Source organism: Ornithorhynchus anatinus, chromosome X2 (assembly GCF_004115215.2).
Source record: "Ornithorhynchus anatinus isolate Pmale09 chromosome X2, mOrnAna1.pri.v4, whole genome shotgun sequence".
NCBI classification, from domain to species: domain Eukaryota; kingdom Metazoa; phylum Chordata; class Mammalia; order Monotremata; family Ornithorhynchidae; genus Ornithorhynchus; species Ornithorhynchus anatinus.
The window spans coordinates 12,477,389-12,621,189 of record NC_041750.1 but is presented as its reverse complement, the minus strand read 5'-3'; the positions used below and the strand labels follow the sequence as shown (position 1 = coordinate 12,621,189).

Below are 143,801 nucleotides of genomic sequence, written 5' to 3'. Positions count from 1 at the left end.
GATTAGAATCCAGGTCTCTTGATTCCCAGTATGTAACTTTTTTCACTTTTGTGGGGGGGCTTGGAGATGTGAGAAAACATGCATAACCACTTACAACACTGGGCTGTCACTATTAATCAGGGAATTTCCAGGGTTGGAGGATATGACAACTATATGGATTGGGCCATAGACTGGGAGGGACTTTGTGAGGTCATCTCTTTTATTCCATGCTTCCAGGACAGACCCTTCAGTGTCCTAGGGCTTGGGAATGGACTAATCAGGAACTGAACCCACTTTTCTTCCCCAACCACTTTCCAGGCCAGCTGATCTACCAGGCAGCTTCTCCTGATGAAGAGGCCTTGGTGACGGCCGCTCGGAATTTTGGCTATGTGTTTCTGTCACGGACCCAGGACACCATCACCACCAGTGAACTTGGGGTAAAGAGGACATACCAAGTGCTGGCCATGCTGGACTTCAACAGTGTCCGCAAGAGGATGTCTGTTCTCCGTAAGATGGATTCTCCACCTAGAATGGCTGTGGGGTAGGGACTTCTGGGTTCTATCCCCGAGCTCTGCCCCTGACATGGAGTAAGACACTTCCCCTTATCTAAATAGGAGAGAATCATGTGGCTCCTCCCAAATCCAACCAAATTCATTTCTCCAGTATTTTCTCCCCTGGCTACCCCCACCCCATGCTCTCCTCACCACATTCCCCCTACCCCCCCAACCCCTCTCTGGGACACAAACCCCATCTGGAGATGTTGAAAGTGACTTGAGGACAAACAAAGCCTCTGGGTGCTTGTTCTGTACAGTGAGGGACCCTGAGGGGACAATCCATCTCTACACCAAAGGGGCAGACACAGTCATCTTTGAGAGGCTGCAGGACGATGGCCCCATTGAAATTGCAACCGAAAAAGCCTTGGGTGTGAGTATCTGGGGCAGCGCCTGTGGGGGTGGGGCATCTGGTGGCTTTTGTACCATTCTTCTCCACCCTTTTCCCTCAATCTGCATGTTCCTCAGGTGACCTTTTTGGGATCCAAATGAACCCTCTCGCCCCCGAGGGGAACTAGGATGAGGCCTCTGCTTAGTAACTGCCTTATCTACAAACTTGCCTCTGGGTGGAGCCCTGGTGGCCAGTGCTTGTCATTCCCCCTCTCTCTTTCTGGTTTGTACCTCTCTGATACTGGGGTGTCTTTATGGCTCAGCTGGAGCTCATTGGCAGGTTCACAGTCCACCTCTAACTTAGAAATCAGCTGGCTTCTTGAGGGATGGGGCATCTCTGTCTTCTGAGTTTGGTTCTTGTGGTTGGGGATTGGGAGAAGATGGGTCAATGGAGAAGGGCAATCTAGTTCTCCTCTGGTCCTTCGAGGCTTTCATCCCAGCATCCCCAATGCCCCAGAGGCCTCCAAGGGTTTGAGAGGGCCCTTTGGAACAGTTGGTGGAGGCTGTGCCCACCCTCCCTGTCACCTCTCCACCTTCCCACCCCCCGCAGGCCTTTGCTGAGGAGACACTGAGGACCCTGTGCCTGGCCAGCAAAAAGGTGGAGGAGAAGGTGTATAAAGAGTGGAAAAAGCGGCATCATGCAGCCAGTGTCCTGCTGCAGAATCGGGCCCAGGAGCTAGACAAGGTGTATGAGGAGATTGAACAAGATCTCCAGGTATGTGAGCTGGGCAGGGAGGCTCAGCATCCTGGAGCTCCTGCCCAGCTAGGAATCAATCTGACAGTAGCAGAGGATCTTGGGGGGCAAACCACCCCTCTCTGCTTTGCTCTCCAGCTGTTGGGGGCCACTGCCATTGAGGACAAGCTACAGGAAGGGGTCCCTGACACTATCCATCTGCTCAAGAAAGGAAATATCAAAGTGTGGGTGCTGACGGGCGACAAACAAGGTGGGTCTGGGAGTCTTAGTTCCTAGCCTAAGCTGCCCAGCTTTACAAATCTGTCAATCATGCCGTGGCATTTATTGAGCACCTACTGGGGGCAAAGCACAGAATTTAGTGCTTGGGAGAACTTAACTTCTACAGTAGAAGCAAAAGACATGGTTTCTGTCCTTAAGAAACTTACAATCTAATGGAGGAGACAGACAGGTAGGTACAAATTGTTTACATATAATGGGAGAAGGAGGGAGAACAATGAAATAGCTGGTAGTAGCCAGGGTAGTAGAAAGTCAACAGCTGAATATTCATAAGTGCCAAGGATAGATATAAGTAGACAAATGTTAACGGTGGCTCTTGAGTTACTGGGACTTGAGGCCCTGGGAGTTCAATAAGGAAGGCCTCCTGGAGGAAGTAGGATTTTAGGAAGGCTTGGAAGATGGGAAGAGCTGCCTGGTTGCCTGCGGTATTGGTGGACTCATCTGTAGGAGGGTGTGGGAGAGTGGGGATCAAAGTACACTTAGAGAAAGTGAGCTTGGAAGGAATGGAGAGTGCAAGATGGGGGCTAGTGGGTAAAGAGAGCTGATATGTAGGATGGACAAAGTTGGTGGAGAACCTTGAGGCCAGTGGTAAATTTCTGCTTAATGTGGAGGGAAAATGGGTGGCCATTTGAGATTTTTGAGGAGTGAGGAGACGGGTTCTGAATGGTATTTTAGAAAGGTTATCCTGGATAGGCAGCCATCTCCACATCACATAGTAATTCCCTACCATCATCTTTAAGGCACTCTACCTCTTCCGTATCTTTGCTGATATCCTACTACAAGCCAACCCACACACTCCACTCCTCTAACGCCAACCTACTCTCTACCTCAATCTTGTCTGTCCTGTCACCAACCCCTTGGCCCAGTTCTCCCTCAGGCCTGTAACTCTAATCCCCCTCGTATGTGACAGTCCACCACTGTCCCTAAAATTGCATCTCCTTCAAGTGGCCTAAGTCTTTCATTTCCCCAATTGGCCCTCCCCATTGTGTCGATTATGAACTTGGCTATGGATCTCTTAAGCACTTTGGTACTCACTGCTGCCCAACTGCCCAATATTTGTGTAAATATTTTTATACAATTCTATTTCCCCTATCCCTAATCAATTTTAATATCTGTCTCCCCTAGAAGATCATAAGTTCCTGGTGGGCAGGGATTGCATCTACCAACTCTGTTGTATTTTCCCAAATTCTTAGTGCTCTGCACACAGTAAGCACTAAATAAACACCATTGGTAACAACATATAGTCAAAACTGAAGTGGGGAAAGTCTGGAGGCTGGAAGACCAACGAGGAGGCTGATAGAGGAGTCTGATTATGAGTTGAGAAGTTGAACTTGGGTATTGGCCATTCACGTGAAGAGAAAAGAGCATGTCTGGGAAATGTGGAGGAAGAACTGGCAGTATTTAGCAATCGATTGATTGTGAGCTAAAAGGCAGTGAGGAGTTAAGGATGACACCAAGGCTGTGGGCTTCTAAGCCAGGAATGATGGTCGTGAAGTCAATAGAAATGGCAAAGTTAAGTGGATGAGTTTGTTTAGGAAGGAAGATATGGTGTTTAGTTCTAGACCTGTTACATTTGAGGTGCCGGCAGGACATTCAAGTTAAGATGTCCTGGAGGCAAGAGGCAATATAGGATTATACTGCAGGAGGGAGGTTGGGGCTGGTGAAGTAGATTTGAGAGTCATCCACATAGAGGTGGTAACCGAAGCTACGCAAGTGGATGGACTCTCTGAGAGAGTGAGTCCTACCAAGAGCTAGGAGGGAACCAGGTATGTACCATGGAAAAAAAACAGGGCCTAGAGACTTGGGGTCACTATCATGTAAACTCCTTGTCATTAGAATGCAAACACTTGTGGGCAGGGAATGTCACTTGCTTGTTTTATAATTCCCAAACTCTTAGTATAATTCATTGTGCTCCTTGGGTGCTCAATAAGCAATAAGCAATAATAAACTATTATTTATTATTTATATATATATATATATATATATAAAGTTTATATATATAAACTATTATTACCACTCTTGGCTAACCTGCAGTATTCAACCCCAGCTAGGTCCTCCCTCTGGCCTCTGAGGATATTGTCTGGCCATGCCAACCAAAGAGCACAATGAGACTGTTGAGCATTTGTGGAAAAAAAGATGTGGGTTAAGCCAAACTTGTCTGGGGGCAAATGAACTCATTCTAAGGCTGGATCCATACCAGCAAATTATCCAACGCTTTTGAAAGGTGAAAGGAGTCGGGATCCAAGGCACAGAGAGAGCCAACTCCTTGCCTATGTCCTGCCTCCGGCCTGGATCGCCTTCCCTCCTCAAATCCAATAGACAATTACAATCAAAGCCTTACTGTGGGTGCATCTCCTCCGAGAGGCCTTCCCTGACTAACCCCCCACCCTTCTTCCACTCCCTTCTGTATTGCCCTGATTTGCTCCCTTTGTTCATCCTCCCAGTCCCATAGCACTGATGTACATATCTTTAATTTATTATATTAATGTCTGTCTCCCCACCTCTAGACTGTAAGCTCATTGTGGGCAGGGACAGTGTCCGTTTATTTAGTATAGTGCTCTTCATACAGTAAGTACTTAATAAATATGACTGACTGACTGACTGACTGACTGAATGAATCAATAGTAACAAATGTGAGTCCTCCTCTTGAGAAACAGCTAGGAAGGAGGAAAATGTAGAGGTGGGCGCAGGAGAGGAATGAGGAGGTGAGGGTGACCCTTGGGATAGTGCATGTATGATGATTGCTATCTTGCTAAGAGAATCCTTGGTGAAAGCTTCAGTGCTTAGTGATGCAAATTCCCCCTCAGGGATTGTTTGCCCCTGAGAATGGTCTTCAACCTGAAAAATTAGACAGCTATCCTGTTTTAAGGGGTTACGTGTTTTGCAGAGACGGCGGTGAACATTGGTTATGCATGTCGACTGCTGTCGGATGACATGGAGGTTCTGGAGGAGAAGGAGATCTGGTAAAGGAGGGTTCTGAGAGGGAGAAGTGTCTAGTTCGTGGCAGGGCTGGCTTTAGACTTTTGGCTGCCCTGGGTTTTGGAGGTGAGGATTTGCTGCCCTCTCCTGTTCTGTGATAGCAAACATTTGACATTTGAACTCTTAAACCTAGAGAGCTTCTCCAGGGGAAATCTCTTTGCTTGCCTTCCTCCACCGTCCAACTTCCTCCGAGGCTAACTTAGGTTGAATAGTTTCAAATTTTTAATGGCCACTGCCCCGGCCCCACATCTGAAGGCAGCCCTGGTTCAGGGGGATTTCAGAAAGATCTGAGAAATTCAATCTCCATTGAATCCTGGAGCAGGAGTGGTGAATAAATCAAATAAAAAATCTGGAAGGAATTTCAAGGCTTATTTGGTCCAATCCACTGCCAGTAAAAAGGAGAATGACTAAATCATCCTGCAGCACAGAGGGGAATATTTTTACACATCTGTGGGTGAAGTGGTGATTTCACAATCTCCTTGCCTATCCTGTTCCAAGGTTGAACACCCTGATAAATTCTTCTTTAATTCTCCTTAGCCTCTCTTGTTTTAATCCTCTAGACTGTAAACTCTCTGTGGCAAGAAACATGTCTACCAACTCTTTTGTATTGTACTCTCCCAAGCATTTAGCACATGCTCTGAATGCAGAGTAAGTGCTCAATAAATACCATAAACTGATTAATATCAGCCTATTTCTTCCTGCCCAGTCCTTGATGACATGGAGAGCAACTGGTCAGTGGCTTCCCCTTAGAAATGTTTCAGAGACTAAAAGACACAAAATCATCCTTCAGCCTTCTCTTCTGCAAGATAAACAATCTCAATTCCTTTACCCTTTCTTCACAGAATCCATTTTCCATCCCTTTTGTAATTTCAGTTGCCCTGTTTTGGACCTTCTCCAATTCTTCCAAGTCCCTTTTAAATGGGGATGACCCAAACTGGCACTCTAATATAGATCTGACTAGGTGTAGAGTTCTCATCCACCCTCACAATCCTTCATCCACAGTCAAGAGTTGCTGAGACTGCTTTTCCAAGAGGCCCATGTGCAACAAAGCTGCAGGAAGCCAGGAGGAATTTACCACTGTTTTATAGATGGAGAAACTGAGAACCAGAAAATCAATCAATGGTATTTATTGAGCACTAACTCTGTGCAGAGCACTGAACTAAGCATTTGGGAGAGTACAATACAATAGAGTTGGTAGACATGTTCCCTGCCTCCAAGGAGCTTACAGTCTGAAAAAAGTGAGAAGACCCACCCTAGGCCATGGCCATGTGGGTACTGAGCCAGGAATAGTATACACAAGTTCTTCCTCAGGCCATTGTTTACCTACCCCCATCTGCATCTGCGTTTACATCTGCAGTAGAGTGACCTGCCCTTTCTCCATACCTGCAGCGAGATGCTTGATGCCTACTGGGAGAGCAACAACAACCTTAGCAACAGCCAGGAGCCTCTGACCAGGGAAAAGTTCTGCCAACCAGGGCCCAGACGACACAACAAGATGGCCTTGGTGGTCACTGGAGATTTCCTGGTACATATCCCAGTAATCCCACTGCAAGAAGCTCCACTTGAGCTCTGATTAGCTGGGAGGACAGGTTGAATCCCCAGCCAGCACTCCTGTGAGGCTGTTTTGAAGTCACATCTGATCAGTGTCTTGCATACACAAGATTGTCTGTGGCTTGCAGGAAACAATGGACCCTAGAGCCCCATAGGGAGAATATACATGGGTAGAATCCTTTGCCCTAGAAATCATGACAGGCTTGATGCCTTTGAGTCAGAGAAGAAGGAAAGATGAGGTTGGGAATGCCCCCCTGGCACTCCAGCTCATCTTGAGGTGACATCAGATCAGAACCCCTACAGGGTTCCTCTGAAGAAGAACACTAGAGTCCTTGGTCAGGAAGGAAATTAGACAGGCAATATTTTCCAACCTCCTGCCACCTCCAGGCTACCCCTCACCTAAACCTTTTCAGAAAGGATGGCTCGGTGGGGAGCAGAGTTGGTGTGTGTGTGGGGGGAGGGGTTCTCTTCTGCCTTTAAAAGATCCCTGAACAGTCTGCTCACATCAAGGGTCAGGGATGGGAAACAGGGTAGGGGATGGTGAAGTTCCTGAACTGAAAATAGTCCAGGGGACCCTCATGCCCTGCTCCGAGAAAAGATAAAGGCAGAGCGGTGGGGTCAGGAAGTGATTCAGAGATGGCTCCTCATCCAGCCTTAGAGGCCAAGGTTTTTTCAGGGGATCCTCCTCCCCACAGGGATTGAGTATAAATAAGCTTGGGGCTGGGCTGAGGGTACATTAATCTCTGTTGGGCTCTCATGGATCCCTCCCCTTCTAGGACAGGATGCTGCTGCGTGCTGGGGAGGCGAAGGAAAAGAAGAAGAGGAGCCTGGGGCCTCTGAAAAGGCTACAAAAATGCTGGGCGGGGTGGGGATGGAAGCAAGAGCAGGAGCTGGGGCTCGGACTGGAAGACGATCCAGAGACCCTGCGGGAAAGAGCTTTTGTGGATCTGGCCACTCAGTGCCAGGCGGTGATCTGCTGCAGGGTGACCCCCAAACAGAAGGCCATGATTGTGCAGTTGGTCAAGAAGCACAAGCAAGCGATCACCCTGGCCATTGGGGATGGAGCCAATGATATTAACATGATCAAGAGTGAGCAGCCTCTACCAGCCAGTCAGCTAGGGGGCCCCAGCTGACAGGCCCAGCAGTGGTTGGACGATAGGGGGAAGGGTCCAGTGGTGCTAGCTATGCCTTAGAGAAGGTGCAGTGGTGGCCTTGGGGAAGGTGCCAACTGTATCTGCCCCAGGAAACAGAGAGAAAACTCTTCTGGCGCCCCTTTGTATTAGTCCCTTTTGGACTCTTGTATGTTTGTGCTTGGTGGGAGATGCTCAGCCAGCTGTGGACTGAAAATTTCCAAGCTCATTCTTGCTTGGGATACTGCCCCTGTGGAGATTACAGCCCAAGAGAGGAAATTCAATCTGTTTTGTCCTGAATCCAGCTGAGTGGTTGGAATACGGGTAAGGGGACTGGCACCTGGCTGCCCAGATATTCTCTCTGTTTGGCAGATGGAAAATTGAGGCTTGGGGAGAGACAGTTATCTGACTGCCATCCACCTGGGAGTCAGTTGGGAATAGGGCCTAGGAATCCTGGCTCCCAGGGAGCCTGCCTTTCCTAGGCTGACCTCTCCAGTCACGTCTGCCCCCACCCCCACCCAGGTTCCTTGTCCCTGCTCCTCATTCTGACTCTGCTCTATCACTTTTGTGCAGCGGCTGACATCGGGGTGGGGATCAGCGGGCAGGAGGGCATGCAGGCGGTGCAAAGCAGTGATTATGCTCTGGCCCAGTTCTCCTACCTGCAGCGGCTGCTCCTGGTTCACGGGCGCTGGTCCTATCTCCGCATCTGCAAGTTTCTCCGCTACTTCTTCTACAAAACCTTTGCCAGCATGATGGTGCAGATCTGGTTTGCCTTCTACAGTGGTTTCACTGCCCAGGTGTGCCCAACAGACCCTGGGATTGCCCTTCCCGCCCATGCTCCCTGATTTTTCCTAAGGACCCTTTCTCTCATGCTGCAACAAACCATAACTGAACTGTGTTTCAGAAAGGACACATTTTCTAGGAAATGTGCATGGTCCTCATTGGGTGCGAAAATGCCCAGAAGCATAGCCATAGTCCCTGCTCTTTCACCACTATCTCCAAATCCTGCCCCATTTCCCTACTATCCCTTAGCCCCTGCTCTTTTCCCAGTGCCCTCAGCCCCTACCCCATGTTCCTGTCCCTGCTCCTCTCCCCATTGTTTCCAACCCCTGGCTTTTCACATTCCAGGGATGCCCAGCCAGGTCTCGATCAAGCTGGCCTGGTTCGGCTCAGAAAACACACTAGTTGGGCTCCATCTCAGTACCCCCAAGTCCTGCAGCAGTGTATCCCCAGACTTTATTCAGAGGAAAAGGGAGTCCCCAGCTGGAGTCTGCTCCCGGTAAAATTCTGTTCTTACTCCTCTTCCTTCTGCTGCAAATGATCTCAGAAGGCATACTAGAGCGACGTATTAGTCCAAAATCGATGCCCAGTCTGACCAGGACTGAGCCTCGGGAATGTGGGACCCCTGTCTGATTGGGTCTCCAGTTTCACTTCTGGGGAGTGGAGTTGTAATTCATGGCTGGGCGTGTATCTGTAGTTACCTTGGTGGACTGCTGGGACTTGTAGCCAGCAGGTGCACAGTCAAGAGTTTAGGTCCACCTGTCCCTCCCAAGGATTAATAATAATCATGGTATTTGTTAAGAGCTCGTGATGTGCCAAGCACTATACTAAGTGCTGCGGTAGATACAAGTCATGTGGGGCTCACAATCTAAGTAAGAAGGAAAACAGGTATTGAATCCCCATTTTTCAGATGAGAGAACTGAGGCACAGAGAAGTTAAGAGACTTGCCCAAAGTCACGCAGCAGACAAGTGGTGGAGCCAGGATTAGAACCCAGATCCTCTGACCCCTAGGCCCATGCTGTTTCCACTAGGCCATGCTGACTCTTGACCCTCCTGAAGCCTTCACAACCTTAACTCTCCTGAAGTCCTCCCTTGGCCTTTACCCCTAAGATCATTCAGGAACTTTCTTTCTTGCTCTCTCCCTCTTTAGCCTCTATATGAAGCCTGGTTCCTGGCTCTATATAATGTCTTCTACACCGCCTACCCTGTGCTGTCTATGGGGCTTCTGGAGAAGGTGCGTAATTCTCCTAGGATATAAAAGATTAGTGCTTCCTCCCACCCCATCGCCACCCCCCTACCCCCGGGTTTCTCTTTGAAAGGCTGGTAGGAAGGGGCTTGCCTTTGGGTAGAACTGGGGAGCCTCCAACAGGGCAGGAGGAATCCTGGCTTGATCACAAATCATCTCTGTGAAGTCAAGTGTTCAAGGATTGACAAATCAGGATATCACATGCATTGGCTTTTGATCGTGAAAAGTCACTTATTGTGCCATAGACCTCTCACTCTTCCTCACCCTAATCTAAACCCTAACCCTAACCCTTACCTTAGCCTTATTCCTAACCCTGAGTCTTAACTTAGTCCTAACCCTTACCCTTAGTCCTAGTTATAACCCTAACATATCCCCAGCCATTAGCCATCTCCCTAACCCTAACTTTTACCATTTTCCTATTAACTTTTAACTCAAACCCTAACTCTTATCTAGATCTTCCCCTTTCCCTTAAAGGATTCATTTAACAGCTTTCTGTATTCTATTTCTGATCACTTTGGGTAGGTGTTGAGTCGGCACTTCAATCTCAATGTGCTACTAGGGCTACACGGGGGCCGGGGGAGAGGCGGGTTAGAAGAAGAGAGAGGTCTTAGGGTCTTTAATGCTTTAATGGATCTATTGGAGAGAGATCCCCACTCTGTCTGGAGGTTCTCGTGGTCCCTGAATTGGGTAGGCCTCACCAATCTTGAGCCCCTGCTGACTAGTGCTTAATTTGCTCTGGGAGAGGTGCTGAAATACCTGCACTTCACCCACTCTCTGACCCCAGTGAATTGATTTCTAACTGCCAGGGGGTCAAGAGGTTGGAGATGGCACAGGAGAGGGAGGGGAACTGAAGTATTCTGGATAAAACTGAGTTGTTGATAGTATGAGATAGGCCCTTGTAATGACTACGAGAAAGGCTAGCTTTATTCCCTTGTGGGAGCAACTTACACCTTAGAGGTCTCAGGTGGGCACCCCACAAGCCCTAGAACAAACTAATCCCTGCTCTACTGACCCTTCTACTCTGTCCCCTTTGAGGATGGAGATGACTCACCTCCATTCTGTGTCTCTTCTTTTCTCCTGCCCTAGGACATGAGTGCCCCAAAATGCCTGGAGTTCCCTGAACAGTATTGTGTGGGTCAAAAAGATCAACTCTTTAACTACTGGGTCTTCTTCGTGGCCCTGGTCCATGGAACAGCCACATCCCTGGTAAACTTCTATGTGACCCTATGGGCCTTTGAAGACATGGCCGGACTTGGGGGCATCTGTGATTACCAATCCTTTGCAGTCACTGTGGCGACATCAGCTCTGCTCTCAGTCATAGTTGAGGTAACCATGGAACAAAAGGGGCTGAGATAAATGGAATAGAGTGGGGAGTGGGTGTCATCTTTGAGCCTAAGGGATTCCCTACCCAATTCAGGCGACAGAGGCACCCCCCTGCCTCTGGCTACAACTCTGCCTCCCTAACCCTTCCCTCCCCCTCTCTTGTATGCCCAGCTCTAGTGCTACCTTAATGATTTTGCGGGTACCTCCAATCAATTAACCAATCAATGGTATTTATTGAGTGCTTACTGTGTGAGAACACTGTACTAAAAGGGGAAAAGAATCAGCATCTAGAATGCTGATGTGATGTCCTTATGCCACATTTCCCCTATGACCAACTAAGCAGGAGGTCCTGGGCTGTCCTCCTCATGCAAAGGGTTAACCAGACGTTTCTGATGCTTCCTTTCTGACCAGATCATGATGGATATCAAGTTCTGGACATTGTTGTCTGCCCTAGCCATCACAGTCAGCCTGTTGCTGTTCAGCCTCCTTTCCTATGTCACCCAGAACTTCCGTGCTTACAGGGCGGCACCTTCTATCTTCCGGTTTCCATGTAAGAGTCACCGCCCATCCCCACCAGACCCTGGAAGTACCTGCTCGTTCCAGCTTAGAAAGTGCTAATCTCCCAGTTGCCCAGATAGGTCAGGGGTCAGTGCCAGGCCTCTCCATCTGTTTCTCTTTGGGTTCAGTTGGGGGCTGCTGGGGACCAAAGGCGAGGTGGAAACTTGGATGCAGGCTCTAGGAGAATGAGGTTTGGTTGACGTTTCATAGGAGCAAGCATCGGGGTGGTGGTGTGATCCAAAGCTCATGGAGACCAGATTTTATATGGGTTAAGGATTGTCTGTCTTCAGGGTAGCCCTGGAGGAAGTTAAGTTGGATGTTGAAACCAGGGACTTTGAAGCTTTCCAAAATCATAGGTCAGTGATCTGATTTAGCTGCACTTGGATCCCTACAGACTGCACCCACCTCTCTCCTTCGTTCCTTGCTGTCTCCCAAACCTCTTTATCTCAGTATTCATATACTCATCGAGTATATATGGCATAGATTCTCATGGAACTCTGAAAGCTTCCAGAGGCTCTTCTGAAGATCTCTGCATGGGATCAGATTTCTTTGTGGTGGTGGTGGAGCCAGCTGGTTGGTATACTTATTGTACTTGTTTGACTTGATTCAAAGAACCTTGTCTTAGCCCTTTTCTGCAACTTCGGGGAGGACTTTCCAACTTCCCCTAGTTGGGGTGGCTAGGAGGAGGTGAAGGAGGAAAGGACAGGACTTTCCAGGAGGTCTAGTTCTCCCTGGAGAGACCTTGGGCTTGGCTTTCTCCCCAGTTGCTAATCAAAATGCATTGACGGATCCCTACATCCTGCTGGTGGTGCTGCTGACTGTGGCAGTGAACACCATCCCTTCGCTGACCATCCGCCTGCTCAGTCAAATCATCGCCACCAAGAGCATCCATGATGTGAGTGCCCGCTAAGCAGGTTAAAGCATGACTCTGAGAGAGATGGGTGGTGTCATTCCAGAGAGGGCCCTCAGGATGTGGGAAACGGGACTGAGGGTTGAGGGTGGGTAGAGATGGTTCGGCCATGTGGGGGAGAGGGGAGGTAGTGGGACTTTAGTCCCTAAAAAAGTCAGGGGGAATTCCAGCTCTTGCCCCCCTATAAGGCACTGGACTTCCATCCCTGCTAGAATGTGGGGCAGAGGTTGGGGAAGGGGGAATAGGAGATTTAAGAGGCAGGATTAGATTACCCAGAGTCTCAGTAGGGTACTGGGGACAACTGCTTGCCTTTTCCACCCCTGAGTTGAGCAGGAGAGATATTAAGGTGTCACTTTCTTCCTCCTCACTTCCCGCTCCCCGCTCACTTGCAGAAACCCCAGTACTGGAAAACACAGAAGGAGACCAATAATGTGGAGCTCAGGTCCCACTTCTGTCGGAACTCACTGCTGCGGCGCTCCAGCTATGCTTTTTCCCACAAAGAAGGCTATGCGGACCTCATCGCCCGAGGTGCCAGCCTGCGTAAGAAGGCTCCAGCTGCTTCCCAGAGCCCAGACAACAGCCATCTCCCCACAACAACTGAAGGGCAATCTCCCCAGCCTGAGATGAAATGATAATGCCAAAGATCTTTCTCTACAAAATTAGCCAACATTCATTTTGATCCTCTTTTTCTATATGACCTTCCCGGCTGCCCAATTCCTTTAAAAGATACGTTTCCTTAGTATTGGAATGACACATGGAAATACTGGCTGGGTGGTGTAGAGCAACAGTGGCCTCCTGTGGCCAAGTGCGTGTTTGACAAGGATACTTGCCTCTTTTCCCTGAAAAGACCTATGGATGAGGTTTGTGGCCTAGGACTGATTGTTGCCTAAGCAGGGGAGGTGAAACAGGGGGTTGGGGAGAAAGCAGCGCTGGCTGACATCCTCTGAGGCACATTTCTAGCCACTCCAGTGATTGCCCTGCTCCTCTACCAGAGAGTTTGTGTGTGTGTGTTGGTGGATGGGTAGGACATGGTGGTGACCCCTGGAGCCTGCTACACTTTCCAGTAGGGTGCTCAGAAGCTCAAAAGTGGCAGCTGTTGCTGTTCCAGCCTGTAGCCTCAGAAGGCTATAGCCTGTCAAACACTTTGTGGCTCTTCCTGCTACCACCTCAGAGAAATCATGGGTCCTTTCTTGTCTCTCCAGAGTCTGAAACATTTGGGTGACTTGTTCTTCCCTTGCTACAGGGTAGGGGAGACCTTCTAGATCAGCCCCGACTGACTTCCCTGGTCCGGAGAAGACTGGGGATGAGGCTTTGCCCTTCTCCCCCTGGCTGGTGCATTCTGATCCAAAGCAGATCAAATGGTCCCAGTGGGTTGCTGCTGTGGAACTTTTCCTAGCTGTTCTTAGGAGTTGACTCTATGAGGTCCAAGTTATCAGGGCATAAAGGCAAGCTACACAGGGTGGGGCGGGAAATCAACCCAGCAGGAATACCAACCAATAAGACACTGTTCCTTGCTAGGAAAAGCTACAGGTTTATAGAGTAGTGACTGGGAGATTCTACACATCCCCATTAATGACACAGTACTGCCCACCTGGAATCGGAATCCAAACCCAGGGATGTTTCCTTAGCTAGTGACTTTGTGTTCCTAATGCAGTGCTATATGCAGGCAGGCAGGGCCAGACTAATAATAATAATAATAATAATGTTGGTATTTGTTAAGCGCTTACTATGTGCAGAGCACTGTTCTAAGCGCTGGGGGAAACATGGAGGAATCAGGTTGTCCCACATGGGGCTCACAATCTTAATCCCCATTTTACAGATGAGGTAACTGAGGCCCAGAGAAGTTAAGTGACTTGCCCACAGTCACACAGCTGACAAGTGGCAGAGCTGGGATTTGAACTCATGACCTCTGACTCCAAAGCCCATGCTCTTTCCACTGAGCCACGCTGCTTCTCTAGCAGCAGTGGACTACCTCCACTGAGGCCAGGCAAATTTTTAGGATTCTTTCAAATGAATTTATTAAGCACTTACTGTGTGCAGAGCACTGTACTAAGTGCTTAAGGATGCCAGGGTCTTGGGATGAGCTTCTAAGAGTGGAGCTTCATGGGACTGGGGCCATCACAAGAGGACAGGGTTAGGGGCAGACTAGAGGGACCGCAGTTCCCTACCTCCATCTGAGAAGTGCAAAGAGAGTGCTTAATTCCGCAGGCCTCCAGGCAAATGCCAGAGTGCCCTCTGAAGCAATCCAGCCCAGCAGATGAAAGTGTATCTAAAAGGAGAAGACTTTTCGAGGGGTTTGGAGATATGCTTCCAGGGTGTTTTCTTTTAGGGCCTGGGACTGTAGGCCTGTGATCCTTTCCCTCTTTTTCCCTTCAGCCACCTCACCCTTAAAGGGGCCTATCTACCAATCATGTCAACTTTTCCCACCTTGGCTATGGCCCCCAGGACTTATTTTAGACTCTGGGTCCAGATGGAGAAGTCAGTGAATTGAAAAGAAAATCAGAGCCAAGCCACCTTGTCCTCAGAGGTAGCTTTGCACTAAACATCTTCACATTGGCTTAGCAGAAGATCGGCCCCTCACTTCCACTCTCACCATCCAGTCCCCAGTTCATGCTGCTGCCATCTCCCTTGGCTCTGTTAACAAATTCTTCCTCATATGACTGCCCTTTTGGCTAGAGCAGACTTAGCCCTTCTGAGTGTGTGTGGCTGGAGTGGCCCTCTGGTGCCACGTGCCTGCCTTGATACCCTGGAAGCCAGGAGTTTGGGGATCAGCTGACAGACACACACAAAGGTGAATGACTAGAAAATAATTTATTGAAGAAACAGAAACAGCCAAAACAACACAGCAATGAACAGTAAAAGATGAATCAATCAAGATAGGTCATATGGATTTTAAGCCTGTCAGCAAGGGGCTGCTGGCAAGGCCTGCCCATTGCCTCCCAGTTAGAACCTGTTTAGTCTGGGGTCAAGCCAGGCTCTGGCCATATTCCTCCCACCTCTCTCTCATCCTCAGAAAATAATATTAAATGATAGAATCCCAGCCACAGAAACCCATGGGGCCATCTCCCAGAGGGAGATGACTGGCAAATCCATTACCCTTTGAGATAATGTAATAGACCCTGGCAGGTGCAAGACACTGTCCCCATCCTTCCTTGATTTGTAGAAAAGCCATGGGGTGTGAGGGAGAGGGATGGGGAGAATGGGGTTTGGAGGGAGGGGATTTGAAGTTGGTCTATTGCTGTATGAAAAGTTCTCTACATGGCGGAGGTCCTGGGAGAATTAGGGTTAGGGGGGCTATCCCCACCCCTAGGCAAGGATGCCCCTCCTCTGCCCCAAACCCTGCCTATGGGAAAAGCTCAAGAAGAAAGGCAACTCTATGGTGGCCGGTTTCTGATCCAACTCTTGCTTTAGCTGGAGTCTGTTGGGAAAGAGATCCAAGAGCTGTCCTCTCCACTGTGCCCCCTATCTGGGACTGCCTCCCACCCCTATCTTGACATTCCCAAGGCAAGCTGATAGAAAAAATGCCACTCCTTCCTGGTAATTCAGTTCATTCTCTGCTTGGTAGTGGGCTCTGAGATAAGGGATTCCCCTTGAAGAGATATGAGGAGTCGACTTGGTTAGGGGGAAGGATGAGAGGACAGAGGAAAAGGAGTTGGTCACTTCATTGTGGTGGGAAAGTGTCAGAGGACCATTTTTCCATGCCCCCACCCCCTGGTTCTGTGGAGGGAAAGTGGCACAAGAAAATATCCTTTTGGCATCCAGGCTTTAGTGCTTGAGAGTTATGGGGGAAGGATCCTATTAAGCTATTGGAGAATAGGAAAGGATGGAAGGAAGGATCAGATTGCTCTGAGCTGACCCTTGATTCTACTCTAGAGGATGCTACCCCAGACAACCCCCACCCCCTCCAATGAAGGAGAAGGACAACCTAGTTTCTTTCTCAAGATTTCTTTGTGACTGACTCACTTGGGCACAGAAAATAAAGCTCTTTTTGTTCAGGCATGTTCGAGAGAGTAAATGAAACAGAATCCTGGCCCTCCCCTGCCACCACTCCCCTAAGGAGCTCAGAGACCTTAGCCAGTGTGTGGTGAAGGGCCCGGCTCCGATCTGGCACCTCGGAAGGGGAGAGCTGACAAGACTGCTCTCCAGAGAAACTGACATGGAAAGGGAAAGCCTTTTGCTGAATGGTAACACCTCTGGGAAGGAAGCTCAGGTTCCAGCCACCTTCTCTCTTGGGGGCTATTCAAATATGAATGAGGAGTCAGAAAACAGAACTCCCAGTTTTCCTTGAAATTCCAATCAGTCCCTCTTCCTCTGACCTACACAGAGTCAGCTGTCTCTCTACCTTCCCCTTCTGGTAGGGGACAAAGGAAACCTCTCAGCTGCTTCTCTGAGCACCTGGTGTGAGGGACCCTTCTCACTCTGAACCAGGGAACACCCCTTACCTCATAGCCAAGGAGACTCCCTAGGGCTCCGTTCTCCTATGCTCCCCTCTCGGGGAGACGATGAGAAAGCTAACTCCTCTCTAAAACCGGAATCTTCTGTCTCCTCTCTCCTGCCTCATTCTGCCTTCTCTGATTCAGATCCTATAGCCTTGGCTCAGGAGACAGATGATCCAGACTCCAAGCCATCAGATTCCTCCCCTCACCTCCATCTGTCCTCTAGGATGGTTGTGGAGACAATGGCACAACCTAGAGGGGCAGGGGATGTGTAAAGAAGGGGGAGAGGGCAATTCAATGTCCAGAAGAAAGGAGCTTTGTGGCAGCAATGGGGGATGGAGAGGGGTCTATACAAAGCCAAGGGCCAAATTTAAAGGGTCAGGTATGACTTTTTCAATCATTCAGGCAGGTGAGGAATTGAACAATTTCCCTCTTTGCCCTAGGAGATGCCTATCAGTGCCCTAGGTGATGCCAGTGCCATACTGGGCATTGTCTGTTCCTCCACACATGCGAACAAGTTCTAATCCTCTCTGCTGTTCTAGGTGTACCCATTGGTCACGAGGTTGGTGACCTGGAATTGGGAGGCCCCAGAGGTCTTGGTCAGGGCCCATCATTCTGATCTCATCTGGTGCCCAGCTTCCCTATAGTCTCTTGCCTTTTGAATGTTGGGAGTGGAATGCCAGGCTCTTCCCAGGAGTGCCTTCTTCTAGCTGAGCCCAAAACATCTCAGAACAGATCTTCCTACAGCTAGAAACTAGACATTTCCCCGTGAACAGCTCCCCATTAAATAATGCCTTGGAGGACTCCTTTCTCTTCCTACTGAACCATCTTCCACAAATCCCTGGTCTTTTCTTCTCTTCCTTCCACAGTTCCCAGTGCTCTTCAGGGACAGCCCTAGTTTAGAGAATTGCCTCTGGGACAAAACACTAGGATTGTCATTATTGATATGAAAAATCTTTGGTATAGTGGAAGGTTGTTCCTCAAGACCCTTGGGGAACTGTGGGAAGGGTAGGCAAGAGAGACCAGGGACTAGGTTATGGGGCATGGAAAACTCTTCCCTCCATAAATGCTCTCTTCTCAAGATTCCCCCCATTATATTTGTGTAGTGAACTAACCCCTTGGCTCCTATCAGAAGAGGCCATACTGAGGTTTGGTTTTGGGTGAGGAGGCCCTGTCCTGTCCACCCTCAGTATGGCCTAGTGCCTTCATGAGTCCCACTGTCTCCATATCCTTGTAATCCTCAGATTCATGATTGGGAAGGCTGACTGTGCTGAGGTAGATGAGCCATGCTGTCCAGAGACTCTCTTTCTTGCATTTCCTCTGCCCTCTGCTGCCCTTGGAGGTGGGGAATCTCTATCCTTGGAATGGATTAATTTTGCTCCTAATGAGAGTCTCCTGCTAGGTGCAAGAATAGAATAAAGGGGCTTTGGAATTTCCAGTAGGAGGTTCAAGGAGCCAAGAGGCAAGGAAAGGGCCAATGACAGACGGGGAGTTGGCAGGAGGGAAGTGTGGGGAGTAGTTGAGATTCACATGGATTTATTTGGGCTACTGTGCCTCAGTTTGCCACCAGACTGCTAATGTGTGTGAGAGCTGTATGCTGGGCAATGAAGTTGGTTCACTCCACACCTGATCTCACCCTTTGGGTTCTGGAGTTAGCTTGTGTGGGATACAATCAAGGCCAAGGTTTTCACAAAAGTAACAAAAACCTTGAGCTGTTTCAGGAGCTTCAAGTTAAGCTGTGAAGATGCTGATCCTGTTAGTCTCGAGTTGGGCTTCTATTGTCGGGGGAAATCCCTCATCTTAGAGAACAGGGCAGTGTTCTTCCTCTGTTTAAGGGGTCTGGTGACCTGGAACATTTTGGCTTTCTCCTCAGAATGGAATGGAAATCAGATTAGGCCTGTGAACAGTTCAGGCAGGAGAGAAGGGTAGCTGGCTAGACCCCAGCATGGCTGTGAAACAGAAAGAGGCAGCTCTCCTCCCCAACCTCCAGCCCTCTCCCTAGAGGGGAGAGGCCTTGAAGGGAGTGGAGAGGAGTGGACTCCAAGGGAGAGGAGAAGTGATTTATTTGTTCTGGCGTTATCACCACTGCAATCATCTCAACTCTTCTTCCACCCCAAGTCTCAGACCCCTGTGCCCAAAGAGGAAAACGTGTTCCAAACTCAAAGAGCAGGGTCGCCCCCATCTGGGCAACACAAGCAGTTTGGCAGAATGGCTGGGAGGCATTTTAAAAGGATGGAGAAAAAGCCCACCACTCCAGACCAAAATGGTTAGAAGAAAACATCCCATGGCAGGTGAGAGGAGAGCTAGAGGCTGTTTCTATACAGGGGAAAATCTGGCATGCCTTTGTAGAGTCCACCTGGGTGTTCTAGAAAAAGATGAGGGGAGGGCCAGCAAGGGAAAGAGGCAGGCTCTTTAGACAGCCATAAAAGAGGAATGATGGCAGCAGAATCCCCAGTTGGGGAAACCTCCTAGCTCCCAGGTCTGAGGGCCAGAGTGTGGGGCCAGCTCCAGAGGGTTCATCAACTTTCCACATTGGGTAGCTCCTGCAACTTTTCCCCATCTAGAGCCCTGGATTTTCAAGGCCCAGTGCAACCCAGGTCCTTCCCAGCCCGAGCCCATCAGGCAGACCAAAATTTGGGGTCTGGCCTGCCTGAACCCCAAATTTGAAGAGGTCTCACAGCATGGCGGGGCCAACACTTCGAAGGGACAAATGTCTATGGCTGCACATGCAGAACCACTCTGCTCTGGCAGAAGTTGCAGTTGCAGCACTCCTAGAGGAAGGGAAATGTATATTTAAATGTTTGGGGGGGTTATTTCCTTTCTCCACTTCCCTCATACTACTTAGCAGAGGGACACATGAGGCACAGGGAGGAGCGATGCCTGGAATTGATTGACTCAGTAGCAGAGCCAAGACTAGAATCCAGGTTCTCTGACTCCCAGGCCCTTGCTTTTTCCACTAAGCCATGTTGCCACCCACTGCTCTGATGAAGGGAAGGGCAGAGATGAAAACTAACCATTAGTTAAAGGGGAAATGAGATTTGGAAAACTGGGTTCCCCTTCTCCAGTTTTCTATTCCCAACTGAGCCGAGAAAGCTGCAGAAAATCAGGGCAAATAGCTGGGAATGAGCCCTGGCCTTCTTGTCTTTTCTCTTTCTCTCCCTTCCCTTCCCTTCCCCCTCCTCTTTCCACATCTTAACCCCTCCCGCCTCTCAAAACGTAGGTGATGGTAAAAGTAGATAGGGATTTTTGTGAGGAAGGCCCTGCCATGCCAGTGGTTATTGGCCCAACACTGCCCCTTTTATCATCCCTGTATACCCCTTAGAGGACTGGGCTAGAATTGGAAATCAGGCTCATGGGCTGAGATAGAAAGTCCAAGAAAAACCTTAAGGTCTTTCACTAGAACCCCTTTCTGCTTTCTTCTCTCCCAAGTTGATCTCCCAGCACAGGAGCTTTGAGAACCTCTGGGTCTGGAGTGGCCAAATCAAGGGAACAGAGGGGAAATCTGTTTCTGAGCAAAGACCCAGCTCTGCCATTTCTGTTGTCTCAGAGTCCCTAGGCCCCCTTCCAAACCCTGCCTAGCTACAGGCCTTGTGTTGGCTGATTGTCTCTCTCCTCTGAACAAGACACTTGTGATTTGATACTAAGTGAACCAAATAAAAACATCAACCGAAGCATCGAGACTTACAAGGAAACAACATCGACAAGATTACTCTTGGGGAGGTGGAGGAGGCCTGGCTTCTCATCCTGCCCCTCCTGACTGCTGGAGGGTCCAAGTAGTTCTAACCCTTTGGGCCCCATTGCCAAGGGTTCAGTGCCTTGGCACTGCCCAGCTTCCCTCCCAACCACCCTGTCCTGTGTCCCTCTCCAGCTGCCTCTTCCAACTCTCCAGGTGGTCACAACACAATTATATACAAAAGAAAAACGGTGTGTGTGGTGGGGGGAAATCAAATAAGCAGAAGCTCCCACTATCATGTGACTTAGGGAACATGGTCCATGCAGGAGTCCTAGTGAACTGAAATTTCTGTCCATGGAACATCTCAGTTTCCTGCCCCCACCCGCCCACCCCTCCCCGCAGACTAGTTATTACATTAGCTTCAAGAAAGAGTACATTTGTCATGCAGAAATCAAATCTTCATTTCATCTTTTTTTCTTTTTTCTTAAATTACATTTGAACACATAACACATAGAATAATAAATACTTCTGTAAGACATGACTCAGAAAAGGTAACACATCAGAACGGAAAGGTATTTTTTCTTTCTCTTTTTTTTAAGGACTTATTTAAATACGAAATCTGTAAACGCCTCATGTCCTTCTCTCTCCTTCTCTCTCTTTCTCACTCTCATTTCTTTCTCTCTTATTTCTTTCCTCTTTCTCCCCTCTCTTTCTTCTCACTCTCTTCTTTCTCTCCACCCTTCCCCCCTCTCCTTTTCCCCCGGGCCTTTCTTTTTTCTGCCTTTCTGTCTCTCTCTCATTTTTGTTTGAAATTAATCAGTTTTCATTTTCTTAACATTCAATATGTCTCCCACTGAACGCTTCAAAGAAATAACAACATGCCATCGCCTGCAAAATTATAATTTAACAGTATAAAGCTTCAAGTCACAAATTCCAAAAACTAGCTAAGTAATTTTTTATCACATAAACTATACATTAAATATTTTGAGGTATTTCAGAGAAAATTGTCAAAGGCTTGGAGGGACTGTGCTGGAATGAAAGCTTTCCCTGGGGGAAGAATGTCTTTGGTATCATGAGCCTGTTGGGTATTGCGCAGAAGACTGAAAGGGTTGTGGGGGTATACTAGGCGTTCCTGCTTCAGGAGAGCATATAAGGGAGAGTGGAGCCAGAGCAGGAAACATCCCAGGCTGGGAAGGGAAAAGTGGAACCCTCTGCTTTGGAGTTGGGAAGAGTAGGGTGGTTTGGTAGGAGCAGAAAGTTTGGTAAATGTCAGTGCTCCCAACATACACCCCCACAGGATTTGGTCTTTAGGAGAGGGTGTTCTGGATCTGAGTCCTGTAGACCTTTCCAGGGCCTCCCAGAGACTAATGAAGAGGGCAGCCCTACTGATTCCCATGATATCTGAAAAATATTCCATGGAGAAAGGTGGGAAAGATAAAGAACATTGTGCTAAGGGATCAGAAGAGGAAAGTAAAACTGTCTGGGACTGGAAAGAGAGCTGACCTTAATAATAATGGTACCTATTAAGCACTTACTCTGTGCTAAACACTGGGGTAGGGACAACATAATCAGATTGGACCCAGTCCCTTTCCCACCCAGAGCTCACAATCTAAGAGGGAAAGGAGAACTGGTATTTTTTCTCTATTTTCCAGTTGAGGACACTAAAGCACAGAGAGGTTAATTGACTTGCCCAAGGTCACAGAACAAAGTGGCAAGTAACAGAGTCAGGACTAGAATCCAGGTCCTCTGACTCTCAGGTCCTTGCTTTTTCCACTAGGCCATGTTGCCGCCCACCACTCTGATTCAGGGAAGGGCAGAGATGAAAACTAGCCATTAGTTAAAGGGGAAATGGGATTTGGAAAACTGGGTTTAAGCAACTGTAAAGTTTGGTAATATAGCCATATTGTGATAATATGGGTATTTGGAAGAAGAGGAATATTATAGAGCTATACCCTCCCCAGTTTCAAATCTCCCATTCCACAGTCCTCACCTCTCTCTTTCTGTCTGCCCTCTTATGGGAGGCAATGTCAGTGAGAAGGGACCTGGGACCTGGCCCAAAGCTGGGCAGTGAGAGAGAGGAAAAAGGAAGAGAAGCATTGGGAGTGGGCAAACTACAGCTTGGAAAACCAAAAGGCTATCATAGTTTTGTCACAAGGATGTGCACGTTAAATACTGAACATCCCTCTACAAAGCCACAGTCAACTCTTTATGTATATGTGTAGGTCCCTCTATATGTATACAGAGAGACACAAACACATACACCCAGGCATAAATTGTAAAAAGGAGTCCAATCATTTGAAAACTTTTATTCTTAGCTTATTAGGTTAAGGATTAACTTAAGAAATAAGTTATTTCATCCTTAAGAAAACTCAGGGTGTCTATTTACTAAATGCAATATATTTCAGGGAGTATTGAGGGGGGTGTCCCATTAAAAAGAGACTCCATTTAATGTTGTGCAGCTATAAGTGGAGCTGTCTGGCAATGGGCCATCCTGAACCTCTTTGTCTTTGAGACCCCTGTTTGTTTCCACCCACTAATTTAGGTGGCTCAAAGACCAGCCCCTGAGAAATTACGGAAAATCTGATCCTGAGTCCCAAAGCATCTGTGCTTCATTAGCTCCCTCCCTCCTGGTGGTTGCCCTGTTCCAGAATAGTCCCCCTTGCCAATTTTTCTGCAAGCCACCACTCAAATTACCCTGCTTTCTTCCTGGGCCTTTGCCCTAAAGGATGAACTGGAAGGTGCTGTCCAGCAGGGACTGAGCACATAGCAAATCTCCCAGCCAGCAGCCCATTTTCAAGAGGAATTTTCAGACAGAGTCCTGTGTGATTGATCTGAAAACTATAGGGGAGGTAATCGGGGGAAGGAAAGATGTTTGCCAATGATAAGAGAGGAGGGAGGCAAATGGGCTGGCCAGTAATGGAGTCAAAGCCCAAGGGCTAGGGAAACATCTCACCCCACAGAAGAATTTCCAAGACCCTTCCAGTTGAGCTCATCTGGATTTTAATGTTGAAGTCTGAGGTTGCTCTGCCTTTTAGCTTAGTGCTCTGTGCTGTGGGAAGAGCTCTCTGGTCCATGGGTCAGATTGAGGAGGGAGGGACATAAAATGAGGAAATGGGAACCAGATGTGCTTGGTCTAAGGGTCCAGCAGCTCATCTTCCTTTAAACTTGGGAGGGAACACGGTGGGAAGAGGGCAGAGAAGGGGATAGGAGCTGCTAGGAATGGGGGTGGGGGTGGAGCCACAGGAGGGGGTCATTAGGAAGGGGGAAAGAGGCAGGCAGAATCCTAAAACTAGGACTCAAGAGGGGATGGAGATTCAGGAATTCAGAAGGGAGAACGTTCTTACAACTGGTTTAATTGGGTTTTTCTGCTCCAACACCCAAAGGCTATAAGCATTACTCAAATCCACCTGCTTAAAAAGCTGAGGTAACAGTGAAACTATAGGACAAGATAACACACAGAGAAATGACCATACACCTTTGGTATAAGAAAAAGGCACTCATCAAACTCGCTACCATCCTCTTCTCTCTCTCTGGGGACAGGAAAAGGGCTAGGGGAACAGGAAAGGAGAAGACTGAGGGCTGGAGGAGAGGGAAAAGAGGGTTGGGGGTGGCAAAAGAGAAGGCCAGAGGGGACTGACAGATGTACCTGTTAACAAATACAGAGGGAAAGGGGCATCTCCAGCACAGACCCTACAAGGGGAACAAAATCTTTGGTATCAGACGTGATTTTCCAATCACAGAATTGAAAACTCAAGTGAGGTAGCCTTAACTTGGGGTCTCACTAGAAATGTCTTTTGCATCCTTAGGGCATGGGGCTCAGCTAGTTTCCCCCCATCCCCCTGCCCCACGCAAGTGGCGGCTAGAGGGAGGGGTGTCTCTTTATGGCCTCTCAGCCCTTGAATACTACTACGAAGTTGGCGTCGAGATTCCACCATCCTTCGTCGCCGTCATCATCACCACATCACAAGACAAGACAATTTGGGGGATAACAAGGGAGTGGGGGTGGGGGCTAGGCAGGGAAGAAGGTTCTCTCTTTTTTTTTTTTTTTGCCTTTTACCCCTTTCTTGATTTTGGCAAAACATGGCTAGCTGCTGTCTTCAAGGTTGGCTCAGTCTCTCCTTGCTCACGAGAGGAACAGTAGTCCAGCATTCTAGCAATTGCCTCCAAATTCTCCACCCACCCTCGGGCCCACTTCACCCCTTTGGAGAATGAGAGACAGTTTGTGCCCAGCCCCCTGAAGTCAGCATTCATTTGGGTTCAGAGTTGCTCTTTTCTCTTTGGGGATTTGAGGGAGGGCAGGGGAAGGACTTTGCCCTTCTTTGCTTTCTTGGTTCCTTTTTTTTTCCTGTTTTTCTGTTTTTCATCAAGGTGCCTAGGTGGTGATGCAAAGTAAATTGAACGGAAACAATCTATCGAGCCGCAAGATTGGGGGAGGGGGACTATACGGGGAGGAGCCCGAGTTTACCCGCATCGTTTCAGCTTCCTGTCCCTTTTCTCTCAAACCCAAGTGACGCTCCTGAATTCTAGTTTCCCCTCCCTGTGCCGCAGGGCGGGCCAGGAGGGAACGAGGGAACTTCGGGAAGTGTGCGGAAGGGGAAGGGATCCGGGTTTGGGGTGGAGGGAGGTGTGAATGAGAAGGGAGATGGGTTGTGTTGTTTGCTCGGACCATCTCGCCGGGTGATTGCTTGGCTTAGTGTACAGTCAGCACAGAGGCTGGAGACCGTGCTGGCCTGTTCCGTCTTCCCAAACTGGGTTTAAGGCAGGCTGTTATTGGCACAAATAAATCTTGCATCTTGTGGAAAATGGGCGGGGATTGTTTTTCTGTTTGTTTGTTTTGTGTGTGTGTGTGCATGTGTGTTGATCTTTTAAAACATCCATTCCCCCTCCCCTCATTTTTTTCCCCAACTGCTCTTTTGGATTTCTGCCACGGGATTCAGGTTGGGCAGTTGGCGGTCTGCTCCCCTCTTCCCCACCTCTCGACTGCATCACAGGAATCCCGGTTGCCTTTGGTTTGCGTCTTTGATAGACGAGACGAGGACAGAAGAGGGCTTTGCGGTGAGATGGGGTTGCGGGGGGGTGGAGGTGGTGGGGAGGTCTGGTGGCAGGAAGGGCAGGGTTGTAATGTTCTGGGGGTTGGCGGCTTGGGCTCGGGAGATGAAACAAAAAGTAAAACCCTTCAGGAAAGGGGAACTTTGCTGAGCCAGAGTGGCCCGCCCCACCCATCCGTCCCCGGGCGGATGGGGCTTTCACTTTCACTCTTCCTTACTAGGGGGATTACAAAAATGATTATTTACTTATTTTTGAATACCCGATTCATGTCCCTTTTAATGTGCTTCTTGACCCGCTTTGCTTCGAGGTGACACAGTGCGACCTGTTTTCTTCTTGGACACCCTGGAATGGGTTGGGGCATCTGGATGGAGGGGTGGGGAAGGAGGCTCCCCAAATTCACTGTGCCCTTCTCCCCGCCCATTTTGGCTTTGGAGTTTCTGTTGATGGAATCCCCGACCAAAGAGGAGTCTTCTTTCGGGTGGATTTGGATATCTTTGGTACCCGGGAGCACCTGGGGTGCAGCTCCGAGGAGCTCCTTCCTTTCATCGGAATTGGCCAGGTGGGTGGGGAGAGGGAAGAAGGGGTGGGTCTTCCCCTCTCTCCCCGTGGAGAAGCTTCTCCGACCCGGCAGGGTGCCGGCGCCGCCCTTGCAGAACAAGGTCAGACACTTCGCCCGGAGGGTAGATGGCACCCTGCATCTGAGCACTCCATCGACGCACTTCTCCAGCCAGGTTCAGGATGCGCCCTGGGGGCGTCAATGGGCAGGAGACGGTGAAGAAACTGAACTGGAAAAGAAGGGAGGAGGGAGGGGAGGGACTTGCCCCAGATCATATGGTGGTCGAGTTGGACATTGAGCCCAGTAGAGCGGTCTAAACACCGGCCCGTTCTCCCCTCTCACCTGTGCGCCTCCGGTATAGAGCTCATCAGCCGTCATGGCACTTCGGGGAGAGCTGCAGGGCTCCCCGCCCCCCCGGGGCTGGCACTCGACTTCCCTTTTCTCCGGACAACTCAAATTCCCGGGGTCCCCGAGCCGGTCGGGTGCCCCCAGGGACAGAGTCGCTGAGCCCACCGGGCCACTGAATGGCACTGTCTGCGCTATTACTGGGAAGCCTGTGCTTCGGAGGGTGGGTCGTCATCAAAAGTCGGTTGGTTGGTTGGTTGGTTGGTTTTCCACCTGGGCGGGCCCTCGGGCAAAATGTGCCCCTGCAGGAACTGTGCCCCTGCAGGAAAGCAGGATCAGAGACAGTGCCAGACCTTCCCAGAGGGCTGGCGGTGAAGATGTCACTTGGGGTCCCTCCTCCCGCAGGGAGGCGAGGAGGAAGGAGAGGATTTTCTCCAGTAAGACAGGCAGGCCAGGTACCCCAGACCAGACAGGCCTTGCTCCACATCCTGGAGAGAGCCCGGAGGGGTTCGAGAGGGAGCCCAATTATGCCTGCCGTGCGGGGGAGCAGATCCAGGCCCAACAAGTCTGACTGTCCCAGGCAGCTGGCTGCAGAGCTGGACCCAGCAGCCTAGGTCCTTCGGAACTGCAGTCAAGCGGACTGGATTGCCTGGGTCTTTCCCCTCCCCGGTACCCTCCTCCCCTTGCAGGAAGCCGGGCATTGCCTGGGCAGATGGCGCCGACTGAGCAGACTCCCATAGAGCTGAGCCGGAGAAGTAGGCCATTGCCTCAGTTTATTCTGAGCATTTTTTCAGGGGGATATTTTCTGCTTGGTCCTCCAGAGCCCCAGACTCCTCTTTGGTACAGCAAGAGCTGAAGAGGTTGGTGCATTGGAGTGAAGAGACAGGGGCATGAGGAAGAGGGGGGTGGGGGGGTGTAACTATGATTCTGGGTGCATTGGGGTGGGAGGGGGAAGGTGGGGCAGGGGTGCAGGGTGGAAGGGACTCATGCTTTGGAGAAAGTGCTTGTGGAGGAGGAGGGCACACCGCCGGGGTTGGTGCCCGGCTCCTCCTGCCAGCGGTTCATGCACCGCCGGCGGGCGTTCATGAAGAAGTTGCTGACGGTGTTGAGCTCCAGGCCGAGTTGCTGGGAGATGGTCATCTGCATCTCCTTGGACGGCCGCTTGTTCTCCTTGAAGATGGCAATCAGGGTGCGGCGCTGCAGGTCCGTGAAGACCAGCCGCTGCTTCTTGGGCTGCAGGTTCCGATCTTTCTGCTGCTCCTGCTCTTTGCGTTTGCAAGCTACACAGGAGATAGAGTGGGGTGGGGGGGCGAAGGGAGAGAGAGGGAGAAAGAAGGAGAGATAGACAGGGAGAAAGATGGAGAGAGATAAGGAGAAAAATGGAGAGACGCAGAGAGAGGAAGAGGGTGAGGGATGGAGAGAGATAAGGAGAGATGGAAAGAGACACAGAGAGATAAGAGAAAGAGGGTGAGAGATGGAGTGATAAATATAGACAGAGAGGGAGAGAGGTGGAAAGAGATGCAAAAAGAAGAGAAAGAAGGTGAGAGATGGAGTGATAGACATGGAGAGGGAAAGAGAGAGAGAGGGACATGGAGAGAGATGGAGACATGGAGAGAGAGAATGAACAGGAGCATTAGCTCTGCTGCAGGGTCCTGCGCTCCCTCCCCTCCCCTCCCCAGCTGGCTCTTTTCTCTCTCCCTTTTACAGGGGCCCCTACCCAGGCCCTGCCAAATCCACCCACCAACTTCCAGGTTGGGTCTAAGATACCTGCTCTCCTAGTACTAGATTGGTTCTAATATACCTCCTTCCCTGGGTTTATACCAGTAAAATAGCCATGGCTAGTGACCTGTTTATAGGATGCTGACAAATGTCAGTTTGTGACAAAAGGGGATTTTTCAGCCATCCTGTAAAAATAGACAACCAGGACTTTCTTAACAAAATATATGCCACATAGAATGTGGGGGTAACTTCACCTTAAATTTGATCAACTCCCTGTTCTTTACATTTAAAATGCAGGGGGATGGGCTCAAATGATATTTTATTCATTCTTGTCACTGGGAAATAAGTCAATCCGCTGCCTCCCTTTTCCCTACAGAATTAGTTTAACATCTAGTGGGGTTGTTCAAAAGTTTGTCATGGTTGCTGAGTAATTCATTTTGCCAGGATAGGTAGCAGAACCAAACAAGTAACCTCAGCAGACCCGAAGTGGGGGTTCTTTCCTGACCTGCTAGACAGAGGGGAGGCTGTAGGTAGCTGCCCCTCTTTTGGGCTCTATTTTGTCCTTCCCTATCCCTCTTGGGAGTAACTGGCACCACCAGCCTCATTGCCAGTACCGGTTTGGCTTCTTGACCCTCCACTTCTGGGGCAAATTACAATCATTTCTCATGATGAATGGGACATTTTTCTCTAGGAGGTCAGCAAAAGGTCAGGATCCCGTTAGTTGGGGTTCACCAGGGGTTGGGGAGTCATGGTGGCAGGAAGCAATGATGGGCCAAGTGGGCTTAGGGTAGAGCCAGGTGAAAAGCAGATAAATAATGTCATTTTAAGGCATTTTAGGATCCCATAAGGGCCCCAGTGATTCTGTTTCTTTATGATACTCTTCCCTCAGCCAGGGCTGGTCTGGTATTTAGGACCACAGGACACAAACTACAGAATGCTTTTTCTAACAGCCCCAGCTTGGATAGCTACAGTTGACCAATGGACTGGTTCCCTGTGACTCTGCAAATAAAACAACACTTCTTTCAACCTCTGTTGAGAAGCCAGGAAAATTGACAATCCGATACTGTAAAGACAATTATATTTTTTTGTTTTCCTTTTCCAAAAATCCCTTTTCTGGATGTTTGCAAGTGCTGGTGAATCAGTTAGTGCTATTGAGGGATGGAGACAGATTAGGAAACATAGTAGGTGAATTTTAGGGAGGCCCCAGAGTTAGAGTAAGGAAGGAGAAAGGAAAAATTAATGTCAGTTGATCTTTGGCCTATCCTACCTTGTGCCTAGTGCTCAGGAAATTATCAAATTTGAAGCTCAGAGCTGATAGAGATAACAGATTAATTTACTGATGGTTATCCACTAGATGCCAATAGAAGAGAGGTATGGACTGGTCAACCAATCAAGAGGTTTTATTTCAGGGCCCAGAATAAGCAGGGTTATTTGAGGGGCCCTATTTAGTCTTCTTTCATGCCTCTACACCCTACCCTGCCTGATCTTTCTGCCCAGGATATCCTCATCCTCCATTCCCCTTCAACTTTGAATGTCAGATCTCTAAAGAGAGGCAGTGAGTAGCTGGGGGTTGTGAGCATTCAGAATCCCTGTAGGGTAGATTCACAGGTTGTTTTTTTTCCTCCATATGTTAACAGTCCAACTCATCAAAGCCTCAGGAACTAGCCTATGAATGGTGAGCTTCATTTGGCTTCTCCGTCAATTTTTTTGTGGGGTTGGCACTGTAGAGAGGGAGATCAGAACCCCCTAGTCCATCTTGTCCCATCTACTTTTGGGTTGGATGAAGAGGAGAGAATCCCAGCCAGCTTCCTTGTGTGTGTCAAGCATTGCTCAGGATCTCAAAGCACGCAGAGCACTGGAAGTGCTAGGATCATCAAGGAGTTGGGAATGGAATAACAACTAGGAGTCCGGACTCCCCATCTGTGCCTATAATATTTAATGATATAACCTGGCACAAGGAGATATGCAGACAGATGGGTGGAGGGATAGACTGAAGGTCTGAAAAGTCCTAGAAATCCTCAAGCTTGGTGGAGTAACTCATTGAGAGAGTTCCAAATCAATGTCACAGAGAAAGTGGAAGGGAAGAGTTGGGGTTAGTTACTTAAAAGCTAGCTCATATAAGTATGCTAGAGAAAGGAGAGATTTTGTTGTTTTGGATAATGCAGTGAGGAGGGGAGAAGCTGCATAGGAGAAATCATTTAGCTAAAAGCCTCAAGCCCCTCTTAGTAACTTAGCAAAGTGGACTAGTTATGAATCTGCTGAACCCCACCTGAATAATGAGGGAGAACCAATCACCTGAAAACTTGGGTAAAGGCTATGAAAAAGAGATATGAAAGGAAAGACCAGAAGATGAGCTCTTAGGGTTGTACATAGACTCTTAAGCCACCCCCTCATCCTTGTTGAAGGATGTAGAGTACAGAAGCTGTGTGCCAACCATTTGCAAGCTTCAGGTGAAAGGAACCAGGGTCCTCTTGGGAAAGTAAGCAAAGAAACCCTTTTGGCTAGTAAATAACCGTGGATTGCTGAAGCCTAGCAGTTCAGATGGGGTTTGTTTTTGCCTTTTATGTACTAAGGAGTCTTTTCCCTTCATTTTCCTGGTGTGAGTAAACTCTCTTTTACTCGCTCACCCGATCATCTGCTCGTTTGGTGGGGAGAGGACTGAGGAGGGGGATAGGACCCAAGCTCCACAGGAACATGTGACCAGAGAGAAAGAAGGAGCAAGTGACATCAGCAATCTCTCTGTGTAGACAGCTTCAGCTCCAGGGGGCTTCCTGGGAGGGCTGCACCCCCTCTTGTCCCACTTGCCTAGAGTCCAAGAGATGCTCTGACCAAAGTGACTCAAGGGGGCTGGCTCAAAAGGGGAGGGTCTGAAGAAGAGCCCTTACTGCTATAATTACATTTTCTGCCATGGGGTGGGGGAGAGGGGAAGGGGAGACTCATGGAGTTTTGAAACCCAGGACTTGCCTGGGGGTCTGAGCCCTCCTCAAAAGTGACCCATTAGGCTGATCTCAGGGTGGGGAAGGCATGGAGGTAAGTCTGTCTGTAAGGGGTGTCATGTCTCCCCTACTTCTACTTTTCACTGACCTTTCTCCCCTCCTTGGGAACCCCAAAGACCCCAGTGTTGACATGGAGAATGCCATTTTTAACTGGAACAACACACTGGGTGAGAAGGGGACTGTGGGTGCCCAGATGCTCCAGATATGGGCCCAGACACTTTGACCTCCCACATCAGATCCTTGGAACCTTCTATCTGGTGGACAAATGTGAGACTCCTTGAACTAATGGAACAAAGAACACTGTGGAACCCCTCAGCTGCTGGCCAATCCCCAGGAGAGCAGGAGGCCCCTAATGGAGACTCTCCTAAAGGAGAATCAGCTCAAACCATTTGGACCCCAGTTGGCCCTTAGGGTGGGTTCCTGATAGGGGCTTGAGGGAGGAACAGGGAGCAGGGAGGCAGGAGATCCAGGGAAACAGATCCTGATGCTCTTTAGTTTCAGCTGGAAACAAATATCCTAAGGACTTAGGTGCTCTCTCCCTCTCCCTCGCCCTCTCTTTCTCTCTCTCACTCTTTTCAGGCAGAGCTTTCAACAGGGGGCCAGATGCCCAAGTCCAGTTTTCTTGTACACAGCGAGCAGAAGATGAGTGTGTTTAGAAGGAGACCTACCCTATGTGCATCAGATGCTTGCAAAAAAACAAAGAAACAAAAAAAAAACCTTTTACGAGAAGGTTGACGTTTCGCGACTTCAACCCACCCCCAGAAGTAACCAAAACCCTCCGACGTGCATGTGGCAGATTCCAGCACTTCAGAGCTCAGATCTCACACTCTTGCTCCCATTATTTCTGTCCCCATCACCACCCTGCCCGGCTCTCCAACCCTCCTCCCGCAGCCCCACCCAAACGATCTGGGCTCAGACTTCCCTCAGGTGGAAGACTACAGACCAGGATTAATAATGTTGGTATTTGTTAAGTGCTTACTATGTGCCGAGCACTGTTCTAAGCGCTGGGGTAGACATAGGGGAATCAGGTTGTCCCACGTGGGGCTCACAGTCTTAATCCCCATTTTACAGATGAGGGAACTGAGGCACAGAGAAGTTAAGTGACTTGCCCACAGTCACACAGCCGACAAGTGGCAGAGCTGGGATTCGAACTCATGAGCCCTGACTCCAAAGCCCGTGCTCTTTCCACTGAGCCACGCTGCTTCTTTATGATTAGAGAATTCTCTAATTCTCTAGGATTAGAAACCAAGGTATGAATCTGCTGCAAAGAACAGACCCTGCTGTAGCTCTTGCCATGCTAGTCTGGGAACAGTGCCCCTTTCTTTTTCACAAGTACTGGTCCCAGAGTCTCTCTTCCAACCACCCCCTGGCTGTGATGTCCCCCTCTAGATGCTACGGCAGGGACCGCACTTTTGAATTCTGTACTGGAGTGGCAAATGCTTCAGCAGTCAAAAAACTGGCATTCAACGTGCAGCCCTCTCATGGGCACATGATAATTTCTCTCTGTGCATGCTGACTGGGGGAATGCCATCTTTGGGAGTTAGAGAGGAGAAGCAATATTGGATATGGAGATGAACCATTTGCTATATGTCAGCGTTTCAAGTCACTTTCACCCCTTCTCCAAATCTGAGGAACTGCCTGCTGGGCCCCTTTGAGGTTTGTTTTCCAGGGAAGAATGAACAGATAACATTAGGAAAGCACTCTGGGCTCCTGAAAAGAAAAAGCCTGGAGAAATTTCAGAGAGCATTATTAACCTGTTTGGAAGATAAGAATGAACAGCTTACCAGCTTACTAGATGAAGCAGTATAATAAATGAAATTGGCAGTTTTATCCAATCACCCATGGAAAAAAACACACATATATCCTTGGCCTGGGGAGTATAAATGGTTATTTTATCAGACTGAAGGAAAGGTACAGACTGGGAAAAAACAAAGAGAGTCCAATAATCTTTCTGGATGGTGGTTAGTAAAGCCTGAAGCTGGGAAGAAACAGAAGTGGGAGAAGGGGAGAGAATTGGCCAGGTGTAACTGATCCTTAAACTTATTTTTTGCTGATACAGCTTAATTCGTCTTAATACGTCTCTTCCCCTGTTCAATCTAATTACAGCTCAGTGAAACCAAAATCGATACTGGCTCAAGTCAGACCTATTTACAACTGTGATCTCAACCCTCTTTCATATTTCCATGTGCAGCTGTTTTTCCTCTTTCCTCTGGCTGGGTGCACTATGTCAGCAAAGAGCAGCGAACAATGGAGGGAAAAACAACCCCCTTCTCTCAAAGCAAAGTGATGACTGTCCTCACCAGAAGTCAAGGCAACTACCACAAGGTGGGTTTCCAAACAAATGACTGCCTTTAGGGACATTTCTACTCTTTGGCTGTCTCCATGAATGGGGTGGAGGAGGTGTGGTGGGGGGAGTGAAGGTGAGGTATGGAAAGCCTGGGGGTTTGGTTGCAAAATCTTCTAGGACCTTTGGGTAGCTGGATCTTCTAATGCTGATGGCTATGCGCCTTGAATGACGGGGATGTAAACTGTACATGCTGTCAACATTTGGAAGAACCCCTGTGCTCCATTCTTTCAAGAAGCCAATTCCACACCCCCACTTCTTGATCAAATCCATCTCCCCAAACCTCATTTTTTTTCTAGAGAAGAATGTACATTTGCCTGTCCTGTGCAAGTGGAATCAGGGGCTTTCACAAGCTCTGGACCAAACCCAGCAAACTGGGATTTGCTCAAAAAATGGAAATTCATTAATGTTAAGTAGAACCAACTATCTTTTATTCAAAGTATCTTCTTCCTAAGGGTCCACAGTTCTGTCCGTTTTTCCCACATAGCATCCCTAGGAAGAGGAGGAAGTCCACAGGCCATAAAGGCTTCTTCCACATGTGACAGGAGAAAATTGAGCCGGATCATTCCTTATGCTGCAGGCATGTCTGCACATCCTTATACCTGTTTTGGCCTTCTGTTGGTTTTCTTTGGTTCTCTTTTTCAGTTGAGCAGAGACAGCAGCTGCCCTGGGGCCAAAAGTGGGATTTGGAAGGGAGCAGCTATTTGCTCCTCCTCCTTTCCTCCCCATGAGCCAACTCTGACATTTGTGCCCTGGACCCCCTCAGCAGTGAAGTTTGGGATGCTAAGATTCCACCCCTTGATAATTTCTCTCTGTGCATGTTGACTGGGGGAATGCCATCTTTGGGAGTTAGAGAGGAGAAGCAATATTGGATATGGAGATGAACCATTTGCTATATGTCTCATTGGGGGAGACGGACAGACAAGAACAATGGCAATAAATAGAGTCAAGGGGAAGAACATCTCGTAAAAACAATGGCAACTAAACAGAATCAAGGCAATGTACAATTCATTAACAAAATAAATAGGGTAATGGAAATATATACAGTTGAGCGGACGAGTACAGTGCTGAGGGGATGGGAAGGGAGAGGGGGAGGAGCAGAGGGAAAGGGGGAAAAGCGGGTTTAGCTGCGGAGAGGTGAAGGGGGGGTGGTAGAGGGAGTAGAGGGAGAAGAGGAGCTCTGTCTGGGAAGGCCTCTTGGAGGAGGTGAGTTTTAAGTAGGGTTTTGAAGAGGGGAAGAGAATCAGTTTGGCAGAGGTGAGGAGGGAGGGCGTTCCAGGACCGTGGGAGGACGTGGCCCGGGGGTCGACGGCGGGATAGGCGAGACCGAGGGACGGTGAGGAGGTGGGCGGCAGAGGAGCGGAGTGTGCGGGGTGGGCGGTAGAAAGAGAGAATGGAGGAGAGGTAGGAAGGGGCAAGGTGATGTAGAGCCTTGAAGCCTAGAGTGAGGAGTTTTTGTTTGGAGCGGAGGTTGATAGGCAACCACTGGAGTTGTTTAAGAAGGGGAGTGACATGCCCAGATCATTTCTGCAGGAAGATGAGCCGGGCAGCGGAGTGAAGAATAGACTGGAGCGGGGCGAGAGAAGAGGAAGGGAGGTCAGAGAGAAGGCTGACACAGTAGTCTAGCCGGGATATAACGAGAGCCTGTAGCAGTAAGGTAGCCAATTGGGTGGAGAGGAAAGGGCGGATCTTGGCGATATCGTAAAGGTGAAACCGGCAGGTCTTGGTAACGGATAGGATGTGTGGGTGAACGAGAGAGACGAGTCAAGGGGGTTTAAAGCACTAGCACTCAATCACCTTGACCCCTCTTACATAACCTCACTGCTATCCTACTACAATCCAGTCTACACACATTGCTCCTCTGACGCCAACCTACTCGCTGTATCTTGATCTTATCTATCTCCCTGCCAACCTCTTACCCACATCTTGCCTTCTGCCTGGAATGCCCTCCCTCTTCATATTTTACAGACAATCACTCTTCCCACTTTCAAAGCCTTATTGAAGGCATATCTCATCCAAGAGATGAGCATGGCGTAGTGGATCGAGCACGGGTCTGGGAGTCAGAAGGTCATGGGTTCACACTTGTCTGCTGTGTGAACTTGGGCAAGTCACTTCACTTCTCTGGGCCTCAGTTACCTCATCTGTAAAATGGGGATTAAGACTGTGAGCCCCACTTGGGACAACCTGACTACCTTGTATCTACCCTAGCGCTTAGAACAGTGCCTGGCACATAGTAAGCACTTAACAAATACCATAATTATCATTAATACTATTATTATTAAGAGGCCTTCCCTGACTAAGCCCTCATTTCCTTGTCTCCCATTCCCTTCTGCACTGCTCTTGCACTTGGATTTGCTTCCTTTATCACCCCTCCCTCAGCCCCACAGCACTTATGTATATATCCGTAATTTATATTAGTGTCTGTCTCCCACTCTAGACTGTAAGCTCACTGTGGGCAGGGAACATGCCTACCAACTCTGTTATATTGTACTCTCAAGCGTTTAGTACAATGCTCTGCACACAGTGAGCACTCAATAGATACGACTGATGGATTGACTGATTACCATTCATTAATCTGTTCTCAGTTTCCTGGTATCTGATTCATTGATGGTGACAGTCTTCTGTCGATGTGTGAGGAGGCCAAGGCTTGAAGCACAGAAGTGACCACAAATGGTGCACATTAGGTTGTTCTGAACACTGGTTGTTCTGCAGCACTTTAAACAGGCTTTCACCTTGTGACTTCTCCTTTGCTGTGGCAGTGCATTTGTATTCAAAGGGCTGAGCCAAATGGCAGATCTGACCCTAAGATTTGTTCTGGACATGTGTTTGCTCCTTTTCTTCCGGTCACTTGTGGAATCTGCTCTAGTGCTGAGCTGTCTTTCCATACAAGATCATCTTAGGAATTATTTTATCATTCATTTAAATCGGATGCCCACACCATTGCAGTTGAGCTGTGATCATCTCCTCAGTTATTAATATTATTGTACATTTTTAAGCACTCACTAAGTGCAAGGAAGATACAAGTTAATCAGGTAGGAAACAGTCCCTGTCCCATATGGGTCTCATAGTTTAAAAAGGAAGGAGAACAGGTATTGAATCCCCATTATACAGAAGAGGAATGCCAGTGACCTCTTTATGTTGGAGGGCCTAGGAGTTTCAGGTAATATTTTGTCACTTTATGCAAGATTATTGCCTTGGGCATTATAGATGGAACTGTTTCCATTGCTCTATATGTATAAGAATGGGGTGCAGGCCTCAGAGCCAAACAATGATGTTGAGATGACAGCAGTAGGGTAGATGTCAATATTTGTCTTTAGGCTGACTCCGCTTTTTGAAAGTTGTGCTGAATATGCCAATGCATCTTGTGATACAAAAACAGCATTTTGCAAGAGCACGCTGCCCAAGTAGCAGAATTTACTGATGGCTTTAAGCTGTACATCATCAATGGATACCATTAGTGCACGAGCTACAGTATCAGGCTTTGGTTGAAGCATGACTTTGGTCTTTTTCAGACTGACTGTCAACCCAGAGCCATTAGTAGCTTGTGAAAAACATTTAGTGAGAAATTTGTGATATTTATTGAGTATCTACTTGGTACTAGGCACTGTACTCAGTACTTGGGAGAAAACAACAGTAGCCAGACACATGTTCCTTCTCCTCAAGCCTACATTCAAATGAGGGAGACAGACAAAATTGACTTTTTCCTCCTACTTAGACTCTGAGCACCATGTGGGATAAGGACTGTGTCCTACCAAATGATCTTGTACCTGCCCCACTGCTTAGAACAGAGCTTCACACAGAGTAAGTGCTTAACAAATACCATAATCATTATTATTATTATTATTGTTATTGTTATGATGATGATGATAAAGCCAGAGAAAGAACAAGTCTAAGCAGGAAGCAATACAAACATATCAGGATGAAACACCAAAAAAATTGAATGTGCAGATAAATATATAAATAATATGTATATTTTTCATTTACTCATATCTGTATGCAAGTGGTGAGGATACAACTGAGGTGCCACATAAAGTGGGGTGTTGGCCTGACATTGCTGGGACAATTGTGAATTAATTGAGGAAGATGTTTTGGAGTAAGTGTGATTTTAGCATAGCTTTAAAGATGGGGAGAGCTGTGCTCTTACAGATTTGGAGGGGTGAGGGAGTTTCAGGCTGGATGAACAGCCATGGAGAGGTGGGAGAGTTGATGGTGAGGTATCATCAGATGGAAACCTTGGGAGGAAAGAAGAGTGTGAGCTGGGGAAAAGTGGGTGAAGAAAACCAATATATATGGATGGAGAAAGCTGGTGGAGAGCCTTGAAGTCATTGGACAGGAGTGTCTGCTTGACATGCAGGGAGCTGGTAACCATTAGACATTTTTGAGGTGTGGAGAGATGTGTGCTGAAGATGTTTCTTGCATCAGTGAGAAGGGAGGCTGGAGGCAGGGAGGCCAGTGAGGAGGAGGATGTAGTAGTCTTACCATGATATGACTAGAACCTGGACCAGGGTGGTAGCTGTTCAAGTGGAGAGGAACGGGTGGATGCAGAAAATGTTATAAAGAATCAGCAAGATTCAGCAATTAAGGAGATTTGAGGGTTGAAAGAGAGTGAAGATTTAAGATTGTGCCAAGAGTGTGGGTTTCTGGGACAGGGAGGATGGTGGTGTTATTGGCAGGGATAGTAAAGTTAGGAGGAAGACAAGAAGAGAAGATAAGAAGTTTCATTTTAGACATTTTGAGTTTTAGGTGTCAGAGGGACCATCACATGCCTATGTGCTGAAGGAAAAGTGGGACTGTAGATTTGTTGAGTGGTTGGGGTTGGAGAGGTAAATGTGGGAGTCGTCACATAGAGGTGCTAGTTAAAGCCAGGTAGGTGGATCAGCTCCCAGAGAAAGTGAGTGGGAGTGATTGGGAAGAGTTGGAGTCCCAGAAGAGAGCTCTGTGGGAGATCCTGAGTTAGGGAATGAGAGGTGAAAGAGCAACTTGTGAATGAAACTGAGAAGGAGCAGTCATAGAGGTAAGAGGAGAACCAGGAGAAGACCTGGTCGGCAAAACCAGGGTCTGAAAATGTTTAAAGGAGGAGGGAATGGTCCAAGGTGTCAGAGGCAGCAGAGAGGTCAAGAAGGATTAGGGTAGAATAGAGCCCATAGCTTTGGCTATGAGGAAGTTATTGTTGAACTCGGAGAGTGTGGCCTCAGTGAAGTGGATGAGGCAAAAATCAGTTTATATTGGATAAAGAAGGGAGTTGGTGGTGAGGAAGTGAGGGCAGCAGGTGTACACAATCCATCCAAGGATTTTGGACAGGAATTGGAGTACGGTGATTGGGTGATAGCTGGAGAGGGCAGAGGAATCCAGAGAAGGCTTTGAGTGCATTTGAAAACAATGAGGAAGGAGCCATTTGAGAATGAGAGGCTGGAGATAGAAGTAATGGAAGAAGAAGAATGGGAGAAAGTGTTTTGGGGAGGTGAGGTGGGATAGAATCAGAAGCAGAGTTCCAGGGTTTGGATTTAGAGAGCAGACAGGAGACCCACTCATGAAAGACAACTGGGAGGACAAAAAGGAAAGAGGGTAGTAGATTGGTGAGGGAGTGATGAAGACACTTTGGAAGTTTACGAAGTACTTGGTTAGGATAGCCAGGGGCACAGGGAGCTTTAGGAGGGAATGAAAGGTTCTGAATAGTGAGTGGATTGTGGGCATGGGAGTCGATGAAGGAGAAATGGAAGAGAGAGCTGGATTATAGCAGGGGAGAATGAATTTGAAATGCCAGAAATTGGCCTGATGTCTGGACTTCCTTCCGTTGCATGTATGCGAGAATGGAGAAAGCAGATTGTGGGAATGATTCCGGGCTAGGGGTTGATGGTGCAAGAGAGATGGAGAGACAGGAAGGCAAGGGCACTGACTTGGATGCAAAGGATAGAGATGAGATCATGGACTTAAAGGGATAACTAGCCCCATAGCACTTTTGTACATATCCTTAAATTTGGTGGTTTCCCCTACTTGTAATTTATTTTAATGTCCATCTCCCCTCCTAGGTTGTAATCTTCTTGAGGGCAGGGGAGATGGACATTATTATGCCTATTTACTCTATTGTCTTAGGGAACTGGGGAGGAGACAATTCCATTTCAGTGCTCCCAAGAAGTAGATTTCACCCAGCTTCCTTCCTCCCCGCCCCACCATCAAAAGCCCAGTGGGCAGGCAACATATCTACTAACTCTGTGATATTGTATTTTCCCAAGCTCTTAGTACAGTGCTCTGCATACAGTATGTGCTCAATAAATAACACTGTTTGATTGATGAATCAGTCTCATTACTGTGCAGTGTCAGCAAGATCCTAGCCTGTATCAACTACTGAAGAGTGTTGTCAACTGAATGCTCCCAGATTCACAATGTAGCTTCAGATTATAATGTGGCATGGGAGACAAGCATTTCCCAGCATGTCAGGCAAAAGAAAAGTGCTGGGAGCAACACTAGAATCTCTGTACAGTTTTCGTACACCTTAGAAAGCATCGGACACCATCAGTAGATCTGGACTCTGGAAATCAGTTAGTAAATTTGCCTGCCCTGAGCAGTTTAGCTGTCTTGGGAGTTCAGATGTCACTAGTTGATGCAAGAGTCACATAGTATTGGTGGCATGACCAGCCAAGTCAGAGCTGGGAATGCTGTTTTCAATCCATTTCCCATTCCCCAGCACCCAGTAGGGTAAAGTTGGTATGTGGAAAGGACCCGTCCTGTTCAATTTAGTCTATGTAGCCATGAGGGAGGATGCAACAAGAGACTTGGATGCCTGTGTTATGCTTCTCCACCTCCGGGAAACTCTTCTAACTCAAAAGACTTCTGAGCATCATCCAAAGTCCTGGAGACAGTCATTAGTACACAGTTGAACATAGATGACTGTGCCCTCAAGGCACTTAGCCAAGAAGATATGCAAATGATTGTAAACTACTTCACTAAGTCAGCCAAGCTCTATGGAATGACGATAAATCTAAAGAAATCCAAGGTAATGTAGCAGCCTGCATCAGAGAAGGCAATACACACAGCACAGTCTACATTTGCTACACAGAATTAATGCTGTCATAGAACTGTTACCTAGGCAGCTATTTTCAGGGTCAAGTGGCAAGAAAGGATCACAAAAAATATAGTCCTAATAATGTTGGTATTTGTTAAGCGCTTACTAGGTGCTGAGCACTGTTCTAAGCGCTGGGGTAGACACAGGGGAATCAGATTGTCCCACGTGGGGCTCACAGTTTTAATCCCCATTTTACAGATGAGGTAACTGAGGCACTGAGAAGTTAAGTGACTTGCCCAAAGTCACACAGCTGACAAGTGGCCGAGCGGGGATTCGAACCCATGACCTCTGACTCCAAAGCCCGTGCTCTTTCCACTGAGCCACGCTGCTAGAACAAAGTAAGTCTCCTAGCATTTAAACATTCATTCAATCACATTTATTGAGCACTTACTGTGTGGAGAGCACTGTATTAAGTGCTTGGGAGAGTACAATACAACAATAAACAGACACATTCCCTGTCCACAATGAGTTTACAGCCTAGAGGGGGGCATACAGAAATTAATATAAATAATTAAATTGAAAATATGCACATAAGTGCTGTGGGCTTGGGGGGGGGGGCAGCGGCAGAGAGGACAACAGGACCAAGTTAGGGTGACACAGAAGGAAGTGGGAGAAGAAGAAAGGAGGGCCTAGTCAGGGAAGACCTCTTGGAGAAGTGCCTTCAAAATAAGGTTTTGAATGGGGGTAAAGTAACTATTGGATTTGAGGAGGGAGGGTGTTCCAGGCCAGAAGCAGAACATGGGCAAGGGGTCGGCGGGAAGATAAGACGAGATCATAGTACAGTTAGAAGGTTAGTATTAGAGGAGTGAAGTGATTGGGCTGGGTTGTAGTAAGAGAGTAGCAGGGTGAGATAGGAGGGGGCAAGGTGATTGAGTGCTTTCAAGTCAATGATGAGGACTTTTTGTTTGATGCAGAGGTGGATGGGCAACCACTGGAGTTTTTTGAGGAGTGGGGTGACATGTCTTGAACATTATTTTAGAAAAATGATCTGGGCAACTGAATGAAGTATGGATTGGAGTGCGGAGAGACAGGAGGCTGGGAAGTCAGCAAGAAGGTTGATGCAGTAATCCAGACTGATGCAGTAATCACCTCAACACAAACAGGTCTGGGTAGGGCATGTGAAGAGAATGGATGACAGGAGGATACACAAGCAAGGTGTGAGTGTATGTGTGTGTGTGTAAGTGTATACATACCTAGATTATATAGAGAGATATACACACATACACACACACATATGTATACTTTTGAATCCAGTTTTGGTCACTGTACTTTGAATGGATGTGGAGAAACTGGAGAAGGATTTTTAAAGGGAAGGACAAGAGATCATAAGAGAGGAGACTTAAAAAATTGATGCTTAGCTTGTAAAAGAGAAACCTGAGGGGAATTATAACTGTCTTCAAGTGTATGAGGAGGGTGCTGACCATTGTTATCTGTGCTCATGCAGGCCTAAAAACTAAGACATGGACTTAGGTTGCAGTAGGAGAGGTTCCAGATAGACATAAAGAAGAACTTCCAGACTACGAGGGTGTTAACTCCTGTTTATACACTCTCTTCTCCTACTTCACCCCAGTTTGCACTCTTCATTCCTCTCAAGCTAACTTACTCTCTTTGTCTCTCATCCATGTATTTCCAGCCACCAAACTCTTGCTCACATGCTTTCCCCCGCTTGGAACTCCTCCCCATTATACTCTGCCAGACCACAGGTCTCCCCATATTCAAAGCCCTTCTGAATCACATCTTCTTCAGGAGGTCTGCCCCTATTAACTTCTGAAGTCTCCAAATTATATCCCCAACTGCCACTTTGGCATTTTAGGTCATTTACACACTAGTGCATTCACAATTACCTGAACAGTTGCCTGTAGCATTAACTCATGTACATACCCATTTTTCCTTCCATCTATCTGAAATTTATTTTAGCATCTGCTTCTCCCATTAGATTATAAATTCCCTGAGGGCAGGGATCATGTCTACCAACTCTATTGTACTTTCTCAAGAGCTTAGAATAGTGCTCTGCACATGGAAGGTGGTCAATAAATACTATTGATTGATTGATAACATATTGGAATAGGTTGCCAAGGAAGGCTGTAGAGCCTCTATCACGAGAGAACCTTTAAGGTTGCGGCCCCTAACAGCCCCCCTTCCTTTGGTTGCAGATTTTCCAAGCAGGGAAGTCTTTGGGGATGCCAGTCACTACCACTGACTGGAAAGATATTCTCCCCCTCTAGACTGTAAGCTCAATGTGGGCAAAGAAAGTGTCTAATGATTATGGGATTTGTTAAGCGCTTACTCCCCTCTCTCAGGATTACAACTGGAGAGTTTCCAGTACCTACCGGTCTCGTTTATGGGAGGGAGAGTCAAGCAGAGTCATACCAGTTCTATTCCTAATTTGGGCAGTGGTTAGTGAGTGGAAGACAATCTGCTACAAGTCAAAATTTACCTGTGCTGGGCAGCAGCAGCATGGGAGAGAGTCGAGGGTGGAGACTCAAGTTTACTGCGTGGAAGAAGGCAATGGTAAACCACTTCCGTATTTTTACCAAGTAAGCTCTATCGATACACTACCAAAACAATTGTAGATTGAAGTGGGGTGTTCTGGGAGAGATGTGTCCATGGAGTTGCTATGGGTCGGAAATGACTCAACAGCATAAAACAAGTTAAGCTCTGGGTTAGATACAAGGTTATCAGGTTGGACACAGTCCCATCCCACATGGGTCGTCTAGGTAGGAAGGAGTAGGATTTAATCCCTGTTTTACAGATGAGGAAACTGGGGTTCAGAGAAGTTAAGGTCACACAGCGGACAAATGGCAGAGCTGGGATTAGAACCTAGGTCCTCTGGCTTCCAGGTCAGTGCTCTTTCCACTAGGCCATGTTGCTTCTCTAATTCTGTTGTAGAGTACTTTTCAAAGAGCTTAGTACAGTGCTCTGCACACAGTAAGGGCTCAATAAATACCATTGATTGACTGATTGATGTCATGAGGCTCAAGAGCTGGTGAATATAACAACTGATGGTGCATGGACCCTGAGTCTCACATACCATTCTCTATTTCACTTGTGACTGTGTTCTCTAGATACCATCTCTTGGGGGACTCCACTTCAACCAAGGTTTTCCTTCTGAGAAAGTGACTCTTGGGGTCTGGAGTTGGGGAATCAGCATCTAGGACTTGATTGGGCTGGGGTTGGGGGTAGAATCTTTGAAGGTGATGGACAGTCAAACCAAATTTAATATAAAGCAAGTTCATCCCTGCTCAATTGCTCTGTATATCTCCCCAGGTGATTGACTCTTCATTGATGTCATTTACTGACTCTTCATTTATTGTGTACCCCTGCTTCATCTTCTCCTCTCTGCAAGCAACATCAGCAGCAGCAGCAGTGATATTTTTTGAGCACTTACTATGTGCAAAGCACTGCACTTTGAAACAAAAACTCCTCACTCTTGGCTTCAAAGGTCTCCATCACCTTGTCCCCTCCTACCTCACCTCCCTTTTCTCCTTCTACAGCCCACCTTGTACACTCCACTCCTCTGCTGCTCACCTCATCACGGTCCCTTGTTCGCACCTGTCTCGCTGTCAACACCTGGCCCACGTCCTACCGCTGACCTGGAATGCCCTCCCTCCTCAAATAATAATAATAATGATAATAATGGTATTTGTTAAGTGCTTATTATTTGCAAAGCACTATTCTAAGTGCTAGGGGGGAATACAAGGTAATCAGGTTGTCCCCTGTGGGGCCCACAGTCTTAATCCCCATTTTACAGATGAGGTCACTGAGGCACAGAGAAGTTAAGTGACTTGTCCAAAGTCACACAGCTGACAAGCAGTGGTTCCGGGATTAGAACCCATAACCTCTGACTCCCAAGCCCGGGCTCTTTCCACTGAGCCAAGCTGCTTCTCACTAACTCTCTTCCCCTCTTCAAAGCCCTACTGAGAGCTCACCTCATCCAGGAGGCCTTCCCAGACTGAGCCCTCCCTTTCCCTCTGCTCCTCCTCCCCTCCCCATTCCCTCTTCTCCCACCCTCTGCTCTTCCCCCTCCCCCCCCCATAGCACTGTGCATATTTTTATATATTATTTATTACTCTATTTTGTTAATGATGTGTATATATCTATGATTCTATTAATCTTGATGATATTTACGCCAGACTACTTGTTCTGTTTTGTTTTGTTCTGTTGTCTGTCAACCCGTTTTGACAGTGAGCCCATTGTTGGGCAGGGATTGTCTCTATCTATTGCCGAATTGTACATTCCAAGTGCTTAGTACAGTGCTCTGCACATAGTAAGCACTCAATAAATATGATTGAATAAATGAATGAATATAATACAACAGAGTTGGTAGATACATCCCCTGTCCACAACGAGCTTACAGTCTAGAGGGGCAGACTTTCATTCCAGTCAATAATGGTGACTGGAATCCCCAAAGACCTCCCTGCTTAGAAGATCTGCAACCAAAGAAGGCAGTCTGTTAGGGGGCTCAGCTTCTTTCAGTGGTGTCCTTCCCCTCATCTACTCCTGACTCTGAATATGTTTCCATGCTTCCCAGGCCTGGAGTAACTGATCACTGTCCTGAAAGCAAAGCTTCTCTCTCCCCTCCTTCAAGACTCTCCTCAGTGTTCACTGCTATTGTGAGGCCCTGTGGGGAACCTGGAAGATTCTCAGATTCTAACTGCACTTTGCTCTTGGTTTGTTTACCTCCAGCCTCTCACATACATTGTTCTCCAATCCTGAAGTTCCCATACAGCCCTCAAGACTCTACTAGCTCACAGTTTTCCCCATCTTCCGAGACCTCTTTAAATCCCACTTGTTTTAGGAAGCTTTTCCATGTTAATGCATAACACTCCAATCACATCAAGCCTTTATTTATGGTATTTGTTATATGTGCCAGGCACTGTACTAAGCACAGGGGTAGATAGAAGCTAATCAGGTTGGACACAGTCTAAGTCCCACAGGGTGCTCACAGTCTTAATCTCTGTTTTGCAGATGAGGGGCCTGAAGCACAGAGAAGTGAAGTGACTTGCCCAAGGTCACACAGCAGACAAGTGGTGGAGCTGGAATTAGAACCCAGATCCTTCTGACTCCCAGGCCTGTGCTCTGCCCATAAGACCACCCTGCTTCATGGAATTTCTATATTTCATTCTTATACTTGGAACTTATATACAATGTGAATTTATATACTATGTATAGCTTTATTTGTATATTCAGCTATTTAATCAGGTATTTCATCCCGATTTAATAGTAGTACTTTCTGTTATATCCTTGTTCTTCCTTCTGCTCTCACTGTTCATATATAATTTTTATTTGATCACTCCACTTGGGGAGTAATGTAGCCTAGTGGAAAGAGCTTGGGTCTAAATTCTAATCCTGGCTTCACCATTTGCCTGCTGCATGAACTTGAGCAAGTGATTTAACTTCTTTCTTCCTCAGTTTCCTCATCTCCCTCTTACTTATACTGTGAGCCCCATGTGGGTCAGGGACTACATCTGATTATCTTGTATCTATCACCAGCACTTAGAACAGTACTTGAAACATAGTATTATTAGACTGTAAGCTCCTGGAGGGCATGCTTATGTGTCTTGCTTCTGTTGTAGGCAGCATGTGACTGGTGAATACTAGTGAATACCAAAGGTTTGGTATTCACTAAGTACTCAAGAAATACAATTAACGATGATAATGGTCAGAACCAAGAAAATCCATTCTGCCCACTTGGAAGGGCAGATAATGCCACCTCTCAAGGATTCACTGGGGAAAGTGCTTAGTATATTGTTCTACACAGAGTAGGCACTCAATAAATGCCACTGATTGATTAAGGGGTTGAGAACATAAACCTACCATTAATCTGTTCTAGATTCACCCCACACCACCACAATAGGACTGAACTTGAAGTCTTTCAAAGTAGCTGGTTATGGGCAGTGTCTAGCAACTCTGTTACATTGAACTCTCCCAAGCTATAAGGACAGTGCTCTGCACACAGTAAGTGTTCACTTTGTGAACACAGTGATTGATTCCACCCCACCATACAACGGATTGATTGACTGATTGATTAGGAGTTTGCCGGTCTCTCTCTCAAACTGTTTTGGAAACCAGGATGCCCCATCCTAGCCTGCTGTGGCATAGTGGAAGCTCAGCTCCCTCTGGTAGTTACTGAGTATGAACAAGGAGGAGCCGGGCCAAATAGCCCCACATCAACAGTTTGCTGGGCTCCCCCACCTACATTGGTGATCTCCCAGAAAGCCTTGTAACCTCACCCGAGAGACTAAACCCTCTCTGTCCTGGCAAAGAACCAGACGGCTTTGAAGTCCTTGTGCCTGTTAGCCCCAGAGTGAGTGTCCTGCCGAGAAGCTTCTTTTCCCTGGATTTAATCTTGGCAACAAAATAAAATACCAACCAAACCATCCCTGAAGGGACATAATAAGGAAAATCATGTGGCTGTTGTTGAGAGTGCTCGATTATGCCATCCAACATGAAATCTTCCAGGCATTTAACTAATATCTGATGCTTTCCAGGCCACCAGGGCTTGTCAAGTAGTGGTTTCTGTATTACAGCCACAAAAACCTCAGTTTTCTCAACCCTTGGCATTCTCACTCTCTTCCTCTGCAATACAACCTGTAATTTTCTGACCACTTTGCTTAAGTGCTGGTGATTTGTTGAAATCACAAAAGACAGCCAGAAGCTTTCAGCAGCCACATGCTGTTTGCAAAACACCTGGCTCCTCTCTTCTTCCCATCAAGCAGATTTGATTGAGTAAAGGGAGAAGCCTGGAAGAGATGGATTTGAACAGGTCTCTGGACACTGAGCTATGTTGCTGAGTGGAAAAGTGGTCTCTGGAAGTGAGATGCCTTGGTTCTAGGCCTTACCCAACTACTTACTTGTGGGCCTGGCCCAGGAACTAGAAGGGAAAGAAGGGAAGGGAAGTGGTAGTTAGTAGGTAAATGAAAGTGGAAGAAGTCTCCTATTCACACTGTAAATAGTGAGCAAAACAACTTCCCTTTTTTGCCTACATCTTTTATGGTTTGTAAGAGTGAGACTGTGCCCCAAACAGACCCTAATTAAAAATTTTGCCCCATGTTTCTTTTCTAATCATAAGTCATTCAGAGAATGGTAATTTCCTGAAAGAGTTGGCATTTGCAAACCAGTGGCCCAGGGCAGAGCTCTGGCAGAAGCAGCCCCCCTGGTGGGACTAAATCCCAGCTGGATGTACCTGGGCTGGCCTCTGCTCAGCTGCACTTTAGTTCCCTTCCCGGGTTCAGCCCTTCCGTCTCCATACAGGTGTTGGCCAAAAGACCTTTTCCCTACCTTTCTGTCTGAGTGACCATGTGATCTGTTGGGCTTCCCTTGTACCTTTCCTGGTTTGAGGAAAGGCTGATGGCTCACTTTGAGAAGACTTCCAGATAAGTCTTAAGGTTTCAAATCCCTTGAAGTTATTTTCCCTTTCTTCTTAAGTCCAGAGCCCCTCTGCCCTTTTGAGCCAGTCCCCTTGGATCACTTCTATCAGAGTATCACTTGATCTCTAGGTGAGTGGGACAAGATGGGGTGCAGCCCTCCCCAAGAAGCCCCTTGAGGCTGAGGCTTTCTGCCTAGGGAGATCACCAGTGTCACTTGTTTCTTCTTCCTCTATTGTCACGTGTTTCTGTGGAGCTTGGTTACCATCCCTTCGCCCCAACAGATGAACAGAAAACCGGGCGAGTGGGTAAAAGAAGGTTTACTCTAACAAGGAAAATAAAGAATATCCAAGGAGAATAGATTCCTAAGTAAGTGACAAGCAAATTCTGACCAGAGCTGCTTAGGTTTCTCTCCTTACTTTCCCAAGAGATCCCTGTCTCTTCTGGACTATAAGCTCATTATTGGAAGGAATGTCAACTCTGCCAACTCTGTTGTATTGTAATAATAATAATTATGGCATCTGTTAAGCACTTAATATATGCCAGGCGCTGTACTATGTGCTGGGTGGATACAAGCAAATTAGGTTGGACACTGTCCCTGTCCCACATGAGTTCCACATGGGGCTCACAGTCTCAAGCCTCATTTTGCAGATGAGGTAGCTGAGGTACAGAGAAGTGAACTGACTTGCCCAAGGTCCCACAGTAGACAGGTGGCAGAGCCGGGATTAGAACCCATAACCTTCTGACTCCCAGGCCCATGCTCTATCCAATATGCCATGCTCACATGCACATTCCTCACTTATAGACCTGCACATCTGCTCTTTACCCAATCCAACACACACACAGCAAAGTTGCGGGTTGGGTCAATCATTGAGTGTCAGGGTACATGTTCAGGTTGTGTGTGGGTCAGGTCAGGGGGGTGCTGTGAATGAATGAATGAATGAATCAAAGAGTAGCTATTAGGATGTCTGTTGACTAGGACTGTGCTGCAGCCCACAATGAGCCTGCCCTTTCCCTGCCGTACTTTTTCCCCTCATCTCTCCCCTTTCTAGTCACATCTCTTTCTGTCTGCTCCCTCTAGCCTCACCCCAGGCAGCACCACTTTGCCACGTGCATACGTTTCCTCCTGTACATCCCCCGTAGTAGCTATCCTGTAGTAAAGACTTGCAGTTTACCTAGCCCCATCTGCAGGTATTCATGGGTATTGGCTGCAAATTTGCAGGTCAGACTGGACAAGGAAACTATTTTTGTGGGTCTGGGGCATGTATGAGTGGGTGTTCTGCAAGTAGATGTGGGCAGTCTGCAATTATAGGGCTGGTATAGGTACTATATATAAAATATTACTTGTGCAGGTTTCTATTTCCTCTCCAGGCCAACACAGGCAGGTGCATCAGCAACAACAGCAGTCACACCTCTTTGAGCAACTCAATACCCCAGGCAACTGGGCTCCTCCCTATAGACACATAGGTACTAGTAATAATAATTAGATTAAACTGTAAGCCCGTCCATGGGCAGGGATTGTCTCTATCTGTTGCCAAATTGTACATTCCAAGCACTTAGTACAGTGCTCTGCACATAGTAAGCCCTCAATAAATACTATTGAATGAATAATAATAATTGTGGTATTTTTTAAGTGCTTACTATGTGGTAGGCACTGTACTAAACCCTGGGGTGTATACAAGCAAATTGTGTTGGACACGTGGGGCTCACAGTCTCAATCCCCATTTTACTGGCTCTGGAACTGAGGCCCAGAAAAGTGAAGTGACCTGCCCCAAGTCACAGAGCAGACAAGTGCAGGACCCGGATTAGAAACCATGACCTTCTGACTCCCAGGCCCCTGGTCCATCCACTACGCCATGCTACTTTCCTACACCCCACTTGCATCAAGCTGCACAAGCCCATTCATGCAACACATGCAACATGCTTGCCCCTTCCCTCCCTCCGCTGTGTTCCTCTCCCGTGTAACAAGTTCGGGGGGAGATTTCATCATCATTTGCTTTGTGGCAAATAGACTTCTCAGAATCCCTGGTGTGCCTTCTAGGATCTGTAAACTAGTAGTGTTCCCTAGGTCAGGTGAATAGAGCCTTGGCCAGGTCCCAAAGGGATGAATAGATGTGGAGGTTGTCCCTCATCAGTATAAAACATAGCAGGAGGGTGTTATGGGTTGCCATTTTGTGGAACTATGGATTTGAGGTCATCCTAGACCATTTCTCTGAGGAAACCCTGAACCCCTCTCCAATTGCTCCAGAGTCTTTATGTTTCCCTTCCAGGCTAGTGTGAAGCTGTGGAATTCAGCGACGAGTCTCAGCGCTGAAAATGAAAAGCCAGACATAAAAGCATCTGGCTCTGTGTTGGAGTTTGACAGGGGACAAGACAGGTGAAAATCAGCTGACTGGCCTCCCTAGTTGTGTCCTTCATCTTAGATTTGAGGCAACTGCCTTGATTCGTGTCTTGCAACATCTAATCCTTTCCCTCCATCCTACATAGTGCCTGCCTGTGTATTAATATTCATCATAGGTAACTAAGGGTACCCTGTTAATTGCGAATAAACCTCACTGGCCTTCAGGTCCTATTCCATAATAGTTGTGGGTGGGGAGGAAGAAGCTGAGGTAGGGTTGCTGGCAGCCTTGGTAGGGGCAGCAGGAGAGAAAACTGGAAAGACGTGGTGGTCTAAGAGAGGTTAGAGGAGTAGTGGCAGGAGAGCTAGTGAGAGACCCAGCTTTGGAGTTTGGCTCTTCTGGCTTCACTCTAGCTCCCATCATCAGCAGCAGCAGCAGCTTTTATTGAGTGTCGGCTGAATGCTACTCACTGTACTAAACACTTGGAAGAGAAGCAAGACATTTGCTCTTTCCCCTCAAAGTTGCAATCTAATGGGCAAGACAGCAGACAAAAATTATTTACACATGGTGAAAGCACTGCAAACACTTCAGGACAAAATAGCCCCCAGTAGCATGGCTCAGGGGAAAGAGATCAGGCTTGGGAGTCAGGTTATGGGTTCTAATCCCAGGTCTTGCACTTGTCTGCTGTGTGACCTTGGGCAAATCACTTCACTTCTCTGTGCCTCAGCTACCTTATCTGTAAAATGGGGATTGAGACTGTGAGCCCCATGTGGACAGGGACTGTGTCTGACCTGATTAGCTGTAAGCCCAGTGCTTAGTACAGTGCCTGGCCCATAATAAGTGCTTAACAAATACTATAATAATAATAATTATTATTTTGTAGTCCTTAGAAGGTGGGGGCCACCACCCATAGATGTGATGGAGACAGTGGCAGAAGCAGCAAGGTCCGTGATAGAACCCAGCAGTGGTGGATCTATTATAAAAATAAATCAGTTTTAAAAGAGTAGCTATAGGAGGACTGAAGGGTGGGGGTGAATAATAATGATGGTACTTGTTAAGTGCTTACTATGTGCCAAGAACTGCTTTAAGTGCTGGGGTAGATACAAGTTAAACAGGTTGGACAGAGTTGTCCCACATGGGGCTCACAATCTTAACCCCAATTTTACAGATGAGGGAATTGAGGCCCAGAGAAGTGAAGTGACTTGCCCAAGGTCACACAGCAGACATATGGCAGAGGCAGGATTAGAACCCAGGTCCTTCTGACTCCCAGGCCTGTGCTCTATGCCCTAAGCCATTCTGCTTTGATGAAGGGACCAAAGAGACAGAGGGCAGGTACAGGGAGCTGGAAAGCTGTAGGAACTAGGGAGGAAAGTGGGACTGTGGGACTGGGGTTACATATCTCAACAGAAAAGAGGATGGGTAGGTGACTTCTGGGGTTCCCACCCCAGCAAACTTTTCTGTGGTGATGGGTAACTCCCACAGGTTCAGGAAAGAGGGCATTACCTTCTCTGAAACACCCTTAGGGAGATGGAGGCAAGAGGACAAAAAGGCCTCCACTGGCCCCTATCTGTCTTCCCCAGATTCAGAGTCATTCATTTCATTCACTCATTTCAGGGACTTCAGTTCCAATACTGCATCATATACATAGATACATTCCCTCAGACACATAGGCACATACACTCAGGCCCTCAAGCTGTCTCTCTGTCTCTCACACACACATCTGCACCCTGGACAACTTTGATCAATAAGAGACCCTTTTGCCTGTTAAATTTCCCTGATGCAATGATTGTCATGGCTCCTAGTCTACTGCAAACCTCAGAAATGACTTGCCTGGGGGTTGGTTGTAAGTTGGGAGGGGATTCTGCAGAAGGAGCAGACCACAAACCTGTATCTTTCCTTGGAGTCTCCAAGGTGATCAAAAGCCTTTCATTTACAAGGGAGTCAATCCTTGAAAAGCACTAGGCCATTGAGTCCTTTCTCTCTTTCTCTCTCTCTCTCTCTCTCTCTCTCTCTCTCTCTCTCTCTCTCTCTCTCACACACACACACACACACACACACACACACACAGACGGCTGAGCTGGCAGATTCAGTGTTCCAAATTAGGATTTATTATGGAGTTGCTTGACTTTGGGGTGAACTTACCTTAGCGCTGAACCCCAGGAAAGTGGGCTATCAGTTTCTCAGTTGAGGTTGGCATGACTGTCAGCTGCTGGCTCCCTCAGAAGGCCTTACTGAAGGAGCAGAAGCACCCAAAGTTCAGTCTGCTAATTGCTCTCCCACTTTTTAAAGTGCCAGCTTCTTCTGCACCAGGAAGAAGAATTCACTAGTCCTCTGCCTGACTGGGCAACCCCCAAATGTTCAGCATTATGACCAGGGCTGGCAGATGGCCATGCCAGGGAGTGAAGCTGTGACTATGGCAATTTCCTTCTGATGTCCCATCTTCTCACTCACCATCCCTCGAGTAACTCACTCCCTTGGAGAACTCATTCGCTCCCATGACTTTAACTATCATCTCTATGCGGATGACAACCAAATCTATATCTCCTCCCCTGTTCTCCCTCCCTCCCTCCAGGCTCGCATCTCCTCCTGCCTTCAGGACATCTCTACTTGGATGTCCTCCTGCCACCTAAAACTCAACATGTACAAGACAAAGCTCCTTATCTTCCCTCCCTAATCCTGTCCTCTCCCAAACGTTCCCATTATTGTGGACGGTACAACCATCCTTCCCGTCTCACAAGCCCACAGACTTGTTGTCATCCTTGACTCCACTCTCTAATTCACCCCTCATATCCAATCCGTCACCAAATCTCACCTTCACAACATCGCCAAGATCTGCCCTTTCCTCTCCATCCAAACCGCTACCACATTAATACAATCATTCATTCAATAGTATTTATTGAGCGCATACTATGTGCAGAGCACTGTACTAAGCGCTTGGAATGTACAATTCAGCAACAGATAGAGACAATCCCTGCCCATTGACAGGCTTACTCATCCTATCCCGAATGGATTACTTCATCAACCTCCTTTCTCACCTCCCAACCTCCTGCCTCTCCCCACTTCAGTCCATACATCACTCTGCTGCCCAGATTATCTTTCTACAGAAATGTTCAGGGCATGTCACTCCCCTCCTCAAAAATCTCCAGTGATTGCCTATCAGCCTCCTTATCAAACAAAAACTACTCACTATTGGCTTCAAAGCTCTCCATCACCTTGCCCCTTCTTACCTCTCCTCCTTCCTCTCCTACATCCCAGCCCACACACTCCACTCCTCTGGTGCTAACCTTCTCATTGTGCCTCTATCTTGCCTGTCTTGCTGCCTACCCCTGGCCCATGTCCTACCTTTGGCCTGGAATGTCCTCCCTCCTCAAATTTGCCAAATTATCGCTCTTCCCCACTTCAAAGCCCTATTAAAGGTGCACCTCCTCCAAGATGCCTTCCCCTTTTCCTCAGCTACCCCTCCCTTCTGTGTCACCCTCGATTCGATCCCTTTGCTCTCCATCCCCCCCCCCACAGCACTTACATATATGTATATGTATACATATATATGATTATATGTATATATCTATAATTCTATTTATAATGATGCCTGTTTACTTGTTTTGATGTCTGTCTCCCCCCCGACCCCAGACTGTAAGCCCACTGTGGGCAGGGGCTGTCTCTATTGCTGAATTGTACTTTGCTCTGCACACAGTAAGCACTCAATAAATATGATTGAATGAATGAATGAAATTTTTCCAACCGTGATGCCCAGTTGGGCAGCAGCTACAGCAGCTCCAGGTGGGAGGAGATTCATGCCTCCCTTTCCCTGGTTCCTGCCACAGCTCCCACTCTACCTGCTACTGTAGCAACTACAGGGTCAGGGGTTCTGATTACTGAACCGGTCCCTCTTTTTCCAGACTGACCGACTCATCTTTCCTCATCTACACCATATTCCTGCAACTGTTCCAAATCCAGGAAAGGGGCCTGTTCAAGGGTAGTTCTGTGGGCTTCCTCCAAGCCATGGAACCGAGAATATTTGCTCCACTTGCTCCAGTGTAAGGCTGCTGCTGGGTAGGCTGGGCAGCCCTTGGCTGCCTCTGCCTCCTTGCCAGCGGGCCCATCTCCAGGAGATTGCAGTTTCTGAGTGTGAACGGAAGAGGTCAGTAGGAGTTTCCTTGTCTGCAGCCACATCAGGAGATGCTCAGTTTAAGCTGCAGCTGTACCTGTACAGGCACGTCTCCATACGTCTCCAGACACCTCACAGAACTCCCAGGACAGGACTCTGGCCTGGTCCTAAAGGCTGTCCCCTCTGGTGAGCCAGAAATAAAACTCAGGAAATCAAGGCACTGCCACTTGTTGAGTAATGATGGATACCTAAAAGAGGAGGCTGGTGGCAAAGATTTCAAGAGGCAAGGAGGAGAGCCCAGGGAGGAGGAAGAGTAGGGGCCAGGAGCTGGATCGCCCTAACCTGTTCTTTGCCTATAGCCTCTTCATCAAATATCCCTGACTCTTGGGCCAAGGTAGGGTAGAACCCCAGGGGAGGGTAACCACACTGAAATGAAATAAGACTTCTAGGCAGGATGGACATACATGTCCACTAAGGATTCCCTAGATGCCCAGAGGGCAGCCAAGGTGGCCTGGTAGTGCCAGGATTGACTGGGTTTAATTTCTCATTAACCAAGGAGGGAGAAGGCTGGGCCTCAGCTCATTCTGTAAGGCAAAGCAATCAATCAATCAATTACTATGTGCAGAGCACTCAACACTTGGGAAAGTACAATACAACAGAATTAGCAGACATATTCCCTGCCCTCAACGAATATACAGTCTAGAGCAAAAAGAGAAAATCTCCAGTGGGTGGCTTAGAGAGGGAAATCTTGGTGTAGGGAGAAAGGCAAGGCTGAGAGACTATACCTGGAATGGGGTACTGGGAAACCTGGGTTTGATTACCAGTTCAAGCACTGACTGCTGGACCTATTTCCCACTTGGAAAATGGAAGAATAATCTCTTCTCTTACCCTTCATAGCAGATGGGAGTGTTATGAGGGTGCAAAAGCACTAAAATCACCAAGTCCTTGACCTGGAAAGGCTCTCTAAAGGTAATAATAATGATAATAATAAGAACAATGATAAGAATGATAATAAGGCATTTATTAAGCACTTATTATTTACCAAGTGCTAGGGTGGATTATTAAATCAGTCATAGTCCCTTGTCCCACAAAAGCCTCATAATCTATTTTACCTCCATTTGGCATATGGGGAAACTGAGGCACAGGGAGTGACTTGCCCAAGGTCATACAAACCAGTGACAGAGCTGAGATTCAAATCCAGGTGTCCTGACTCAGTTGTGTGCTCTTTATAGTAGGCTATGTGGCTTCCTACTCCACCTCTACCCCTGCCTACAGGCAGGAATGTACCTAACCCAACTCAGACATAGATTTCTCCTATTCCATCAGCTTAACCATTTTCAAAGCCCTTCTGAAATCACATCTCCTCCAGAAGGTCTTCCCAGATTAATTTCTCATCTCCCTACTTTATATTCCCTCATCTGCCACTTCAGTACTTCCATGGCACTTAATCACTTAACTACTCACAATCCCCAAAGACTTATTTATTTATCAATCAATAAATAAATCAATGGCATTTATTGAACTCTTACTGTGTGCAGAGTCAGTCAGTCAACTGTATCTATTGAACATTTACTTTATGCAGAGCACTGTACTAAGTGCTTGGGAGAGTACAAATAACAATAAACAGACACACTATCTGCCCACAAAGAGTTTACAGTCTAGAGGAGGAGACAGACATTAATATAAATAAATAAATTACAGATATGTACATAAGTGCTATGGGGCTGGGAGGGGGTTGAATAAAAAGATCAAGTCAGGGTGATGAAGAAGGGAGTGGGAGAAGAGGCAAGGGGGCTTAATCAGTGCCTTCCAAAAGACTTTGAAGGTGGGGAAAGTAATTGTCTGTCAGTTATGAGGAGGGAGGGCATTCCAGGCCAGAGACAGGACATGGGTGAGCACTGCACTAAGCAAATATAATCTACAATAGAGTTGGTAGACATGATCCCTGCCCACAAGAAGCTTACAATCTAGTGGGGGAGATGAACATTAAAACAAATTACAGGTAGGGAAAGCAGTGAAATGTAAGGATATGTACATAAGTGCTGGGGGTGGAGGGTAGGGATGAGGGTGGGATAAGTATCAGAGGGCTAGTCAGAGAAGACTTCGTAGAAGAGGTCTGATTTTAGTAGGGCCTGGAAGATAAGGAGAGCTGTGGTCTGTCAGATATGAAGAGGGAGGGAGCACCAAGCAGGACAATCTAGTAGGGGAGATGGACATTAAAATAAATTACAGGTAGGGAAACCAGCAGAGTGTAAGGATATGTACATAAGTGCTGTGGGGGTGGGGATGAGGGTGGGATAAGTATCAGAGGGCTAGTCAGAGAAGACTTCATAGAGGAGGTCTGATTTTAGTAGGTCCTGGAAGATAGGGAGAGCTGTGGTCTGTCAGATCTGAAGTGGGAGGGAGGCCAAGCAGGAGGAGGACATGAACAAAGAGTCATTATTGAAATAATGATAGTGGTATTTGTTAAGCACTTACTGTATGCCAAGCAATGTACTGTTAAGATGAATATAAGCTAATCAGGTTCCACATGGGGCACATAGCCTAAGTAAGAGCATAGTCTAAAACCATAGCCTAAGAGAAGCAGCATAGCGCACGGGTCTGGGAGTCAGAAGGTTATGGGTTCTAATCCCAGATCTTGCATTTGTCTGCTGTGTGACCTTGGGCAAGTCACTTCACTACTCTGTGCCTCAGCTACCTCATCTATAAAACGGGGATTGAGACTGTGAGCCCCACGTGGGACAGGGATCGTGTCCATCCCAATTTGCTCAAATCCACCCCAATGCTTAGAACATTGCCTGGCACATAATAAGCACTGAACAAATACCATAATTATTATTATAATTATTAGGCGGGAGAAGAGGTACTGAACCTCCATTTTGCAGATGAGGACACTGAGGCACAGAGAAGCCAAGTAACTTGCCCAAGATCACATAGCAGGTAAGTGGTAGAGCTGGGATCAGAACTCAGGTCCTCTGACTCAAAGGCCTGTGTTCTTTCCACTTGGCCATGCTGCTTCTGTGAAAGAGAGATGAGATTGAGGTACAGTAAGTAGGTTGGCATTAGAGGAGTGAGGTGTGTGGACTGGGTTGTAGGGGAAGATGAAGTGGGGCAAGTCACTTAACTTCTCGGTGCCTCAGTTACCTCATCTGGAAAATGGGGATTAAGACTGTGAGCCCTCTGTGGGACAGGCACTGTGTCCAAACCAATTATCCTGTAACTACCCCAACACTTAGTACAGTGATTGGCACAAAGTAAGCACTTAACAAATACCATTAAAAACAAAAAAGATGAGTGAGGTCAGGTAGGAGGGGGTGAGCTGATTGAGTCTTTAAGTCCAATGGTGAAAAGTTTCAGTTCGAAGTGGACTGGAGGTTTTTGAGAAGTGGGATAAAATTATCTACATATCATTATGGGGTAGCAGTGTGGTGTAGTGAATAGAGCACAGGCCTGGGATTCAAATCATGGGTTCTAATCCCAGTTCTGCTACTTGTCTGCTGGGTGACCTTGGGCAAGTCACTTCACTTCTCTGGGCCTCCGTTACTTCATCTGTAAAATGGGAACTGAGACTGTGAGTCCCATGTGAGACAGGGACTGTGTCCAACCCAATTTGCTTATATACACCCTAGCACTTAGTACAGTGCCTGGCACATAGTAAATGCTTAACAAATCCCACAATTATTATTATTAGGAAGTAGCATAGTGTAGCAGATAGAGCACGGGCTTAGGAGTCAGAAGGTCATGGGTTCTAATCCCAGCTCTGCCACTTGTTTGCTGAGTGACCTTGGGCAAGTCACTTAACTTCTTTGTGCCTCAGTTATCTCATCTGTAAAATGGAGCGTGGCATAGTGGAAAGAGTGCGGGCTTGGGAGTCAGAGGTCGTGGGTTCTAATCCCGGCTCTGCCACTTGTCATCTGTGTGACTTTGGGCAAGTCACTTAACTTCTCTATGCCTCAGTTATCTCACCTCTAAAATGGGGATTAAGACTGTGAGCCCCACGTGGGATGATCTGATTACCATGTATCTACTCCAGTACTTAGAACAGTGCTTGGCACACAGTAAGCACTTAAATGCCATTATTATTATTATTATTATTATTATTACTTCACTTTTCTGTACCTTGGTTACCTCATCTGTAAAATGGAGATTGAAACTGTAAACCCCACGTGGTACAGGGACTGGACCCAACCTTATTTGCTTGTATCCCCACAGCACTTAGTACAGTGCCTGGCACATAGTAAGTGCTTAACAAATACCATAATTTTTATTATTATTATCATTGTACTCTATCACTTCCACCTACCTGTAATATGTTTTAGAATCTGTCTCCCTCACATGATTGTAAGATCCTTGAGGGCAGGAATCGGATCTATTATTCTTACTGTACTCTCCCAAGTGCTTAATGATAGGTATAGTCCTCTGCACACAGTAGGCACTCAGTAGAATATGTTGATTGATTGATTAATTGATTGACAAGCCTCACAAATAACCCCTTCAGCTGGCACCTTTTTTAAAGAGCTTACTATGTGTCAGGCACTGTATTAAGTGCTGGGATCAGTCAGTTAGTCAATCTTATTTATTGAGCGCTTACTGTGTGCAGGGCACTGTATTAAGTACTTGGGAGAGTACAATATAACAATATAGCAGACACATTCCCTGCCCATGATGAGCTTACAGTCTAGAGGGGGAGACAGACATTAATATAGATAAATAAATAAATTACAGATCTGTACATAAGTGCTGTGGGGCTGGGAGGGGAGATGAATAAAGGGAGCAAGTCAGGGTGATGCAGAAGGGAGTTGAAGAAAAGGAAAAGAGGGCTTAATTCAGGGAAGGCCTCTTGGAGGAGATGTGCCTTCAATAAGACTTTGAAGAGTGGGAGAGTAATGGCTGTTGGATTTGAGGAGGGGGTGCGATCCAGGACAGAGGTGGAACATGGGCTAGAGGTTGGTGGCGAGATAGACGAGACTGAAGTACAGTGAGATGGTTGGCATTAGAGGAACCAAGTGTGTGGGCTGAGTTGGGTTGTAGTAGGAGAGTAGCAAGATGAGATAATAATCAATAATAATTATGGTATTTGTTAAGCACTTTCTATGTGCCAAGCACTGTTCTAAGTGCTGGAGTAGATACAAGTAATCAGGTTGGACACAGTCCCTGTCCCACATGGGGCTCACACTCTTAATCCCCATTTTACAGAGGAAGTAACTGGGGCCCAGAGAAGTGAAGTGACTTGCCCAAGGTCACACAGCAGACAAGTCGCGGAGCCAAGGTTAGAACACATGACCTTCTGACTCCCGGGCCCATGTTCTAACCACTATACCATGCCGCTTCCAGATGCAGTGCTCTATGCAGTTAGTCCTTTTGCCAGTGATCTTAAGCTTCCCCAAATGTCAATCTGCAATTACAACTTCTCTCCTCAAAAAGTTACAGTGGCTTCTTATTGGTTCCTCTAAAAAAATCCTCAAGTTCTTAACTATTGGCTTCAAATCCCTGTGCCAGCTGGTTCTCTTGTCATCATCACAAACACCACTTTACCAAGCACCTCCTGGACTTATATAGGTTCCATTGCTCTGGCAAGAGGAGAGTTGGGACAGAGTCCTGAACACATCTACTAAATGAGGAGGTCTGTTTGGGCAAATCAATTCAAGGCTTGAGTTGCTCTGCTTGTGGAATGGAAATGCATAGGAGTCAGAAGGACCTTGTTCTCATCCTTGCCCCACCACTTGTCTGATGTTTGACCTTGGGTAAGTCACTTAACTTCTCTGTGCCTCAGTTACCTCATCTGTAAAATGGGGATTAAGACTGTGACCCCCACGTGGGACATGAACTGTGTTTAAGCAGATTAGTTTGTGTCTACCCCAAAGCTTAGTACAGTACCTTGCACATAATAAGTGCTTATCAAATTAAAAAAAAAAAACCCCAAAATGGAGGCCAGGGTTGGGTTTTGTTAGGAATCATAGACAACACCACGTGTGGGGTCAGATGACATTAAACTCAGCAGCAGGGTATTTTGTTCCTGGACTGGGCTTCTGGAGTGGAATTTCTCAGGGTAGAGTTTTGGGGATTGGTGACCTTTTATGTGATACTTCCTTATGTACAGGGTTTGGCATGGCAGCCTAGAAACGTGTAGGGCTGAAATTCTGGGGCCCAGTCTAGTCTGACCTGATACCAGCAACAACGGCATCCCACTTGAACAAGGGACTGGAGAGGCTTTGCAAACCCAGCCAGGTTTGACTTTGTATTAGTTCAACCTGGCCCTGGAGGGCTGCAGCCGATGGATCCGAGGACTTCCCTGAACCTGTGCAGGGCTCCAGAGGGATACTTCTGCTGTTTCCCTCCCCAACTCCTGGGAAAAATGTGGCTATCCCAGAAGCACGCCACCCTAAGAATAAATGGTCTGGCACTAGGGACACCAGTGATGGCACTTGTGAAAGATGGAAACCCAGACACGTGATGTCAGGTGTATTATGCCAGGCACCCCACATAACACAATAATGGTGTCACACAGAACATTTTGCACAAGTTCACCAGACCCTAGATCGTTTCTCTAGACTGTATGCTCATTGTAGGCAGGGAATATGTCTACCAACCCTGTTGTATTGTTCTCTCCCAAGTGCTCTGCACACAGTAAGCACTCAATAAATGTCCTTGATTGATTGATTGGGGACCCCTGATCTTACCCCCACCATTCGTTCCAGCGTCTTTTTGGTTCCCTTTCAAGTTCCTCTGAACATGGGGATGTTTCTGAGTCAGGGCACTCAGGGGCAGGAGCTGAGGTGGAATGAAGCTGGGTGCTTTGGATAAAAAATATTGGACCTAAAGGTACCGGACAGGGACAGACTTGCTGAAAAATCACTGGTCAAATACAGAACTGGATGGTTGGCCACCTTCTCTGGTCTCCAGAGTCAGAGTAGCACCTACAGAGCCAGAAGTAGAAGGCACACTCAGAGCATTCAGCTTTCTAGTTGGCAGAATTTCATCTCCAGTAGTTTGTCAGTAAGTTCAGATGAGGCATTACAGTCACTTAGGCTGAACAATTAGAATGTTTAAGCCACTTTGTAACACATCTGTTTATAGTCTCTCAGATCAAATATTCCCAGTCCGCACTGTCTCAGCCCAAACAGAAACGATTCTCACCACTAAAGCCCAATTCCTTGCAAATGACACATTTCAAAGGAGTGGAAATTCACTCTAGTCAGGCACTTTCCAACCTTTTTTATTCTGAAGCATTCTGGAGAAATGAAGAGCATCTTTATTAGGTGCTTACTATGTGTTAAACACTGTTCTAAGAGCTGCAGTAGACATAAAATAATCAGGTTGGACACAGTTCCTGTGCCACATGGGGGTCAGAGTCTAAGTAGGAGGGAGAACAGGTATTTAATCTCCATTTGCAGTTGAGGGAACTGAGGCACAGTGAAATGAAGTGACTTGCCCAAGGTCATGCAGCAGTCAAGTGGCAGAGCCGGTATTAAAACCCAGGTCCTCTGACTCCCAGGCCGGTACTCTTTCCACTAGGTTATGCTGCTTCCCTAAGAGAAGTGTGACCTTGTGCAAATCATTTAACTCCTCTGTGCCTCAGTTTCCTCATCTGCAAAACGGGGATTTAGAGGGTGAGCCCCACATGGGACATGGATTGGGTCCAATATGATTAGCTTGTATCTACCTGGGGGTAAGTCTCAGACCGCCGGGCCCCCTCTTCCCAGCCGAATCGACCACCACATGGACTCTGGAGCTCTCCTCCCAAGCGGTGGTTCCTTGGGTTGCCTGCCCCCCGTTTCCAGCCTAGCTCTTTAGCAGCCTTTTGGCCACCGACCGCCGACTTTAGCGGCTTTTGGCCGCCGACCGCCGACTCATCCACGCCGAGACCACCCCCCCTCTCCCGGGAAGCTGAGCCTTGTCATCGCCCGGACCCTTGGAGCCATTACCTCGTGGGCTCGGGATCTCTGCTCCCCTGAGGCGCAGCCTCGGCCCACCCGGCCCCTACCCCGATTCCCGACAAGCCCCCCTTCGCCTACCGCTCGCTGACTCATCTGCGCTTCCTCCGCCTCCACCGGGGAGCTGAGCCTCGGACCGTCCGGACCCGCGCCCGCCTCAGCCTTTCACAACCTGGATCTCCGCACCCCCGCTCGGGAACTCCGACACTACGGATCTTCGCCCCCATAGACCCCCAGCCACCAGCTTCCAGTCCACCCCCCCCCGCCCCCGCTCGGGCCCGGGGACATTGCGCTCCCCTTCTCGATCCTGGGGACATTGTGCTCCCCTTCTCGGCCCCAAGGACATTGTGTCCTCGGGGGACATTGTGTCCCCCTGCTCGGGCCCGGGGACATTGTGCTCCCCAACCGCTCCCCCACTCCGCCCGAGGCGGCCATTTTAGGAAGCCCCCACTCTGCCTGAGGCGGCCATTTTGGGAAGGCCTCACTCCCTCTTCCCTCTTGAGGTGATTCATCCCTCCCGCCCCCGCCCCGGGCGACGACGTCCTTGTTCTCACCATGTTACCTTACCTTAGCCGCCGCCTACGGCCGCCACCCACCCCGGACAACCTCAGGGCCCCCCCCGCCGCCACAGGGTTATTTGGTCATGAGCTCTGGGACTCTCTCGGCCGCTGGCCGCTTGACTTTGAGTCTGATCGGGTAGGGTCGGCTCGTCCCCCGACCCTGGTCATCGCCTGCTTATTAACACTATTGTAGTGTGCCTTACTGTAGCATGTTGCTATATTTGCGATCTCGCTTTTTATTGTTTATTGTCGTCAGATTTTGAATTTGATCAGGTCGCCCCTTAATCGAGTCTACCCCCGACCCTGGTCATCACCCCTTTTATTAACACGACTATATTGTATCATACTGTATCATGTTGCTATATTAGCACCACTGTATTGTATCATATTGTATCATGTTGCTATATTACCGATTTCGTTTATTACTGTTTATTGTTGTCAGTGCTGCCACCCACCTCTCTGGCCTCGCCATGTCCCTCCTCCCCCCCTCCCCCCTCCCGCCCCTTCCTATCCTCCCCTTCCCCTTCCCCTCTCTCGCTCAGCTCTTTCCCGCTCTCTCCTCTGTCTCCTCCCCCCCCCCCCCGCCCTAGAACCCCACTTTACCAGCGCTACCCCTCTTCCCCCTCCCCCTACTCTTCCCCCCACCAAACCCCCTCTTCACCCCCTCCCCCCTTCTCTCTTCCCCACCCATGCCCCATCCCAGTCCTCTTGTCCCACCGCCACCCCTCATCCCCCTCTCCTCGTCCAGGGCCCCGCCACCTCCTTCCCATCCAAACCCTCCCCTCCCCCCCGCCCTTCCCCCCCTCCTCCCCTTGCACCCACAGCTACTTTCAAGTGTGGCCTCTGGAATCCCCGCTCTATTACAGGCAAGCTACCTTTCATCCATGACCTTTTCCTCTCCCGCTCTCTCCTCCTCGCCCTTTCGGAAACGTGGCTCTCTCCCGAAGACACGGTCTCCGCCACCGCTCTCTCCAGCGGAGGCCTCTCCTTCTCCCACTCCCCCAGACTCACCGGTAAGGGAGGAGGCGTCGGCTTCCTCCTCTCGCCCCGATGCCGCTTCCGCACTATCCCTCCTCCCCCCTCCCTCTCCTTCCCCTCCTTCGAAGCCCATATCATTCGCCTCTACCACCCACTCCAGTTACGTGTCGCCGTCATCTACCGCCCTCCCGGTCCCACCTCCGACTTCTTCAACCACCTTGACCCCTTTGTCACCTTCCTCCTCTCCTTCTCTCTGCCCACTCTGATCCTTGGAGACTTCAACATCCATACGGATGTACCCGACGACTCCTCTGCCGCCCGCCTGCTATCCCTCCTCGACTCTGCCGACCTCCTCCTCCACCATACCGCGCCCACTCACCGACTCGGTCACACCCTCGATCTCGTCATCTCCTACCGCTGCACTATCTCCTCACTCACCAACTCTGAAATCCCTCTCTCTGACCATAACCTTCTCACCTGCCTCATCTCTCACACTCCCTCCCCCTGCAAATCTTCGCTACTGCCCCACAGAGACCTCCGCTCTCTCGATCCCATCCGTCTTTCCAATAGCATCTCGCCTCACCTTGCCGCCCTGTCCTCTCTTCCCACTCTCGACGAGCGGGTCTCCGCTCTCAACTCCACCCTCTCTACTCATCTCGACTCTCTCGCCCCCCTTTCCCTCCGCCGCTCTCGCTCCACTAACCCACAGCCCTGGATCACCTCCTCCGTCCGCCTCCTACGCTCCTATGCTCGAGCTGCTGAGCGCTGCTGGCGAAAGTCCAAGCACCGAGCCGACCTCACACACTTCAAATTTATCCTTTCCTGCCTTAACTCTGCCCTCTCCTCCGCCAGGCAAAGCTTCTTCTCCTCCCTCATCGACACCCATGCCCGTCACCCCCGCCGATTGTTCCGGACCTTTAACTCTCTCCTTAGGCCCCCTGTTCCTCCCCCTCCCCCATCTCTCACCCCTAATGATCTGGCCACCTATTTCCTCACGAAAATCAACACGATCAGGTCTGAGCTCCCCAAAGTCACCCCTCCGCCTCTCCCCTCCCCCCCCAACAACCCCCTCCCCTACTTTCCCATCCTTCCCTGCAGTATCCTCAGAGGAGATCTCCTCCCTCCTCGCAAGTGCCACCCCCTCCACCTGCGCCTCGGACCCCATTCCCTCTCACCTTCTTAAAACCATCGCCCCTGCCCTCCTCCCTTCCTTAACTTCTATTTTTAACCACTCAATCTCCAAGAGCTCCTTCCCCTCTGCCTTCAAACATGCCCACGTCTCCCCCATCCTAAAAAAACCCGCTCTTGACCCCACTTCCCCCTCCAGTTATCGTCCTATCTCCCTACTACCCTTCCTTTCCAAAATCTTAGAACGAGTCGTCTACAATCGATGCCTAGAATTCCTTAACTCCCATTCTCTCCTAGACCCCCTCCAATCTGGCTTCCGTCCCCTCCACTCTACCGAGACTGCTCTCTCTAAGGTCACCCATGACCTCCTTCTTGCCAAATCCAATGGCTCCTACTCCATTCTGATCCTCCTTGACCTCTCTGCTGCCTTTGACACTGTCGACCATCCCCTCCTCCTCCATACCTTATCTCACCTTGGCTTCACGGACTCTGTCCTCTCCTGGTTCTCCTCTTACCTCTCTGGCCGATCATTCTCGGTCTCCTACGCTGGAGCCTCCTCCCCCTCCCATCCTTTAACTGTTGGAGTTCCTCAAGGGTCAGTTCTTGGCCCTCTTCTGTTCTCCATTTACACTCACTCCCTCGGTGAACTCATCCGCTCTCACGGCTTTGACTACCATCTCTACGCAGATGACACGCAGATTTACATCTCCTCCCCTGTCCTCTCCCCCTCCCTTCGGGCTCGCATCTCCTCCTGCCTCCGGGACGTCTCCACCTGGATGTCGGCCCGCCACCTAAAACTCAACATGAGCAAGACTGAGCTCCTCATCTTCCCTCCCAAGCCCGGTCCGCTCCCAGACTTCTCCATCACCGTGGATGGCACGACCATCCTTCCCGTCTCTCAGGCCCGCAATCTCGGTGTCATCCTTGACTCGTCCCTCTCGTTCACCCCACACATCCTATCCGTTACCAAGACCTGCCGGTTTCACCTCTACAATATCGCCAAGATCCGCCCTTTCCTCTCCACCCAAACGGCTACCTTACTATTACGGGCTCTCGTTATATCCCGGCTAGACTACTGTGTCAGCCTTCTCTCTGACCTCCCTTCCTCCTCTCTCACCCCGCTCCGGTCTATTCTTCACTCCGCTGCCCGGCTCATCTTCCTGCAGAAACGATCTGGGCATGTCACTCCCCTTCTTAAACAACTCCAGTGGTTGCCTATCGACCTCCGCTCCAAACAAAAACTCCTCACTCTAGGCTTCAAGGCTCTCCATCACCTTGCCCCTTCCTACCTCTCCTCCCTTCTCTCTTTCTACCGCCCACCCCACACGCTCCGCTCCTCTGCCGCCCACCTCCTCGCCGTCCCTCGGTCTCGCCTATCCCGCCGTCGACCCCTGGGTCACGTCCTCCCGCGGTCCTGGAACGCCCTCCCTCCTCACCTCCGCCAAACTGATTCTCTTTCCCTCTTCAAAACCTTACTTAAAAATCACCTCCTCCAAGAGGCCTTCCCAGACTGAGCTCCTCTTCCCCCTCTACTCCCTCTGCCATCCCCCCTTTACCTCTCCGCAGCTAAAGCCTCATTTTCCCCTTTTCCCTCTGCTCCTCCACCTCTCCCTTCCCATCCCCACAGCACTGTACCCGTCCGCTCAACTATATATATTTTCGTTACCCTATTTATTTTGTTAATGAATTGTACATCGCCTTGATTCTATTTAGTTGCCATTGTTTTTACGAGATGTTCTTCCCCTTGACGCTGTTTAGTGCCATTGTTCTTGTCTGTCCATCTCCCCCGATTAGACTGTAAGCCCGTCAAACGGCAGGGACTGTCTCTATCTGTTGCCGACTTTTTCATCCCAAGCGCTTAGTACAGTGCTCTGCACATAGTAAGCGCTCAATAAATACTATTGAATGAATGAATGAATACCCCAGAATTTAGTACAATGCCTTAGTCAAAGTAAGTGCTGAACAAACACCATTAAAAAGTGGGGGGCCTGGAGGCATTCCCACCCTTCTGTCACAAATCTGAGGGAGCTGGAGAACAATAAACAACTGTGATATTTGTTAAGCACTTATTATGTGTCAAGCACTGCACTAAGCTCTGGGGTAGATACAAGATAACCATTTCCGACACAGTATCTATACCACACGGGCCTCTCGGTCTAAGTAGGAGGGATGAGAAACCTGAAGCCCAGAGAATAATAATAACTGTGGTATTCAGGTACTAAGCGCCGGGGTAGATACAAGTTAATCGGGTTGGACAGAGTCCCTGTCCCACACCGGGCTCACAACTTTAAATCCCCATTTTACAGATGAGGTAATGGAGGCATACAGAAGTTTACTGACTTGTCCAAAGTCACACAGCAGCCCAGGATTAGAACCCGGTCCTTTAACTCCCAGGTCTGGACTCTACACTAGGCCATGCTGCTTTCCTAAGAAGAAGGGAGTATTTATTCACAGACTGCTTGTCATCATCATCTCCAGTATTCCTTGAATGCTGTGTGCAGAGCCTGTTACTGCGTTTGTGGGAGCCTAAAGTAGAGATGAACAATGCAGTTCCTAACCTGGAGCAACACACAGCCTAATGGAGGAGACAAGCAAACAGAAATTGACAAATGTACTCATCCAACCAAGCAATATTATTTATCAAGCGCCTATTGTGTGCAGAACACTGAGCTAAGTGCTTGGGAGAGTACAGTAGAATTATTAGGCAAGAACCACACCTTCAAGGAATATACAGTTTAGTGAAAAAGACAGGCATTAAAACAAACTTCAGACTGGAGGTTGAGATTACCTAAGTGCTCAAGTAACAGGAGGGTGGGGCCAGGGGTGGAGATTAGAAATTAATTGAGGAAGGCCTCCTGGAGGAGATGTGATTTCAAAAGGGCTTTGAAGATGGGGAAGCTATGGTTTGTTGAATTTGAAGAGGCAGAGTGTTACAGACGGTGGGGAGGGTGTGAACAAGGGGTTGGTGGCATGAGAGGCAAGAACAAGGCCCAACAAGTAGATTAGCTTGAGAAAATTGAAGAGGGTAAACTGGGTGTAGTGGGAGGAGAGTAGATAAGTAGGAGGTTGAGAGCTGATTAACTACTTTAAAGCCAATAAATAAAAGAATAAGAGAATAGATATAAATGAATAAAACAACAAACAAAAGCAAGCAAGTCAATAAACAAATATAAAAAAAGCCAGAAATACACATTAGCATTGAGTTGCCTGATAGGATTGCATCACAAGGAAACTGGGCAGATTAGACTATAAACTAGATCTCTCCAGGTTCTTTCTCTCTATGGCCCCTCATTCTCAGTCTCTTTCACAGGCTACTCCTCTGCCTCCCAACACCTAACTGTGGAAGTCCCTCAGGGTTTAGTACTGTGTCCCCTTCTACTCTCCATCTACACCAACTCCTTTGGAGAACTCATTCGCTCCCATGGCTTCAACTACCATTTCTATGTGGATGATTCCCAAATCTACATCTCCAGTCCTGATCTCTCTCCTCCTCTGCAGTCTCGCATTTCCTCATGCCTCCAGGACATGTCTACTTGAATGTCGCACAGACACCTCAAACTTGACTTGTCCAAATCAGAAGTCCTTAACTTCCCACCCAAACCCTGTTCTCCCCAATACTTTCCCGGCTTCTGTAGACAGCACCACCATCCTTCCTGTCTCCCAAGCCCGTAACCTTGGTGCTATCCTCAATCCATCTCTCTCATTCAACCCACATATTCAATTTATCAATAAATTTGACCTTCACAACACTGCTAAAATCTGCTCTTTCCCCTCCATCCAAACTGCTACCATGTCAATCCAACCACTTACCTTATCCTTCCTAGATAATTGCATCAGCCTCCTTACTGACTTCCCTGCCTCCTGTCTTTCCCGACTCCAGTTCATACTTCATTCTGCCCAGATCATTTTTCTACAAAAACCTTCAGTCCATGTTTCCTCACTCCTCATGAACCTCCAATGGTTGCCCATCCATCTCTGCATCAAAAGAAATTCCTTTCCATCAGTACCCTCAGTCACCTTGTCCTCTCCTACCTTACCTTGCTGTTTTCCTACTACAACCCAGCCCACACACTTCTCTCCTCTAATGCCGACCTACTCACCCATACCTTGATCTCATCTATCTCACCGCCGGCCTCTTGCCCATGTCCTTCCTCTTGCCTGGAATGCCCTCCCTCTTCATATCCTACAGACAATCACTCACCCCACCTTCAAAGGCTTATTGAAGGCACATCTCCTCCAAGAGGCCTATTCATAGGCCCTCATTTCCTCTTCTCCCACTTCCTTCTGCATTGCTCTTGCTCTTGAATTAGCTCCCTCAGCCCACAGCACTTATGTGCATATCCATAATTTATTTATTTATGTTAATGTCTGTCTAACCCTCTAGACTGTATGTTTGATGTGGCCAGGGAGCATATCTATCAACTCTTATATTGTGCTCTTCCAAGGGCTTAGTACAGTGCTCTGCACACAGTAAGCGCTCAATAAATTCAATAGTATTTATTGAGCGCTTACTGTGTGCAGAGCACTGTACTAAGTGCTTGGAATGTACAATTCGGCAACAGATACAGACAATCCCTGCCCACTGACAGGCTTACAGTCTAATCGGGGAAGACAGACAAAAACAATAGCAATAAATAGAATCAAGGGGATGTACATCTCATCAACAAAATGAATAGGGTAATAATATATACAAATGAGCGGACTAGCACAGTGCTGAGGGGAGGTGAAGGGAGGGGCAGAGAGGGAGCAGAGGGAAAAGGGGAAGCTTAGTCTGGGAAGGCCTCTTGGAGGAGGTGAGTTCTCAGTAGGGCTTTGAAGAGGGGAAGAGAGTGTGGCGGAGGTGAGGAGGGAGGGCAGTCCAGCACAGTAAAAAAGATTGAATGAATGAATGAATGAATGCCTCCTGGAAGAGGTGCATTCCCAGGAGGGCTCTGAAGGTAAAGAGGCACTTGGTTTGGCACATTTGAGGATGGAGGGAGTTTCACATAGCAAAAAGCTGTAAGCACTGCATTAGAATTGGGAGAGGTAAGACTTGTAAGAAGCGAGAGTCAGAGCTGGTGCATAATGGGAGAAGAGAGTGGAAAGATAAGAGGGAGAGACCTGGCAGAGAACCTTGTTGCTAATGGTCAGGAGTTTCTGTTTTATGTGAGAAACAATTGTTCACTTCCCCACTGCTTTCAAACGTTCTGATGTCTCCCCTATCCTAAAAAAAACCCTCCTTTGACTCCACAGCTCCCTTCAGTTATTGCCTTTATCTCCCTCTACTACTACTACTACTACTAATAATGATTATGGCACTTATTAAGTGTTTGATGTACCAAATACTGTGGTAGATACAAGATCATTAGGTTGGATACAATCCCTGACCCATATGGGGTTCCCAGTCAAAATAGGAGGGAGTAATACCTCTAACATTTCTCTCCAAACTCCTTGAGCAAGTTGTCTACACCCACTGTCTCCACTTCCTCCCCTCCAATTCTCCCCTTGACCCCTTCAATATGGTTACCGCCTCCTTCACTTCATGGAAACTGCCCTAAGGTCACTAATGACCTTCTTCTTGTCAAATCCAATAGCCTTTACTCCATCCTAATGCTCCTTGACCTCTCAGCTGCCTTTGACACTGAGGACACTCTTATCCTGGAAACATTTATTTTATTTTCATACTTTTTGAGTATTTCTATGGTTCTCTGCATGCCTGTGACTTATTACTGCATCATTTGTGAGCTACTTTAGACTGTCAATTCTCCTTCCACACAAGTAACACAGGGGCATAGAGTGTTGGAAACCTGTGTCTGCCCTTCCCATGTGGCCAGTTCCAGAGAAGAATCATGCCCCTTATGCTGGTAGCTGCCATGCCCCCTGACGATGTTGCTTTCTTGTGCAACTTTAACAGTTGTGTAAGAAAACTGACAAAAATGAGAGCACGGGCTATATTGGTGGTTCCAGACTTCATTGCTGCCTTCAGCCTGTGATCCATTCTGAGCTCAAGACATTTTTGAGACACACTGGCTTAGAGCCATCCTTCCCATCTTGGATTGCAAATTTTGTTTTAATGCCCTAGGTGCCCTTTCCTCCCAGTACTTGTCCCCAATGAGCTTCATTCTCCATGTACCCAACTGAATCTTCTCCATTTCCCAATTTCTGTCTGCCATTCCTGCCCACAACTCTACTTTTCCCATTTGGAAGGTGAGAAGACTGACATCCTGACTTGCCCTAGGGTCTCCTTGCAAACATGCAATAATGATAATAAAAATAATTATGATTATGGTACTTAAGTGCTTGATATGCCAAATACTGTGGTAGATACAAGATCATCAGGTTGGATATAATCTCTGTCCCACGTGGGGTTCACAGTTTAAATAGAAGGGAGTAGTATCTCATCTGTAAAATGGGGATTAAGACTGTGAATCCTATGTGAAACAGGGACATTGTCTAACCCGATTATCTTGTATCTACCCCAGTGCTTAGTACAGTGCCTGGAACATAGTAAACTCTTAACAAATACCATAATAATTATTATTCTTATTCTTAGGATTTAATCCCCATTTTACAGGTGAGTTAACAGAGAAGTTAAATGACTTGCCCAAGGTCACATAACTTGCAAATGGCAGAGCCAGGATTAGAACCCAGGTCCTCTGACTCCCTGGCCCAGGCTCTTTCCACTAAGCCACACTACTTCAGAAACAGTGTATGAACTTGGATCCTAAGGCTCTAGGATCAGGAACCTGAGGAGAGAAATTGATTCTAGTGCTAGTGGTGCTAGTTTTGTCTCCTCTGGGGCACAGAGTGCAATGAATGACTAGGTGGGCAGGGAATGCCTGAACAAACTCACCTTGACCATGAGTCCCATGTGGGACAGAGGTTGTGTCTTACCTGATTTTCTTGTATCAACCTCAGCACTTAGTACGGGGCTTGGCACATAATATGCACTTAACGAGTACTATTATCTTATAATTAGCCAGCTGCATGAAGAACTGGGACTAGAACCCAGATCTCCTGATTCCCAGAGCAATGCTCTTTCCACTGGCCCAGTAGCAGGACTTAACAAACCATAGAAGCCATTCTCCCCCTGCCCTCCCTTCCTCTGCCCAGAGGATGCTCACTCATAATGAAGATTTTGTTTGGGTAGGACCCAAAGGCAAACAAAACTTCAGATGCTTAGCCTGACTTGATTCGTTGGTAATGAAAATTCCACTCGATTAATTATCTGTAACAAATGAGAATGTCATCTGGTTCGGCAACAGCTGCCAGCAGCAGTGAAAGTGAGTTTGTTTATTTTCCAATGCATAAAAATGGGCTGAGCAAAGCTGAATTTAATAGAATCATGCAATGCAGTCAGAATGGATAGGTCTTCAGGGTTTTGGTCACTCTTCAGTGGAGATCCTGGAGCTTTGGGAATGAGATAGAGGAATTTAAACTCCTCATTAAGCTCAATTCACTGGTGTCCTGAAGACCTATGTCTCCCAGTGCCTGATTCCAGCCCAGCCCAGTAAGAGAGTTTTCTGTAGTGGAAGCCCCAGTATAGGTAGGTACCTGACCTTCCCTCCCCCCATCCCCCAATCCCAGTCCCCTCTGGATCATAGCCCCTCTAGGCTTTCACCACAGACCCTCAAATATCTTAGCTATGAGGAGGGGGAAACTCAACTGCAAGAAGCAGTGTGGCTTAGTGGAAAGAGCATGGGCTTGGGAGACAGAGGTCATGGGTTCTAATCCAAGCTCTGCCATTTATCAGCTGTGTGACTTTGGGCAAGTCACTTAATTTCTCTGTCCCTCAGTTACTTCATCTGTAAAATGGGGATTAAGACTGTAAACCCCACGTCGGACAACCTGATTACCTTGTATTTACTCCAGTGTTTAGAACAGTGCTCGGCACATAGTAAGTGCTTAACAAATACCATCATCATTATTATTATTATTGTTATTAAACCAGTGCCCAGAGAGGGGATGGGATTTTCTCAGAGGAAAATTATGCTGGCCTCCAACCTGACCTGAGGCATTGTATTAATCCTCCAGTCAGTATCAGTCCTGGAACCCAACTGATAGGTTTGGCTACCTTGCTGCTTTTGCCAGAGCTGTCATGAACTGTGGGCAAAGAACCCTGGAAGGAGAGTCCTGATTCCAAGAAGCTGAAGAATTGGGGGCTGGGGCTGGGGCTGGAACCAATAGATAGGTAGAGGAGGGACCCTGGGGAGACCTGGGGAGCAAACTCCTCCACCAATCAGTAAAGGGCTCTCTGGATAAGTCATTTATCCTGGGCCTATGGGTGGAAGGTTCGGGAGGGGGAAGAGAGGAGAGGAGGTCCATTCAAGAGGCTTAGGTCAGGCAAGGACAGTTTTCAGAACTTGTTTCCCCAGCTTTCGTGGGCCTCCCCACACTTCCTCCATCCCATTTCCTTTGCCAGAGCAGGGGAGAACTTTCTCAAGGCCAGAGGTCAAAGTATTCAGGGCCGAGTCACAGATAAGCTTGATCCCTTTCTTGGGCTTTGATGACTCACAGAAGAGGAAGAAGAGGAAGCTGAAGTAAGCACTAGAGCAGGGGGGTTGCCTCTAAGTGGTGAGGACATCTTTGGGGCTTCTTACCTCTAGCACTCCCAGGCGTGAGACTTCTCTGAGCACAATAGTGAACGGATCCTTGCCCCTGCAGTTGCAGCTGACAACAGTGAGGGAGAGGTTGGTGATGATTTTAGTCTCCCATATTTTGTAGGGTCTGTCCATGAGGTTGGCTACGACACAGGGGCTGAAAGCTAGTGGGCATTTATATGTTGCCCTAAAGCCGCTCCTCAGAGCTGAACAAAGAAGGCAGGGACATAAGCTCTTAGTACAGTGCTATACACAGTAAGCGTTCAATAAATACCATTGGTTGAGTGATTCAAGAGTGAAGAGACCTGAATTTAGTGTGAGAAAGCAAATACAATCTCATCAACAGTACTACAAAGTACAAGCCTGAGGAGCAAACTACATCTTTCTGCACGTCTTTCTCTTTTTTAAAATCCTTACTAACTGGAATCTCTTCAGTCTAGCAGATCTTCTCCCCATCCCCCCAGCCACCCCATCTCAGCACTATGGTATATGGTCTTCTCATGCTGGCAGAAGACCCTTTTCTTGAAGACTCCAGGGAATGATAGATCTTTCAGAGAGCCAAAAAATCCATAGAGTGGATGTGGTTAAAACAGCTACAAATCTGAACATCTTTTGTGTTTTTTGAAAAAGAATGGGTGCTTTCCTCAATGTACTTAGGTATATTCAGTACCTGCTAGTACCCAGACCATTAGGGCTCTTGAAAAAATTTCCGTGACTTCTGGCTTGGTCTTTAAAACCTCTAGTGGCTAGGCCTGGGCATCAACAGTCTTCTAGAGCCTAGGTTTGAACTAACATAAGGCTTTAGTTCTCAATTATCTTCATCTTGGGACCCGCTTCCTCTCTCCTCCCCATCCTACGTCTAACCCCCCCTTGATTCCACAGACATCCTGTTTCCCATCTTTAGACTCACTGGTGGAAGGTTAAAATGTATCTGTAAGGATAACAACACATGCCTGCTAAAAGGGCCCTTTGCTAAAGGCAATCAAATTAGTATGCCTATCTTTGACTGAGCAGCCTACAGAAAGTATCACTTTTGAGGTTTCCTGACATACTAGAACCAGCTCCCATAAAAGCGGCTGGACCTGGGCTACTGCAGAGGTGATTCAGGGAGACCTAGACAGCTAGGGGGTACGAGGATCTGGCAGATTCTGCCTTCAAAAAGGAGAGTCTGACCTTATTCAGTCCTACTTCAGCTGCACATAGAGCCTCCTGAGTGCCTAATCATAAGAACTTTCTCCCTCAGCCTTGGGTGAAGTTTTCCATCTTCTGTAGCACCTGTCAATTCAATTGTGCCGGGCAGCAGCGGCATGAGAAAGAGTCAAAGGTGAATGATCAAGTGATCAAAGACAACGGCAGAGACTCAAGTTTTTACTGCATGGAATAAGGCAATGGTAAACCACTTCTGTATCTTTACCAAGAAAACTCTATGGATGTGTTTTATTTTCCAGCTACTATAGAAGACAGTGACAGAAGATAGGATGACAGAAGATAGGATGTTCTGAAGAGGATGTGTCAATGGAGTCACTATGGGTCAGAAGTGACTCGACGGCATTTAAAGAAGAGTAGCATTGCTGTGTTCTCCCTGGCCTCACTTCAGAGGTGACTGCTTGGCAGGTGGTTGCTCAGAGAAAGATTTCCAAGTATTTGAGGGCTACCTGGTGCCACCCCACAACTAAGTAGTCATTACCTGGTGAAAGTTCCCAAGGTTTTCTTCAACCCTGGGCTTGAGCACTCACCAACTTGTTTGAAATAGAAGTGGCAGGTAGATATGGCAAGGGCATGAGAGTAAGGGAGGTGGCAGAAGTCAAGTAACTCACGGTAGACAATTCATCTCCTCCACCTATATACCACAAACTTCACTTTTCAGAATCCAGTCACAGTTTAAAGCCAGGGAAACCTTCATATATCTCTGATGCCTTGTAATTGGCTGTGTCCAGGTTTGTATGTTTCTGTTACTTGTGTTTTTAGAGTTACTTATGTGATTTTCCTCCAAACAATTTCCAGCTACCTAGAAGACCATAAGTAGCAGCAGCAGCAGCAGTAAGAGCATTTATTGAGTGCCCACTTGGTACAGGTGCTTGGGAAGTACAGAATACAGAAGTGGCAAATTCCTTGCCCACAAGGAGCCTACACTCTAAAAGTGGAAAAAAATTATTATAATATTTACAACACTATCAAAATAAATTCAATTGAGCACGAGTGTTAAGGAAAGAGTAAGAAAACTTAGAAGTGCTGGAGATGGCTGAAGAGATGATATGACTACAGGGTAGTCATCAGTTGTGCCAGAACAATTTAATTTCCTTCTCAGATTGACAAGTCATGTACAGAAGTGGGAGCAATGGATGGAATTGATCTAAAATTTATTTTATTCTCCCTTGACAGTCCCATTGACAAGATAGGAAAACCTAAATTAGACCACACTGGCTTGAAGGTGGTTCTTAAAAAGTTATATCACTGGTTCTGTGTCAACTAGGAGGGACATATGTCCCACCTGGGGTCAGCCCTACAACCTGTTCTACTCATCATCTTTAACCATGACTTGCATAAGGGAATTGAGAGTATGGTCATTCTGTTTGTGAATAACACTAAATTAGGCAAGGTGGCTCACCCTTTGGAAACCAGGAATAAAATTCAAATTGAGCCTCATAAATTGGAAAAACAATCCAATAAAAACAAGATGGGGAGAAGCCAAACATAGATATGGAAGGGGGAATGGTTGATGGAGACACAAGATCAGCCATAGTAGAAATAGTAGGAGTAGAATAATAATAATAATAATAATAATAATGGTATTTGTTAAGCACTTAACTATATGCAAAGCACTGTTCTAAGTGCTGGGGGGGGGATACAAGGTGATCAGTTTGTCCCACATGGGGCTTACAGTTTTAATCCCCATTTTACAGATGAGATAATTGAAGCACAGAAAAGTTAAGTGACTTGCCCAAATTCACACAGCTGGCAAGGGGTGGAGCTGGGATTAGAACCCATGACCTCTGACTCCCAAGCCTGGGCTCTTTCCACTGAGCCATGCGATAGCATTGATTGGGTGTCACTGGGTGCAGTGTACTATAAGTAATAAGGGCTTGGAAAATACAAAACAAGCAAGTGATGCATTCTCTACCAGCTTGGAGCTTAACACTCTAATGTGGGAGACAAACATAGAGGCATATATAAACAGAGTAATCAAATAAATAATTGAAGGTACAATAAAACACACGTATAGTCATAAAATTGAGGATAGGTATAAATAAGTGCCTAAGTGCTAACTAGAAGAGGCCGATGGGTTTAGTTGACTAGGAGTGCTGGGAATGAATCAGGGAAGGCATAAAGAGAATAAAAAGACTTGGGGAGGGGGGTGGTGGGGTGGTCAACCATCATCAGACAATGAGTCAGCAATACAGTGTGGTTTTCCAAACTGTTTTGACCAATAGGTAAAATCATCATTTTGCTAGGGTCCACACCTGGAAGGAACTCGCTGCTTACACCCTTAGGAATTCCCAAGTGCCATCTTGCACCTTTTCCACTCTACCTTAAAAAATTCCAGAAGTGCCTGGGAGGGAAGGGTGCCTGGGAAGCAAGGGACACACATGATCCCTGGAGTGGGGGAAGGGGACAAATTGGTCTATGACACATAGTAGCTGGAAAATAATCTTTCTCTCTCACTCTGTGAACAGTTTTGGTTGCTGCATTTTCAAAAATGTTTCAAGGATGAGGGACAAAATGGAGAAAGAGATGGTGGAAAATTAAGTTCTAAGAGGAAAGGTTAAAGGAACTGGGTTGTTTAGCTTGGAGAAGAGGAAGTTGAGTGCACTCTTAATACTGTAACAGTCTTTAAAGTCTATGAAAAGAAGAAGCAGTGGAGAAGCAGCGTGGCTTAGTAGAAGGAGCATGGGCTTGGGAGTCAGAGGTCGTGGGTTCTACCCCGGCTCCGCCACTTGTCAGCTGTGTGACTTTGGGCAAGTCACAACTTCTCTGTGCCTCAGTTACTTCATCTGTAAAGTGTAGATTAAGATTGTGAACCCCATGTGGGACAACCTGATTACCTTGTATCTATTCCAGCGCTTAGAACAATGCCTGGCACATAGTAAGTGCTTAACAAATACCATAATTATTATTATTATGAAAAGATTTTATGAGGAGGATAAGCAGTTATTCTCTATTTCCATTTTCCCAAAGGACCAAAAAAGAAATTTTAACAAGAAAGATTTTATTGGGTGAAAGGAATAATTTCCTGCTGATGGTAAGTGGGTGGTAAAACCCAGGAAAACAGGCCTCCATCCATGGAGATTTTTTTTTCATCTGCTTGGAGGAAGGGTTTTGGATCAAATGGCCTCTGGCTCTAGCATTATCTAAGTCTATTGACCCCCTTATATAGAAAGTTCTTCAAGGTAGGGATGGTGTTTTCTCATTCATCTGTCACTTGCCACAGTAGCTCCTACTTCAGAACTCTGTGCAGAATGGGTCCTCAGTACAGTCTAACTGATCTCTCTCCTCTCACACCTCACCCCCATTCCCACTACTGATGGCTCTATCCAATGTACATGGCAACTCTCTCCCACTAGCCTATGTTCCTTTTTCCAATTCACCAGGGAATTCACTGGTGAAGGGCAGCAGAATGCTTTGGGGAGATGAGCCCAGGATTTCAACTTTGATTTCCTTGGAGTGGCCATCTCCACCCTCCTGCATTTGCTAGCTCACTGGAGATCCTGAAAGAGAATGCACCATGGCATAATGGTGGGACTGCCTCCTTTAGCATGCTAGCCTTGGATAGTTGTGACTGTTCAGTTAACCTGAAACTTGCCCTTGAATGTCATGGCTCAAGGCATCATTTTGCAGCCTGACCTCAACCACTCACAAGGGATCCATTCACAGTGCCAGGGGCATTGACCCCCAGAGTGCCCAAGCCCTAGGCACCCCCAGGGACCTATTTCATGATATAAAACAGAAAAAGGGTCAAGTGGCTCCCGCTCTCCACTAAATGGAACTGATGTTGGTAAAAACAAATATTGAAAGTTCTCTCAGTGAGCTGCCTGATCCCTGGGAGGTTGATTGAGAAACTTCCTATGCAACTCACAACATCTAGCAGAGGAGGAATCTCTCTATTCAGGCCTGCCAAATCTGATCACCAACTGGAAACAGCCCAAGTCTGCATCACAAATCAATGTGGCTTTGGTTATTTACCAACAGACTGTCCAGCACCCAAGAACCTCAGAGCAGTTAGAGCAACTAGTTTGCTTGGCATTCCTTGGATGGCAAGCAACTAATTGAAATTAAGAAGCCTGACCCCTCATGATAGCAAATTGGTTTCTGGGTATATTAAATAGGCCTTAAATGCAGCATGGTGAGGCCCCCGACAGCTGGGGCTCACCAGGTCCCTGGGAGAAATGATCAGAAACCTTTGCCTTTAAGCTTGTTTTTCTTTGCAGTCCTGATCCAAAGCCTCAGAGATTTCCCAACCAAGAAGCCAAAGAGGAGCAAAGTAACAGGAGGGCTGCCACTAGCCACCAGGCAGAAAGTGCTGGGGGCTGGGGGCTTCCTCACTGATTAAATGTGGCAGCTGGTAGTTAACTGGTTCAGATGTCAAGGGCTTTAGTCTCCTTCTGGTGTGTGTAGGTCAGGAGGGGAATCAATACACTCAATATCCACCAGAAGCCAACCTTGGGAGAGAGCAGTGGATACAACTATGCAAAAAGGATTTCCAGCTGTAAGTGGTGTGGCTCGCGCTGGCCTCTTTGAGGCCATCAATAGGGAGTGGTGGGAAAAGGAGGCACTGAGAACTTTCAGGTGCTGGGACACCAAGCATTAGCCTCTACCCTTATATGTCCATTGCCAACTTCTCCCCATTATTCTTAGGTTGTGACCCTTTTTCTAATTCTCATCCATGGACATTTTCCCAGCATCTGCTACAGTGTTTTGTGCACAGTAGGAACTTACTACATTCTACTACTACTGTCCTGTGAACCCTCTCCTCCAGCTTGCACAGCACTCTTAGAGACTGTTATCTCTCCGGGCCATGGCTTCTAGAGGATGATCCAAATCCTGGAAGACACAATTCCAACCTCCAGATGGCAGCAGTTTGCTGGTCACTTCATCCCACCATCTTGAATTCCCGAAAACTACTACAGATGGTCAGAACATGCAGCTCCAATAAAGGTTTGTGTTTCTGAGAACTCGGCCAATCAATCAACTAATGGTATTTATCGAGACTGGTGCACACAACAAGGTTAAAATCTGGTTCCATGAACGTGGGTTTTTAGCCCAGGTGAGACCAACCTTTGTATCTCAGGACTACAAAGCTACTTGTCAACAGGAACATGTCATTTATTTTGTGCTTCCACAAACACAGGGTACAGTGCACTGCATCGAGTGGTTGCTCAATAAATCCTGCTGCTACTGCTACCGTTCATTCATTCATTCATTCATTCATTCATTCATTCATTCAATCATATTTATTGAGTACTTACTGTGTGCACAGCATTGTACTGTACTATTGGGAGAGTACAATACAACAATAAACAGTCAGATTCACAATCCCTGCCCACAGTGAGCTTAAAATCTGGGGGGAGAGATAGATATTAATATGAAAAAATAAATTACAGATGTGTACATAAATGCTGTGGGGATGGAAGGGAAGATGAACAATGGAAGCAAGTCAGGGTGAGGCAGAAGGGAGTAGGAGAAGAGGAAAGGGGGGCTTAGTCAGGGAAGGCCTCTTGAAAGAGATGTGCCTTCAATAAGACTTTGAAGGGGGAGAGTAATTGCCTGTGAGATTTGAAGAGGGAGGGCATTCCAGGCCAGAGGTAGGATGTGGGTGAGTGGTCGGCAGTGAGATAGATGAGATCGAGGCACATTGAGACGGTTAGCATTAAAGGAGTGAAGTGTGTCGGCTGCATTGTAGTAATAATAATGTTGGTATTTGTTAAGCGCTTACTATGTACAGAGCACTGCTCTAAGCCCTGGGGGAGATAAAGGGTGATAAGGTGGTCCCACATGGGGCCTACAGTTTTAATCCCCATTTTACAGATGAGGGAACTGAGGCTCAGAGAAGTTAAGTGATTTGCCCACAGTCACACAGCTGACAAGTGGCAGAGCCGGGATTCAAACCCATTACCTCTGACTCCCAAGCCCAGGCTCTTTCCACTGAGCCACGCTGCTTAGCAGGCAAGGTAATTGAGTGCTTTAAAGCCAATGGTGAGTAGTTTTTGTTCGATGCCTAGGTGGATGGGCAACCGCTGGCATTTTTTAAGGAGTAGGGAAAAATGTCCTGAATGTTTATATAAAATAATGATCCAGGCAGCAGAGAGAAGTATGGACTGGAGTGGGGAGAGGCAGGAGGCGGGGAGGTCAGCAAGGAGGCTGATGAAGTAATCCAGGCGGGAGAGAATGAGTGATTGCAGTAATGTAATAGCAGTTTGGATGGAGAGGAAAGCGTGGATTTTAATGATGTTGTGAAGATGGGACTTAGTTGTGGGACTTAATTCAGGATTTACTGCTACTACTATTACCACAACTTTAAGGTAGCCATCATTCCTCCAGACATCCCTACTATAATTTCCCTTCCAATGTGCATTCATTGTTTCCCCATTCATTCGATTCTCAATATATTCTGGGAGGATTCCTGTAGGTACTACCCATAGACACAACGTCATAGGTACTCAGCATGGACAGAGTGAGAAACTGTGCTTTGGTATTGATGCAAATGCTTTGGGTTTCCTGGCATCTCCTCAGTAATGGTTTTAACTGTAGGTCATTCAGTCCATATTGGCAAACAGCTAGGCAGTAGCCTCGAGGAATCTGGTGGTCTCCGAGTCCAATTGCTTTGTTCCCATGGGACAGAAAGGCTACACTGGCAGAGTCCTGGCTCAGAAGCTGAGGGCTGAAGTGACTATGGCAAATGAGCTGCCCTTCCCCCAGGGCTGGCAACGGACAAAGGAGTGAAAAAATTGCCTCATGCTACACCACCAGGGAGGTCACTGTGGTGTGGCAAGGGTTATGGGTGGGGGTGAGGTGGCAGGAGCCCAGTGGCAGTTAAAAATTTAAAAGTTCCCAGTCCATTAGAAGCAGTGTCTGTTGCGAACAGGGGCCTGGGAGAGGAATACAAAGGCTTTGGAACAAGGAAGTATGGATCAGAATCCCCACAAAAAATACTCTGTGTTCAGGGCTTGGAATGGAGCACTTTGCAGAGTAACAGAATAATGGTATATGGAATGTGAGGGGGTGGGGAATTTTTGCCAACCTCAAATTGGCCAAATGAGGTCCATTGTCTGAACCTGGTCTGACTTTCCCCTACCCATCATTTCAGCCCGAGTTTAGAACAGTTCTGTTGCCAATATCTCCCCTTTTTTGCTGAAAATAGCCAGTGTCTTTTAGGTGCCTTTTCAAGGGAATTCCCAGGATTTCTGAAGTGCTAACTGGGTAGTATATTTGATAAACAACTTAGATTATTTGTGCAATGTAGACTTGGCTTCAATGTTTGGATTGATGAATGGGAATGCTAATAAGTCCTAAGTCCATTACTCACTGCTTTATCCTTCTTAACCCCCATTTTCTGGGGTCAGGTTGACCATGGGCATACTCTGGGGCTCAGAGCCTGGAACTACGCTGTTGACATAATAACTGTGGTATTCCTTAAGTGCTTACTATGTTTCAACCACTGAAGTAAGCCCTTTGGTAGATATGAGAGCCAGACACACCCGTTCCACATGGGGCTCACAATCTAGGAGGAAGAACAGCTATTTCATCCCCACTTTACAAATGAGGAAAATGAGGCATACTAAAATGGCTTGCCCAAGGTGACACAGTAGGCAGTTAGTAGAGCCAGGATTAGAACCCAGATCCCCTGATTTCCAGGCCTGTACTCTTTCCACTAGGCCACACAGCTTCTCAACACTCTTATCTGGCTTTTGGTCTACTAGTATTCCTCAGTCTTTCTAGGCCCATTCCATGGTGCCTTTGTCTGCTCCAGTGTCCTTGGGTTGTGCGGCTGGGAACCAGGGAGGAGATGGCATGAGGATGGAGAGAGGTTGGATGGAAATGAATGATGGGGTATGTTGCTGGGGACGGGTGGTTTGGGGTGGTGGCAAGAGGAAACAGAGACATTGTGAGGTGGGTGGGGTGGAGGAGGATGTGGTGAAATCCTGGGTCCTGCAGCTGAGGATAATTTCTAAAAGTGGTGATGGTTGACTGGTGCTTGTCCCCAGCCCACACACTTCACTCCTCTAACACTGTGCCTCTCTCTTGCCTCTCTGTCAACCTCTTGCTCCCTTCTGCCTGGATCTCCCTCCCCTTTCACATCTGGCAGACCACTTCCTCTCCACCATTTCTGAAGGACTTCCTGACCCTCTTCAGGGAGGCTAGACTAACAGACCAAGAGCATCAGTTTTGACCAGAGAGTAAGGATAAATATTCAGAAGGGTTCCTGAAAGAATCTTTATGGTCTCGTGACTTTAATTTCCTGATTTATAAATCCACTGTATTTACTGAGCTCTTGATGTGGGCAGAGCACTTTATTAAACACTTGGGAGAATGCAGTAGGCTTAAGAGACATGATTCCTGTCATCAAGGAGTTTACATTCTAGTAGGGGAAACAGATCCTAAAATAATTTACATCAATCAGTGAAACAATGGACTTTACTGAGTGCTTTCTATGTCCAGAGCTCTGTACTAAGTGGTTGGGAAAGTACAGAGTTGGTAGAAGCGATCCCTGCCCACAGGGAGCTTACAGTCTACAGGGGGATGCATTTAGGAGGAAGAACAAGATGGGAATATGTGTTTAAGTAATAGAATATGTAAGCTCAATCAATAGTATTGTAAGATGTAAATTGCTTCCAGAGGCCGTTTGTACACAGATGCATAGGTGGCACTGAAATGCTAAAGTGGCATTGAGGGGGATGGATGTAATATGGGGAGATTAGAAATGAATAAGAGAAATGAAGAATGTGAACTGGGGTGCAGTGAAAGAGGAGAATGGCCAATGTAGGAGGAAGAGAGCTGATGGAGAACCATAAATACAATGGTTAGGAGTTTTTGCTTGATGTGGAGAGAGATGTGTAACCATTGGAGGTTTCTGAGAAGCGTAGAGGTGTATGTGGAATGACATCTTAGAAAAATGAACTGGGAATCAGAATGAATTATGGACAAGAGAGGGGAGAGACTGGAGGCAAGGAAACCAGTGAGAAGGTTGGTGCAGTAATCAAGTTGGCACATGACAAGTTCCTGGACTAGCAAAATTGCCATTTGGATGGAGAGGAAAGGACAGATCCTGAAAATGAAGATGAAAAAATCAATAGGATTGGGTGGCAGACTGAATATGGGAGATGAAAGAAAATGAGGTGCTGAGGAAAATGCCAAAGTTGTGGGCTTGAGAAATAGGGAGGATGGGATGGGAAAGTTAGATTGGAGAAGAGGATTTGAAAGGGAAGATGAGTTTACTTTTCTGTGCCTCAGTTTTCTCATCTGTAAAATGGAGGTTCAATACCTGTTCTCTCTCTTGCTTATACTGTGAACACTGTGTGGGACAGGGGCTTTGTCCAATCTGTTTATCTTGTATCTACACCAGGGCTTAACGCTGTGCTTGGCACATAGTAAACACTCAACGAATACCACAATTATCATCATCAGTTCACTTTTAGACACGTTGATCTTGACATGCTGGTGGGACATCCATGAAGAGGTGTCCTGGACACAAGAGGAAATGTGAGGATTGCAAGGAAGGAGAGAAGTCAGGGTTGGTGAGGTAGATTTGGGAGTTATCCTCTTAGAAGTGGTAGTTGAAGTCATGGGAGCAGATGATTTCCCCAAGGAATTGGATGTAAGGAGATGAGGTAAATGCTGGAGGCATAATGGGATCCAAAGCTTTTTTTTTCTTTAAAATATAGGGGAGGCTTGAGTATGTTTGAAGGCAGAGGGGAAGTATCCATCAGAAGGTGTCTTCTTCAGGAAGTCTTTCCTGATTAATCTCTCAATACCCCATCCAATTTTTCCTCCCTACTGTGTTATCTATGCATTGAGTCTGTGCCCTCTAAATACTTAGGGACTCCCCCTACCCCAATCCCCACAACACTTATGTTCATATCTTTATAGTCACTTGCTTCCCTTACCTGTAATGTGGATATCTATATCAGTATCTATCTCCTCTGCTGGACTGTAAACTCCTTGAGGTCAAGGATCATATCCACTTACTCCCCCAAGTGCTTAATATAGTGCTCTGCAAAGAGTAAGTGCTTAATAAATACCATTGATTGATTGACTGATTGAAGATGGAGGTCAGGGAGGGAAGAAGATTAAGTGTGAATGGATGGGGTCTAAGGTACTGGCAGATTTTGAAAACAGGCAGGAGAGATGGCTTATATTGTATATATTATGTGCTGTATCTCTGATCTGCTTATATTGTACCTACCCCAGCACGCAGTACAGTGCTTGGCACAGAATAAGCGCTTAAGAAATACCATATTTATGGCTGAGAAGGAGCTCCTTCTCCTCTGCCTTCCAATGTGTCCACATCTCTAAGTGGATAATTCCCAAATCTACCTCTGCAAGCCCTGACCTCTCTCCTCTGCAGTCTCACATTTCCTCCTGTCTTATGTACATTTCTACCTGGATGACCCACAGGCTCCCTCAAACACAACATGTCCAAAACTGAACTCCTCAATTTACTATCCAAACCTTCTCCCCTTGCCTTTTCCACCACTGTTGACACCTTCATCCTCCTTGTCTCACAAGCCCACAACCTTGGCATTATCCTTGACTTATCATTGGCTCTTCTTCTGTCTCTCAGCTGCCTTTGACACTGTCGACCATCCCCTTCTCCTCCACACCGTATCTCACCTTGGCTTCACGGACTTGTCCTCTCTGGGTTCTCTTATCTTTCTGGCCGTTCATTCTCAGTCTCCTTCGCAGGATCCTCCTCCCCCTCCCATCCACTAACTTTAGGGGTTCCTCAAGGGTCAGTTCTTGGCCCTCTTCTGTTCCCCATCTATACTCACTCCCTTGGTGAACTCATTCACTCCCACGGCTTCAACTATCATCTCTATGCAAATGACACCCAAATCTACATCTCCTCCCCTGTTCTCTCCTCCTCCCTTCAGGCTGTATCTCCTCCTGCCTCCAGGACATCTCTACCTGGATGTCTGCCTGCCACCTAAAACTCAACATGTCCAAAACTGAGCTCCTTATCTTCCCTCCCAAACCCTATTCTTTTCCTGACTTCCCTGTCACTGTGGATGGCACGACCATCCTTCCCATCTCACAGTCCCAAAACCTTGGTGTCATCTTTGACTCAGCTTTCTTATTCACCCCACACATCCAATCCGTCACCAACGCCTGCCGGTCTCACCTTTATCATATCACCAAGATCCGCCCTTTCCTCTCCATCCAAATAGCTATCATGCTGGTACAAGCTCTCATAATATCCCGAATGGATTATTGTGTCAGCCTCCTCTCTGATCTCCCTTCCTCCTGTCTCTCCCCACTCCAGCCTATTCTTCATTCCGCTCCCCTCCTTAAAAACCTCTGGTGGTTGCCTATCAACCTCCCCTCGAAAGAAAAACTCCTCACTCTTGGCTTCAAAGCTCTCCATCACCTTGCCCCCTCCTACCTCACCTCCCTCCTCTCTTTCTACTGCCCATCCCGTACACTCCACTCCTCTGCCGCTCAACTCCTCACTGTCCCCCATTCACGTCTATCCCACCGTGGACCCCTGGCCCAACGTCCTCCCGCTGTCCTCCCGCTGTCCTCCCTCCTCACGTCCGCCAAACTAACTCTCTTCCCCTCTTCAAAGCCCTACTGAGAGCTCACCTCCTCCAAGAGGCCTTCCCAGACTGACCTCCCTCCTTTTCCCTCTGCTCCCCCTCCACCCTCTGCTCCTCCCCCTTCCCCCTTTACCTCTCCTCAGCTGAGCCCCCTTTTCCTCTGCTCCCCCTCCCCTCCCCACCCTACCCTGTACTCCTCCCCCTCCCCCCTTCCCCTCCCCACAGTACTGTGCTCATTTGTATATATTATTTATTACCCTATTTATTTTGTTAATGAGGTGTATATCCCCTTGATTCTATTTATCGTGATAATGTTGTCTTGTTTTTGTTTCATTCTGTTTTGCTCTGCTGTCCGTTTCCCCTGATTAGACTGTGAGCCCGTCATTGGGCAGGGATTGTCTCTATCTGTTGCCGAATTGTACATTCCAAGAGCTTAGTACAGTGCTCTGCACATAGTAAGCGCTCAATAAATACTATTGAATGAATGAATGTCTCTCATTCCCTTACTGTGGGTAACCTTTAAGGCTCTGTTCTGGATCCCCTTCTATCCTCAATCTACACTCACTCCCTTTGGGAGCTCACCTGTTCACCTGGCTTCAACTGCCACCTCTATGTGAATGACTCCCAAATCTACCTCTGATCCCTCTCCTCTGCAGTCTTGAAATTCCTGTTGCCTTCAGTACATCTCTAGATGGATGCTTTACTTGTACCTCAAGCCCAACATGTCCAAAAGTGAACTCTCAAATCCTCTCCTCTGCTTAACTTTCCCATTACAGTTGATACCACCATCCTCTCCATCTTTCAAGTCTGTAACCTTGGTATTATCCTCAACTTCTCCCTCTCTTTCAACCCTCAAATTCAGCCTGTCACCAATTCCTGCCAGTTCTTCCTCCACAACATTTACAGGATTTGTCCCTTCCTCTCCACCTCAACTGCCACCTTGCTGGCACTCAGTCAGCTTTTCTCCTCTACTTGTTGATGAAGGGAGTTGATGAAGGAGAAAAAGTCATATTGCTGAATGCAAGAGAGAGCAAAGCCTTAGCAAGTAGGGATGATTTTGAAGTGGCCAAAGTACACTTGATGTCTGGATTTCTGTCAACCACACAAGCAGAGCAAGTTTTGTTGGGTTTTTTGTAATGGTAATTGTTAAGTATTTACTATGTGCCAGACACTGTAATAAACAATGGGCTAGATACAAGCTAATCAGATTAGACACACTGGATGTCTCACATGGGGCTCACAGTATTAATCCCCACTTTTCAGATAAGGTAATTGAGATACAGAGAAGATAAGTGACTTGCCCAAGGTCACACAGCAAAAAACAGCAGAGCCAGGATTAGCACCTAGCACCTCCTGACTCCCAAGCCTGTGGTCTATCCACTAGGCCATGCTGCTTCTCACTCTATCCACGCTGCTTGCTCTGGGAAAGAAGGGTAGTGACTTGCCCAGGGTCATACAACAGGCAGAGCCAGGATTAGAACCCAGGTTCTCTGACTCCCCAGCCCATGCTGCTTGGCCTAGGGTGAGTCCTCAGGAAGCTCAAGTTCCATTTGGATATTTTCCTGATTGCCCATTTAACCTTGTTCAACCTTGGCCAATCTGGATCACTGAGCTATGTGGTTCAGTCAATGACAAAACTGCATGGGCAAATGGATATTATAGAATAAAATTTGCTACCAAATTTTCATATGGCACTCTCCCTCTGGGCATCAAACCAACACTTCAGGAAGAGGGTCAAGTCAACAAGTGACATCTAGGCAAAATAGCACAGAGTGACAGGGGCAATGCAGAATCACCAGTTATCCCCCCACTACTCCAGACTGTGAGTTCCATTTGGGCAGAGATCATCACTCTTTATTGTTATATTGTATTTTCCCAAGCACTTAGCACAGTGCTCTGCATACAGTAAGCACTTAATATGATTGACTGAATCAATCAATCAATTGGGCAGACCTTTAAGCTGTTTGGGAGATACCGAGGGCACTCCAGATCCAAAATCCCAGACTGCACAGGCTGAAACCAAAGACTCTCAGCTCATCCTGAAACACTCTGATAATGTGGTGTTTGCCAATTTTTCATTTGTTGGATTGACCTCTTCATCACCTCTCACCACTCTACAACCCTCTCTTTCTCTTTCTCCTCCTTCTCAAGAGGCTTTTTCTCTAAGTCTATCCAACTTTGTCTGCCTTCTAACACAGTTCCCTCACCTTTTCAAAACACTTCCTCCCAAACTTCTCCTCTGCCTTATTGCCATCTTCAACTGCCATCTTCACTCTAAGATGACTCCCCCTTCTACCTTCAATATGCCCACATTTTTCTTATCCCAAAATTAAACAAAAAACCCCCAAACTAATCTGGTGTCCACTGCAAAATCCAATTAACACTCCATCTCCCTTCTCCTATTCATGTCCAAACTCCCTGAATTCACCATACATATCCTTTGCCTTCACTTTCTCTCCACCAGCTCTCTTCTTGACCCACTACAATCAGTTTTTGACCCTTTCACTGCACCCTCCAGGGCAGGGATCTTGTCTACTAAATTATATTGTACTCTCTCAAGCACTTAGTGCAGTGCATTATATATAGTAGGTGCACATTAAATAAATACTACTGTCTGATTAATGAATAGATGAACTTAATGAGGTGGGCTGGGGGAGGGGGGAGGCAGCAGCAGCCTTTGGAAGATGAGGATGAGGGGAGTCAGTAGGGTCAACTGAGTGCCTGCAGTGTGCAGAACACTGTACAGGCCACTTGGGCGAGGCCAGATAAGGCAGGAGACACGGTCCATGCTCTCGAGGGGCCCACAGTACAGCATGGCCTAGTGGAAAAGCAAGAGCCTCAGAGTCAGAGGTCCTGGGTTCTAATCCCGGCTTCGCCACATGTCTGCTGCGTGACCTTGAGCAAGTCACTTCTCTTATCTGGACCTCAGTTCCCTCAACTGTAAAATGGGGATTAAGACTGTGAGTCCCCTGTGGGACAGGGACTGTGTCCAAACTGATTACCTAGTATCTACCCCAGAGCTTAGAACAGTGCTTGGTACATAGTAAGCACTTAACAAATACCATAATAATAATAATTGTTATTAAATCCAATGGGTTCTACTTGGTCTTAAATCTCTTGGACATCTCTGCTGCCTTTGATCCTGTGGACCCTTTTCTCTGAAACAATTTTAAACCTTGGCTTTGCCAACCAGCAGCTTTCTTCATGTTATCTGCTCCTTATCTGCTCTCTTCACCTGCTACTCTCCAGGGTGCACTCTCTGCTGCTCCCAAGCTTGTCTTCTAACTGTACCTCCCTCTGGACTCCCCCAAGCTTTTCTTTCATCCAGGCACCATCCCCCCCCCCCCCCCCCCGCAACAAATTTACTAGAGTCCCAGTTCTCTTTGAAGGCATCTTCAAAGCCTTTCTAAAATTCCACCTCCTCCAAAAAGACTTCCCTGATCAATTCAAAACACCTTAGTCATGACAACCAATGTCAACCCTTAGCATTTACATATTTTATTCCTATCCTGAGCATTTATAGACATATGAATATTTGTATTGATTTTTTGGAAAGAGCCCGGGCTTGGGAGTCAGAGATCATGGGTTTGAATCCCGGCCCTGCCACTTGTCAGCTGTGTGACTGTGGGCAAGTCACTTAACTTCTCTGTGCCTCAGTTCCCTCATCTGTAAAATGGGGATGAAGACTGTGAGCGTCACGTGGGACAACCTGATTACCCTGTATCTACCCCAGTGCTTAGAAAAGTGCTCTGCACATAATAAGTGCTTAACAAATACCAACATTATTCAGGTCTGAGCTCCCCAAAGTCACCCCTCCCCCTTCCACTTCCCCCTCCAACCCTCTCCCCTACTTTCCCATCCTTTCCTGCAGTATCCGCAGAGGAAATCTCCTCCCTCCTCGCAAGTACCACCCCCTCCACCTGTCCTTCGGACCTCATTCCCACTCACCTTATAAAAACCATCGCCCCTTCCCTCCTCCCCTCCTTAACTTCTATCTTTAACAACTCATTCTCCAATGGCCTCTTCTCCTCTGCCTTCAAACATGCCCATGTCTCCCCCATCCTACAGACATAGCCCTGTGGAACCTTATAGGCACCCTGATGCAGATGGCCCCTCCCATCCAATAACTGTAAGGGGTTCCTCAAGGGTCAGTTCTTGGCCCTCTTCTGTTCTCCATCTCTACTCACTCCCTTGATGAACTCATTCACTCCCATGGCTTCAACTATCATCTCTTTGCATATGACACCCAAATCTACCTCTCCTCCCCTGTTCTCTCCCCCTCCCTTCAGGCTCGTATTTCCTCCTGCCTCCAGGACGTCTCCACCTGGATGTCTGCCTGCCACCTAAAACTCAACATGTCCCAAACTGAGTTCCTTATCTTCCCTCCCAAACCCTGTCCTCTTCCTGACTTCCCTGTCACTGTGGACGGTACGACCATCCTTCCCATCTCTAAAGCCTGCAACCTTGGTGTCATCCTTGACGCAGCTCTCTCATTCACCCCACACATCCAATCCGTCCATCCAATAGAGAAGCAGCGTGGCTAGAGAAGCAGCGTGGCTCAGTGGAAAGAGCACGGGCTTTGGAGTCAGGGCTCATGAGTTCGAATCCCAGCTCTGCCACTTGTCGGCTGTGTGACTGTGGGCAAGTCACTTAACTTCTCTGTGCCTCAGTTCCCTCATCTGTAAAATGGGGATTAATAATGTTGGTATTTGTTAAGCGCTTACTATGTGCAGAGCACTGTTCTAAGCGCTGGGGTAAACACAGGGGAATCAGGTTGTCCCACGTGGGGCTCACAGTCTTAATCCCCATTTTACAGATGAGGGAACTGAGGCCCAGAGAAGTGAAGTGACTTGCCCACAGTCACACAGCCGACAAGTGGCAGAGCTGGGATTCGAACTCATGAGCCCTGACTCCAAAGCCCGTGCTCTTTCCACTGCGCCACGCTGCTTCTCCAATTTGTGAGCCCCACGTGGGACAACCTGATTCCCCTATGTCTACCCCAGCGCTTAGAACAGTGCTCTGCACATAGTAAGCGCTTAACAAATACCAACATTATTATTATTATTATTATCCGTCCCCAGTGCCTGCCGGTCTCACTTTTACAGTATTGCCAAGATCCGCCCTTTCCTCTCCTTCCAAATGGCTCTCGTACTGGTACAAGCTCTCATAATACCCTGGCTGGATTATTGTGTCAGCCTTCTCTCTGATCTCCCTTCCTCCTGTCTCTCTCCACTCCAGTCTATTCTTCATTCTGCTGCCCGGATCATCTTCCTGCAGAAATGCTCTGGGCATGCCACTTCCCTCCTTAAAAACCTCCAGTGGTTGCCTATCAACCTCCGCATGAAACAAAAACTTCTCACTCTGGGCTTCAAGGCTCTCCATCACCTTGCCCCCTCCTACCTCACCTCCCTTCTCTCTTTCTACTGCCCACCCCCATGCTCTGCTCCTCTGCCAGTCACCTCCTCACCGTCCCCCCTTCACGCCTATCCCGCCATCAACCTCTGGCCCATGTCCTACCGCTGTCCTGGAATGCCTTCCCTCCTCACATCCGCCAAACTAACTCTCTTCCCCTCTTCAAAGCCCTACTGAGAGCTCACCTCCTCCAAGAGGCCTTCCCAGACTGAGCTTCCCCTTTTCCTCTGCTCCCTCTCTGCTCCCCCTCCGCCCTCTGCTCCCTCCCCTCCCTCTGCTCCCTCCCCCTCTCTCTTCCCCTCCCCTCAGCACTGTGCTCATTTGTATATATTTTTTATTACCCTATTTATTTTGTTAATGAGTTGTACATCCCCTTGATTCTCTTTATCGTGATTATGTTGTCTTGTTTTTGTCTGTCTGACTCCCCCGATTAGACTGTAAGCCCGTCATTGGGCAGGAATTGTCTCTACCTGTTGCCGAATTGTACATTCCAAGCGTTTAGTATAGTGCTCTGCACATAGTAAGCATTCAATAAATACTATTGAATGAATGAATGAATATATTAATTTATACCTTCAGTTATTTCCTGAGCTATTTTATCCTGATATTATTTATACTACCTCTTGCTAAATCTTTGTTCCTGCTCCTGCTCCCACTACTTGTAAATAATTTTTGTCCACATTAGATTGCTCTCTATGAGGGCAGGGAACCTGCCTTGCTTCTGTTGTATTTTCCCAAGTGCTCAATATACTGCTGCACTCAGGAGACACTTAAGAAATACCATTTATTGCTAAATTGATGGATTAAAAATGACAAGAGGATTGCAGGTTTGGGATTTTGTTAGTTTTATGACTTTGGGGAATGCTCCATAAGGATGATTTAGGCTGGGCTTATGCTTGTAAATTATCTAATAGTAATAGTATTAGTATTTATAGAGCACCCACTTGGTGCAGTGCACTGCACTCCATGCTAGTGAAGTGCAGAAGAAAGAAGTGTCATATTTCCTGTCCACAAGAAGCTTACACTCTAACCAGTCGGATAAAAAATATTTATAGAAGTAGTCTAAGTACATAATTTAATACACAATTGAATAGACACATATACAAGAGTGCTGAAGATAGGTATAAATCAATTACTAAGTGCTAGAGTTGATTGTTGGGTTATTTTGTTTGGGGAGTGGGAAATGAATTGGGGAAAGCTTGTCAGAGGAGGTGGGATTTTAGGAGAGCTGAGGTCTGTTGGATTTAGGAAGGGAGGTAGTTCCAAGCCAGGGGAACAGTGTGACTAAAGGGATAGAGGCAGGAGAATTGAAAGTAAGGTATAGCTAGGAGGTTGGCATAGAGATAGGGAGTAGCGGGTGAAGAGAGCAGATAGGTAAGGTGGAGACCTTGAAGCTGACTGTGTGGAGTTTTTGTCTGATATGGAGGGACACAGGAAGCTAGAAGAGAGTTTTGAGGAGTGGAGAGATGTGATACTTAAAGTTGGTTGAGATTAAAGTAGATCCATTCGACAATGAACCATATAGATTGGAGGTGGGGAGAGAATAGAGGCAGGGAGACTAGCAATGAGATTGATGCAATATTTCAGCTTTAAGGTCTGAAAGCTATCCTTGGGCCCTTCAATGAAGCAAGGGCATTGGTTATTAGAAATTCTTGCATCATGGACTTCTAACTAATCAGCAGCCTTTCTACTGCTACTCTCATAAGGCCCAGGGAGAAGGTCAGTCAGGAGGACTTTAGAGGGGAGTGGCAACAGGGGAGGCTAGCTGGGAGCGGCTTCCCCCAGTTTGAGGAGGAGACCAGGGAGAGGCTGGAAAAGTTGAGTTACCACACTGACTTTTATTAATACTACTACTACTAATGATAATAATACTTGTTAAGCACTTACTATGTGCCAAGCACTGTTCTAAACCCTGGGGTAGTACAAGTTAATCAGGTTGGACAAACCTTTCCCACATTGGGCTCACACTCTCAATCCCCATTTTTTACAGATGAGGTAACTGAGGCATAGAGAAGTTAAGTGAATTGCCCAAGGTCACACAGCAGACATGTGGCAGAGCAGGGATTAGAACCCATGACCTTCTGACTCCCAAGCCCATGCTTTATCCACTTATGTCATGCTGCTTCCCACTACTTTTGATGGTACCTTTAAACTCTTGTCTTTATTGCTTTATTGTACTTTCCAAGCACTTAGTACAGTGCTCTCACACAGTAAGAGCTCAATAAATATGATTCAGTGAATGAACAAATGAATGCTGTCAAGTCATCCCCAACCCATAGTGATGCCATGGACACATCTCTCCCAGAATGCCCCACCTCCATCTGCAATCGTTCCGCTAGTGTATCCATAGAGTTTTCTTGGTAAAAATATGGAAGTGGTTTACCATTTCCTCATTCTGCACAGTAAACTTGAGGCTCTGCCCTCGACTCTCTCCCTTGCTGCAGCTGTTCAGCACGGGTGAGTTTTGACTTGTGGCACATTGCCTTCTACTCACTAGCCACTGCCCAAGCTAAGAATGGAATGGATATGCCTCTGCTTGACTCTCCCACCTCTCCAGTTGCGACCCTGAGAGGGGTACCTTTAACCTAGACTAATTAATTCAGGCAAAAATGTATTTTTAGGCCTGAATTTTCTGAATATTTTGCTAATATGAGTTGAGTGTAGACTCAGGTTAATGCCTAAACAGGTTCTTTGATAAAATCAGGAGTTTTGTTGATTGACTATAGAATATAATTTCACAGCAACCTAAGGTTGAAAGGGGCCCTGAGAGGGTAAATGATCCAACCCCCTGGGCCCTAGCAGGTGATTGACTACCATTCAGGACACGCTGTGTCAACTGTGATTTAAAAGATCTTTAAGGATGAAAGCTCTACAACTTTTCTTGATAATCTGAGTTAAACCATCCTGATAGTCAAGATAACCAAACTGTCTCTTGCTGTAATGTAATCATATTTCCTCCTGCTTGGCACATTATGGACAGAAAAAACAACTAGTCTTAGTCCTTAGAAAAGGCTTTTACACACTTGAAGGCAATGATTAAGTCTGCCTCGGCCTTCTCTTCTCCGGGTGTATTGAACTGAGAGAAGGAGGAGGAGGAAGAAAAGGGGGAAGAAAAAAAGAAGAAGCATGGTGGGAGTAGAGCGGGAATAGGAAGGAGGATGGAGGAATGGAGATCAGCACGTAGGAGAAGGAGGTCTTCAGTGGGGAATTGGTGTGGTGAGGGAGAGAAGAAACAAGGCATTTTAATGGGAAAGGTAAATATGTATTTTTAAGGAAACAGATACTGGATACTATAAGACCATCAGAGAAGTGACTTTGAAAAACAAATGAGAGAAGTCTGCAAAGAAAAAATAAAGAGGCCAAGAGCAAAGAGGCCAAGACCACAACCATATTTGAGAATGAGCTAGGAGGAGGAAGGAAGATGGTAGACCTGGTGGACCAAGGGCCAGAGAAGAGTGACAGGAAGGAGGCCGTGGACAGCATCACTATTTTTTATGTAGAACTTCATAGTGATGGGGAGCTGCTGCAGGAGGGGCTGGAAAGGCATCTGCCCCAAGCTAAACTACCAGATGAACCGAAGGAGAGATTTCAGAAGCAAAGGGGCTAGCATGGGAAAGGAGCTTAATGCAGTCACACTTTGGGTTCACAAGGACCAGGGGTGGAATTTTATTTGTGGTGCGTGGATGTTTTCTGCAACCACTGGCCAGAGTTTCGAGCAGGATCTGAGGGGAGGGTAAGATGTTGGTATCCTTCCTCTCCTGAATGAGAAGGGTGACAAGGAGGACTTTAGGAGCTGGAGGCAGCTGGCTAGGCTAAGCTCGGACCATAAGGTAGATCTCTGTGTGTCATACCAAGATGGCTGGAGGTACTGGAGGACAAGCTGTTCTATGGAATGCAGGGCTGGGTGGCCCAAGAGAGGGAGACTGCCTGGAGCACATTAGAGCCATCTTTGCCCTCGAAAAGGAAGGGAGGTGGAGTGGTACCTTGTGAGCCTGGACTGGGAGAAGGTTTCTGATAGAGTAAGTATTGGAGGCCTAAGACATGTCAAAGGGATGAGCAGACTTGCAGTCTCAGTGTATAAAGACATTTTGAGCTTCCTCAAGATGAATGGGCAGGTCGGGGAAGAGATAAAGGTCAGGAAGGGGAGAGGTGGACATCCCCATGCCTCAGCCGTTGGCTTGGCCACTGATCCTAGCGAGAGGAGGGTGTCTGTTTACTTGTATTGATGACTGTCTCCCCCCTTTAGACTGTGAGCTCATTGTGGGCAGGGATTGTCTCTCTTTATTGCTGTACTGCACTTTCCCAAGTGTTTAGTACAGTGCTCTGCACACAGTAAGGGCTCAATACGTACAATTGAATAAATCGAATGAATGAGGAGGAGGGAAGCAGGACCAAATGCCACCTGGAGTGGGTTCTGGACTATGCTGACAATGTCCCATTGGTAGTGGAGGAGTGGGAGGAGACCCTGCTTAGAGGAGTACCAAGATGATGGGAGAGTGCCAGGCACCAGGGTGAATGCAGAGACATGATGAATTGCAAGCTTGGGGCATGGAAGAGATCAGAAGGATAAGAACTGAAAGCCAGCCAGCTATGATTTTAGAAGCCTGTGTTCACAGGGCAAGATAAGGCAAATGAGAATGGGGGAGCAAAGTTGGAAGAAGTCCAAAGATGGACAAAACTGGACTACAGTGAGATTGAGCAGTTTTTGTCCCGATGGTTTTAAATGTCAGTCATAACAGACTGGTTCCTGGATCTGTTTTTATGTAACTTTTAAAGGAATGTTTTCATGCTTTATAAGAATACCAAATTATCATCCTTAAGAAAGAGATTACATACTGGACATGAAGAATAGAATGGGGGTTGGGCTTGTTAAACCAGAGCGTGTTTTATGGACTGATTTCTAGGCATTTTAACCTGAAGAAGGTGGCAAGAGCAGCAGGGTGAGGGCAGAGTTTTAAGGGGGACATAGAGTAGAGTGGATGTTGTTCTGGAGAAATGCCCAATCCTGTGGTAGTGTGGATGAGCTTGTTAAAAGAATAAGATGAATTGGAAATCAGTGATCTTAATCCTTTTAACGAAGGCATTTCTGACTCTTGCTTAAAGTTTGTGTCGTCATTTAACTCCAACCAAATTCAGAATTATGTTATTTTCACTTTGACTTCCAGAGCCGCCCTCTTCCTATAATAACAGTGGCATTTAAGCACTTATTATGTGCTAAGCACTGGGGTAAATACAATCAATGAGAACAGACACAATCCCTGTCCCACATGGGGCTTACATTCTAAGGGGAGGGAGAACAAGTATTTAATCCCCATTTTACAGATGGGAAAACTGAGACCCAGAGAAGTTAGGTGACTTGCCCAAGGTCACAGAGCAGGCAAGTAGTGGTGCTGAGACTAGAACTCAGGTCTTCTAACTCCCAATCCTGGGCTTATTCCATTAGGCCATACTCCTGTCCTCCACCGTGGAAGTGTAATCCCATCCCCACGGGAACAGAAATTGAGAACCTCTTGGCCCTAGGTCCCCATAAGACTGTAAGCCAAAGGGTCCTTAGAGGGGTTGCTTGAGGGCCAAGGCAGCCTCCTTCCACCTGTCCAACACCATGAGAGTGAAGCCCACAACAACCTTCATATTGCTGAGTCAGCTGTGGGAGTTTCTTACCAAGGACTGTTGCCTAGGATGATGGCTCCCTCCAAGGACTATTGTAGCTGCTTATTGTAATGTTTCTAATTTGGGCAGTTTTAATTTTAATTTGCTCTTATTATTTATAATTTATTGTTCTATATGTCTGGGTTCCCCCATTAAGATTGTGACCCCCTTGTGGAAAAGGGACCATAGCTTAATTGTTTTTACCAGCACTTAACACATAGAAAGTTCTCAGGAAATGCCTGAATAATATTATAACATAATGTGTATCCATCCTATTTTGGGATTCCTAACCATGTCACTCAGGAGAATACAACAAAGAGAAGCCCCCATGGCCTAAATGGAAAGAGCACGGCTCTGGGAGTCAGAGGACCTGGTTCTAATCCTGGTTCTGCCAAATGCTTGCTGAGCGACCATGGGCAAGTCACTTAATTTATCTGTGTCTCAGTTTTCCTGTTCTCCCTCCTACTTAGACTGTAAACCCCATGTGAGACAGAGATTGTGTCCAATCTAATTAACTTGTATCTACCCCAGCGTTTACAACAATATTTGACACATAGTAAGCACTTTACAAATACCATTTAAAAAAAAACACCCAGATATAGTTACTTCTCCCATAGCATGTTTATTCATTATGTGTTTGGGTTAAAATGTTGTAGGGGAATTAGGAAATGATCTTCTGGAAATGCATATCTACCTGGATAGAATTTGATATGATGTTGGAAGAAACTGTTGTGTGCATGGGCATGGGATTTGTCAACATGTACATACTACAATACCAGACCTCAGCTCTCCCCATTTTCAAAGCCTTCCTAAAAGCCCATTTCCTTCAGCATACTTTCCCCAATTAATTCCCAACACCCCAAGTTATATCAATACAACAGCTACTTCTAGCACCTATACATTTCTTCCCATCCTAAGTACTTGTATTTATTTTATGCTGATTCCAGTATTTATGAATATTTTTACATCTGTCTCTCCTGTTAGAGTGTAATCTCCTAATGGGCAGGAAAAAAGGTGCCTTGACTTCCACTGCACTCTCCCAAATGCAGTGCATTGCATCCAGTAAGATGCTCAATAAAATATCATCACTTCTACATCATGAGACTTCCTTAATATGGGATTCTTGTAACTCCAGCGTTTTGGGAGAACTAATTGCCAAATCTGAAAACTGGGGGTTCTGAGCTCCCCTTGCCACAGCCACTGTTGATTTGCTAGAATCTAAGGACTACTTCAAGGGCAGGGATGGAAGCACCTGAAGCAATAGCTGTCTAACAGGCCAATGGGTTAGCTTCAAATTGCCTGGGGCAAGTGTGGTGATGGGTCTTGTGATGCTGCCTTTCCAGTAGAGTGACAGCTACATAGCCCATTTACTGTCAGCTTTAACTGGCCTGATCACCTGGATACAGAACTGTAGAGTTAAATAAGATTGGAGCTTCTGTACCCCAGAGTCACAGAAATCTCCAAGAAATAATGGGCATGGAAAAAAGTTAAGACCATTTTTATTGGCATCTATGATTTTTGTGGGAGAACCCCTTCTGCCCCTCACAACCACAATTATCTAGATAATTTAAAAGATGCATTTATCCTGAATCTGCCTCAATTACTATATAATTGAGACTAGGTCTATACTCATCAGTTGAGAGTCCCAGAAGAGATGTGAGTGTTCTCCCTTTTCCCAATCTCCCACAATAAAGTGCCCGGCACATAGTAAGCACTTAACAAATACCATCATGATGATGCTCCTTTCCCATTGACATGCTAAGGGGCCAGAAATTTCTGGCATTTGGCCCACAGTGAACTCACTTACGCACATCAGTGATGATTTCTCTGGGATTTCTGGGAATACGTCTCCAGACCAAAACAATTCCACCATTCCACCTCTACCCTTTGTTTCTCCCACATATTTTCTCCTCATATTTTTGCAACCAGTGACACTGGAGAGGACATTACTCTTCATCTACGGGCAGGTTTTGTGGTTGAACTCAGCACAACAGGACTGAAGAATCCCAGCTGAACACACAGGTGCCAGTACTGGTCACTGATTCACTGGCACTAATAGTAATAATAATTATAATAATAATTACAGTACTTGTTAAGTACTTACTATATGTCAAGCACTGTACTAAGCGCTGGGGTAGATACAAGATGATCAGGTTGGACACGGTCCCTGTCCCACATGGGACTCACAGTCCAAGTAGAAGGGATTTGGCTTGGCTATTTGTTCCTGCACTGATGGGCTTTCTCTCGTTAAAAAATGGGTGGATCATGAATTTCTAATCATACATTCCTCACCTGCCTTGCTGCGTGGGCCAGAAGCTTGGCCCCTGGAACAGGTGCCTTCCTTCCTGGAGCCCCCAGGGAGGTTGGAAAAGGTGAAGAAAGTGCTCTGCAGGGCTGGGGTGAAGGGTAGAGGAGGAGGCCTGAACCTCAACTGAGGGCAAGATTTGCCACTGACTCCAATCATCACATGAGCTGACTGAATGTTTCCTGGGGGTGTGGCAGATGGCCAAACCATTCCCAGTAAGTGTCCTTGTTAATAATAATAATAATAATAATGTTGGTATTTGTTAAGCACTTACTATGTACCGAGCACTGTTCTAAGCGCTGGGGTAGACATAGGGGAATCAGGTTGTCCCACGTGGGGCTCACAGTCTTCATCCCCATTTTACAGATGAGGGAACTGAGGCACAGAGAAGTTAAGTGACTTGCCCACAGTCACACAGCCAACAAGTGGCAGAGCTGGGATTCGAACTCATGAGCCCTGACTCCAAAGCCCGTGCTCTTTCCACTGAGCCACGCTGCTTTGTTCCATCCAGCTAGGCTGGTTCCTTCTGAGTATGTCACTCAGCATTGCTGATTTCTGACCACTGTTTTGAGACCTTCTGACTTGGCCCAGTGGCTGAAGTGGGGGCCAGAGAAGATGTTTCAACAGCACTGCAGGTGCCTTGGAGACCCCTTACCTTCACCTAGTGGCCTTTGATTCCCCTATGGGGGCTCCCAGGGAGAAGTCCTTTACCTTCACCCCTTTTACACCTCCAAACCTTGTTTCATCCTTCCTTTGGCCATCTCTTTCAACCTCCCCCTTCAAACTACAATTAGTTGATGGGGTGATGATGGAGAGAAGAGTGATGAAGAGGAAGAGAGGGGGTCAGAGGAAAGGATCAGGAAACAGCATTTCAGGGATCTAGGGAATCACTCCATTCCTCCCCTTTACCAACCAAATTGGATCATTCAAGCCAAAAATTAAAAAAAAACAAAACAAAAAAAATACAAAAATCAAACCCTCTTTCTCCTTGATAGCAGGTTTTAAAAATCAGAATGATCTGGATTTCTGCCTTAATTATTTTTTCTAGGGTAGACCCAGCCAGACAGTAGTAACCTATCTTGCCTGTGCCCCCTGTAAACTGTCAAATTTGAATGAAATCAATACAGAGAGAATAAAGACCAGAGCTCTCTACTACTTACAAGGTCAACACAAAGAACTGGCTTTGCAGCAGGAAGGATTTATATTGGATGCAAGAAAAAGCTTCCCAACTGGGTTCACACAGAGGGATAACAGAGAGAGGTTGTGCAGCTCTTTTAAGAATGGCATAAGATGTTTTCCTCACTTCCACGTGCCTGGAGAACTTTATGTCTATTCATTCATTCAATAGTATTTATTGAGCGCTTACTATGTGCAGAGCACTGTACTAAGCGCTTGGGATGAACAAGTCGGCAACAGATAGAGACAGTCCCTGCCGTTTGACGGGCTTACAGTCTAATCGGGGGAGACGGACAGACAAGGACAATGGCACTAAACAGCGTCAAGGGGAAGAACATCTCGTAAAAACAATGGCAACTAAATAGAATCAAGGCGATGTACAATTCATTAACAAAATAAATAGGGTAACGAAAATATATACAGTTGAGCGGACGGGTACAGTGCTGTGGGGATGGGAAGGGAGAGGTGGAGGAGCAGAGGGAAAAGGGGAAAATGAGGCTTTAGCTGCGGAGAGGTAAAGGGGGGATGGCAGAGGGAGTAGAGGGGGAAGAGGAGCTCAGTCTGGGAAGGCCTCTTGGAGGAGGTGATTTTTAAGTAAGGTTTTGAAGAGGGAAAGAGAATCAGTTTGGCGGAGGTGAGGAGGGAGGGCGTTCCAGGACCCGCGGGAGGACGTGACCCAGGGGTCGACGGCGGGATAGGCGAGACCGAGGGACGGCGAGGAGGTGGGCGGCAGAGGAGCGGAGCGTGCGGGGTGGGCGGTAGAAAGAGAGAAGGGAGGAGAGGTAGGAAGGGGCAAGGTGATGGAGAGCCTTGAAGCCTAGAGTGAGGAGTTTTTGTTTGGAGCGGAGGTCGATAGGCAACCACTGGAGTTGTTTAAGAAGGGGAGTGACATGCCCAGATCGTTTCTGCAGGAAGATGAGCCGGGCAGCGGAGTGAAGAATAGACCGGAGCGGGGCGAGAGAGGAGGAAGGGAGGTCAGAGAGAAGGCTGACACAGTAGTCTAGCCGGGATATAACGAGAGCCCGTAATAGTAAGGTAGCCGTAGAGATAGCCTAAACAACCTCTAGAAATAATTTTCAACCTTAGGGGCCTGTCATTCAAAAATCCCTCTCATACACCTATGTAACCTGACTTTGGGCAGGTAAACAAGGTTGTTTCTACTAGTGTATTCACCTGGTGCAGCATAGTTTAGCAGATTACCCGCAGACACAGCAGGCAGAAGTAGGTAAGTGAATCTTTTATCTTGCTGTGTGACTCTGAGCTGCCTTACCCTCTGTTCTTTGGTTGTTCCATCCATTTGAAAGGAGTTAAAACTGTAGCCTGCTTTGCCTGGGGAGATGAGAAGAGTATCTCTTGCTAGAACTGTATCTGATCCAGTTATCTTGTATCAACCCTAGAGTTTAGCACAGTGTTTGGCACAGAATAAGCACTTAATAAATACCATAAATAGTTAACTAAATAACTCTGGCATTCTTGTAGTACCATTAGTTCACCCCCTACAATTACCCCAGGGCTTTGGCTTTCCTCATTTCTCAGAGCCTGGAACATAGAGGACGTGGTGTCTGGGCTGTTGGGAAATTGAGCGTGTTGATATCTCTGATTCAATCACCCATCAGCAGATCAGGATAAATTTTCTGATTGTCCTAATGGCACAGCCTTAGTCCTTATCCCCTGACCTTTTCCCAGACCAGACTGCTCTGCGGAAAGGCACTTCATGAAGGCAAAGTGGAAGTAGGAAGCTTCAGAAAGGATTGTGCTAACACGAGGGGAGCTGCAGAGCCATTTGAAAAACCCCCACAACCAAACAACAACAACAACAAGTGGACAGATACTGTCTGCTGTTTTGCAACATCAACAGTCTCAGTCTAGTTTGCCTTCAGAGAAGCAGCATGGTGCAGTGGATATAGCATGAGCCTGGAAGTCAGAAGCTCATGGGTTCTAATCCCTACCCTGACACTTGTCAGCTGTGTGACCTTGGGCAAGCCACTTCACTTCTCTGTGCCCCAGTTACTTCATCTGTAAAATGGGGATTGAGACTTGTGAGCCCTGTGTGATACAGGGATTGTGTCCAATTCAATTTTCTTGTATCCACTACAGCGCTTAGTACAGTGCCTGGCACATAGTAAGCTCTTAACAAATCCCACAATTATTATTATTATTATAGCTAAAGCGAGATTGGTAACTAGGACTTGTGTTCCCCTGGCAAATGGTAGGTTGAGTTTATAGGGAAAAGGCAGGGAATCAGTGGTATGCTTGCTTTCATTCATTCAATCATATTTATTGAGTGCTTACTGTGTGCAAAGCACTGTAGTAAGCACTTGGGAGAGCACAATATAACAAGAGACATAGTCCTGTCCACAATGAGCTCACAGTCTAGAGAGGGAGATAGACATTGATATAAATGAATAAATTACAGATATATACAGATATGTACATATGTGCTGTTGGGTTGGAAGGGAAGATGAATGAAGGAGCAAGTAAGACCTGTGCAGAAGAAGGTGGGAGAAGAGGAGAGGAAAGCTTAATCAGGGAAGGCTTCTTAGAGGAGATATGCCTTCAATAAGGCTTTGAAGTCAGAGAGAGCAATTATCTGTCTGATATGAGGAGGGAGGACGTTACAGCCCAGAGGTAGGATGTGGACGAGAGGTTGGCGGCAAGATAGATGAGATCAAGGTACAGTGAAAAGGTTAGCATTAGAGGAACGAAGTGTTCGGGCTGGGTTGTAATAATAATAATAATAATGATGATGGCATTTGTTAAGTTCTTGCGTGACTCAGTGGAAAGAGCCCGGGCTTGGGAGTCAGAGGTCTTGGGTTCAAATCCCGGCTCAGCCGCTTGTCAGCTGTGTGACTTTGGGCAAGTCACTTAACTTCTCTGTGTCCTTGTTACCTCATCTGTAAAATGGGGATTAAGACTGTGAGCCCCACGGGGGACAACCTGATCATCTTGTATCTACCCCAGAGCTTAGAACAGTGCTTTGCTTAACAAATACCGTTATTATTATTATTATTATTATTATTGTTATGTCAGGCACTGTACTAAGCTCTGAGGTGGATTCAAGCAAATTGGGTTGGACACAGTCCCTGTCCCACGTGGGGCTCACAGTCTCAATCCCTGTTTTACTGGCTCTGGAACTGAGGCCCAGAGAAGTGAAGTGACTTGCCCCAAGTCACACAGCAGACAAGAGGTGGAGCCAGGATTGTAGTAGTAGAGTAGCAAGGTGAGGTAGGAGGGGGCCAGGCAATTGAACTTGAACTTGTTTACTTAGCACTCATTTCTGCTCAATTAATTTTGACTGCTCAAATTATAAATATTTTGATGTTTGTCTCCCTCTTTAGAGTGTAAGCTTCTTGTGGGCAGGGAGCTTGTCACTGTTATTCTGTACTTCCCAAAGGCTCAGCACAGTGCACTGCACCAAATGGGTTTAGACTGTGAGCCCATCATTGGGCAGGGATTGTCTCTATCTGTTGCCGAATTGTACATTCCAAGCGCTTAGTACAGTGCTCTGCACATAGTAAGCATTCAATAAATACTACTGAATGAATGGGCTCTCCATAAATGCTCCTTCAATTATTACCACTACTATACCACTATTACTCCTTGGGTGTGCAATAATTGACCTGGTATTCTGTTTGATTTACACCTGAGTAAATATACACCTAATTTACACCTAATCCTTCTAGACCTCTCAGCTACTCAGACACTGTGGACCACTCCCTTCTCCTTGAAACGTTATAATAATAATAATGTTGGTAGTTGTTAAGCATTTACTATGTGCAGAGCACTGTTCTAAGCGCTGGGGTAGATACAGGATAAGGAGGTTGTCCCACCTGAGGCTCACACTCTTAATCCCCATTTTACAGTTGAGGTAACTGAGGCACAGAGAAGTTAAGTGACTTGCCCATAGTCATACGGCAGAGCCAGGAATCGAACCCATGACCTCTGACTCCCAAGTCCGGGCTCTTTCCACTGAGCCACGCTACCTTGACTTCACTGACATTGTTCTCTCCTGCTTCTCCTCTTATTTCTCTGACCACTCATTCTCAGTTTCTTTTGCAGGTTCCTCCTCTGCTGCCCACTCTTTGACAGTGGCAGGTGGGGGGGGGGTCCTTCAAGGCTCAGTTTGGGGTCTTCTTTTACTCTCCATCTACACCCACATCCTTGGAGAACTCATTTGTTCCCATTGCTTCGACTAACATTTTTACACAGATGATTTCCAAATCTACCTCTCCAGGACTGATCTCTCTCGTCCTCTACAGTTTCGCATTTCCTCCTGCCTTCAGGACATCTCTACCTGGATGTCCTGCTGACAGCTCAAACTCAACATGTCCAAAAGAGAGTTCCTTAGCTCCTCACCCAAACCCTTTCCTCCCCCTGTCTTTCCCATCACTGTAAACAATACCACTCTCCTCCCTATCTCACAAGCCTGCAACCTTGACATTATCCTCAACTCATCTCTCTCCTACAAACCACATGTTCAATCTGTCACCAAATCCTGTCAGCTCAACCTCAACAACATCGTTAAAATCTCCCCTTAATTATAGCTTTTGTTAAGTGCTTACTATGTCCCAGACATTGTACTAAGCACTGGGGTGGATATAAGCAAATCAGGTTGGATACAGTCCTTGTGCCACATGGGTGCTCACAGTCTTAATCTCCATTTTACAGCTAAAATAGCTGAGGCATAGAGAGGTTAAGTGACTTGCCTAAGGTCACACAGCAGACAAGCAGCAGAGCCTGGATTATAATTCAGGTCCTTCTGACCCCCTGGACCTTGCTCTAGCCACTAAACCAAGCCCTTTCCTCCCCATCCAAACCGCTACTGTGCTGATCCAAGTATTACCTGTCCTGTCTTGACTACTGACTCAGCCTCCTTGCTGACCCTCCCTGCCTCCAGTCTTTTAGTCCATACTTCACTCTGCTTCCTGAATCATTTTAATGAAAACTGTTCAGTCCACATCTCCCCACTCCTCAAGAACCTCAAGTTGTTGCCCATCCACCTCCACATCAAACAGAAACTCCTTACCACTGGCTTTAAAGCACTCAATCAGCTTGCCCCCTCCTACCTCACCTCACTCAACTCCTACTACAGCCCAGCCCACACACTTTACTCCTCTAGATCCAGCATCATCTATGCACTTGGATCTGTGCTCTTCACCCCACCCTCAGCTCCACTTTACTTATGTACATATCCTTTTTTTATATTAATGTCTGTCTCCCCCTCTAGACTATAGGCTCCTTGTGGGCAGAGAATGCCCATCTCTTTTGTATTCTCCTACGTGCTTAATAATGATGGTATTTGTTAAGCGCTTACTATGTGCCAAGCACTGTTCTAAGAGCTGGGGTAGTTACAAGGTAATCAGGTGGGGCTCACAGTCTTCATCCCCATTTTACAGATGAGGGAACTGAGGAACAGAGAGGTTTAGTCACTTGCCCAAAGTCACACAGCTGACAAGTGACAGACCTGGAATTAGAACCCACGGCCTCTTACTCCCCAGTCCATGCTCTTTCATTCATTCATTCATTCATTCATTCAATAGTATTTATTGAGCGCTTTCTATGTGCAGATCACTGTACTAAGCGCTTGGAATATACAAATCGGTAATAGATAGAGACAGTCCCTGCCCTTTGACGGGCTTACAGTCTAATCGGGGGAGACAGACAAAAACAATAGCAATAAATAGAATCAAGGGGATGAATATCTCATTAAAACAATAGCAAATAAATAGAATCAAGGTGATATACATCTCATTAACAAAATAAATAGGGTAATGAAAATATATACAGTTGAGCGGACGAGTACAGTGCTGGGGGGAGGGGAAGGGAAAGGGGGAGGAGCAGAGGGAAAAGGGGAGCTCTGTCTGGGAAGGCCTCTTGGAAGAGGTGAGCTTTAAGTAGGGTTTTGAAGAGGGGAAGAGAATGTTTCCACTAAGCCACACTGCTTCTCAGAAGTTGAGGCACCACTGGGATTCAAACCCAGGGTCTCCTGTTTACTAGACAGGTGCTTTAACCAACTAAGCTACTGTGTGCTCACAGTAAGCACTCAATAAATAGGACTGATTGATTGATTAATGTCCTGGGGTGCAGGCAACTCTGCCCTTCTGCCCCCCAGCCTGCTGCTGGCTGATATGGGACTCTGGGGAAACCTTTAAAATCAATCAGGGCAGCAGTAGAATGAGGAAGAACAAAAGCTCTGGGCAGGGGGGTGGGGGGAGTCTCTGAAAGATCAAAATGCTAATGTTGAGGTCCTTTGGGGTGTTCAGAGGTGGAATTAGTTGTAAATACCTCCAAAACCACTTAATCATCTTACCTAAAGCCAGGACTGGAAGATTTGGTGCTGAGCATTTGGCTTGTCCCATGACCAGATGATGGCCAGAACCACAGATTCTACTGAAAAATAATCTCTCCAAACTCAGATGGACAAGCTATGAGTGTGGTTGTACATTCATATATCAAAGATAGATTGTTTTGTATCCAGGCAAGGAAGGATGGGGACCAGGATGGCAGTGGGGGAGGAGGCCAGGCATTATATTCCACTCATCTATCTCACTCGACCCACATATTCAAATTCAGGTCTCCTCCCCCACTAAGCCCCATCCTGTTTTCATGATTTACAGGGTCCCAGGAGGTGCCAGCTGTAATGAATTCCCATGTGGGAGCAGCACAGTTAAGAAGCAACTAAGGTTTAAAAGAGCTTCAGAGATGGTGGGGTGAATCTAAGTGGGGAATGGGAGAGGGAAGGGTGGGGCAAGAAAATAAAAATAAATTACATAGTGGGAGTGGAATGTAAAGAAAGTCTAGTGTATTATCAGGAAGTTAAAAGATGTCATGGAATGATAGGTGGCAGAAAGGATGGCAGGGCTCCTCGAACTCCTGGGTATCAAGGGTCAATCCAGTGGATGTCTAGCGTAATCACTGGCCCTACTGCCTTGTCTCTTTGAGCACAATCTAGCTTTTGCCAGGTGAACTGAGCTGAATTTGCAACAAAAAAATAATGGTTACCCCTGCCTCTTTCACTGAGTTAAATATGAAACTGGAGCTTCACTGGCCATTAAGTAACAGACAAGCGACTCTCATAGTCTTATCTTTGACACACCATTGCCAGGTTTGCCTGATGTGAACAGCATAGCTGTATGTGTGAGCATGGCCAGAGGGACACACACACACACACACACACAATGTAAATTGGAGATTGGCAATTAGCAGGTCAGTTTGATCCATGTTGACAGCCAGACCAGATCATTCTGGAAAGAAAAATTCACTTTGAATCGTGAATTATGGTCGTCACCATGAATCAATTCAGCAGATAATTATAACTCCATTACATTTGTGCTCTGTAGACATAAGCTGGGTACTTCTGAATGTTTTGTGTACAAGTGGGTGTCCTCATAAGACCCACTACAAACTGCAACACTGTCTGAAAAGAATACAAAGACAGTCAACAGTCAACATTCCTGTCCAAACTCCTCAGAAAAGTTACATAAATCCACCGCCTTCACTTCCTTCCCGACTCTTTTCTTTACCCACTGCAGTCTAGTTTCTTCCCCTTCATTCCACTGAGACCGCACTCTCCGAAGTCACCAATGACCTCCTTTAGTCAAGTCTTTTGGGTTGTATACTTTCATAATCTTTGACCTCTCCTTGACCCCCATCCCATCTGGCTTCCTCCCCCTTCACTCCATGGAAACTACCCTCTCTAAGGTCACTATTGAGTTCCTTCTTGCCAAATTCAACAGCCTCTACTCCATCTTAATCCTCCTCAAACTCTCAGCTGCCTTTGACACTATGGACTGATCCTTCACCTAGAAACACTATCTAACCTTGGTTTTACTGACACTGTCCTCTCCTGCTTCTCCTATGTCTCTGTCCACTCTTTCTCAGTTTGTTTCACAGGCTCCTCCTTTGTCTCCCATTTTCTAACTGTGGGAATCCCTCAAGGCTCAGTTCTGGGTTCCCTTCTATTCTCCATCTACATCTTCTTCCTTGGAGAACTCATTTGCTCCCATGGCTTCAACTGCAGATGATTTCCCAATTTACCTTTCCAGCCCCAACCTTTCTCCTCTGAAATCTTACATTTCCTCCTGCCTTCAAGACAACTCTATTTAGATGTCTCACTGACACCTCAAATTTAATGGGTCCAAAACTGAACTCCCCATCTTCCCACCCAAACTCTGCCACCAGACTTTCCCATCACTGCAGACAGCACCACCATCCTCTCTATTTCACAAGCCCATAATCTTGGCATTATACTCCAGTCATCTCTCCCACTCAAACCACATATTCAATCGGTCACCAAATCCTGTCAGTTCTACTTTTGCAACATCGATAAAATCCATCCTGTCCTCTCCATCCAAACTGCTACCACACTGATCCAAGCACTTATCATATCGTATCCCACCTTGATTTACTGCATCAGCCTCCTTGCTAATCTTTCTGCCTCCTGTCTCTCTCCACTCCAGTCCTTACTACACTCTGATGCCCAGATCGTTTTTCTAAAAGAACATTCAGTTCATGTCTCCCCACTTCTCCAGAACTTCCAGTGGTTGCCCATCCACCTACACATCAAACAGAAACTCCTTACTATCAGCTTTAAAACACTCAATCAGCTCACCCCCTCCTACTCACTATTTTCCTACTACATCCCAGTCCGTTCACTTTGTTCTTCTAATGCCAACCTACTTACTGTAACTCGATCTCGTCTTTCTCGCAATCAACCCCCTTGCCTACCTCCTCCTTCTAATCTGGAACTCCCTTCCCCTTCATATCTGACAGTCCACCACTCTCCCCACCTTCAAAGGCTTACTAAAATCACATCTTCTTTAAGGGGCCTTCCCAGAGTAGGCCTTCATTTCCCCTATTTCCTCTCATTTCCATGTGTCCATGCACTTGGCTCTGTACTCTTTAAGCACTTGATATTCACTCCAACCTCAGTCCCACAGCACTTAAGTTCTTATCAGTAATTTATTTTAATGTAAGCTCCTTGTGGAGCTTACACGTCTACCAATTCCGCTGCATTGTACTTTCCCAAATGCTTAGTGCCGTTTTCTGCACACTGCATGTGCTCAATTCATAAAATTGCTTGACCTCTCAGTTATCTTTGACCATGTTTGAAATGGGATCCTTGACTTCAAGGGGTTTGCAATCTAGGCTCTCCCAAGCACTTAATACAGTTTTCTGCACACAGTAAGCACTCAATCAATATCTTTGATTGATTTATTAATTGATTGATTGATGGATTCTCCCTTCCTAAAGCCCTCCTCCAGGAAGCCTTCCCAAAGTAGTTCCCAACAACTTGGCCAACCCCTTAGGCACTCTTGCTACTTAGATCTATCTTCAATATCTATATTTGTGTATGTTTTGTTGGGTGTGTGTGTGTGTGTGTATGTGTGTGTGTGTTTGTCCCCAATTATTTATTAATTTATTTTAGCCTTACATATTCTTGTTTTACCAGTTAGGTTGATGTTCTTCCTTCAGCTACCACTGTGTAAATCATTTTGTGACTGCATGTCTTCCCCAGTTGCTTGAAAACTCCTCGAGGGCAATAATAATGGGAATAGATGCAAGATAATCAGGTCCTTGTCCCACATGGGGCTCACATTCTAAGGGAGAATGAGTATCTTATCCCTATTTTTACAAACGAGAAAACCAAGGCCCAGAGAAGGTAAAGGATTTTTTATGGTATTTGTTAAGCACTTACTATGTACCAAGCACTGTCTTAAGCACTGGAGTAGATACAAGCTAATCAAGTTGGACACGGTTCGTGTCCCACATGGGGCAGGGAATTTGTTTATTGTTATATTGTACTCTCCCAAACAGTACAGTGCTCTGCATAGAGTAATCGCTCAATAAATACAATTGAATGAATGAATGAATGGCTCACAGTCTTAACCCCCATTTTACAGATGAAGAAACTGAGGCACAGGGAAGTTAAGTGACTTGACCAAGGTCATGCAGCTGACAAGTGATAGAATGATAGATTCTTATCCAGGCCTTCTGACTCCCAGTCCTGTGCTCATTCCACTAGGCCATGCCGCTTCTCAGAAGCAAGGACTGTTATCTTTTGTTTCTCTTGTACTATATACTGTACTCCTTCTCTCAATCTGCCACTTACCTACTTAGTCTTTGAGGACTGATCTAAGGGTCCAGACCAGCAAGAAGATGGAAAGTAAATGCTGGGAGTTTCATTTAAGAACCCACTCTGATCCTGATAGCATTCACCAGACTCTACCCTTGCTTCCTCCCAGATCCTCATGCTGCCCCCTATTCTTTGCATCCTGAGCTACTGCATCCCAAACCTTTGCCTATTCCACCAAACGTGCCAAATTCTCCAGATTTCTGGGGCAATCTCCTCAGAAAGGAATTCTAAGGAAAAACTGAGCTCATTCTATTTCCTTTCAGTTCACCATCTGATTTCTTTTAGGCTTTGAGCAGGTGAGCAAGTGCTTATTTCATTTTTTCTTTTAATGTATTTGTTAAGCACTTACTATGTGCCAGGCACTGTACTAAGCGCTGGGGGAGATACAAGCTAATCGACTTGGACATGGTCCATGTCCCACATGGGACACACAGTCTTATTCCCCATTTTGCAGATAAGGGAACTGAGGCACAGAGAAGCTAAGTGATGTACCCAAGGTCTCACAGCAGACAAGTAGCAGAGCCAGAATTAGAACCCAGTTCCTTCTGATTCCCAGACCCGTGCTCTATCCATTAGGCCACCCTTATTTTAGAGTGGCCTTCCATCATCCCAGTTCTCATCCCTTTCCCGCACTATGGGGTCTGCATACCCAGAGATTGTAGGGTGGCCGCAATGAAGTCTCGGCAAGGCCACGGATTCTGTAGGCATGTTGTGGGGGAGGGAGGAAGGGATGTGAGGTTGGGAAGAGTAGCAAGGCATTCTTGATTCAGGAAAGGTGAAAATGGCATCCTTGATTTAGGTTAGCTTCTGTCTTGCCGGCTGGTCAAATCTGAATGATGCTGGCCCCTGAGGAGAGCTTTCAGGGAGCTGCACTTCTGGGGATCGATGATACCTTGGGGGTGTCACTGGGAGGGGGTGCAGGCTAGAGGCAGAGCAGAGGGTACTGCTCATCGGCTCCAGAAAACTGCGGGCTCTTACACGCCTCCACCCCTTCCCTCAGGCCCCTGGGCAAATGTCCAAATACCCCTGCAAGCAGTGCTATGGATGCTAGCGATTTGTGGCCCAAGGTCTTGATTCTGGGAGTGGATGATGGAGTTCTACCAGGAAACCCGTTATATATCTTGGGTGACCTTGAGCAATTTAGACTTCCCCTCTGGGGACCTCAGTGTCCCTAATTCTCTCCTCTCCCTCCTACACTTTGAGGTCCAGACTGCTAAAACCTCCCGGGCACAGAGTTGGGGGACTGAGCTCCATGAACGAGGACAAAAACAGGGAGGACAGCGTGGCCGACTTTTACTGGAAGTCAATTTGTCATGTCGTCCCACGCTGTTGTCCCCGGCTGGCGACCAGGTAAGCCCAACCCTTCCCTGCCCCGTCCCCGCCCTCTGTCCTCTCCCGCCCGGCCCCCCGCCCCGCCCTCCCCGCGGTTCTTTAAAACTCCCCCCTCCTCCTCCCCTCTCCCACCGCAGCTTTTAACGGTTTTTTTTCTCCGTTTCCCCAAGGGTCCCGTGAGACTCCCCGCCACTGCACCCTCGAGTCTGCTCCTCCCATCCCCATGGTCCCCGCTCTAGCCCCTCCTCCCTACCCCGCCTGTCTCCGTTTCTTCCTTTCTTTCTTTCTTTTTTTTTTTTAATACCTTGTTTCGCTGCAACTGGGCCCTTCCTTGGCTGCAGCTCGCGGCCTCCGGGACCACCGCAGGCACGGGGACCGGGGTGGACTGGGGTGAAATGGGGGAAGGGGAGTGCGGTGGCAATCCCCTCCCAGGTCTCCTCCCCTGGCCCAGCCAGGCTCCCGGGAAGGAGCCATCTGCGGTCGAGGCAGTGAAACAAGGTTAAAAAAAAAAGTGGCGGAGGGGATGGAAGGGGAGCGGATTCGGGGGCCCAGGGATTGACGGGGGCACACAGGAGCTGCGGGGGAAACGGGAAAAAAAATGTATGAAGCTGCGGTGGGGGTGGGGAGTTTTAAAGAGGGGCCGGGAGGGTGGGGGAGCGGGGGTGGGGAGAGGACGGGGACGAGGAGGGGCCGGGGAAGGGGCAGGCTTACCTGGTTGCCAGCCAGGGATGCCAGCGTGGGATGACATGACAATTTTACTTCTGGTAGGAGTAAAAGTCGTCCCTGCTGTCATGGAACCGGACAGGGTAGTCCACCTGGGGAGGAGAGAAGAATGGCACAGATATAAGATGGGAAAGGATAGGTTTTAAGTGAGTTCAACCGAAAAAGAGCTAGGGGTTAGAGTGGACTACAAGCTGATCATGAAGCAGCAGTTTAACACTGTGGTTTAAGAAACAAATCTGAGTCCAATTCTCTCAGGGCTCTCTGTCTGTCCGAAGTGGATAGGCTCTGCTAATTCACCCTACTATCTTTGCCCATTACTGGAACTTTCCACTCCTGTCCTGGAAATCGAGCCTAGTTCTACCTCCCAGGGGCCTGTTTCTTACCTGAGCAATCTTTTGTCCCAGCCTCAACTAATATACCTTACAGCCCTCCTCTTTCCCAAACTCCCACTTTCATTCTTGCTTAGTTGAGCAAGGGTGCTATTTTATTTTTAACATATTTGTTAAGTGCTTACTATGTGCCAGGCACTTTACTAAGTGCTATGGTAGATACAAGACAACTAGGTTAGACACAGTCCCTGTCCCCCATAGAGCTCACAGTCTTAATCCCCATTTTACAGATGAAGTAACTGGGGCACCGAGAAGTTAAGTGACTTGCCCAAGGTCACACAGCAGATGAGTGCAAAGCTGGAATTAGAACCCAGGTCTTTCTGACTCCCCATTCTCTTTCCACTAAGTCACGCTGCTTCTCTGACCAAGGCCCTAGAGAGGACCACTGTGGATTGGTCCAACTACCATTTTTGGTGGCTGATACTTTCTCTAGACCCTTCAGAGTTTGATGGCCACTATTAGGCTCAGCCTTCTCTTCCAGGAACCTCTCAGTTCCCATTTTGCCATTTTAAAATTTGTTCACTCATTCATTCAGTGGTATTTATTGAGCATTCATTCATTCATTCATTCAATTGTATCTGTTAAACGCTTACTATGTGCCAAGCACTGCTCTAAGTGCTGGGGTAGATACAAGGTAATCAGATTGGACACAGTCCCTGTTCCAATGGGGCTCACAGTCTTAATCCCCCATTTTATAGATGAGCTAACTGAGGCACAGAGAAGTGAGGTTACTCGCCCAAGCTCACACAGCAAAGTGGTGGAACTGGGATTAGAATCCAAGTCCTCTGACTCCCAAACCCGTGCTCTTGCTACTAGGCCATGCTGCTTTCCAAGAGCGCCTACCCTGTGCAGAGCACTATACTGAGAAAAAATACAAGGGTCAAAATTAGACACAGTCCCTGTTCCCCAAGGGACTCACATTCTAAAAATAAGGGAAAGGGAGGGGGCTGGTGAGAGATACATAAGGAAAAATTAGGAGGAACCCTCCAAGGTAGCCTAGGGCTATGAGAGTTTGCTCTGGCTGGAAGCAGTGCTAGATCATGGCTTGCAGGGCCTTCTTTTTATTTGGGCACTCTAGTCCAGAGGCTACATCCCTGTGTGTCCCTACTGACAATTCAGAACTCTCAGAGAATGCTGGAAAGTGATCCCAGGTTGATGGCATGGAGAGTGAGGCAGGATGACTTCAACTCCTGAGCATATCCTGGTCTGAGCCACCTACAGATGAAAGTAAGGCATGTATCCTTGGGTTTTGCTTTGTTTACAGAGTTATTATTTCCTTATTCATCATTTCCCATCTTGACTACTGCATCAGTCTCCATGCTGACCTCCCTGCTTCCTGTTTCTCCCTTCTCCAGTCCGTACTTCAATCTGTTGCCCAGATCATTTTCTTGAAAAACCGTTCAGTTCATAGCTCCCCACCCCTCAAAAGCCTCCAATGGTTGTCCAAACATCTCTACATCCAAGAGAAACTGCCTACCATTATCTTTAAGGCACACAATCAACTCTCTCCCTCTTACCTAACCTTGCTGATTTTCTATTACAATCCAGCCTGCACACTTTGCTCCCTTAATGCCAATCTACTCTCTGTACCTCGATCTCATCTATCCCACTGCCGACCCTTGCCCAGGTCTTCTCTCAGACCTGGAACTCCTTCCCCCTTCATATCTGATTGTCCACCACTATCAGATCACCATACCTTCAAACCCCTCCTAAAATTACATCTCCTCCAAGAAGCCTTCCCTGTCTAAGCCCCCATTGCCCTTCCCTGCCCTCCCCTCTGCATCACCTATGTACTTGGCTGTGAACCCCTTAACAATAATAATATTAGTAATAATTATGGTATTTGTTAAGTGCTTACTATGTGCCAGGCACTGTTGTCAGCATCAGCTAGATACACAGTAATCAGGTTGTCCCACATGGGGCTCACAGCCTTAATCTCCATTTTACAGATGAGGTAACTGAAGCACAGAGAAGTTAAGCAACTTGCCCAAAGTCACACAGCTGCCAAGTGGCGGAGCTGGGATTAGAGCCCATGACAATCAATCAGTGATATTTATTGAGGCACTTTGATACTCACCCCAGCCCCAAAGCACTTACTCTACCATTTCCCCTATCTGTAACATTTTAATGTAAGTGCCCTGTGGGCAGAGATTGTATCTACCAACTCTATGGTATTGTACTCTCCCAAGCTCTTAGCTCAGTGTTGTGCACACAGTAAACACTCAATAAATGCCTTTGATTGATTGAGAATTCCCACCCAAGCGCCCACAGGACCCTGAGCAAGAACACCTTCGTGATCAAACCCACCAGTACAGAGATGTCAGTAACTGAGGACAGCTTCCTCTTCCGCTTGTTCCTACCCACCTTATGCCACGTTTGAGAAGCAGCGTGGCTCAGTGGAAAGAGCCCGGGCTTGGGAGTCAGAGGTCATGGGTTCGCATCCCAGCTCTGCCACTCGTCAGTTGTGTGATGGTGGGCAAGTCACTTAACTTCTCTGTGCTTCAGTTACCTCTGAGGCAGATGAAGACTGTGAGCCTCACGTGGGACAACCTGATTACCCTGTATCTCCCTCAGCGCTTAGAACAGTGTTCTGCACATAGTAAGTGCTTAACAAATACCAACATTATTATTATTATGTAGGTATGGTCCCAGCTGAGTCATGTGGTGTGTCTAACCCCTGCCCAGTTGGATTAAGGTGGAGTTGCAGGGGGAAAGAAACAGTATTCTGGTGGGTTTTGTCTAGTTTTCCTTTCTTGGACAAGAAGGAAGTCCAACCAAGCACTCAGTCAAGTACTTAGTACAGTGCTCTGCACATAGTAAGCGCTCAATAAATACGATTGAATGAACCAAAAGGAAATGGCAGCTTCAAGCAGTGTGCAAGCAAGGGAAAATAGCAGGCCTGAATGCAGCATTCCCATAGCACCTTTCCTCCAGGGAATTCAGAGTTCATTTATATTTACAATCTCATTTGGCCCCACAACAGCCTTGTGAAGCAGAAGGGACAGGAGTTAAAATCCTCATTTGCAGATAGAAGTTGAGGTCCGGAGAAGTTCAGTGACTTGGTCAGGATCATACAGAGCCAAGTTTGGATGAAGATACTATCCACTATATTCCTGGGGCCAATATAGATGATTTTGTAACCAAAAATGCTTTCATCAAAAGCAAGCTACAGCAGTTTCATCCACCAGGCTTGTTCTGATAGGTGGGGAACAGACCTTTCTTAAAACTAATTGGAAGCCCTGTCTCTCAAAATAAGCAGCTGGAGAAAATATCCTGTGGAAATTCCTCTATCAACATGCATAGCAGGCTGAAAAAAGGAGGCAGAAGCTCTAGTCTTACTTCCAATTCTGGGAAACCTTGAGCCATTCCTTAGCCTTTCAGTGGGCTACCTGCAATAGGATCCATAAGCTAAATGGAGGGGAGTATAACTGGAGTGGGGAGGGGAGGGGAGAGGCAAACCTATCCTAGGATACCTCCACCTAATAGGTTGAGTAAATTTTGGGATGCCAGGCCACTGGGAGAAACTTTCAGGAATAAAACTCCTGACTGAATGATACTTTCAGGAGTGAAACTATTCAGTCCATGTTTCCCAGCTCCTCAAGAACCTCCAGTGGTTGCCCATCCACTTACGCATCAAACAGAAACTCCTTGCAATTGGCTTTAAGGCACTCAATCACCTTGCCTCCTTCTATCTTACTTTCCTGATTTCCAACTACAACCCAGTTGGCACACTTCAGTCCTCTAATGCCAACCTACTCATTGTACCTCGATCTTGTCTCGATCTCGATCTCAACAGCGACCCCTTGCCCACATCCTGTCTCTGGCCTGGAACCCCCTCCCTCTTCATATCTGACAGAACAATCACTCTTCCCACCTTAAAAGCCTTCATAAAATCACACCTCCTCCAAGAGGCTTTCCCTGACTAGCCCCTCATTTCCTCTTCTCCCACTCTCTTCTGTCACAGTTGAATCTGTAACTTTATTCACCCCACCCCCTGCCCCACAGCATCTATGTAATTTATTTATTTATATTAATGGTTGTCTCCCCCTCTAGACTGTAAGCTCCATGTGGCCAGAGAACATTTCTACCAATTCTGTTATATTGTGCTCTCCCAAGCTCTTAATACAGAGCTCTGCACACTGTAAGCACTCAATAAATCTAACTGATTGATTGAAACTCATGGGGACTGGTGACTTTGTGCATGACATCACTCAGGGATGAGGATAAGGGCATGACATCACTCAGGGATGAGGATAAGGGCAGACCAGGGGTGTTATTGGTCTCTATGAGTACTGGCTTCTGGAAAATTTGGAAAATCATCATTGTCAACCTCAGTGGGATTTAGTGAGCACCTACTGAATGCAAAGTATTGTACTCACTAAGCAGTGGGGAGAGCTCAAAAGAAGCAAAACACATGATCATTACTTTCCAGGAGCTTACAAATTAATGGAATGAAAAATGTTTCAGATTATATAGCTAAGGAAATAATTGCATATACAAATATAGGCTCATAAGTGCTGTGGATAGGAATGGAATATGTATGTACTTGGAATGAGAGGTTTATATGACAGAGTATTGTGAATGAATCAGAAGTTTCCCGGAGGAAGTGGGGTTTTAGGAGGGCTTTGAGTGTGTGATTTTGGAGGGAAGGAAGTACCAGGCTGGGGAACCAGCGTGAGTGAGGGGTTGGAGGAGGGCAAGTCAATAATGAGGTGCAGTTAATATGAGGGGAGCGGTTGAAGAGAGCTGTAAGGTAAAATGGAGAAAGCTTTAAGATAATGATAAGTTGCTTCTGCTTTATGCAATGGGAAATGGGTAGCCACTATAGGTGTCTGAGGAGAGAAGAGATGTGTGCAGAATGATGCTTCAGGAAGATGATTTTGTGCAACAGTATGTTGAATAACCTGAACTGGGGAGAAGCTGGAGTTGGGGAGATCAGTAAGAAGGATGATCTAATAGTCTAAGCATGATATGACATATGACTCCCAGGTGAGAGTTTTAGGGGTGGAGAGAAAAGTGTGAATCTTGGAAATACAGCAAGGGAAAAACCAGCAGGATTTAGCAGGAGATTGAATGCCAGAGCTCAAAGTCAGTGAGGAGTTGAGGATGACATCAAGGTTGCAAGCTTCTGGAAAAGAGAAGATGGTAGTGAGAAAGATGGGGAATTTAGGAGGAAAGCATTGAGGAAGAAAGATCAATCACTCATCAATGGCATTTATTGAGCTTTTGCCATGTACACAGCACTGTACTAAACACTTGGGCAAGTAAAGTACACCTGGGTTGGTAGACATGTTCCCAGCCCAGAAGGAGCTTATAGTCTAGAGGGGAGATGAATTCAGTTTTAGATAGTCGTTTTTGAGGCACCAGTAGGACATACAGTGGAGATGTGTTGGAAGCAAGAGAAAATGACAGATTATAGAACAGGAGAGAGGTCAGGGCAAGTGAGTCATCCACAGAAGAGGTGGTAGGTGAAGCCATATGAGTAGATGAGCTCCCTGAGAGAGTGGACATAGAGTGAGAAGAGTAGGGGAACCAGAACAGAGCCTTATGGGGCATCTACAGTTAGGGGATGAGAGGTGGAAGTGGAGCCAGCAAACAAGACTGAGAAGGGCTGTTTAGAGAAATAGGAAGAGTCAGGAGAGTACCACATCAAGGAAACCAAGGTTTGAAAGTGTCTCAAGGAGGAGAGAATGATCCAAAGTGTCAAAAGCAGTGGAGAAGTCAAAGAGAATTAGGACAGTAGAGCCCACTGGAATGAACTATGAGGAAGTTATTAGTGATAATAATAATAATAGTAATAATAATAATTATGGTATTTAAGAGCTTACTATGTGCCAGGGACTGTACTAAGCACTGGAGTAGATATAAGCAAATAGGGTTGGATACAATCCCTGTCCCACATGGGTCTCACAGTCTCGATCCCCATTTTACAGATGAGGTAACTGAGGCACAGAGAAGTTAAATGACTTGCCCAAGGTCACCCAACAGAGAAGTGGTGGACCAAGGATTAGAACCCATGACCTCATGGAGAGTGCTGTAGAGTGAAGTGAAGCAGCATGGCCTAGTGGAAACAGCACGGGCCTAGGAGTCAGAGGATCTGGTTTCTAATCCCAGCTCCACCACTTAATAATGTTGGTATTTGTTAAGTGCTTACTATGTGCAGAGCACTGTTCTAAGTGCTGGGGTAGACACAGGGGAATCAGGTTGTCCCACGTGGGGCTCACAGTCTTAATCCCCATTTTACAGATGAGGTAACTGAGGCACAGAGAAGTTAAGTGACTTGCCCACAGTCACACAGCTGACAAGTGGCAGAGCTGGGATTCAAACTCATGACCCCTGACTCCAAAGCCCGTGCTCTTTCCACTGAGTCACGCTGCTTCTCTGCTTCACTTCTCTGCTGTATGACCTTGGGTATGTCACTTGACATCTCTATGCCTCAGTGATCTCATATGTAAAATGGGGATTAAATCCTTCTCCTTCCACAGACTGTGAACCTCCTATGGGACATGGACTGTGTGCAACCTCATTACTTTGTATCTACCTCAGCACTTAGTACAGTGTCTGGCACAGACTAAGTGCTTAACAAATGCCATTTTTTTAAAATAGTGAAGGGACCAAAAACCTGATTTTAATGGGTCAAAAGGAGAGATGGTAGAGAGGAAGTGAAGGCAGTAAATATATACAACTCATTCAAGGTGTTTGGGCAGGCAAGGGAGCAGAGAGATAGGGCAATACCTGAAGGGTACAGTGGGATTCAGAGATGACACAGCTTTTCTACCCAAGGTACTCCTAGCCTGCCTTGGGAGACCCACATGGTAATATTTAGAAATTTGTGATCTACAAAGCATGAGTGGCAGGGGTGGGAAGAGAGAATTCATATTCATTCAATAGTATTCATTGAGCGCTTACTATGTGCAGAGCACTTTACTAAGCGATTGGAATATACAATTCGGCAACAGATAGAGACAATCCCTGCCCAATGATGGGCTCACAGTCTAATCGCATATGAGACCTCTTCTTTCTCCCAGACACCATCACAGAAACCAACCATTTGGGAGTGATGAATCAATGAACACCATCCGCTGGTCAGTGGAAAGCCACATCTTATATGTTCTCCAGGAGAGCGGTAAATGGCTCAAGAGCTTTATTTTACTTCCTCTGATCTAGATACTGCATAGAAGATAAACTGACCTCTCTAATTCATGCTGACCAGCAATTGTAATAGTTAAAATAAGATTTCTGTTATTATTTCATTTGTTAAGTGCTTACTATGCTCTTTTCAAAGGGCTGGGTTAGTTCAGTTCAAAGCACTGTTTAAAGGGCTAGGGTACATACAAGATAATCAGATTAGAAGCAGGCAGCAGTCAGGCAGTCTCTGCCCCACATGGGGCTCACAGTCTAAGTAGGAGGGAGAACAGGTATTAAATCTCCATTTTACAGATGAGGAAACAGAGGCACAGTTAATCTGTCTTCTAATCTATTCATTCATTCATTCAATAGTATTTATTGAGCGCTTACTATGTGCAGAGCACTGTACTAAGCGCTTGGAATGTACAAATCGGCAACAGATAGAGACAGTCCCTGCCCTTTGACGGGCTTACAGTCTAATTGGGGGAGACAGGCAGACAAGAACAAAGTCAGGGAGAGGACAGGGTTTGGGAGGGAAGATAAAGAGCTCAGTCTTGGACATGTTGAGTTTTAGGTGGCGGGCAGACATCCAGGTAGAGATGTCCTGGAGGCAGGTGGAGGTATGAGCCTGAAGGGAGGGGGAGAGAACAGGGGTTGTGCATAAGTGCATAAGTGTGAGTAAAGGATGCAAATCCTAATGCAAGGGCAACACAGAAGGTAGCGGGAGAAGAGGAAATGAGGGCTTACTTAGGGAAGCCCTATTGGAAGAGATGGGACTCAATTAGGCTTTGAAGGTGGGGAGAGGAATTGTCTGTCGGAACGAGGGAGGGCGTTCCGGGCCAGAGGCAGGATGTGGGCGAGAGGGCGGTGGTGAGATAGATGAGATGGAGGTACAGTAAGTAGGTTGGCAATAGAGGAGCAAAGTGTGAGGGCTGGGCTGTAGAAGAACAGCATCGAGGTGAGGTAGGACAGGGCGCGATGTTTGAGCTCTTTCCTCCTAGTTCGACTCTTCCCAATCCTCTCCCTTTCCTCATCGAGACATCTGACCAAATTCTGGGTAACAGAGCAGCCCCTAAGAGAGGCCCGGTTCTCCAAGGAAAAGAAAAGGTGGAATAATGTACAGTAATATCAGTTACTCACTAGCTTCCATCTCCTTCACTCCACAGAAACCGTCCTCAAAGGTCACCAATGATTGCTAAATCCAACAGCCTCTACTTCATCCTGATCCTCTTTGACCTCTCAGCTGCCTTCAACACTGTGGACCACCTGCTTCTGGAAATGTTATCCAACCTTGATTTCACTGACTCTGTCCTCCCCTGGTTCTCCTCATCTCTCTGGCCACTCATTCTCAGTCTCCTTTATGGGCTCCTCCTCTGCCTCCCACTCCCTAACTGTGAGGGTCCCTCAAGGTTCAGTTCTGGGCCCCCTTCTATTCTCCATCTACACTCATTCCCTTGGAGACTCATTCGCTCTCATGGCTTCAATTACCACCTCTATGTGGATGATACTCAAATCTACATCTCCAGCCCTGTTCTCTCTCCCTCTCTCCAGTCTTACATCTTCTCCTGCCTTCAAGGCATCTCTACTAGGATTCATTCAATAGTATTTATTGAGTGCTTACTATGTGCAGAGCACTGTACTAAGTGCTTGGAATGTACAATTCGGCAACAGATAGAGACAATCCCTGCCCACTGATAGGCTTACAGTCTAATGGGGGGAGACAGACAAAAACAATAGCAGTAAATAGAATCAAGTACACCTCATTAACAAAATAAATAGAGTAATAAAATATATACAAATGAGCACAGTGCTGAGGGGAGGGGAAGGGAGAGGGGGAGGAGCAGAGGCAAAAGGGGGGAAAAGGGGCTTAGCTGAGGGGAGGATGTCCTTGGATGTTCTCCCATCACCTCAAACTTAACATGTCCAAAACAGAGCTCCTTATCTTCCCACCCAAACCCTTTCCTCCCCCTGACTTTCCCATCACTGTAGATGGCACCACCATCCTTCCTATCTCACAAGCCTGTAACCTTGGCATTATCCTTGAGTCCTCTCTGTCGTTCAACCCACATATTCAATCTGTCACCAAATCCTGTCAGTCCTACCTTAACAACATCACTAAAATATGCCCTTTCCTCTCCATCTAAATTGCTACCACATTAATACTCATCCTTTCCTGGCCTGGATTACTGCATCAGCCTCCTTGCTGACCTCCCAGCCTCCTGTCTCTTCCCTCTCCAGCTGATACTTCACTCTGCTGCCCAGATAATTTTTCTACAAAAACGTTCAGAACATGTCACCCTGCTTCTCAAAAAACTCTAGTGGTTGCCCATCCACCTCTGCATCAAACAAAAACTCCTCACCATTGGCTTTAAAGCACTCTACCACCTTGCCCCCTCCAACCTCACCTCCCTTCTCTCCTTCTACAACCCAGTCCACACACTTTGCTCCTCTAGTGCTAACCTTCTCAGTGTGCCTTGATCTTGTCTGTCTCAGTGCTAACCCCTAGCCCACATCTTGCCTCTGGCTTGGAAGGCCCTCCCTCCTCAAATCCGATAGACAATTACTCTCCCCCCCACCTCCTTCAAAGCCTTATTGAAGGCACATCTCATTCAAGAGACCTTCCCAAACTAAGCCCCACATTTCTTCATCTCCCACTCCCTTTGGCAGCATCCTGACTTGCTCCCCCTGATTTGCTCCCTTTGTTCTTCGCCCCCTCCCAGCCCCACAGCACTTATGTACATAACGGTAATTTTATTTATTTGTACTGATGTCTCTCTCCCCCATTCTAGACTGTTAGCCCATTGTGGGCAGGGAATGTGACTGTTTGTAGTTGTATTGTACTCTCCCAAGCAGTTAGTACAGTGCTCTGCACACAGTAAGTGCTCACTAAATACAACTGAATGAATAAATGAATGAAAAAGTTAAGTGACTTACGCAAGGTCACACAGTAGGCAAATAGTAGAGCTGGGATTAGAGCCCAGGTCCTCTGACTCCTAGGTCCATGCCCTTTACACTAGGCCACATTGCTTCTCTGGGTGAGCACCTTGAGAGAAGGTGTGGAGCAAGAAGAGTAGAGGACTCTGAAGAGAACTTTGTGAGACCCACAGTTAATGTATGGGGGAGAATGAAGAGCCAGTGAAGGAGACTGAGAAAGTGCAATAATAAATGTAGGAAGAGAATCAGATGCAGACTATAGCATTGCTATAAACCAAGATCAAGATTCTAGAAAGAGAGTGTGGGCAGTGGTGTCTAAGGTCATTGAGAAGCTGAGGACAGAGTAGGCACCATTAAATTGGCCAGAAGAACATTTTTGGAGCCTGTGTTGTGTGAGATGTGGAAAAGAATGGAAAAGATGAAATCCAGATTGTAGAAGGTCGAGAAGAGAGTTGGAGAAGAAGATACAAAGGCAGTATTTGTAGAGCCCAGTCAAGGAGTTTGAACTATAATGGAGCAATAGCTCAAGGGTTTGATGGTGGAGTCATGGAAGAGCTTTTTCAGGATGAGGGACACTTGAGCTTGTTTAAAGGTAGATAGAAAGGATGCAGAATGCAGTTAAAACTCAAAAATCGCAATGAAAGAGGTGAGTGAGGTGGGAAAGCATTTTTAAGAAAGGAGGGGATAAAACCCAATGCAAAGGCAGAGGGTTCCATTTTAATAGCTGGCTGGAGATCTTGTTTTGGGAGAGAGCTGGGAAGGAGAAGAATGTGGTTCTTCCCCATTCTCCCTCCCACCCCCCAACTTTACTATCCCCCTTCCCATCCCAACCCCAGTCAAGAATCCTTTTCTTTCTTTCTTCCTGCACTCACCAAAATGTCCCATGTTTGAGATTATTAGCATCTACCTGATTTGGCCTCTGCAAATTATATACCCCATCTTTCCTCTCTTGCTTTGGTTTCTCACAGAATTCTTTTCAATCCCTAGTAATCTCTCTTCTTTACTGAATGAAGGCACCAAGCCCACTCAGACCAATTACAGCCTCTGACACTGCAGATTCCATTCTTCTGTCAGTCCATTCTTTTATCATGGAGCAACGCCAGGTGGAGGATACATTTTAGAGGATTTGAGGGCAGTTTATATTCCTATTGACATGGCTCAGGCCAAAAATACTGACTGGTTACCTTTTTTATTCCAAGCTTCCTGTTGGTATCTGCCTTCCAGCATGTGTGGTCAGCAGTGGTTAGTTATTAAGTGTTGGGACAGTCTTTTGTATTTAGTAGAGTAATGAGCGAATGGATTAGTTAGAAAGAAAAATTCAATATTCTGCCTGAAATTTTCCCACACTAGTCTTGCAGATAACACTACCCTTAAAAATTTGAGGCAATGCAGTCTAGTGGGGAGAATCCTAGGTTGGGATGTCAGGAATTCTGGGATCTAATCCCATCTCTGCTACTACTATGCTGTTTGACTTTGGTCCATAACTTTACCTCTCTAAGACTCTGGATATGATCGATCTATATAAGTTGCGAGTAGTGCAGCGCCCTGTCCAACACTTCCCTCACCATGACTGCAGAGAAGCAGCATGGCTTAGTGGAAAGAGCACGGGCTTGGGAGTCAGAGAATGTGTGTGTGCTATGTGACCTTGGGTAAGCCACTTAACTTCTCTGTACCTCAGTTACCTCATCTGTAAAATGAGGGTTAAGACTATGAGTCCCATGTGGGACAACCTGTTACCCTGTATCTACCCCAGTGGTTAGAACAGTTCTTGGCACATAGTAAGCGCTTAACAAATGCCATCATTATCATTATCATGATTCAGAAGTTTTGTCTCTGGATGCAAATACAAAGTATTCATTCATTCAATAGTATTTATTGAGCGCTTACTATGTGCAGAGCATTGTACTAAGCGCTTGGAATGAACAAGTCGGCAACAGATAGAGACAGTCCCTGCCATTTGACGGGCTTACAGTCTAATCGGGGGAGACGGACAGACAAGAACAATGGCAATAAATAGAGTCAAGGGGAAGAACATCTCGTAAAAACAATGGCAACTAAATAGAATCAAGGCGATGTACATTTCATTAACAAAATAAGTAGGGTAATAAATATATACAGTTGAGCAGACGAGTACAGTGCTGAGGGGATGGGAAGGGAGAGGAGGAGGAGCAGAGGGAAATGAGGGGAAAAGAGGGTTAAGCTGCGGAGAGGTGAAGGAGGGCGGTGGTAGAGGGAGTAGAGGGAGAAGAGGAGCTCAGTCCGGGAAGGCCTCTTGAAGGAGGTGAGTTTTAAGTAGGGTTTTGAAGAGGGGAAGAGAATCAGTTTGGCGGAGGTGAGGAGGGAGAGCGTTCCAGGACCGCGGGAGGACATGGCCCAGGGGTCCAGAGAAGCAGTGTGGCATAATGGATAGAGCACAGGCTTGGGAGTCAGAAGGATTTAGGCTCTAATCCTGGCTCTGCCACATGTCTGCTACATGACCTTGGGCAGGTCACTTAACTTCTCTGGGCCTCAGTTACCTCACCTGTAAAATGAGGATAAAGAGTGTGAGCTCCATGTAGGACAGGGACTGTGTCCAAACTGATTAACTTGTATTCATCCCATCACTTAGAACAGTGCTTGGCACACAGTAAGTGCTTAACAAGAACCATAATAATAATAATTATTATTATTATTATTGAGGGATGGGAGGAGGGGATGGGGGTAGGGGCAGCACTGGCCAGGGCCCCACTAGCAAATTATCCTAAAACTATCCAAATGTTAGTGTGTTTGTGTCTTTTAAAGGCCGTGGTGATTCAGAAAGCCTGGAGGCAATGTCAAGATGGAGGTAGGAGACTCTCTAGTGGGATAAGCAGAATCCAACCCAATTCACCCACAAATCAGTTTCTCTACAGGAGAATTGTTGCTGAAAAGTGAGCTTTGTCTTAGGCTTGCTGTTTGCCCAGCTCTTCCCACTACTCTCACTAGACACCTTGTAGTCTGCTGTATAACTCCCCTTGCACCACTTGGGCCCTAAGAATGAGATTTTAATAGATGCATTTTCAAATTAGTTATGTGGCTTTCAAGACTTATCAGTTAAATGAGCTTTTCCCAATTGATCCAAAGGTCACCTGGAGAGTTTCCCCCTTCTCTGTTATCTCTCCCTTAAAGTTGCTCAGGCAATTGGTAAATGGGGAGGGGGAAGAAACCTCAAGCACAAAAAAGGCCGTGCAAGCATGCACACACACACACACACACACACACACACTTGCACAACACACATGCACACACTGGTTTCCATGAAAAGTTAAAGAGTAACAATACAAAACAGCTTCAGATGGATGTGAGAATAATGGGAGAGGGAAAAAAAGGTGGGGAAAGGGAAGAGAAGGAAAGAGAGAGAGGCAAACAACCCACACCCAGGAATGCTCTCATCCAGGAAAATGCATGCAATTTTGATTTTTTTTCCTCTTTCTATATATCCTTGTCTTCTTTTTCTTTGTTTTTATTCCTCCAGTATTTATTTCTCTCCTCTCTCACTCTCCTTCCGTTCTCTGGATACCCTTTCTTATTTTTAAAATTCTCCTTTTTGTCTTCCCATCTGAAAGGAGTGAGGTCCTTCCGGCAGTGAGGCCAGCAGGAGGGGCTCTCGTCCCTCTATTTCCGTAACGGAGAGGTTACACCTGGTTTGCAAATCCAGAGGGGATAAGGGTGGGGGGACAAGGGTGTGAATAAGAGTGAAGGAGGGGGTCACCCAGAAAGCGGAGCCCTGCCCTCTGGCTGAATTCCAATGAAGCAATTCATGCTCCTTATTGTTGTTCACAAAACAATTGGGTGTGGGAGAGGAAGTAGAAAGGTCAAATCAGATGGTCTTTTAAGATTATTATTTCTTGTTGGAAAATGTTTCTTATTTAACTTTCACCCTACTTCATTAGCACCTGTTTGGCTTCTGGGTTATAAGGAGTAAGCCCGTCAAACGGCAGGGACTGTCTCTGTCTGTTGCCGACTTGTTCATTCCAAGAGCTTAGTACAGTGCTCTGCACATAGTAAGCGCTCAATAAATACTACTGAATGAAAGGAGTCGCAGGGGAGCAGGAGAGGGAGCCACCTAGGCGGAGGCGCGGGGGAGGAGTGGGGATTTTATTAGCAACGCGAGGAGGAAAATGAGCCCGCCAATCTCTTGTCGGCAGTTGTGCCGTCGCCAAGAAAGCGAGTGGCTTTTTCTAAACCCTTTCTTTCTCCTGGGACATCCTGCCGCTCCCGAGCAAGGTGGCCAGAAGTTCGAGGTGAACTCTCTGTTCACCCTGAGACATCTTAATCGGACCCTGACCCAAGGGTGGGTGTGTGAGTGGGTAGGTCTGTATATGTGCAGGTGGGTGTCTCTGCGTATATCTTTGGGCGCACCGACTCTGTGTGTATGTGTGTGTGCTATTGTTGTTTGCACTCTCCCAAGCGCTTAGTACAGTGCTCTGAACACAGTAAGTGCTCAATAAATGCGATTGATTGATTGTCGTCGCAAACCTCTGAACAGGCCAGGTGGCTGCTACGAGGTATCCCAGGGTCTGGAAGAGGGAACCATTCTTGAGGACACGGTTGGGCTGGCCGGGGAGGATTAGGAAAGTCAAAGGCACCTGTAGCAATATTCCCGATGGAAAATGATCAGTTGGGGAAAGCGAAGGCCGGGGGGCTGGAGAAGAGGGCGTCTTGGAACGACTCTTCCTCCACCTCCCACCCCCAGCTACGTGCCGTTCGGGCTGAAGACTTTATTTTGATTCAAATCCTGAGAGCTAACTCTGCGGTACCTAAATGTCTGTCTCAGGGACAGAAACAAGAGCCTTTCCGACTGCCAAACATGCTCCAGTACTCCTATCTATTTAATCATAGGAAATTCAACGGATATATTGATGCTCTTTAGGAAATATTGATTTGAAACCCTATTTAATTAAAAGCGAATTGCAAAATATGAATTGGGCTAACTTGATTAAACCTCTTTTACAAATACATAAACCAAGCCTAGATATTCCCACAAAGTAGTCATTATAGTCAAATATATCTGTGTATCCTATATTTATGAACAGCTGTGGACAGTATATCCACGCTTCAAATCCTTAGATGCTTATGTTGGTTTCCCGCTAGAAATGCATACATACGCATCAGCACAGACATAAGTGTATACATTCAAGGTAACAAACATATGTGCTGTCAATGAATCACGGTATTGCCCATCTGAGGGAGCGAGGTGTGGGGGTGCCAGTCTATTTGTGCGTATGAAGCTCTGTGTGAATATCGATGTCAAGTTTCAAAGTTACGCCTGTGTGTATCTGAGTAGAAACATGAATGCCTTATGTTCAGTGATGTGAGTGTATGTGCGATTCTGCTTGAGGCTGTCTAGAAGTTATTGGAGACATCAGGTGGAGCTAGGGAATTCCTCCGGAAGCGGATTTTCCCCCCTTTGGAAGATTTAAGTGAAAGAACAGCTCTGGCTGTTGTGACTGCCCCAACCGAACATTCATTCAATCATTCAATCGTATTTATTGAGCGCTTACTTATTGAGCAGCTCCCGGTCCCGCAGATAATCCATGTCCAAAGAGGGGAGACTTCGTTACAGAGTCGGGCAAAGATGAGATAACCGAGCATTAGCGTGGGACGCGCGAGAAACGCGCCCTGGGAGCAGGCGAAATATATACCCAACGCTTCCAACTGCCCACCCCCGCTTTGCTGCCGGAAACTCCACAGTCTTCGGTGACACGAGTCGCCCTCAACTCCTCCTTAAGGTAGAGGGTTGGAGGCGACCCTCCAGGGCCAGGCTGCCAGGACTATCCATTTCAGCTGCCTGCCTTTGCAGACCCAGCCGGGCGCAGACCCAGACTTTGGCAGAGCTGTGTGATCTGGAAGTGATTGGCCCCGGAGTGCAGTATCGTGTAACGGATGGAGCCTGGCCCTGGGAGTCAGGTCACGGGTTCTATTTTCCGGCTCCGCCACTTGTCCGTTGTGTGACCTTGGGCAAGTCACTTCACTTCTCTGTGTCTCAGTTACCTCATCTATAAAATGGGGATTAAGACTGAGCCCCGCATGAGACAGCGACTGTGTCCAACCCAATCTGCTTGTATCTACCCCAGCTAAGCGTACAGCGCCTGGCACATAGTAAGCGCTTAACAAATACCACAATTATTATTATTACACGGGCTTCGCAGGCAGGAGCTATTACGGATACCGTCGATGGAGGATATTCTATGCGAACGTGGGGAAAACGCTTCCCGAACGCGTGTAATAAATGTCTCGCATCCCGAATGGGAAGATTGCGTCCCTGGAGTCAGAGCGCGATAGTGATTTGTCCTCGGGTAGAGTTTGTTAGCTATTTCCATCCTGGCCCCGATGGAAACTCCTTTTAGTCTCCAAAAACGGCTTTCTAGGCACCGAATATCATTTTTTTCTTTTCGGCCAGTTCCCGGGCTTCAGGAATCTCCGTATGAAACTGCGAACTGTTCGACAATGAAAGAGCCCACGGAAGAGTCCATAATATCTGTTTTCAGAGCTGGCTTTTTCACAGAAAGAATTTTATTGACCGGCTCATAAATCTGATCTCCAGATCAAATGCCTTATAAAGTCTTTTTTTTTTATTTCTTGCAAGTGAGTGCATCTCTTAGGAGCAGGGAAGAAAACAGCACATGATTTATTAGATGAGTGTTAATTCAAGTTAACGACAAACGAATGAGACGATGGTGGAGTGATTGTGTTGTTCAACAGAAACAACTGGGTTATTGACTCATTTTTTTGCAATAATCATCGCAAGTGAATTTTCTAATTATGTATCTATTAATAAATCTTCGGAGGGAATGGGTTTTTGATGCACTCTTCCCTCGCAGCTTTCGCCTCTTATCCTGATGGTTTGGGTAATATTAATTTTATCAGCTGCTGCCATTAAACTCGAAATTAAAAACTGCATCTCTGACACCTTTCAATGTGTGGCGAGATGGATATAACCGACTGCCTCTCTAACGCAGCGCTGTATGTGTATATGTGTATGTATGTGTGCATGCGAGTGTTTATGTGTCTGCTTCTACCCGTCCCGCACTTGAAAAAAATTTGGTCCTCATTTCTCCTCCCGTTTGCATTCGGATTAGGGGCACAGCATAGGAGCCCTGCTCCAGCGCTCCCACGTCGACTGGCCCTTCTCGCCCCCAGCCTAGTTCCCTTGCTTGTCCCGGGCGGGGCGGAGAGAAGCATGCGACTTCTCAACCTGTTTTCCCGCAGGTCTCTGTCGAAGTCCTACACGTATATGCTGCGCATATGCCTCAGTGGACCCTGAGGTTTATATTGTATATCGCCGTGCCATTTTTAATCAAATACAAACGCACCCGTTCATATATATCCCTTCCTCCCTCGCGCAAATAATACGACATTTCTTAATGAGGCAACCCTGATGCCTGATACATTTTTCTAGACTGCCCGGGTTTTGAGATGCCCTCTCGCTGGCTAATGTCATTTCAGAACAGGTGGCCGGGGAAAGGTCTTTGTGATCACCTCTGAACATTAAGTTTCGGGGGAAAGTTAAGGGGGAGGAAGGGTGCGGGGTTTGGGAGGAAGAGCTGGGGAGAGAGAGGAGAAAAGGGGCATCTACCCGCAGGAAAGGCGAGGCAGGGAAAGAGATCGATACAGATTCGGTTCAAACCAGCTACAGATCAGCCCTCTCTGAAGTCGCAGCGCAGCCTCAGGGCCGGGAAAGCCGCAGCCTCCAGCCCAGCGGGCTCAACTCTCTCAGCGCCCAGCCGAGCATAGCGCTGTCTCTCAGCCCCGAACCCGTATCCCCACACAAACACGCATACCCTTCTGGCTGGCACACAAAGCCCATACACAGACACACGCTCACACAACCACCTCCACGCATATGCTCCGCTGCCACATGATGATGATGAAGACGGACGAGAGCCTGCGCAATGGAATTGATACCGGTGCTTGCACCGCTCCACACACACACTGTTCTCTTAGGGTACTGAATGCAACGAGGGAGTAGGCAGGCAGAGGTTTAGCACGACTGCAAGTTGCTTGCAAAGGTATTTTACGTGCAGGACCCACTTACAGCTGAAATGACCACAGCAGCAAGGTGCGGATGTGGTGTCGTAGCGCCATAACCGGGCAGAAGATTGGTTCAGTAGTCGCTGCGGTCTTCGCCGTTCAAGTTAGCCAGCTATTTTCAGGATTTCTGCCCATGGAGGTGGTTCTTTGGTCGGAAACGTCCATCACTGTAGCAGGCCCGTTGCCCACGTGATCACAGAATCACATGGACGCTTTACCTCTAGGAGATCTATCTGTTGCCGAATTGTACTTTCCAAGCGCTTAGTACAGTGTTCTGCACACAGTAAGCCCTCAATAAATACGATTGAATGAATGAATGAATCCACACTCACGTCCCTCCCCTCGTATACCTAGTTCTCCCATACCTCCTTTTCATAGTCTCCCGTACAAACTCACACTCCCTGCTCTCCCACCGCATTTACATTCACATTCTCTCTACATTCACACTCTGCTCTCCCACCGCACATACGCGCGCACCCACCCACATATTCATAGGTGCCAACTCCACAGGGATCAACGGCCGTCCTCTTCATCCCTTTGGGCTGGATTTCTAGCCTCGCTCATCCCAAATTTCCAACATTCATTCATTCAATCGCATTTATTGAGCGCTTACTGTGTGCAGAGCACTGTACTAAGCTCTTAGCACTGTACTAAGCCAACAAGACCCGAAAGCTTCCACGCAGGCTGAAGAGACCCCAAACTGGATCTCTCTGCTCCGTTCGCCCTCCGAATTCTACCTGTCTGATATCCCCACCCTAAAGCCCGGTTCCCTTTCCTCCCTGCCTTCACAGTGTCCATATGCTTCTAGGCTCTCATACACACACATGTACATAGTCACCCACGCCCTGTACAACGCTCACTTAACTGTAACAGGCCTTAGCGGAGGGGAACTCTGCCTCTAAGCTTTTTCCTCTCTCCAACCCGTCTCTTGAAGGCTCGAACAGGAAAGAGCAATCGTGGCTCCCCGTCCTTCCTTCCCTGCCCATAGGTAAAGCGGCAAGAACCGGGGAAGGGGTGGAGGACCGCAGAGACTCTCCCGCTCCAATGTCTGAGAACCGCTCAGAGTCTTTTGGGCAAGGTCGTCGAATGCAGCATTCCCCAGTTATGAAGGGAAGGACGACCCCTTGCAGTTTTGGGGGTGGGAAAAGAGAAAGGAGAAGGGAAAATGTCGGTATCTGAAAGTCTGTCTGTAACTGTCTCTATACCACTGATTAATTGATTGATTGATTGTTTATGCTGCACTCAGTCCACACCCCGGGCTCGTAGATTTGGATCGGACATTCGCATTTCCCCGTTTTACAGGAGCCTCGAGAAAGGTCCTGCCCGAAGAACGAACGAAAAGTGAATACCGCATTTGTGTGTGTATGTACAAGTGTTTCTAGGTCGTGCTTGTTTCTGTGCGAATATAGGTCTATGGTATGTGTGTGTCTGTGTGTTTGTGCGCGCTCTAAACCGCTTCTGTGGGAGAGCCCTATTTTGGTTGGGGATGGGAGATGGCGGGGGTGGGGATTCAGATCTAGGGGACTCGAGTCGGTTTATACTCCCGGGCGTTACAGGAAGAGATATGGAGTGTGTGTAGGGGAGCAGACAGAGGGCGGGGAATTTGAGAGTGTGTGGAAAGATACAGATAGGTGTTTGGTTCTCTTACAGGCAGGGAGGAGAACTGCAGAGGGAGATCGAGCCACCGGCTGGGAAGTTGCAGGGGGGTGGGACGGCAGGGTGAGGAATCGGCGTGTTAACATATCTATTTGTTCACCCTGATTAATCCATCGGAGTCGGAGGGAGGTCTGCGGCGGGAGGAAGGGGGAACCAGGGAAGGAGAAAGTCCCATTTCCAGGGTTAGATATCAGAAGGGGAGCTGAAAGAGTGGCCTGGTAAGGGAGTTGGACCCTTCGTTTCTTACCCTGCCCTGGACTCGTTCCGGAAAGTCGTAGGGTTCGTCCCCTTTTCCCCAAGGGATTAGTTTGCAGATTCCTGCCCCTGCAGTCCGGACCTGGTCAGTCCCAGGCGTGCCCTGATCCCCTACAGCATGAACAGTGGGCTCCGAGTTAATCAGTTAGGGTGGGCTACCCACCCTAAAAGCCGCAACTTGGGGGAAAAAGGCTGAGTGCCCTCTTCCCGGTCCCAGGCAACAGGGAAGTGGGGTGGTGTCTGTGGTGTCTGGGTTCGGGAATTAGCTCAAACACACAGAAGGGGAGGGGGACTACTGGACTCGATCTCCGGTTCCTGATGCCAAAATGGGCTGGAGAGGATTGGGTAGCGCTTGAGGTTGGAAGAAGATCACTCGGCTGGAAGGAAGGTTGGAGGAAGACGCATATTGCCCCAGTGCTCCACTGGGCCGTTGACTACGGAGGAATTGAGAGAGGATGCTCTCTCAATCTAAATGTGCCTCTCTCTCTCACACCCTCCTTTCTCCCCTTCCCTCTTTTTTCCCCTCTTGTTGCCCTCCTTCTGTCCTCTCCTCTCGATTTTCTTTGTCATTTTTTCCCCTTCCCCTTTCTCTTATCACGTTTTATTCTGCCTTTTGATGTCAAGGCCAGTTAGGACCTCGTTTCGCGGGATCTCTCCCCAGCCATGACAAACTATCATTGGAAGGGGTCAGAAAGTGCCCCAAATGAACTCATCCGTGTGTGTGTCTGTGTGTGTGTGTGTAACTGCATATGAGATAGGTGTGATCTTGGATATATGACATGTTGAATTTAATAATCTGTTTTTACGAATGTCCCAAAACATATATGCGCATGTATCTAAAGGAAGAGAGAAGGAGGAATGTAGATAGCTTTTGAGGAACATTAGTACTGAATTACGGTTTCTAAATTACATTTCACTGCCTGAATGTTATATCCTCCCATTTCTTCACATGACCTTCATTTTTCCAAATCAGAATGGGTTTGGTATTCGGCTCTGTGATTGATTCCTGGGTTCCAGTCTTGGGGATAAGGCAATAATATTCACATATTCACTCAATTAATCAGTCAATAATATTTATTGAGAGCTTTATACTAAGTGCATGGGAGAGTGCAATAAAGTTGGTAAATACAATACCTACCCTCAATGAGTTCACAATCTAAAGGGGGAGGGAGATACTAAAATAAACTACAGGTAGGAGGAGCATAATTGCTACTGGAGGTAGGGGGGTTTTTAAGTGTTTAGGTGGTGCAAAAAGTGCTGAAGTGGTAGTTGGTTGGATATAAATGGGGAGATTAGAAATTTACTGAGGAAGGCCTCGTGGAGGAGGTGTGATTTCAGACGATCTTTGGAGATGGGGAAAGCTGTAGATTGTCAGGTATGAAGGGAGAGGGAGTTCCAGGCACAAGGGAGGAAGTGAGCTTGAGGTGCACTTAATAGTTTGAGAGAAACAATGAGTGTGGGAAAACAGAGTAGATAAAGAAAGAAGGAGGGAACCAATGCTTAGGAGTTTCTTCTTAATGTAGAGAGGAATGGCAACCATTTGAGACTTTGGAAGAGTGGGGAGAAGTGTGCAGAACGATGTTTTAGAAAAATTATGCGGGCAGTAGAGTGAAGTGTGGACTAGAGAGGGGAGAGACTAGAGGCAGGAAGGTCACCGAGGAGAGTGATGCAGTAGCAGGATGTGACAAGTGCCTGGATCAAAGGGGTGGCTATTTGGGTGAAGAGAAGGTGGATCCTGGCATATTCTCCACCCCCACTTTATTTATTAATCAGTTACAAAAATAGTTTTACTCTGGAGTTGCAATTTAAACAATATTTGAAGAAGGCAAAAAGCAATCGATCCGAGTGACTGTGATGAATTAGAGATAGTAATTCGAATTGATCGATTTCTGTGTTTGAAGGAGTCCTTCTCCCCCAACCAATTCCACTTTCCATATAATTACTGTTTTAAATGTAATCACGGAGATGTGTTCCGAGTATATGCAAGGAATATGCATATTGGCTTTGAAGAAAATAAGTGGGCCCCCGAGAGAGACTGGGGTTAAGGTGTCTGTGTTCACATCGACGGGACCTGTCTACAAAGCCGTCTATCTAGCACATTGATGTGTATAGTTAACGCCTGTCTCCCTATGGTGTTCAGACTGCCTGGGTTTGGGTGTCTGCATTGTTCACACAAAAATTGACATCACTGACAACAAAAATCGCACACTGGCTGGGATTGTTGGTAAAGAGGTCACTTAGCCCCAAACTCTATGGCCAGATTTGTATACATAGCCAGAATAACCCTAGTAAAAGAAAGGAGATTTGAACAAGAAACTGACCAACAAAACAAACAAACAAAACAACAACAAAAAAACCACACAGCAACCCAAAACAACCCTGCTTTTGTCAAGATTATGCGGATCGGATCATTGAGGGAAAAGTGCTTTTTACTTATGAAGATCAAGATTGTGTTGTGTAGACCCGGTTTTGCTTATTTAAGATACTACTTTTCCTCCTGTGAGGAAATGTGAAAATATTTGCGTCGTCCCTTTCTATTTTTACCAGTTCCTCTTTCTCTATATTGTAGAATTCTTTATCTAAAAATCTCCTTACTATTTCCTTTGAATATTCCCATTATCAGTGTCCCAAATCCATCTCCACCCTCCCTCTCTCCCCTTCCCACCTGCTTCTTCCCCAGCCCCATCTCTATCGGCCTTGTTTTGGATGTGCTCGGTTGGGTCCTTATTTTTCTTGATTTGGAAAATAATGAATAGTTATGGTATTTGTTAAGGGCTTACTATGTGCCAAGCACTGTTCTAAGCGCTGAGGTACATACGTGGTAATCACGTTGTCCCACGTGGGGCTCACAGTCTTAATCCCAATTTTACAGATGAGGTAATTGAGGCACAGAGAAGTTAAGTGGCTTGCCTAAGGTCACACCGCAGACAAGTGGCGGATCAGGGATTAGAACCCACGTCCTCTGACTCCCAAACCCGTGCTCTTTCCACTAAGCCACTCTACTTTTCTAAAAGCAAATCAACCTATCCCCGGTCAGGCCACTCGTATTCCCCTTTCCCCCTTCCCCAAACAGCGAATTTGTGGCTTTCCCTAGGAAAACAAACTTCGTTTTTGTTCTCAGGCGGTGTTGGGGGAGGATGGGAAAAGAAGATAGAAATGGATAGAAAGAACTCCAGAGAAGCCGGATAGTCAGTTTCAGGGGAAGAAAATCCGACCTAACATCCAACTTGAAGCTCCTCAATTTCGTGGGGAAACCAACTGGGTCGGGGGCAGGTAAAGGAGAGGAAGAGGGGAGAAGGGAACAAGATCTGAAAAGCGACACATGGTTCGGATCGAACTCTCCTAGTGCGCAGGCGGGAAGAAAGTTTCGTGCAAGGAATGTTGAACGTTGAATGTCAACCTCTCATCTCCAAACTTTCATCCTTGAAAACTGTCTAATAGAGATGGTAACGGGAGGACGAAGGCTGGAGTGGGCGGATTAAACCGGAGCCTGAATATTCTGCTAGGAATGCGCGGGGCGGGAGGGTGTTGTGCCGGGGGAGGGGGAAGGTGTTAAACCTATCTATGCATGAATAGATTGAGAAATAGCTCTCTACTGGTATCTATTTAATTTTTAAAATCTCCCCGAATTTCATTTGTAATAAACCCCTCTGGATCCTTCACTTTCCCTACCCTTTATTTATTTATTTTATTTTATTTTGGCGAGTCAGAAATAAAATACCTACTGCTCAATTAGATTGAACAACGGGGTACTTAAGAAGCCAATTGCGGCAGTGTTTAAATCTTTATTTACCAGAACCTTGTAAAGCCAAGAACGATTTGCATTCTATTAACTGCTTTTCAATAGAGCATTGACTGGGACTAAAGAATGGCACTAGCCAGCCCTAATTAAAGAGCAACTGAATTGTGCTAAATACATATGAATACAACTATCCTTCCATAAATAAAGCTCGGACACTCGTCGGGGACCGAGGACGGAGTTCTTCCTCGCCCAGGAGAAATCCTCGGCTAGGGTCAGGCTCCAGCTCAGGTGAACGGGGACTAAGAATCATCCTTTTTAGAAACAGTATTGAGGAAAATCGTGTTAAAACAAAACGATCCCTCCTCTCATCCTCGCCCCATGCGGAGCCGTTAAGATCCGTCTGTGCTTTATTTTCAATGGTCTTCGGGTTTGCAAGGAAGCAAGGGGGGAGGGGGCTAAATTCCTCCTGGAAGAAGGATGGCTCTCTCCAGCTCCCTCCCACCCCAGCCCCTACCCCTTCAGGGAAGAAGGAGCCAATTGGCAAGGCCAAAAGAGGGTTTGAATGAACCCTGTGCCCAACACGGACCGCTCAGCGGCCCCGGGTTGTCTGGAGGGCCCAGAATGACGGTCCCCATCTTCCCACCTGGAGTAAAGGATGGCGGGAGAGAGGTTTCCCCAGTATAGGGTCCAATATAATTGGGATTTGGACTCAGAAATTTCCCACCTGAATCCTGGCAAGATTCGGCATGATGGGGGAAAAACATACCCAGATCTTTGCTGGGGAGGAGGGTGTGTGTGTGGGGGGGGGGCCTTTGTGGGATTTTTGCAGCCGATTTTGCTAGATCTGGCCAACTGGGCTAGAGGGATAGTGGCAGGGAGTTTTCCCTAGGGTAGCGGAACTCTCTCTCTCTGTCTCTGTGTGTGTGTGTGTGTGTGAGAGAGAGAGAGAGAGAGAGGTGTATGCAGAGTATGCGATTACCGTCTGTCTGTGCACCGGGTATTTGTAAAACTGAGTCTGTGTTATTGTGACTACGCGACTGCATGAGAAAGACTTTGTGTGCTCTATTTCTTCCTCTCTCCTTCCCCGCCGTGGCTGTCCCTCAACCACTGCTGATCACTCTCCGGGGCCCTTGGCTTTTTGGAGACCTTTGCCTGCAGGACTCGTCTTTGTCGCGGAGCTCTCGGAGACACGAGGCAGGAGGATAGGTGGTCCAGCGCCACCAACGGAAACCCCAAATCCTCTTTCTCCTCTCCCTTCCTTTCTACTCCCTTCCTCTCCTCTCCTTTCTCTCCACACATCTCTCCCCTTTACTCGGCTCCCTTGCCCTCCTGTCTTCTTACGTTCCCTCTGCACACCCCCGCCCCCTTTCCTCCTCTCCTCTCCTTTCCTTTTCTCCAATTGATCGGCGGGGCCATTTGTAAAATGAAGGAGCGATGGGATCGATCGTGGGGGAGGGGACGGGAGGAGAGCAGCTGAGTTGGCCCCAGTCGAGCCTCTATCAAGGAACAGGAAGAGTAGGAATGGGCTGCTGAAACCCAGAGTGGAGAACTAATACTGCCCGCCTCCTGCGCCCCCCCCCCGGAATAATACCGGAAAGTGTGATATTCATTTTCATCATTCAGCGGTGTCCAAAGGCCAGTCAGACCCGGCATTCGCTGCCCTCCTTCCTGACCTTTGTTCCTGGGAGTCGGAGCTGTCCCTTGTGTAACAGGGGAAACAGACAGACGCTCCCTCTGCCATCCCGCACCCTCGTTTGTCCTGTTCGGCGGCAGTTTTTTCCTCGAGACTTGAAACGCGTGACGCGCCCCTTCCCACCTCCATTCGCCCCCCGCCCCACCCCCGGCCCACCTCCCCCCCCGCGGAATCACCATATCCAATACCGATCCCCGGCTCCCGGGAAGGGGAGGGGGTCGGAAAGGGGCACCTGGCCGGGGCAGGCCTCTGTTTCGGCCTCTCTCCGTGGGACACAAAGACTGGGACCGGGGGAGAGGGAATCAAGGATCCGGAGCGCGGACCCTCGCCCCCCGCCTAGCCCCCTGCCCATCCCCAAACCTGAATGCTGGGGTAGCTGTGAGGGGAGGAGCGTGAGGCGCGCGCGCGCTCACACACACTCGCACACACACACACACCCCCGACCCGTTGTGTCCCCAGCCGGACCTGCCCTGCACCATAACCCGCTCGTAAGGGGGCAAGGGGATTTTGGGGGGGTCTGTGAGACACCCCCCCCTACCTGCAAGCCTCAGCGCCGACATCCTCTGAAATTCCGGTTCCTGTAGCCATTTCCACATCCTTCGGAAAGTCTCCCGCCCGGACTTGAGCTTACTCCAGGGTTTGGGGTTCCTCAGCAGGTCCGACAGGGTCCCCTGCGAGCGACACAAGATCCGCTGGGCGAAGATGGCCTGGGGGATGCTGTAGCGCTTCAGCTCGGCCGTGATCCTCTGAGCCACTTCCTTGGTGTTGATCTCCTCCACCTGGCCAGAGCCGCCAGGTTGTGAGCCCGAGGCGGCCGCTTGCCGCTCCCTCTCGCCCAGGAGCGAGCCGCTGCCTTGGCCTGGGTGATGCCCGTGCGGGTGCATGCCATTGAGCGGTGGCATCATGCTTGCGCCGGGCGCCCCCAATCCCCGAGCCAGGGGATCCTCCCCCCGGGACAGCATCGTCGCGTGAGTCTCGAAGCCGTTGGGCGACAGCATCTTGTCGTTGGCCAGATGGCCGCCGGGACCGTAGGGCGCTAGCGGCTGCTGAGAGTTGTGCAACGTGCCGAGGCCGTTGGAGAGAGGGGACAGGGGCTGCCCCATGCCGGTCATGTCCTTGGGATAGTGGCTGTACAGGTTGCCCACCGAGGTCAGGCTGCGCTCGTCCCTCATGAGCGTGAAGCTGCCGCTGACGTTGCCCGGGAGGCGCTGGTGGTGGTGGTGGGGGTGGTGGTGGTGGTGGTGGAACTTGTCGGAGACGGTGGAGATGGGGGGCAGGTGCTGGAGCGGGGTCAGCGTCGTGTAGGTGCCGCTCAAACTCATGCCCGACGGCGACTCGCACGCCATGCTCATGGCCGGGTGCAGCGGGGCGGACAGCGGGTGCTCCGGCCGGTACTCGCCACCCTCCAGAATCGAGGCCATGCTGGACACCATGGCCGGCCGCCCGTGGGCCACTAGGTTCCGATGCGGAGCCTGCCGCCCGTGGGGCGAGCTCATGAGCTCGCCCGCCTGGGAGTGGGCCACTCCGTGGAGGCCCCCCAGGTTCTCCATGGTAAGTTCCATGCCAGCTCCCGGCGCTGTCCACTCGCCCCCCTTCGCTCTTCCCAGATTAATTCAGATCCCGAGCCCGAGCCATCGATTTATCCTGCTTGCAGTCAATCTAGCATGATTTGATGAGGTTGGCTCTCGGGCTCGCTCCCTCCCCTCCCCAGCCCTCCTCAGCCCTCCCCAGCCCTCCTTGCTCCGTCCGTCTCTCCTTGCCTCCCTCCCTCTCTCCCTCCCTCCCTCGTTCCCTTCCTCCCCCAACCGGCTCCCCGGCCCCGTCCTCCGGGAGCCTTTTCCTCCCTCGGCCCAGCCGGCTTGGTTGGCCCCGGTCGCCGCGCCCCCGCGTCCCCGTGGCTTCGCGCCCCAGTGCACGCTCCGCTCCGCTGGCCGGGCTCCTCGGCTTCCCCGGGCTGAGATGTGGCCGCCCTACGCCGCGAGTGCTGAGAGAGGCTGCGGCTTTGCCTGGGAATCGCAGACCTCCTGCCAGCCTCGGCCTCACAGCCAGCACAGCCTGACGTCAGCATCTCCCGGGCTCATCAAGCTTCGTTCTCCCTCTCTCTCTCTCCCCCCCTCCCCATTCCCTCCCTTTCCCCACTGGCACCTGCTCTCCCCCCCGCCCCCCACCCCCCAACTTCCAGTCTATCTAGCAAAACTAGAACTTGATGGCAACAGGCAAGTGGAAAATAAATGCACTTCTGGATTTTATGGACACAGCTGGCTCTTGGCTCCTCCCCCCTCCCCCCTTTCCCGGGCACCCGACATATGGGTCTGCTTTTGTGTATGTGTGTGTGTGCGTGTGTAAATGTGTGAGCGTGTCTGCGTGTGCCAGTAGGCTGACTCGAGTTAGTACACTGGAAAATAGAAAACGACTGATTACTATACTGAATCTGGGTCTTTGGAGTTGAAGATTGTTGGTCTTGTGTACAAAGAAGAGAGAGAGAGAAGAGAAATAGAGAGAAAAGGGAGAGGGGAGAGGGCGAGGGGAGAGAGATCGAGAGAGAAATTTAGCTTTACTCAATATGTGTGTCGTCCCCATCGCCACCATATCTTTCATATATAATCACCTCTATATAGACATGCACATTAAACACACGGATAGATAGATTTTTCCTAGTCTGTGTGCAACTCTAAGTTATAGAATTACACCCTTTAAAACATATTTCTAGACCCTATAATCTGAAGGCTGGGCACATTTACATATTTTTCTGAATTCATAGTTGTATTTAGAGAGTATATAAACTTGGGTTCTCATGTGTTTGTCTCATTGGATATCTGCACCTTTGTTCAAGGGATGCAGTTTGAGTCTTGAATTAGTCCATGTGGATGCATGCATATGTGTTAAGGGGTTTTTGTTTGTTTTAGAGAGCAACAGTGTACCAAAAAATGCATATGTACATGCACAAATACATAAATATACACACATGCACACTGAAAGGACAAGGGGTTTGTAAGTGCGTATACCGAGGAGAACGCAAGCAAGAAAGTGATCCTACTTTGACCCAGGGACCATTCCATGAAAAACTAGGTAGAAGATGACACACTTCAATTAAGCCCCCAGGCCTCCAAGCCTTCAGGGCCAGAAAGTTTCCCTGTCCCAGGTGCTGGATGGATGGGGTTTTTAGGAAGGGAAGAGAGAGACGGATATTATGTATGCATACGTTTGCAGAAATATTTCCATACATCTATGCCTCTGTGGTCAGAACACCACCAGCGAAATAAAGCAAAGAACTGAAGCAACAACTCAAGCCATAGATGGCTCTTCATCTGAAATAGAGAGAGAATCCAGATAATTTACGCAAAAGCTATGTGCTGGGAATTCAACTATTCTGTATAGTTGCCTCAATTCTCTGCTTGGCTCGTGTAGTCCAGTCCTCTGTGTTTAGATTTTGTATAACCTGATACGAAATACTGTAAATGCGTATCTAATAATGATGATGGTGGTTTTTAAGTGCTCGCATCGTGCCAAGCACTGTGATAGATTCAAGATAATCATGTTGGACACAGTCCCTGTCCTATATGGGGCTCACAGTCAAAGAGGAATGGCGAACCGGTGTCTTATTCCCAATTTACAGAGGAGGAAACTGAGGAGGCACAAAGAAGTTAACTGACTTACCTAAGGGCATAAAGCAGGCGAGTGGAAGAGTCAGGACTAGAGCCCGGGTCTCCTGACTCCTAATCAGGCTGCCTCCCATGTAACTAAAATATATGTGACTAGTCTGTATACATACACATTTATGTGTTCAAAAGTACATACAATTGACATTTACATGCATTCATCATGTCTACTGAAACAGTCTAGGTATGTATGTATACAATATTATGCTATCATTACATCCTTATACCTGTAAGAACATCCGAAAATAGAAATGGTATGGATTAGTTCATACCTTCAAACGCCAGGGGTATTCTTACGGAGTGAAGTAGAGAATCCAAAATCATTTTTTTTTGCCTAAAATATTCACATAATGGAGGGAAAAGTTAAGTTTTAAAAAAAATCTGAATCATTGCCTTAGATAGCCACTTCACTTTGCAAGCATAAACTGACCATAGAGTATCAGGTACACTTCTGGTCCATGTAAGTGGGCAGTGAGTCTCTGCGTAGTGTCTCTGTCGATAGATGTGCCTGCTAAACAACCTACACAGGATGACAAATATTCAGAAAGAGGTTTATTTTTCTTTCTTTCTCACTCCTTTCAGAGAAGTTTGCTCGTAGAGCAGGCTGAGAAAGCTGATCCTTTTTGACACGCATTTCAAATCAAAAAGGGCAAGTTCAGGAAGCTCACCCTGAATCCCAGAGCCCCACTCTCAGAGCCAATAGAAAAGGGAAATCAGCGGGATTCGGGGATCGCAAAGACTATGGATCGATTCTGAAACGGTCGCTCTATTTTCTTAATCCTAAATCCTCACAAATGGTAATTGTGGAGTTTCGGTGGATGGTCCAAACTTCCATAACTTGCCTTTTGCGAAGTGTTCCTGATTTTTAGAGTTGTAGAACTGGAGAAGCCCCGAGAGGGGGCCCATATTACTTTGAAGAATCTTAGCTGGGAACTGACGAGGCTGGGAGAAAAGGTTTCTGGTCTGGCCGAAGCTAATTGCAAATACCGACCGAAAAGATTGAGTTCTCACATAGAAAAATCGCCTGGTAATGATTTTGTTGGCTAGTCACTAGTCACCTCTCCCCCTTCTGGCTTTATTTCCAAAGGTAAAATGAAATCCAGTCGATTATCTGGGTAGTTCAGGTTAAAAAAAGGACCCCCCCCTTCATACACACCCCCGCCTTCCGCAAACCACCTTGCTATTGCTACTGTTTGAACGTGTTCTGATCCACCGCAGCCCGAGGACATTGCTCGGTATTGCTACCTCCATTTCAAGGAAGGAGGGGACCG

The 143,801-nt window shown here is 47.3% G+C and overlaps 2 protein-coding genes and 1 non-coding gene across 3 annotated transcripts in view; 1 reads left to right on the top strand and 2 right to left on the bottom strand.

Moving 5' to 3' along the window:
- Window positions 1-13,120, top strand: part of ATP8B3 (ATPase phospholipid transporting 8B3) — a 53,838-nt gene extending 40,718 nt beyond the window's left edge. Inside the window, exons 11-23 of the mRNA XM_029053358.1 lie at window positions 298-486; window positions 791-903; window positions 1,471-1,635; window positions 1,753-1,864; window positions 4,778-4,853; window positions 6,259-6,394; window positions 7,197-7,509; window positions 8,124-8,347; window positions 9,481-9,564; window positions 10,663-10,902; window positions 11,311-11,449; window positions 12,222-12,352; window positions 12,760-13,120. Of these exons, the coding sequence (XP_028909191.1) occupies window positions 298-486; window positions 791-903; window positions 1,471-1,635; window positions 1,753-1,864; window positions 4,778-4,853; window positions 6,259-6,394; window positions 7,197-7,509; window positions 8,124-8,347; window positions 9,481-9,564; window positions 10,663-10,902; window positions 11,311-11,449; window positions 12,222-12,352; window positions 12,760-12,999 (2,162 nt within the window). The 3' untranslated portion in view covers window positions 13,000-13,120. The remainder of the gene's footprint in view (window positions 1-297; window positions 487-790; window positions 904-1,470; window positions 1,636-1,752; window positions 1,865-4,777; window positions 4,854-6,258; window positions 6,395-7,196; window positions 7,510-8,123; window positions 8,348-9,480; window positions 9,565-10,662; window positions 10,903-11,310; window positions 11,450-12,221; window positions 12,353-12,759) is intronic.
- A 14,259-nt stretch (window positions 13,121-27,379) lies between these two features.
- On the bottom strand, window positions 27,380-140,433 carry ONECUT3 (one cut homeobox 3). Its single transcript, XM_029052557.2, has 2 exons — window positions 139,410-140,433; window positions 27,380-27,706 (listed from the first exon to the last, which is right to left on the bottom strand). The coding sequence occupies exons 1-2, from the start codon at window positions 140,431-140,433 to the stop codon at window positions 27,411-27,413; spliced, it is 1,320 nt and encodes a 439-aa protein (XP_028908390.1). The 3' UTR covers window positions 27,380-27,410.
- On the bottom strand, window positions 106,788-106,863 carry TRNAT-AGU. The gene has a single exon. It is a non-coding gene; the product is annotated as a tRNA-Thr (tRNA).
- Window positions 140,434-143,801: the final 3,368 nt, after the last annotated feature.

What these genes read in the sequence shown, in the direction of transcription:
- ONECUT3 (XM_029052557.2), bottom strand. Translation starts at nt 140,433, where the DNA reads ATGGAACTTACCATGGAGAACCTGGGGGGCCTCCACGGAGTGGCCCAC. An exon ending in GTCGGCGCTGAGGCTTGCAG is followed by an intron (nt 27,707 to 139,409) that starts GTAGGGGGGGGT and finishes TCTCCTGTGTAG; the next exon opens with CTTGCAAACGCAAAGAGCAG.